This window comes from Muntiacus reevesi, chromosome 2 (genome assembly GCF_963930625.1).
Source record: "Muntiacus reevesi chromosome 2, mMunRee1.1, whole genome shotgun sequence".
Taxonomy (NCBI): Eukaryota; Metazoa; Chordata; class Mammalia; order Artiodactyla; family Cervidae; genus Muntiacus; species Muntiacus reevesi.
In genome coordinates this window covers 247,535,305-247,658,816 of record NC_089250.1, presented here as the reverse complement: position 1 = coordinate 247,658,816, position 123,512 = coordinate 247,535,305, and the positions used below count along the sequence as shown (strand labels likewise).

The 123,512-nt window shown below is 48.7% G+C and overlaps 7 protein-coding genes, 1 long non-coding RNA gene and 1 pseudogene across 29 annotated transcripts; 3 read left to right on the top strand and 6 right to left on the bottom strand.

Moving 5' to 3' along the window:
- Positions 1-2,268: 2,268 nt before the first annotated feature.
- Positions 2,269-4,040, bottom strand: C2H16orf86 (chromosome 2 C16orf86 homolog). Its single transcript, XM_065920530.1, has 4 exons — positions 3,813-4,040; positions 3,378-3,607; positions 2,791-3,038; positions 2,269-2,686 (listed from the first exon to the last, which is right to left on the bottom strand). The coding sequence occupies exons 1-4, from the start codon at positions 3,915-3,917 to the stop codon at positions 2,277-2,279; spliced, it is 993 nt and encodes a 330-aa protein (XP_065776602.1). The 5' UTR covers positions 3,918-4,040; the 3' UTR covers positions 2,269-2,276.
- Positions 4,041-4,132: 92 nt separating this feature from the next.
- Positions 4,133-7,624, top strand: ENKD1 (enkurin domain containing 1). The gene is made up of 8 exons (XM_065920531.1): positions 4,133-4,240; positions 4,422-4,521; positions 4,607-4,807; positions 5,348-5,520; positions 6,539-6,664; positions 6,757-6,920; positions 7,021-7,157; positions 7,249-7,624. The coding sequence occupies exons 2-8, from the start codon at positions 4,437-4,439 to the stop codon at positions 7,407-7,409; spliced, it is 1,047 nt and encodes a 348-aa protein (XP_065776603.1). The 5' UTR covers positions 4,133-4,240; positions 4,422-4,436; the 3' UTR covers positions 7,410-7,624.
- Positions 7,625-7,826: 202 nt separating this feature from the next.
- On the bottom strand, positions 7,827-9,712 carry PARD6A (par-6 family cell polarity regulator alpha). 2 transcript variants are annotated; one of them, XM_065925569.1, is made up of 3 exons: positions 9,522-9,712; positions 8,923-9,145; positions 7,827-8,684 (listed from the first exon to the last, which is right to left on the bottom strand). In XM_065925569.1, exons 1-3 carry the CDS (start codon positions 9,582-9,584, stop codon positions 7,936-7,938), a joined length of 1,035 nt encoding a protein of 344 aa, XP_065781641.1. In that variant the 5' UTR covers positions 9,585-9,712; the 3' UTR covers positions 7,827-7,935. The 2 variants fall into 2 exon arrangements, with proteins under 2 accessions (XP_065781641.1, XP_065781642.1); XM_065925570.1 differs by having other exon boundaries at positions 7,827-8,681.
- Positions 9,713-9,816: 104 nt separating this feature from the next.
- Positions 9,817-16,723, top strand: ACD (ACD shelterin complex subunit and telomerase recruitment factor). Of its 5 annotated transcripts, none has more exons than XM_065925564.1 (12): positions 9,822-10,444; positions 10,544-10,680; positions 10,846-10,939; positions 11,026-11,102; positions 14,386-14,430; positions 14,542-14,576; positions 14,684-14,835; positions 14,915-15,011; positions 15,092-15,178; positions 15,345-15,694; positions 15,808-15,917; positions 16,005-16,721. In XM_065925564.1, the coding sequence occupies exons 1-12, from the start codon at positions 10,346-10,348 to the stop codon at positions 16,081-16,083; spliced, it is 1,362 nt and encodes a 453-aa protein (XP_065781636.1). In that variant the 5' UTR covers positions 9,822-10,345; the 3' UTR covers positions 16,084-16,721. The 5 variants fall into 5 exon arrangements, with proteins under 5 accessions (XP_065781638.1, XP_065781636.1, XP_065781637.1 ...); XM_065925565.1 differs by having other exon boundaries at positions 9,827-10,444; positions 15,826-15,917; positions 16,005-16,232; XM_065925567.1 differs by having other exon boundaries at positions 10,290-10,444; positions 10,544-10,655; positions 16,005-16,723.
- Positions 16,190-28,434, bottom strand: CARMIL2 (capping protein regulator and myosin 1 linker 2). Of its 4 annotated transcripts, XM_065925562.1 has the most exons (39): positions 28,181-28,434; positions 27,824-27,918; positions 27,676-27,726; positions 27,372-27,434; positions 27,147-27,271; positions 26,924-27,015; positions 26,655-26,725; positions 26,464-26,537; positions 26,243-26,318; positions 26,067-26,155; positions 25,850-25,944; positions 25,683-25,769; positions 25,481-25,593; positions 25,270-25,347; positions 25,065-25,141; positions 24,873-24,977; positions 24,631-24,700; positions 24,416-24,497; positions 24,228-24,324; positions 24,090-24,147; positions 23,813-23,985; positions 23,472-23,634; positions 23,293-23,394; positions 21,989-22,117; positions 21,793-21,906; positions 21,451-21,611; positions 21,283-21,370; positions 20,893-21,042; positions 20,731-20,797; positions 20,022-20,251; positions 19,040-19,140; positions 18,596-18,956; positions 18,387-18,509; positions 17,498-17,534; positions 17,272-17,343; positions 16,953-17,174; positions 16,726-16,806; positions 16,387-16,464; positions 16,190-16,300 (listed from the first exon to the last, which is right to left on the bottom strand). In XM_065925562.1, exons 1-39 carry the CDS (start codon positions 28,218-28,220, stop codon positions 16,200-16,202), a joined length of 4,191 nt encoding a protein of 1,396 aa, XP_065781634.1. In that variant the 5' UTR covers positions 28,221-28,434; the 3' UTR covers positions 16,190-16,199. The 4 variants fall into 4 exon arrangements, with proteins under 4 accessions (XP_065781634.1, XP_065781631.1, XP_065781635.1 ...); XM_065925559.1 differs by having other exon boundaries at positions 26,464-26,725; XM_065925563.1 differs by lacking the exon at positions 16,726-16,806.
- A 7,104-nt stretch (positions 28,435-35,538) lies between these two features.
- On the bottom strand, positions 35,539-78,910 carry CTCF (CCCTC-binding factor). Of its 8 annotated transcripts, none has more exons than XM_065925552.1 (14): positions 78,722-78,908; positions 74,735-74,851; positions 73,358-73,470; positions 71,741-71,801; positions 52,445-53,234; positions 51,929-52,099; positions 49,085-49,218; positions 47,033-47,153; positions 46,317-46,466; positions 43,015-43,175; positions 42,279-42,461; positions 41,603-41,738; positions 38,324-38,485; positions 35,539-37,033 (listed from the first exon to the last, which is right to left on the bottom strand). In XM_065925552.1, the coding sequence occupies exons 5-14, from the start codon at positions 53,223-53,225 to the stop codon at positions 36,849-36,851; spliced, it is 2,184 nt and encodes a 727-aa protein (XP_065781624.1). In that variant the 5' UTR covers positions 53,226-53,234; positions 71,741-71,801; positions 73,358-73,470; positions 74,735-74,851; positions 78,722-78,908; the 3' UTR covers positions 35,539-36,848. The 8 variants fall into 8 exon arrangements, with proteins under 8 accessions (XP_065781624.1, XP_065781629.1, XP_065781625.1 ...); XM_065925557.1 differs by lacking the exon at positions 78,722-78,908 and adding an exon at positions 77,831-78,371; XM_065925553.1 differs by lacking the exon at positions 71,741-71,801.
- On the top strand, positions 78,081-88,482 carry LOC136161076 (uncharacterized). 3 transcript variants are annotated; one of them, XR_010661684.1, is made up of 4 exons: positions 78,081-78,180; positions 80,049-80,338; positions 82,457-82,577; positions 83,731-88,482. It is a non-coding gene; the product is annotated as an uncharacterized lncRNA (long non-coding RNA). The 3 variants fall into 3 exon arrangements; XR_010661683.1 differs by lacking the exon at positions 78,081-78,180 and having other exon boundaries at positions 79,134-80,338; positions 83,731-84,146; positions 84,298-88,482; XR_010661682.1 differs by lacking the exon at positions 78,081-78,180 and having other exon boundaries at positions 79,134-80,338.
- Positions 88,483-88,669: 187 nt separating this feature from the next.
- Positions 88,670-116,873, bottom strand: RIPOR1 (RHO family interacting cell polarization regulator 1). Of its 5 annotated transcripts, none has more exons than XM_065925549.1 (23): positions 116,674-116,873; positions 100,420-100,546; positions 100,154-100,306; positions 99,909-99,987; positions 99,155-99,178; positions 99,010-99,063; positions 98,703-98,855; positions 98,521-98,584; positions 98,384-98,427; positions 98,180-98,305; positions 97,634-97,782; positions 97,431-97,560; positions 95,622-97,355; positions 95,416-95,537; positions 94,425-94,557; positions 94,027-94,162; positions 93,741-93,902; positions 93,329-93,484; positions 92,967-93,163; positions 92,796-92,879; positions 92,596-92,686; positions 91,827-92,454; positions 88,670-89,885 (listed from the first exon to the last, which is right to left on the bottom strand). In XM_065925549.1, the coding sequence occupies exons 2-22, from the start codon at positions 100,521-100,523 to the stop codon at positions 92,357-92,359; spliced, it is 3,993 nt and encodes a 1,330-aa protein (XP_065781621.1). In that variant the 5' UTR covers positions 100,524-100,546; positions 116,674-116,873; the 3' UTR covers positions 88,670-89,885; positions 91,827-92,356. The 5 variants fall into 5 exon arrangements, with proteins under 5 accessions (XP_065781621.1, XP_065781620.1, XP_065781622.1 ...); XM_065925548.1 differs by lacking the exon at positions 116,674-116,873 and adding an exon at positions 108,233-108,358; XM_065925550.1 differs by lacking the exon at positions 116,674-116,873 and adding an exon at positions 101,354-101,481 and having other exon boundaries at positions 92,529-92,686.
- On the bottom strand, positions 111,622-112,350 carry LOC136159182 (transmembrane protein 225B-like; annotated as a pseudogene).
- Positions 116,874-123,512: the final 6,639 nt, after the last annotated feature.

The following is a 123,512-nucleotide window of genomic DNA, read 5'->3' as shown; positions in this document are numbered from 1 at the left end:
CAGAAAGAGAAAGGCTCAGAGAGGGCGCTCCCTCTTTCTCCTGCCCTTAGAGGAGTCACCGGGCCTGTTTTCCCATATTGTCCTGGTTTTAGACCTTGTGAGATAAAATAACAGTTACTAGTGTTGGGGTGTACTTACTGTGTGCTGGGCCACCGGGAGAGACACTTCACATGTATTATTTCATTTAATATCCAAACCACTCAACGAGATACTACTATTAATATTCCCATTATCCAGAGCAGAGAGGGACAGAGGTACATGAACTGGTCAGGGTGCTCTGACTACAGAGCCTGACTCTGAAGTACTGCTTCCTCTGTGGGTCCTCAGACTCTAGTGCCAGGCACTGTCCCTCCCTGCTTGGGACCCAATCCAGGTTACCACCTCTCTACAACAGGAATCTCAGCCTGGCCTGAACTAGGACTGTAGAGAGAACCCCACCAGGCAGGATGCTGGGAGAAGTGAAGGAGAAGCTGCCCCCTTCCTCCCAGCTCAGCTCCAGGTCATCCTCTGTGTTAATAGGATGTTGAGATTCCCCCTCTAAGTTTGAGAATTGACCAAGAAAGCACATTCATCCATTGCATCTGACTGACATGCCCTTATTAAGAAAGGGCCAAGCTATTAACCCACAGTGGCACTTAAGTTTTATAGGACTCTGCAGCAAAACCTCTTCTTTACAGAGGATTGTTCCAAGAAGTCCTGGTGCAGACTGAACATGGGTTAGGGCAGAGTTACTTTTATGAGGTCCCAGTTCCTCTGTTGTTACTCCCCAGAGCCTGGGTCCATGGCCATCCCTCAGACAACTCTACCATCATGTATCTCTTGGCTTGGTCCCGAGGAGGAGATGTACCTTGAAGTGGCCTAGACGCCTGTGGCCAAGGAAGCCAGCAGGGTTCTGGTTCCCAGAGGTGATGGGAGTCCCCAACTGGTTCCAGACTTGTCCTACAGCTCCCCCTCCTGGAGGAGGCTAGCATCACTTACTAGGATATACTACTCAGAATGTTCCCCAGAGTCAAAGTAGTTTTTACGAGTCAGTGAAAATGCAGCTCAGTGAAAGTTACAGCAAGAAGAAGAGAACTTCCAGAATACCTCTTGCTTGTTTTCCAACCACCAACCAAATCAAGGACTCACATTCACACAGACAGCGGCAACAGTCTCCTCACCTCTCTATCCCTAGGCTTTCCCTTCCTTATTTTGCCCTTCATGCTGCTGCCCAGGCAACCTCTCCAGAATAGCAGCCCAGGATCCCTTGTTGACTACATCCCACCTTATCCCTCCCAGACTCACCCAGCCTGGTCTGATGGCCATGCATCGGCTTCAGCGAACTCTCCTCCAGGGGGCTGTCTTCCATACTAGTGAGGCTTCTTCCCAGCAAGCCTTCTTCCTGGAAGGCCACCCCGCCCTCTCCTTCAGGAGTCTGGTGGAGAGCTGCCTCTTCACTCCTCCAGGCAAAGTGGCAGTCACCCCACCACCTGTGGCCGGTTCCCTGGGAGACAGGGAGCAAGGCCAGGCCACGCGCCCGCTTCCTATGACCTGACAGCCCTTTTCCTTTCTCTTCCCCAGGCTCTTCCTTACCACCCTTCTTCATCCCAGGTGTTACCTTGTCTGACCTTCAGGTTCATCTGAGGAAACTTTTTAAATGCTCAGACTAGGCCCACCCTTACAGATTCTGATTCAGTTAGGTTTGGGGTGCTGTGCTGTGCTTAGTTGCTCAGTTGGGTCCAACTCCGCAACCCCATGGACTGCAGCCCGCCAGGCTGGGGTTCTCCAGGCAAGAATACTGGAATGGGTTGCCATGCCATCCTCCAGGGATCAAACCCAGGTCTCCTGTATTACAGGCAGATTCTTTACCAATTGAACCACCAGGGAAACCCAAGAATACTGGAGTGGATAGCCTATCCCTTCGCCAGGGGATCTTCCTGACCCAGGGATTGAACCGGGGTCTCCTGCATTGCGGGCAGATTCTTTACCAACTGAGCCACTAGAGAAGTCTAGGTCTGAGGTAGTGCCCAGGAATCTATACTTTTGCAAATTCCCAGGCGATCCAGTGACTGCACTGGGGAACCCTCCACCCTTCTTCCCAGCCACTCCCTCTTCAGGCGTCTTATTTGGGGAATCACAGTCTAAGAAAAGGAAAAACGTTTATTTTTAGCAAACCTGGGATCCCAAGGAGGGGCAGGGGCTGAGTTCCCTCTTCCACCTGAGGGCCTTAGGCCTTAGACTGCTGCTCTGGCTCAGGCTTGGGAGGGAGGGGAGTCACGGGGTGGGGGTCAGGACAGTCACTTGTACTGAGGAGAGAGTGGGGGGACAAGCGGGGCATTGCAGACACTTAGCATTTTGTTGATGTCCACCTGGGTTGACTTGTCCATCTCAGCCTTGAGGCGACTGCTGACCCCCAAGCTGGGCAGATCCCCAGGCTCCTCACTGGCTTCCTCCCCCAGGGGAACCAGAGTGTGGGTGGGGGGCACATACATACTGGGGCAGGGCAGAGTGAGGTCAGAGCCCAGTTCACCTGCCACTGGCAGCAAAGCCTGCAGTTGTTCCACACCTGCCTCCTCGGGGACCACGGTCAGCTCCGACTCAGGCTCCACCTCAGCCTCAGTCTCCCTGTCCCCCTCCCCTGCCTGGTTCAGCTCAGGGTTGCAATAGTTGATGTACTGGTACAGGGGCCGCAGGCGCTGGGCCTTTCCTACAAGAACCCGGGGCAGGGCAGCAGCTGGAGTGCCAAGCTGGGCCATGTCAGGGGTACAGCCGACCAGGGACAAAGGGGAAGGTTCAGGAAACGCCACTCACGCTCAGGCCCCGAGGTCACTGAGGGTGCCGACACCGTGCTGGCCGCCACTGGGAGCACTGGGGTTCCCAGACTCTTGCGCTTCTTGGCTTTTTTGTGCTGTTTGGCAGATGGTGAGGGCTCACTCTGGTTATTCTCCGGCTCCTCCCTCTGCAGTGACAGCCCCTGTGGCAGCTCACTCTCCACCCTAGGATGGGCTTGGTGGCTTGGGCCTGCGAGGCTGGGGAACAAGGAGGCCTGAGGAGCCAGCCTGCAGCCTTGACTCCTGTGCCCTGTCGTAGGGAACAGTCCTGCCTGCCTACCTCCCCAGGCCCTGATCCTTGTCCTTTTCCTAGTCACTGAGGCCCTGGACTGGACAGGGACCCAGAGATCATGGGAGCTTAGTCCCCTACCAGGCCTTGAGACTTCCGCTCTGGATGTTCCCTACATCAGGGCTCTGGAGGGACAGAAGAGGTGAGGAATGATAGTGGTGGCAGGGGATAATGATGGACATTGCTGTAAGGCCCCATTTAGGAATCCAGCTGGGGTATGAGGCACCCCCACTCCACCTCCCCAGCCCCTAGCCTCTTCCCTCTGAAAGCTGCCTCACTTGACTGGCCTCCTCTTCGGACCATGACTGGGCCTCACATTGGAGGCCATAGGCCTGGGACCTCTCTCCTCCGGTGCCTCCACCTCTGGCTTGTGCCTGTCTTCCTCCAGCTTGAGTCTCTCCTCCTGGATCTTTGGCTCTGAGGCGGGTCTTATTGGACATTTATCTTCACCCTGGGTTTGGCAGGCCTCATGGGCCGGCACCAGGCACTGGTCTCCCATCACGGGACACTAGAGGTGACACACAGGTAACTGGTCACCATGGCCAGGCAAAGGATACAGGGACCAGCCATTAGACACTAAATAGGGATGGAAGGGCACCAGCCCATGCTTCTCCCAGCCTGTGGAACCTGGCCTGGCAGTTAGAGGGTAGTTGCAGTTTGGTCTATTAAAGCGCTATGGCCAAGTGTTTGAAGGTTAGACAGCCGATGGTCACCTCATAATTCTGAGCATGGCCACAAGGCACCTCTGTAAGCTGTGACTGCCCCACGGCTGTCCTTTCTTGAACCCCTGGCCACTTCTCAGCCCCTGCGGAGTCCATAGCTGCGGCGGATCAGCACCTCCTCGACGGTTGCTTGAGGGGCATCGGGGATAGAGGGCGGATCCTGAGGGGCCAGACTAGTAGACCCTGAGCGGACCCCGGAGAGGACCGGGTTGGGAAGGGCAACTAACAGTCGTTCTGCCCTCCACCCTCAGCTGGAACTACAAGCCCCAGAAGGCTTCGCGCCAGGGCCATTGGCCCCTGACCTCACGGACGGAAACCACTGTTGCCTGGCAACAGCAAACCCGTCGGGTGGCGGCAGTGGGCGGCAAAACCTCTCGGCTGAGCCCCTTGCCCGAGTGAGGAGCCAACGGTGCAGAGAGGTGGGTTGAGAGCAGAGGTGGCGAGCGCAGGCCGGGGCCGGGAGGCGGGGTGGGAGCCAGGAACGCAGGCAGGGCATGGCTGCGGTTAGGGCCCGGGCCCAGGGAGGAGGCATTGGGCTGAGAAGCGGGGTTTGGCGCCAGAGACGCGTAGCCCGGCAGTCCTCAGGTGCACCGTTTGCAGGACGACGACGGCGCTATGTGTGAGGGTCCGTCCCGCATCTCGGGGCCCATCCCCCCAGACCCTACACTCTGTCCTGACTACTACCGGAGGCCGTCTTCGGGTGAGTTGCGGGGGTGAAAGCGGCTTGGCAAGGGTCGGGCCCAGCTCCACCACTGACTCCGCACTCCGCCCGTCTGGCCTCTCAGCCCAAGGGCGCCTTGAGGGAAACGCGCCGAAGCTGGACCTGCTGACGCCGGACACGGACGCGGACCTAGACGCCACTCCTCCCCGCGGCCCCCGCATCCGTCCGGGAGGCCTAGAAATCCTGGAGCGTGGCCGTCGCGGCGTGGGTGGCGTGCTGCTGCAGCTCGGGGGTATCTCCCTGGGCCCAGGGGCCTCTCCCAAGAGTAAGTTCTGGTCAGAACGGACAGCGAGGCGGCTCTGAAGTCAAAACAGATCAAAAGACGGCTGCTTCCCCTTCCCTGCTCTGAGCTCAGGCTTTACCTCTCAGAGTGTGTGTTTCCCCAACTGTAGAAGGAGGGGGAAATGCACGACGTCTTCGCAGGAGAGTACTAAATGAGGTATACCCCGGAAAACCCTGTAGCTCAGCTTCATGGATTCATGCATCGTTCTTGTTGAGTGTCTGCTGTGCTCCGGGCCCTATAGGTGCTAGGAGAACAAGGTCGAAGAAGAGCATCATTGAATCAAGGTGGGAGACAGTAAAACAAGTGAAGAGGTGAATAGGATATGCAAGGTGATTAATAGTATACTTCGTAATCAAATATGTATAAAATCATCAGAAACACAAGATAATTATGGCGTGAGGAAGGGAACAAGTTTATGTGGTGGACTTTAGAGTATGTCAGGGAGGCAGGGTGTGGGCTTGTGTGTCCACTGGGGTAAGTTGGATTGTATGGGCTGTGTATAGGGCAACATCTTTTCTCCAGGGAAGGACCCTAAAGACCATGAGAAGGAGAACATGAGGCGGATCAGGGAGATCCAGAGGCGCTTCCGTGAGCAGGAGCACAGCCGGGAGCAGGGCCAGTCCAGGCCACTGAAGGCCCTGTGGCGCTCACCCAAGTATGACAAAGTGGAGTCGCGTGTCAAGGCTCAGCTGCAGGTACCTGCCTCAGGGAGCCCCAAGTGTTGCCCATCTTGTTGGCCAACAGGACATTAGACCTGAATTTTGAGGAGGAAGGAAAACCACAGGGGGCTGAGGTCACAGGGGACAAAGAGCTGGTTCTGCTGCAAAGTGGGGCTGGGGCCTTTCTCCAAAGTGATGATGGCTGGGCGATTCTGAGGAGCAAGTCAGAATTAGGCAAGGGGAGAATGGAGGAGAACATTGTATAGAGATGGAACCTCCTGGTTCCAGGGTCCCTGGTCCTAACACCAGGGCCTTAGGGAGTGTGGGCAGTGGGGATGCTGTGTTCAGTTCACTATGTGGGAAGAAGAACGTGAGGTTAGGCTAAGAAGTCAGCTGGGCCCACATCATAAAGGGCCACATAAATCCATTTTTTTTTTACCTTTATTTCTAAGGACAACAGGAAGGGCAGGGGTATGTATGGTGGTAAGATTCTGTCTGGGGTAGCTAGTGGTGCCACTTCTCTATCCAGGGGTCTGAGAAGGAGAAAGACAGGACTGAGAAAAAAGACAAGGTCATATGTGGGTGTGTTGAAGCTGAAGCTTTTGTGGGGCTCCCAGGGAGTGGGAATATGTCCAAGAGGCAGATGGAGAATCAGGTCTGGATCTCAGAAATTAGACCCAGGAGTTATTGAGGACAAGGCTGAGGACAGCGAGACCAGGGAAGTGACCCTGGATTTGGGGACTTGGAGACCAGCTGTTGGTGGCCTTGGTGGGGACAGAGCCGGAAAGCTTGGCTAGGAGGAAGAGAAAAAGAGAACGATGGCTGAAGCCAAGACTGAGGTAGAGGGAGGGATATTTGTTTTCTGAGAGATGTGAAAAACACACAGGTTTAAATGCTGATGTGGAGGAAGTACTTACTCAAGAGGAAGGAGGCCAGGTTCAGAGGACTGGTGATAAAGATCCCAAAAGGCAAGAGGGACAGAGGCATGGTCTTATGGCTTGAGACCCTGACCTCAGCTTGACTGACCCCTCCTCTGCTCTGCCTTGGCCTCCAGGAGCCCAGCCCTGCCTCTGGAACTGAGCCAGCCCACTTCCTGCGGGCCCATTCCCGTTGCGGCCCTGGGCTCCCACCACCCCGTGTCCCCAGTCCCCAGCTAACCTCACCAGGTCCCAATGCTAAGGTGAGAGGATATGGGGGGGCTGGGCGGTGGGGCAGGGATTCGGGGGTACCACACAGTGCTGTCTGTTCCATCATGCTGGCCATGTCCTGCAGGCCCCGGGCCTGGGTGTGGACTTCATTACCCACAATGCCCGCACTGCCAAGAGGGCCCCCCGGCGGCATTCTCGCTCGCTGCAAGTGCTGGCACAGGTGCTGGAGCAGCAACGGCAAGCCCAGGAGCACTACAATGCCACGCAGAAGGGTCATGTGCCCCATTAGTAGGTCCTACCACTCCCCCCACTACTGGGAAGGGGCACTTATGGAGGGTGGAAGCCTACATCTGCCTGGGATCATCAACCCTGGGTCTGTGCATCGCAGCTTGTTGGAGCGCAGGGACCTATGGCGGCGGGAGGCTGAGGCCCTTCAGCACAGCCAACCGGACCCAGCCATGCCTCCTGGCCACACTTGCATGCCTGAGAACCAGCGGCTGGAGACACTGAGCAGTCTGCTCCAGAGTGAGTACGCGGGCAAGGAGAGCTGGCGGGGGAACCCGCCAGGTACTGTGCACCCCTGCCCAGCACTTAACTATTCCTGGGGCCCCTGTAGGCCAGAGCCACCTGCTGCGAGAGCTGGTGCTGCTGCCTGCGGGGGCGGATTCACTGAGGGCCCAGAGCCACCGTGCTGAGCTGGACCGGAAGCTGGTGCAGGTAGAGGAGGCCATCAAGATCTTTTCCCGCCCCAAAGTCTTTGTGAAAATGGATTCCTGAGGCTTTTTATGGGGACAGTGACTAGGTCTTACTGAAGGATGCAGCATGGTTGCTAAGGGCAGGATTGGGCCCCATCATAGAGTGGAGTTTGAAGACATGAGCAGTGGAGGAGGGGCAGTGTCCCCAAAGCCCTCTTCTCAGCCGCTGGTGGCTGCAGAAGGGCCATCCCAGCCCCGTAACCCTTTATCAAAATTAAACCTTTTGTACACAGTGGGGTTTGTTTCCATAAGCATTTTTCTTACCCTAAAAATGCCAAACCTGGCATTCCTCCCTCGGCGTGACTACAGGAAGGCTTCTCTGATGCCCTTATCACACTCACTTCTGCCACATGTCCAGGGCAGAAGGCAAGATTGTGGGATCAGGAAGGAGGCTAGGACTGGGAAACAGAATGACCATAACTGCATTTGTAGAAAACCTTTAATGTTCCCCGGACTGAGAGGGCCCATGAACACGCTGAAACCTCCCACTGGGAAAGTCCTTGGAATGTCCCAGAGCCTGGAGTGGCAAGGGGCTGCATCCTTCCCTGTCAGAGGCTGAAGCCACTACCATCTCCTCGAATGCTACTCCCCCAACCAGAGCTGGCCTGCTCCCGATCATCCAGGGAGGGCAGAGAGCTGCGGGCAGCAGGAAGTAGGCGGCTCGCATGCAGGTCCCAGCACGGAGGCCCTTGAGACAGCCCATTGGAACAGGGAGGCTGGTGGTTCTCAATGACCAGATCACTGCTGTCATCGTCGCTGTCAGGCTCAGCAGGCCCAGCAGAAGGAGGCCCTGCCAGGCGCCCAGATGCCCCACGCACCACATTATTGCGCTGATTGGCTGGCTTGACAGTGACAATGAGGTTGTGGCTGTTGGCGACCATCATGTCCGTCACTTGATCCAAGGTCTTCCCGGCTACCTCAATGCCATTGACCTCGAGGATCTCATCACTGACTGCCAGCAGCCCTGTACTCTCAGCCAGGCCCCCTCGTACCAGGCGGGAGATGAAGATGCCTGGAACCCGTTCTAGGCCCTGGGGAGCTACTCGCACGCTCATGCCATCTCGGATGTAGAAACCCAGGGGGCGGTCGGAACCATGCTTATGCAGCCGCACCCGTCGGTGGGTCTCAGGCAGTAGGTCCACATCTATGACTGAAGAAACCTGGCGGAAATCTTGTGGCAGGCTGATCAGTAGCGGTGGCCGGGTGCGCAGGGGTGCCACTGGCCGAAGTAGGAGCCCTTTCTTGCGCCGTTGCAGAGAGTTGGAGGCAAAGGCCAGGCCACTGGAATCAGCTTCTGCTGCAGGAGAGGGGGGCACGGAGATCAGAAACCCTGCTCTCCCATTTGGGCCCTTTTCCATCAGGCCCAGGCCTCCTTGAGGAAGGGGGCACTGTAGCTATTTCTTGCCACTTGGAGGTCAGGCCAAGGGCAGGGACTGCAGAGGGTGAAGCCTGGATACCTTGGGCATAGACTAACCCTGGTAGACCTGCCCTGTCACCCTACCCCACAAAGGCTGCCCATCGTACCCCATCCTCACCCCGCTTCTGCACTAGCAGGCGCAGTGGTGGGGGCCCACTGCACAGGGCCCGGTGCAGGCTGTCGTCGTTGGTGAGAGGCAGTAGGTCGCCGTGAGCATCAGTATAGCCAAGCAGCACGTCCAGGCCCGGGATCTGGTGTACTGCACGCAGCAACCGAGAAAACTCCTGGAAGCCGCTCACTGAAGCGCGAGGCAGAGCAAAGCGTCGGAACTCAGCATCAAACTGGAGACGGGGTGGGAGGAGAGAAGAGGTTAGAATGGACTCCGTGCCCTTTCTCACCATAGGTCCGAAGGTGGTAGAGGTGGGAAAGACGGCTTCACAACAGCCGTGGCGTTGGCACACAGACCTCAGCTCCAGTACAAGGGACGCTGTCCAAGGTCTACTCCCCACCCTCCACGTACCCAGGCCACAGAGGGACTCCAGAGGCCGGCAGTAGAGGAAGGAGGATGGATGGGGGAAAGAAGAAAAGCCGGAAAATGGGACGGGGAGGATGGAGAAGAGGAAAAGGTGGTGGGGACGAAGGAGCCAGGAAGGGGAGAATGAGGGAATTGGAAGCTCCTAGGGCCGAGGCCGGAGCCAGGGCTGGAGGGTCCCTTACTTTGCTCTTCACCTCGACGATGCTGTCGGGACTGCGTGCCGGAGTCCTCTGTGGCCTGGCCATGGCGGGGCCGGGCGGGCCGGGGACGTTGCCCCAGACGGCCCGCCGAGGCGCAGGTGCACAGCCCCTCCAGTCGCCCGCGCCGCCCCGCCCTCCTATCCGAACCGTGACGTCAAGGGGGCAGCGACGCAGAAAGGAAAGCGGAGTCCACGTTTCCTAGGAAACGGAGATGGGGTGGAGGAGTCTTTGCGTCTTCTTACGTCATTACGCTACGGTCCGAGCGTCTCTCCGGAGTCTAGGGGAGGGGCTTGGCCAATCCGAGGGGAGAGTGAGAGAAGTTGTGTTTATTGAATACTGTGTACTTTTATTTCCACTGGCCTAACAAGACTGCGCATTTTGTAGATGAGGAAAGTGGAGTCACAACAAATACTTGCTGAACTCCTTGAGGTCACAGGCGTTGAAGTGGCTTTGAGCCACTCGCTCGGACCATGCTTGACTGCAGCCTCAGGTCCCAGAGCTCTCCCTCTCCATCGGAGCCAGTTCTTGGCCCCTTCCTGCCCAGCGCCACAGGAGACTTGAAGAACGGCCCCAAAGCCGCGCCGCTGGTTTGAGAGATGCTCGAGTAAGCGTAAACAGGACGGAATCCAATTGAACCAAGTTCCGGACCAAGACGCGTTGGTGCGCACGCGCGGGCACGCTCCTGGGCGGGGCCTCGACCGCTGGTCCCGCCCAGACGTCTGGCGTTTCCCCTCTCGCGGCGAGGCGGGGCAGCGTCGCACGGGAAAAACGCGGGCTAGAGGCTCTCTGAGGGCTACAGCGGTGGAATGGCACGTTTTGGGGGCCTGGTCCTGCGACCCTGGATTCGAGAGCTGGTCCTAGGGTCAGAGGCACTCTCAAGCCCTCGGGCGGGGCAGCTGCTCAAGGTGAGTCCCCCCTACCCCACACGCACACACCCTTCTCAGAGCCCTGAGACCTGGGCGGGGCCCCAAGGCGGTGGGTTTGACGCCGGTCGCCGCCCTCAGGTACTGCTGGAGGCCAAGGCCCAGAGCTCGTCCGGTGTCCCTGAGCCGCCCGACGCGGAGGCCGTGCTGCTTGTATCCGACGGGACCCACAGTATCCGATGTCTAGTGACGGGTGAGGCCCTGAACGCCTCAGACTGGTGAGAGAGGCTCCGCGGAGCTTGGGAACTTTGGAGTCGGGTGAGAGAACTTGAGCCTTGAGACTTGAGCCTTGAGCCTTGAGCCCTGAGTCCGAGGTGGGCGGGTCCCAGGCGGGCAGGGCTGCGTTCTGGCGAGCGCTGCAGTGAGGACTGTGCTCGCCACAGGGAGGAGAAGGAGTTTGGCTTCAGAGGGACAGAAGGCCGGATGCTGCTGCTGCGGGACTGCAAGGTCCGCGTCCAGGTCGCCGAGGGAGACACGGTGAGTGGTGAAGCTGGCTTGGGTGGATTACTGGGCCTGATTTCCTGAAAACTCCTGAGACCCGGTCCCTGAACTCACCCCTCCAGCCCGCGGAGTTCTACCTCCAGGTGGACAGCTTCGCTCTGCTGCCCACGGAACAACCCCGGGAACAGGTGACTGATTGGTAAGTGATGCCTCCACTATCCAACTGTACTCTTCACCCGGGCCGGGCTGGCGTTTCCATAGGCCTTGTGGGTTTGAGGGCTTGGGACTTTAGTAACATGAGTTCCTGTTGTTTTTGTTCAGTTGCTAAGTCGTGTCCAACTCTGTGACCCTATGGACAGCAGCATAACAGGCTCCTCTGCCCTCCACTCTCTCTCGAAGTTTGCTCAAATTCATGTTCATTGAGTTGGTTATGCCATCTAATCATCTCATGCTGTGCTACCCCCTTCTCCTGCCTTCAGTGTTACCCAGCATCAGGGTCTCTTCCAGTGAGTCAGCTCTTTGCATCAGGTGGCCTTAGTATTGGAGCTTCAGCTTCAGCAACAGTCCTTCCAATAGATCTTTAGGGTTTATTTCCCTTAGGATTGATTTGTTTGATTTCTTTGCATTCCAAGAGAGTTTTCTCCAGCACCTCAATTCCAAAGCATCAGTTCTTCAGCACTCAGCTTCTTTATGGTCCAGCTCTCATGTCCATACAAAACTACTGGAAAAACCATAGCTTTGACTATATGGACATTTGTCAGCAAGTAATGTTTTTGCTTTTTAATACACTGTTTAGATTTATCATAGCTTTCCTTCCAAGGAACAAGTGCCTTTTAATTTCATGGCTGCAGTCACTGTCTGCAGTGATTTTGGAGGCAAAGAAGATAAACACTGTCACTGCTTCCACTTTTCCCCTTCTGTTTGCCAGGAACTGATGGGACTGAATGCTAATGATCTTAGATTGTTGAATATTGAGTTTCAAGCCAGCTTTTTCACCCTCCTCTTTCACTCTCATCACGAGCTCTTTAGTTCCTCTTCACTTTCTGCAATTAGAGTGGTATCTATATATCTGAGGTTATTGATTTTTCTCCCAACAAACTTGATTCCAGCTGTGATTCACCCAGCCTGGCATTTCACATGATGTACTCTGCATATCACTTGTTGTACTCTTTTCCCAATTTCGAACCAACCAGTTGTTCATGTCCAGTTCTAACTGTTGCTTCTTGACTTATATACAGATTTCTTAGGAGATAGGTAAGGTGGTCTGGTAGTCCCATCTTTTTAAGAATTTTCCAGTTTGTTGTGATCCACACAAAGGCTTTAGCATAATCAATGAACAGAAGTACATGTTTTTCTGGAACTCTCCTGCTTTCTCCATAATCCAGTGTTGGCAATTTGATCTCCGGTTCCTCTGCCTCTTTGAAACTCAACTTGTACATCTGGAAGTTCTTGGTTTACCTACTGCTGAAGCCTAACTTGAAGGGTTTTTGAGCATTACCTTGCTAGCATGTGAAATAAGTACAATTGTCCAGTAATTTGAACATTTTTTGGCATTGTCCTTCTTTGGGGTTGAAATGAAAACTGATCTTTTCCAGTTCTATGGTCACTGCTGAGTTTTCTAAATTTGCTGACATATTGAATACAGCACTTTAACAGCATCATCATTTAGGATTTTAAATAGTTCAGCTAGAATTCATCATCTTCACTAGTTTTGTTTGTAGTAATGCTTCCTAAGGCCCACTTGACTTCACATTCCAGGATGTTCACTTCTAGATGAGTGACCACACCATCATGGTTATTGGAGAATTATGACCTTTCTTGTATAGTTTTTCTGTGTGTTCTTGGCCATCTCCTCTTAATCTCTTCTGTTTCTCTTAGGTTCTTACTGTTCTTGTCCTTTATCTTGCCCATCGTTAGATGAAATGTTTCCTTGAAATCTCCAGTTTTCTTAAAGAGACCTCTAGTCTTTCGCATTCTGTTCTTTTCCTCTGTTTCTTTGCATTGTTCACTTAAGAAGGCTTTTTTTTTTTTTTTTACCTCTCCTTGCTGTTCTCTAGAACTCTGCATTCATTTGCATATAGCTTTCCCTTTCTCTCTTGCCTTTTGCTTCTCTGCTTTCCTCAGCTATCTATAAGGCCTCCTCAGACAACCATGTTGCCTTCTTGCATTTTTTTTTCTTTGGGATAGTTTTGATCACTACCTTCTATACAATGTTACTAACCTTTGTCCATAGTTCTTCAGGCATTCTATTAAGTCTAATCCCTTGAGTTTTTACCTCTCCTGTATAAGCATAAGGGATTTGATTTAGGTCATACCTGAATGGCCTAGTGGTTTTCCCTACTTTCTTCAATTTAAGCCTGAATTTTGTAATATGGAGCTCATGAACTGAGCTACAATCGGCTCCAGGTCTTATTTTTGCTAACTGTATGGAGCTTCTCCATCTTTGGCTACAAAGAACACAATCTGATTTCAGTATTGACCATCTGGTGATGTCCATGTGTAGAGTTGTCTCTTGGGTTGTTGGAAAAGGATGTTTGCTATGTTTGCTATGTTTGTCAAGTGTGTTCTCTTGACAAAACTCTGTTAGCCTTTGCTCTGCTTCATTTTGTACCCTAAGGCCAAACTTGCCTGTTATTCTGGTTATTTCTTGGTTTCCTGCTTTTGCATTACAGTCGCCTGTGATGAAAAGGTCATCTTTTTTTAGTGTTACTTCCAGAAGGTCTTGTAGGTCTTCATAGAACCAGTCAACTTCAGCTTCTTCGGCATCAGTGACTGTGATGTTGAATGGTTTGCTTTGGAAATGAACCAAGATCATTCTGTCATTTTTGACATTGCACTCAAGTACTGCATTTCAGACTCTCTTGTTGACCATGAGGGCTACTGCATTTCTTATATGGGATTCTTGCCCACAGTAGTAGATATAATGGTCTGAATTAAATTCGCCCATTCCCATCCATTTTAGTTCACTGATTCCTACCTAAGATTTGATGTCACTCTTGCCATCTCCTACTTGGCCACATCCATTTCACCTTGATTCATGGACATAACGTTCCAGGTTCCTGTGTAGTATTCTTGACAGCTTTGGACATTACTTTCATCACCAGGTACAGCTGAACATCGTTTTCACTTTGACCCAGTCACTTTCTTCTTTTTGAAGCTTTTAGTAATTGCTTTCTGGTCTTCCCCAGTAGCATATTGGACACCTTCCAACCTTGTGGGGGAAGAGGGGCTCATCTTCCAGTGTCATGCCTTTTTGCCTTTTCATACTGTCCATGGGGTTCTCCAGGCAAGAATACTGGAGTGGGTTGCCATTTTTTTCCTCCTGTGGACCAAATTTTGTCAGAAGTCTTCACTGTGACCCGTCTGTCTTGGGTGGCCCTTCACAGCATGGCTCAGAGCTTCACAGAGTTACGCCCTTTCACCATGACCAGGCTGTGATTCATAAAGGAGAACAGTGACTGCCTACCACTCCTCTTTTCCAGCAACGAGGACCCAGATGTGCGGAAAAAGCTGTATGACTGCTTGGAGTGAGTGTGGGGTTGGCTTCTTGGGTCAGGTGTGGTTCGGTCAGGGGGTGACAGATCTGTGTAGGTAGGCTTCAGGATTGTTCCTCAGTCTTGTCCCCTCTGTTTCTCTAGGGAGCACCTTTCAGAGTCCACCTCCTCCAATGCAGGTAACTGGCAACTCCACTGCTTCCTTAGTAAGGCCTCCCCTCCTTCCTTATTAAGGCCTCCCCTCCTCCTCTGAGCTTCAGCCCATTCTCTGACCCCCTGCCCCTAGGTCTTTCACTGTCCCAGCTTCTGAATGAGGTAGAGGTGGACCAGGAGCATCAGAAGGCATTAGTGCGCCTGGCTGAGAGCTGTCTGATGCTGGCAGGTCCTGACACAGCAGCCCCCATCACCCCCTGGGCTGCCTCTCGCTGCAGAACCACGGTCAGTCTGGGGCTTCTCTTGGGAAATGTCGGCCTGAGAAGTTGGGCGAGGGTGCACACTAAACGTTCTCATCCCACAGGGAGAAGCTGTGTACACTGTCTCCAGCCTACGGCTGCACATCTCTGAGAATGACCAGCAAATCCTGAGCTCTCTGGGCCCAAGTCAGAGGGCACAGGGTAAGGAGGACTGGAGAGGTCAAGAGGGAGGTACTGCCTGCCCAGTGCCCCCAGTGCTGATAAGCCTCCCCCGCCCCCAGGCCCTGAGCGATCCCCATCACACCTGGCTCTGCAGGACCTGTCGCTGAGTCTGATCTCCTCCCCTCCTTCTTCACCCAGTTCCTCAGGTAAGGTGATGCTCAGGCCCCATGTTCTTGCTGCTGTCACCTGGACTCTGAAAGGGTACCCAGCTGGGCGGGGGTGAACACAGTCCCTGCAAGCCTCCGCTCACAGGTCCTTCAGCTGATCTGAGCTGAGGGGACTGTGCCCATGGTGAGTCCCCCTCCTCCTCAGGAACCCCTGCCTTACCCAGCCAGCTGCTGTCAAAGGAGAACAGTGCCAGCATCAGCCTTCTGCCTTCTCTGCCCTTGGCTGCTCCAGACCCAGTGCAGAAGGGCAGCTCCCAGCCCCTGTCAACCATCTGCTCAGCCCACGACTCCCTGCCCCCCGGGTCCCCACATCCCAGCCGTGTACCCAACACCCCACTCCTGAGCTGCACCCCAAGCCCGTCACACCTTGGCCATGCAAGCAGGGCCCAGAAACCTAGCCTGGAATTCAAAGAGCTTGGGTTACCCCCCAAGACCTGGCAGCATTCTCCAAGGACAAGAACCATCGAGGGAGCCTTGGAGTCCAGCTGTGTCTGGGTGAGCACAGCCCCCACAGCTGGAGGGTAGAAGGGGGTGGACCTTGGGTAGAGCTGGGCTGGGGGCTGGGGCAGCCTTGGATGAGGTTAGCAGCCTTTTTGGCCCCTTTTCAGACACCATGTCCCCTTCAGGACCCCCCAGAGAGGCATCGAGATGGCTCTGCCTTCCAGTATGAGTACAAGCCACCTTGCCCCTCTCTGTGTGCCCAGGTCCAGGCTGCCAGGTGAGTGCCTGGGGCTGCCCCTACTTGTCTTCATTACCTGTCCCTGTCCCTGTCCCCCCTGACCTCAAACCTCGGTTCTCTTCTCAGGCTTCCTCCCCAGCTCGTGGCCTGGGCCTTGCACTTTCTGATGGAGCCACAGCCGGACTCTGAACTGACCCAGGTGTGAGGGCTCGTGGGAGGATGTGTGCACAGGTCCAGGCCTGGGGGCGGATAAACAGAGCTCCACACCAGCTTCCCTCGAGTTTTTTAATAAAATAATCTCATGCGGCAGAAAGGAAGAGGTCAGGGGTTGGGGCCGCCGCCTCTTTGGTTTGTGGCTGGGGAGGGTGGGCTGGAGGGCTCTGTAGACTGGGGGGGTAGAGGCTCGGCTTCAAGGCCAGATCCTGCACAGAAAGAGAGGGAGAGAGGAAGGGTTAGGACTGAACCAAGGAGTCCTGCCGCCCTCCCAGCTGGCCCTGGCCCCCCTTACCTATGCTTGGAGATGGAGGCGCCTCAAGCTTTGGCCTGCGCTTGAGGACAGGGGAGCGCTGTAGCCTCAGGGGCCGTTCTGTGGGATACAGACAGACCTGGGGAGGGATGCTGAGGGCTGGCTGCCTGTCCTCACCGTCCCTGCTCCCAACACTTGCCTTTGGAGCCTCCGCCTTCCCCCCCCCTCCCCCTCCCGGCAGTGGTGGCTCCTAGCCTTCTGGCTCCAATTTCTCAACCCCTCAGGACACTGGTGGCCCTTCAAGGACCTGAGCCACGAAGGGAGCCCTCTCCCCCCATCTCCTTTTGTACTCCAGCCCACGGGGAGGTGTTCCCCCCTCACCAGCAGGGGCCTGGAGCTGGTCCTCATGCACAGACACTGCTCGTCGCCCTGCCAAACGGGGCTGCGGCCTCAGCCGGCCATCTGGGGGAGGCCAGGGGAGTCAGGATGTGGGCCTGACAGCCGCCCCTGCTCCAGCCCTTGCCTCCCACCTTCAGGGTCTGAGTTCCCAGAGGGGACTCCTCCAGTCCCTAGCCCAGTATTGAGTGGAAACTGGGGTATTTGCTTACCTTCGTTCCTGGAGCCTAAGCAGGGATCCTCTGGAAGGCCCAGGCTGTCTGGGGAGGGGCTGGATCTTCGGGGGCTTGGGCTGGGACATGGGGACGGGGGGCCCGGACCATCCTGTCGGCCCCAGCCACGGCTCCTGAGCTCGGCGTTCAGCTGCTGCCCCAGTGTCTTCCAGGTAGCAGACTCGGGCCCTTGGCTCCCTGACCCAGGTCTGCATGAAGGGTCTGTGGGGAGAGGCACAAGACCTGGGTCAGGCAATGGTCCAATCCCCTGCAGCTCGTCTGTCCCCACATGCTCCCCAGCACTGTGGCTCTCACTTACCAGCAGACACAGAGTGGGTGCGGGACTTGATCGAGATAGGAGGAGCCTCTGTGGAACTGTCCATAATGTCACCTGCAAAGGCAGGGTCGGGGGCTTAGGCACCAGACCTTGGTGAGGGGAAGAAAAAACATGGCTTCTACTCCTCCTCCCCCCAGGAGAGCAAATCCCTTGTGGACTGTCTCTTCCTTCCCCAAAATGTACTGTTCCAGCCCAAGGTCCCACTTACCATCCGAGCCAGCCTTCTTGATCTCTCCATCTTTGCTCTGTGGGAAACAGGGAAGTCAAGCTTAGTCCTGTCCCACCCTCATGCTAGCCTTGTTTTATTTATTTATTCTTGTTCTTGTAACTGCCACTAACAGCCACCATGGGCTGGGCAAGAACATGGCAGACCCAATCCTGGTCTTGAGCTCAGTCTGTGGTGGCGGACAGTTAACACACAGAAGTATATGCAAGTACAAACACACAAATAAAGTAACTTCTCAGTTCTGTGATTCACTTTTATAACTTAGTGTTTCTAACTTCAAGCTGAGTCTCACTTCATAAGTGTTTTTTAATTTTCCTGCAAACTTATAGGGACAGTCCATAGGGTGGTGATTCTTGCTAGGAACTGTGGTCAGAGGGTGGCATTAGCAGGGTTCATGGAAGAGTCAAGGAAGGCCCAAAGGGAAACAGATGGAGGAAGAGGGAGGGACCTTGTATAACCCTTGGATGGTGGTGAGAGGCTGGAAGTGGGGGAGAGAGGAGTTCCAGACAGAGGAGCCTGTGTGAAGGTCCTGAGATGCAACAGGGCTTGAGAGCATTGAGATGAAGGCAGTGACCAGGGCTGAGGCCCTCTTGGGCCCTGAGGCAGGATTAGGAGTCAAGTTCCCTAGAGGATTTGCTGTTTCAAATGAAGATGACTTTGAAGTCAGATTTCTGTTAGATCTGCAGAGAATGGGACTGTCCCCACTGCAAGGAGTAGATAGTGGTGGCCTGGGTCAGAACGGAAACCAAGAGGGAAGAGGGTGAATCTGACAGACCTGTCTGTCAGGAGTCTCCTGGTCACATAAATCACCCATATAAAGTCAGCCACGTGTCACCTGCCTCATTGCCCATGGCATCCCTTCCCAACTCACTTGCTTCCTCTTGCCTTCGGCACTCCCACTGCCTCTGCTCACACCGATCCTCTGCAGCATCACTTGTACTCGCTGCTCAAAGGATGGGGCTAGCTCTGTGTCTCCCCGCTCCAGGGGCCGCCGCTGGGGACAGAGACACCCAACTGGTGACAGAGCCCGCTGCCCCCACCGTTCCAGGCGAGCCCTCGCTCATGGTCACCAGGCCTCACCTTGTCGGGCCTGGCACCCACTGTCTCCTCCTCCTCAGCAGGGAGCAGTATCAGGGAGTAGGCCTTGCTTTCACGGGTGTATCGAGGGCGACTCCTGCGGGTTGGGTCTGGGCTGCCGGTGCCCCCCTCAGCCCCAGCAGGCTCCTCACCACGGCCAGGACGGGCTGGTGGCCGAAGCAAGTCCCCGAGTGTGGTTTTTCGAGAGCGGGGAGCTGCTCCAGGGCTGGTCTCAAGATCAGGTCGTGACCCACGTGTTGAACGAGGCTTCTTGAAGGCAAAGAGTGTGCCCAGCTTCTTGCGAAGTGTACGGGGGACAGGGGTGGTACCCCCCTCGGCTGCCGGGTCCTCCTCAGGGGCCCAGCTGTGGGAACAGCCAGCAGTGAGTGGGAAGGCCCATGGAGCAGCCCACCCTCTCCCCCACCCTTGCAAATGCCCCTTACTCACAGGCGATCCTGGTGGATCAGCCTTTTGGAGAAGAATTCCTCCACACCCTCATCCACGCGGGCACTGAGCCCATTCCCTTCCTGCGGCAGGGCTGGGGGCACCTGAGGGACACCACAGGGTTAAGGGTGAGGGCTGAGTTCAATCGTGACTTCTCCCCACCTTCCTTGTCCCGCGGCAGGCTCTGGGCAACTCCAGGACCTGGGAGCTGCAGTGACCCTTTGGAGCTGCTGTGACCCTTTAGAGCTGCTGATATGAGCTCCCCCACTGTCCAGCGGCTGGGCAGAGATGCTGGTTTCACGTACCCCCCTCACCTGTACTTGGCCCTGGATGTACACAGCTCACACCCATTCTCGTCCCATTGAGTATCCTAAACACCCCAAACCACCTGGTCACCAGCAGACTAGAACCCAGGTGTCCCCTGGGTCGCACGTTCCCACTTGCCACCCTCTCCGCTCCAAACAGTCCCTGCAGTACCCTCCACCCCCACCCCACTCGGCCTGCTGCCGGCTCAGCGGCGCCTGCTGCTGCGTCAGACCCTCTGGGGGGCCTCAAGCCGGCTCCTCCCCACCTCCGGCCCTGTGCCCACGGCCCGCGCCAGTACCCAGCCCACACATACACCCGCGCTGGACGTGCGGTAGACGCAGGACTGTCCCCACGGGAGGTGGGGGGCAGCATCTTTCAGTAACCCTGGGGGAGGGAGGGTAAGACAGACGCCCCCTCTCACACATCTACCCGTGCAGCGGCCAAGCCGACGCAGAGTCCTATCCCAGGCGCTCCCCCCAACGAAATCCACACACTCGTGACCCCGCACGGGCATGGCCTGAGGTAGGGGGTGGCCAGAAAGCCGCCAGAACTCTGCCGCGTGACCAGGTGGTCTTGGGCCCCCATCACCCACCTCCCTGCCCGCCATCACCCGTAAGAGCGAACGGGCTGCTTGAGACCCCGAATTCCACGAGCTCTGGAGTGGGGGGAGGGCGCTCACCTGGGGGCCCCCCGGCGGCGGGCGATGGTGGTGCTGGCGCCGCGGCCGTGGTCGGGTCCGGGTCGGATGGCGCAGGGGTTGCCCGGAGGGTGGCAGGTCCATGCGAGGCAACGGGCCGGCCGGGGGCCCAGGGGCGGCGGGGCTCGGCGAGCCACGAGCGGATGGCCCCGCCTGCGGCTCTGCATCTTCCCCCGGAGCCGCCAGCTCGGGCTCCGGCTCCTCAGCAGCACCTGAGGGGAGCGCACCAGAAGAGCACCGAGCGCCAAGCCCGGGGAGGTGGCGGCGGCGGCAGCGGCGGCGCTAGGGTGGCGGGGGACCCGCCCAGGGCGTGGGGAGGGGCTGGGCTACGCCGCCCGCCCCCCTGCCCGCCCCTCCCCCGCCGCCGCTGTCCGTGGTGCTGAGCGCGGCCCCGAGCGGCGCGCGGCCCCGCGACGCCGCCAGGCATGCGCATCCCGCAGGTTGGGAAGGGAGGGGGCGGTGGAATACGGAAGGAGTCGAAAGAAGGCTGTGTCCTGGCCCTGGTCTTCTCAGGTCCCACCCTGTGCTAATTGACCCCAACTTTATAGTTGTACGGGGGTCTTGGCCTGGCCCACTCAAGGGTCAAGGAGTTCCCAGGGCAGAGATGAATATATTGTGTACAGGTGGCCAGGTCTATCTAATGGAACTTTAGTCCAACCTGAGCAATTCTTCCCCTGGGGCCCTGACTTACTGTGAGTGGAGGAGTCCACGTGAAGACAGTGGAGGGATTCAGGCCATTTCTGGGGAGAACTTTCATCCTGGTGAGGAGGGCGCAAACTCAGCCTGGGGTCCATACCCCAGAACAAGATGGGAAGATCTAAGGTTCTAGGCCCAGAGTTCTGGGACCACCTACCTTCTGCTCCTCTTCATCTTCCTTTTCTTTCTCCTCAGGAAAGAAAAGACCTTCCAATTCCCCAGGCCCAAGGGGGCTGGACTCATCTCCATCTAGTGCCGGTATGACAGGGGGCATTGCCTCTGTTGCCTGTTGAGCCAGACTCTCCACCTGTAATACCAGGCACCCCAAAGATGGGGAGGCAGGGTCTCAGCCAAGGTCCTATCAGTGCTAAGAGAACCCCGAAATATTGGGCTACATGACCCCAGGAGACATTACAGAACCTCTGCAAGGCAGTGGCCGTGAGTCTGTGTAAGCACATAATCCCTGCTCAAGACATTACAGAAACCCTGCAAGGCAGTGATCAGGTGTGTGTGTCTGTGTGTGTATAAGCCCACAGTTCCTGCTCACCAGCCGATCCCGGGCTGCACTCAGACCTGCCACAGCCTGAGCCACAATGCTCTCTGCCAAGGTCCCTGTGACTGACAGGCGCATGTCCCTGATGGCAACAGAGGACAGGGGTTAGTGTGCTGTCTTTATCCAGTCTAGCCCAGTCCTGCCCAGCCCAATCCAGCCTACCTGAGCCGAGTGAAGGCATCTTGCAGCAGGTGCTCTGGGAGCAGCTCTGGGAGACCTCTTGAGCCCCCGAGGACCCCCTCTAGCTGCTCCCTCCACCTGGGACCCTGCAATGTCTGTGGACAGAGGCTCCTTGTTGTGTCCAGTGTGGCCTGAGTGAAGTCCTAATAGAAGGTCAGAGCACAGTGAGCGTGTGGCCGGGGCCCAGCCTCACTGGCTTGGGGCTCCAAACCCCAAAGAACACTGGGGGTCACCACAGACTCGGGATACCACAGTCACACCTCTGGATGGGGGTCAAGGCTGCATATAGGGAGGGGGGCAGCTGGGGCCAGGGCACTATCTCACCTGAATGTCCCGGCGGCACACCTCTCCCACCTGTCCCAGCAGGCCTTCCAGCTTCTGCCGCAGCTGCCACTGGTGGCTTGGGGAACTCCCAGCCTCATAGAGAATGGGGAGAATCTGGAGGCCAAGGAAGAAAAGGAGTTGCAAGTGGACCCCTAACTAAGAGGGAGGCATCCTCATAGGGGGAGGGAGTGCTCACGCTGAGAGAGAAGTTGGCGTTTTGGATGGCATCCTCAGCCTGGTGCACAGCGGCTTCACCCTGGGGTCCAGCCCCACAGCCCAGCAGCTCCACGTGCTCCTGCACCGACTGACACAGTTCGTTCACTTCCTGGAGGTTAAGAGGGCTCAGCTGCAGCCTGGTCCCCTCCCTGTCCCCAAATCCTGACTGCCCCCTTCCCAAGGTCTCCGCAGGGTGGGTGAGGTCCTGAAGCTGACACCATCAGGACAGCCACTTGGGAACCTTATCTGTTCAAGAAGGGAGAGCAGTGTCTCCTTTGATTCATTGCAGGGACTTTATATATACTTCCTAAATGTCCAGAATAGGAAGGAAAAGAGTGGTTAGTCATGTCAGTGTTTTAGAAGCTCAATCTGTTCATTATCGACCTAGAGGACAGATTGAGGGATGGAGAGAAATGCGAGTGAGGAGCTGTGGAAGAGAGACAAGGGGGAAGCAAAGGATAGTTGGGTGGGAGTAAGGAGTGGTATGTTTGAGAATGGGTCAAGATGCGGAACCAAGGAGGTCTGTGGGGGCTGCAATGTGGCCAAGAAAGACCTGGATTGAAGCTCTGTCCACAGCACTTGGTGCGTGTGGGCACCAGTGAGGCTGGGCTCCAGGGTAGAAGCGTTTTTGTGGGAAATGACGAGATCACTTGTGGAATGTGAAGCTCTGAGGTTGTCAAGATGCCTTGGCTCTGGAGCTTGGGAGAGAAGTGGGATTTGGGAACAGGTGTATGGGGAACATCTCACCAAGCAAAGAAGTGGAGGGAGATGAAGCCAGAAAAAGGGTCATTGGGTTGGGCAACAACAGAGAGGGAAGGCCCTGTGAATGGGAATTCACAGGTGGGGTTATAGTTGGGGATGGGGAGGACTGATTGAGGATTTAAAATACCTCCTGTCTTTAACTAGGGAGGCTATTTAAATGATTTAAGGGAATTTCCTGTGGTCCAGTGGTTAAGACTCCATGCTTTCACTGCAGGGGCCTGCGTTCATTCCTTAGTTGGAGAAATAATATCTTGCAAATCAGCTGTGTGCAGTAGCCTCCCCACACCCAGCTTTTTTTAAATTAAAAAAAAAAATGCTTTCAAAAGGCAGCTAGTAGTGTTATCTGAGGGAGCTATTTCAAGAGCTATCAGCTCCACTGCAGATCAAGGAGAAGGACTTGTCTGGGACAGCAGGATTCATGCATGCTGGCTGCCCTCAGACTCATGGGGTCTCTCAGTGGCCACCACCCTCCCCACTCCCTACAGTCTGTTGGTGCTCAAGGCTGAGTGGGGGAACTCTGACCTGCTCGGAGGGATCTGACCCCAGACCCAGGGGCTTTGGGCGGGAGGCGTCGTCGGTAGAGGTGTGGTCTGTGCGATTGTTCCTCAAGAGACAGGCTTGGATCTGGGCACGAGAGAGACTGAGAAATTGTAGGGCAGGACCAAGGCACAGAGCCAGGCAGGGAGAGAGGGAAGCCCCACCTGATGCACGGCTCGTGCTGTCAGTTCAGGACGGCTGCGTTGAGCCTGGGCCACATCGTTCAGAGGCAGAGGCATGGCCTTCAGGCTGCGGTTCTGTTCCAGGGCCTGTGCCACGTCCAGCAGGCCCAGAGCAGTTGTGTGGTTTCGGTCCCAGACCACAGACCTGGGTCAGGCTGGGCTTTAGTCGGGGGTGAAGCCCTGCAAGGCCCTCCCAACCCCACTTGGCCTTTGCATTAGCACCCCTGAGCTCCACCTGCTCTGCTTCATTCAGCCCTACCCCAGCGAGGCCCTCCATACACGCCCTCTTCCCGCGTTGGTCCCACCCCTGTGACCCCGCCCACCGGAGCCTCGTGTTGACCCGAAGCGCCTTGGCCAGCATCTTGGCACCCGTATCCCCCATGGCGTTGCCGCTGATATCCAGGGCTGTCAGGTTAGGATTGGTGCCCAGGGCCCGGAGCAGGACGCCGGCGCCCAGCTTCAGCCGTGACTCAGCCACGGACAGAGACTGCAGGGGCTGGGGTTAAGAGAAAGCCATTTGCAGTTGGAGTCAGGGGCCAGCAAGGAGGACGGGTCTAAGGGTCCATTGCCTGAGGATCCCACGTGGTCCCGTGAACTCACACAGTCGTCATCCTGCATGAGCTGAACAATCCGGTGCAGGACGTCGTCCAGGGTCTCCCTGTGGGCGGGGCAGCAGTTGGCAGAAGACCCGGGTGGTGGGGTGCAGTTGGGAGGCTCAGGAGGGGGATGCGGGCTCACTTGCACCGGACGTTGAAGTTCCTTCCAAGCGCCACGTGTCGCAGGGACCGACTCCTCCCGATGGCCAGCAACAGAGTCACCATGTCTGAGCCAAAGCCTGGGGGGTGGCTCAGGTCACACACAAGGCGAAGCTGCGGGGGGTGGGAATTTGGTGGGTGGTGGGAGGATGGGTTTCTGGGCGGCCTCACCATTATCTGCCAGATCCAGGGAGCTCACTGCACCAGCATCACACACCAAGTCTTGTATCACCTGAGCACCCGCCGAGCGCAGCTGAAGGTGGGAAGTGGAGCGTGCTCAGGCCAACAGGCCACAGGTGGGGAGATCAGGAGCCCAACGGCCCAGCGCTCCCGCCTCGCAGCCCAAGCCCCAAGGGCAAGTCCCACCGCTCGGGCGGGCTGCTCACCTCACACGCACTGAGGTCCAGGTGTAGGTCATTCAGGTGTGTGTTGAGCGCCAGGCCTTCCAGAAGCGCCCTGGGAGAGGGTGTCACAGAGGGTAGCGGAAGCTGGGAGAAGGGTCCCCAGAGCAGAGCGCAAACATCAAGAAGGAAGGATGCCCGGGAGGTCAAGGGTGCGATTAGACCGGAGTGAGGTGGCGAGGCGAAGCCTGGGTGTTGGCCGACAGGCGAGGGCATGGGACACTGACCTGAGTGCATCGGGTGGCAGTTTGCAGCCCGCCAGGCCCAGGTACCGAAGCGTCCCGGTGCGGCTGAGGAAGAGTTGCAGGGAATCGGGCGCAGCCCGGGACTTCCTGGGGTGGGGAGTGGGCGGAGTGGGCGTCCTGGCGCAGGGAGGCGGGGCCCGGAAGAGTCCCGCCCCTCCCGCCCCGCCCCCTTACGTGCGGGAGAAGACGTTCCTCGAGGCGTCGAGGTGCGCCAGGCTGGAGCAGCCGCCGCGGGACAGCGCCCCGAAGAGCTGCGAGAGGAGGATGTGGGCTACACCGGCCGGAGGACTGAGCGCCCCCCACTTCAGTAGCCCCTTGGGCCACAGGCCCGCCCAGCCCTACAGATCAGCCCCTCCCCCCCCACTGACCACCCCCTCACAGTATCCAGGGCGGTGTCGGTGCCTGCGACATTCAGGAACGTCAGAACGTTAGGACGGCTCAGGAAACTATAGAGGCCCTGGAGGGAGGATGGAGATGGGAAGGAGTCAAGGATCACTCCACCAAGAGCTTCCCGACACCTCACTGCCTGCGGCGACACCTCACTGCCTGCAGCGGCATCCCCAGTCACCTCCCTAAAGACAGTCACTCACCCCATGGTCCTCCGAAGACCCTAGTGCCCCGGGGTTCCCGGAAAGGTCCAAGTGGATCAGGGCAGAGTCAAAGGCTGAATTGGAAGCCAGTGCCCGGCCTAGAGCCCTCATTCCTGGTGATGGAGGAGAGGGGCGGGGGCTCACCATCAGGAGACCCCACCTCCCAGCTCCACCACCCCACACCATCCTCAGGCCTGCCTACCTCGTGGCGTCAACCCAGTCTGTGCTAGGCTGAGTCTCCTCAGGGCTCCAGGATGCTTCTCTAGGTGTCTGCTAAGGGCAGCCACACCTGCGGGATGAGGGTAGTAGCCGTGCGGGTCTCACCACCTCCAACACCAGCCCCCAGGGCTTCCCCAGGCTCAGGTGTACCTCGGTCATCCAGCAGGTTCCCAGCCAGGCTGAGCTCCCGCAGTCCCGAGCTGCTATGTCCCGCCAGTGCCTGGGCCAGTCGCCGGACAAAGTCTCTGGGAACCAGACCACACCCTAGGTGTGAAGCTTTGAGCCTGGATTCCCCGCTCCTCCCCAGGTCACTAGTCTCTCCAACCCAAACCCCCAGATTCCCCTCCCCAAGCCCTGTCCCCCCTACCCCCTCAGGCCACAGGTCTCCAGCACCAGCTCCTCCAGGTGGGATGACTGATTCATCATGTGCAGAATCTGTTCTGAGACCTCAAGGCTCTGAGAACCAGAGTGGGGGGAGAGAACTCAGCGGGCTGCCCACTGGCCCCCCAACCCCCCCTCCCCGCCCTCCTCTATGCTTCTCACCAGCTTCATGTCCACGCAGGAGAGGCACCGGAACCAGAGGTTGTAGGACAGGGCAGCCACACTCAAGGCCAAGTCCCTGAGTGGAAGAAGGGGCAGGAGCAGAGCTCAGGATCCCCCAGCCAGATCCTAGGTCCAGTAACCCTTCTCTCCATGGAGAAGCTAAGGCCAGGAATGTGGCTCATGCAGTCTTCCTCTCCTCACAGCCCCGGTGGCACACTCACCGACTTCCCAGATGGCTGAAGTCTCCTAGGCTGAAATGGCGGCAGCCCTGACGATGGTAGATGGTGTCCACATCCTGGGTGGGAAGAAAGTACCTCCAACTTGCTTGGGACCACAAGAGGTAGTGGGGACTTCTCAAAGCACCAGGGGAATTGGATGTCTCCAGAGCCCCCAGAGAGGGCCCTACTCTCACCCACTGAATCTCCTCTCGGAAAGGGAAGCCATTGTAGTCACACAGGGCCTCGTATGTCTCCGAGAAGCCCCCTGGGTTGGTGCCAAGGGTGTGATGGGGCAGGAATTGGGGCAAGAGAGAGACAAAAGGTCAGAGATGGAGAATGATCAGCCCCAGGCTGGGTAGTGGCTGAGTGGCTCTGTTCAGTTTGTTGAGCCCTTCACATACAGGGGTCATGCAGGAGGGGGGGTCAGCTGGAAGCCCTGCGTGGCCCCCACCTTGGCCCTTACCACAGGGGCTGCTGGGTGAGGTGGCTTCTGAGGAGCTGCTTTTCTCCAGCCGAGCCAGCATGGAGGGGGGTGTGGGCCTCCGGAAGAGTTTCCTGAGGAGGGGGATGAAGGAGAAGGGGGCAAGGAACTTCTAGGCCCTGGGAGTGAGGCCCCCCACAGCGACATCCAGGGCACCCCTCGCTGCCCCCCTTCCCTGCCAGCCCTGTCAGCTGCTGGGCCTCACCCAAGGGTTGAGCGAGGGAAGACCTTCCTGATGGCAGCAGCGATGTGCTGGGCCAGCTGTTCCAGGGCAGCCACACCAGTAAACTCCAGGACCAGTTCAGGCAGGGACTCCAGCTCAAAGGTGACCTGGGGGTGGGGGTGGGGTGAGGGATGGGCTCCTTGTGGGGGCTGGGGAATGGAGGACAAGACCAGACTGCAGGCCCCGGTGGGGTACTAGGGGTCTCACCTGAGGGGGTGTCTCCTGCAGCACCATGGCCTGGACCTCCAGGTAGCTGAATGTGCAGTCCACCTATGGAGGGCCAGGGTGAGCTCCGACCAAAGCGCAAGCCCCACCCTGTTGGGAGCCCAGTTCTTTGTGCAGCCTGGATCTCAGAGCCAGACCTGCCTAGACTCCAGTCCTGCCTGATGACGGCAGCCCAGTGCTACTGGAAGGGCGGAGTCCACAAGGACAGGATGGACGCGCAGAAGCAACCCTCCTCAGGAAAGCTGCTGGAGGGCAAGGGGGTGGCGGCCGGGCCGCTGGGACTCACCCTCAGAGGGAGGCAGGTGTGGAGCAGGTAGGCTCTCCATCGGAGCAGCGCCTGAGGGGAGAGAGTGTCTCACACCTTGGGCAGGGCAAGAGGCTCCTTCTGCGTGGGCCCCAGTGACCCTCCCAGGCAGGCTCTGCCCCAGCCATACCAGGACATGACCTTGCTCAGCACCCTCCCGCTCTGGCAGCCAGGTTTTCAGCAGCAGTTCTGCCTCCTTGGGCCACAGGAACTTGGTGATCTCGCCTGTGGAAGGGTAGCCTGCTGGGAGACGGGTCCTGCCATGGAGGTCAATTCGTGCCCACGGTCTGTGGTCTGTACGGGGCTAGGGGGCCTGGGCTCATTTACGGGGCCAGCGAGGAAGGAGTGGAGTGGATCTGGGCCGCCAAGCCCTCCTGAGGACCAGACGGAACCGCTTGCCGGGTGCCCTGGGACTCTGGGTGGGCCACTGGTTCCGGGGCCGCTCGGCTTCCTCCCAGCCACGTAGGAGAGAAGGAGCAGCGCTTACCTCGCAGCTCGCAGGATATGCCGTCTGGGGTCTGGGCCATGCGGCCGGCCCGGCGGCCGGAGCTGGCCCAAGGAACTCAGACGAGAAACGGTAGCGGCGGCGGGCGAGCACAGGAAGCCTGGGGGCCCGGCCGCATAGCAGCCACCTGCTCCTCCTGCAGCGGAAGGTACGCACCGCTTCCTGCCGGGCCGCCCCCGGCCCGGCTCCTCCCCGCCCGGCCTTCGCAGGCCGGGAGATGCCGGGCGGGTACGAAGGACGTGGGCAGATGCCAGCTGCCCGCCCGCGCCGTCGCTACTCTGTAAAGGTAGATCTGAGGAGGGAAGGGAGAGGTGTGCCCGGGAGGGTCTCGCACGTCGCGTGCCTCTTTCAGTTCCTAGACCCCTACTTCCACCCTGCTACAGTCCCTTCTGCGAGCACCAGGGGGCGCTGCCCGCTCGGGGAATCTGCGGCCCGCCTCGGCCCGTCCCCTCCACAGCCCAGCGAGGGAGGTGGACCGCTGACAGGATACATAGGGCGTCTGGGCGTCTGTTCAGAAAGGACCATCGGACTCCTCCTAACCTTGAGGACCCTATCTGTTGCTCCTAATCTGGAGTCCCTCACCACGTCGGAGAGACACGAACTGTTGAAAGGGTGGGGAAAACACCAGATGGGCCCAGATGCCCATCACTGTGGCAGAGGTCCTTTGCTTTCATCAGGTTCAAGGTGGGTTGGGGCCAGAAGGTGCCACTGCAGGGAGGAGTGGAGTGACTCATGAGCAAAGGCGATGGATGTGGGGGTCCTCCCAAGTCTGCCTTCTCCCTGAGCTGGAGAGAGCTTGGGGAGGGGGAACCACAAGCAGAGAGGAAAGCTACTGTCTGCAGGACTAGGTGGCCCTCAGGTCATGGGATGCATGATGCCCTATAGACGACTAAGGACCTAGATTCTGGAGAGTTCACAGGAGGGGATTTAACCTTTTTCTTCCATTACAATCTAATTAAACTCTATCAGAAGAGAAACAACCCTCTGCCTTGCCCATTGCGGTGAAATAACCTGAGAGGTGAGAGACACTGCGCAGGCCCTTGGTTTCTTCCCACCTCCTGCTACCCCTCCTCACCTTGAGGCCTGGAGACAGTGAAAGCATTTTTCAGTCATCTGACCATCAGCAGCATCTCCCCCAGCCCAAATCTCATCTCCCTTTGCTGAGGACCACCAACGACTAGGACAAAGTGGAAAGTAGAGATTGAATCGTAAAAAACTTTGCAGGAAGCCACCTCCCTTAAAGCAACAGGCTCAGGTGTGGCAGCCCAGGGGCCACAGGGATGGACTCAGTTGGACAGGGAGCTAAGTTCCTGCCAACAGAGGCAAGAGGAAGTCCTGCTCTGCTGCCTCCCAATCTGAGCGGAGAGAGTTCAAGTTAAGACTCTTGGAAGACCACAGAACCCATCAACTGCTTCTAGGGCCTGAGCTCACACACAGTATGGCCAATTGGTCAGGAATGAAAGTTCTGAAGGTACGCTGCCTGAATTCAAGTCCTGACTCCACTTAACAGCTGTTTGACACTGAGTAAATCACGTCATCTTTCTGTTTAGGGCTTCCAGTTCTTGTTTTCTAAGCTGGAACTTACCTTGGAGTGTAAAGATTAATTATTAAGAGAAGTGCTCACGATGTATCTGGAACTCAGTAAACACTCACAGTTGCCAAGTCTTACTGTCACAAACCTAAGACTCCAGAAGGACAGAAAACCTCCCTCCCTGGGATTTTTCTGTCCAGAATGATTCGAATGAGAAATACAAGAGGGAATAAATGCCAAAGGCTTCGAGCTGCTCCCAGGTGGTGGGATTCTCAAGACCAACAGCCACACTGCTAGCATCAGCCCTTGTCTAGTGGGTGCTATGGGAACAAGCAGAGGGCTGTGGAGGAGGAAACCAGGATCAGCCTGGAGATTAGGACAGGAGTGTTAGGCTAGCCACACATCTCCATAACTGCTTGCTGTCAAGGTGGCAGTGATGAACAAACAGAACTGCTATCAGAGGCCTAGTGAACACATGGGACTCAGCTTCCACAAGTGAGTGACTCAAGAGGGCGAGAAGCCTTCAATTTGTTAAGACCGTCTGTGTGTTCTAGACAGCATGACACCCTGTAGGCGATCAAGAAATGCTAAAAGCTCATAATGAGGAATAAGCCCCGCCTGTTCCAGTAGTACAGGATAAGAGGCCAGGCTGCAGCTCCCAGAAGTGCCACAAGGTTCCTATCAAAAGTTCTCTGGTGTGGAGTACTGGGAGAAGGTTTTACATTCAATGGAGTCACACAGGATTGGGGATATGCCAATGGTGAGGAGGGGTAGGGGGGTAGGGAGGGAATCCCCTTTCAGCCTTATCTGCATTAGAATGTCATTTTTCTTGCCCCCTCCCCAAGCAAAACCAATCTGCTTGTAAACAATTTGAATGTATACAATAATAGAAAAGCTATGTTAAAAATACAGATACATTGTTTGCTGTTCTATTAAGAAATTTTCTATTATATTAAAAAAAATTTATTGGGGGGGGCATACCACATGGCTTGCAATATCTTAGTATTCTGACCAGGAATCGAACTTGGGCTCCTTGTAGTGGAAACATGGGAGTCCCAACTACTGGACCACCAGGGAATTCTCTATAATTAAAAAAATTTAATAAAAATAGCTAGCTAGTGGGAAGCTGCTATAAAACACAAGAAGCTCAGCTCGGTGCTCTGTGATGACCTAGGTGGGTGGGATGGAGGTGAGGTGGGAAGGAGGTCCAAGAGGGAGGGCATATATATATACATATAGCTGATTCACTTCATTGTATAGCAGAAACTAACACAACACTCTAAACCAATTATACTCCAATTAAAAATTCTCTAAAACGCGGCCTGCCCGCTGAAATAACTCTGGTAGCAGGCACTCTGCTCCCTGGTGGCAGCAGGGGTTAGCCCATGCATGGGACAGAGGCCAAATGCCCTGACAGCCTCAGGCCACTAACACTCAATCCAAGTTGCTGACTGCCTGGTTCATAGTGCCGGATGATACCAATTTTTCTGGGAGCTCCAACTGCATGAACACTATCAACCAGCCAAAGACTTCACACATCTAGTCTTCTGTTACTTACTTTTCACTGAAAACTGGTAAGTTCAAATTCTGGTTAAAACCCCCTGGACTTCCTTAGTGGTCCTGTGGTTAAGACTCCACGCTTCCCATGCAGGGACATAATGGCTCCGATCCCTGGTCAGGGAAGTGCCTCATGCCATGGGGTGCGGCCAAAAAAAGAAAAGCTCCCTATAATTACCTTGAGATAATAAAAGCTATTTATGACAAACCCACAGCCAATATAATACTCAATGGTGAAAAGCTGAAAGCCTTCCCATGAAAACCTGGAATAAGACAACAATGCCCACTTTCGCCTCTTCTATTCAACACAGCATTAGAATTGCCAGCCATGGTAACCAGACAAGAAAAATAAAAGGCATCCAAATCGGAAGGAAGAGGTAAAATTATCATTATATGCAGATGAAATAATACTATATATAGAAAACCTTAAAGACTCCACACAAAAGCTACTAGAACTGATAAATGAATTCAGCAAGGTAGCAGGATACAAGATTACATAGGGAAATTGGCTGCATTTCTTTACACCAACAATGAAACATCAGAAAGGGTATGTACAAAAATCAATACCTCTTAAAGTCAAGGCTGTATATTGTCACCCTACTTATTTAACTTATATGCAGAGTACATCATGAGAAACGCTAAGCTGGAGGAAGCACAAGTTGGAATCAAGATTGCTGGGAGAAATATCAATAACCTCAGATATGCAGATGACACCACCCTTATGGCAGAAAGTGAAGAACTAAAGAGCCTCTTGATGAAAGTGAAAGGAGAGTAACAAAGTTGGCTTAAAGCTCAACATTCAGAAAACTAAGATCATGGCATCCGGTCTCATCACTTCATGGCAAATAGACGGGGAACAGTGGACACAGTGGCTATTTTTCTGGGCTCCAAAATCACTGCAGATGGTGATTGCAGTGAAATTAAAAGACGCTTACTCCTTGGAAGGAAAGTTATGACCAACCTAGACAGCATATTAAAAAGCAGAGACATTACTTTGCCAACAAAGGTCCGTTTAGTCAAGGCTGTGGTTTTTCCAGTGGTCATGTATGGATGTGAGAGTTGGACTATAAAGAAAGCTGAGAGTAGAATTGATGCTTTTGAACTGTGGTGTTGGAGAAGACTCTTTGAGAGTCCCTTAGACTGCAAGGAGATTCAACCAGTCCATCCTAAGGGTGATCAGTCCTGGGTGTTCATTGGAAGGAGTGACGTTGAATCTGAAACTCCAATACTTTGGCCACCTGATGGGAAGAGCTGACTCACTGGAAAAGACCCTGATACTGGGAAACATTGAAGGCAGGAGAAGGGGAAAACAGAGGATGAGATGGTTGGATGGCATTACTGACTCAGTGGACATGGGTTTGGGTGGACTCCGAGAGTTGGTGATGGACAGGGAGGTCTGGCATGCTGTAGTTCATGGGGTTGCAAAGAGCTGGACACTGTTGAGCGACTGAACTGAACTGAAAAACAACACACTTAGGAATAAACTTCACCAAGGAAGTGAAAGACTTAAATATGATGAGAACTATAAAACATTAATAAATAAAACTGAAGATAATTCAAAGAAATAGGAAGATATCCCCTGCTCTTGGATTGGAAAAATTAATGGTATGAGAATGTCCATACCACCCAAAGCAATCTACAGTTTTAATGCAACCCCTATCAAATTACCCATGACATTTTTCATAGAACTAGGACACAGATTCCTAAAATTCATATGGAACCGTAAAAGACCCAGAATTGCCAAAGCAGTCCTAAAGAAAAACAAAGCAGGAGGCATAACCCTCCTAGACTTCAGACAGTACTATAAGCTACAGTAATCAAGCCTGGCACGAAAACAGACATGGATCAATGAAACAGAGCAGACAGCCCAGAAATAAACCCACACCTACAATTAATTTTTGACAAAGGAGGCAAGAATATGCAATGAGAAAAAGTCTCTACAGCAAGTGGTGCTGGGAAGTTGGACAGCTGCATGTAAATCAATGAAGTCAGAACACACCTTCTCACCATACGCAAAAATAAACTCAAACGGCTTAAAGACTTCAACAGAACAAGACACCATAAAACTCTTAGAAAACACAGACAAAACATTCTCTGTCATAAATTGTACCAATGTTTTAAGTCAGTCTCCCAAAGCAACAGAAATAAAAACAAAACTAAACAAATGTGACCTTATCAAACTCATGAGCTTTTGCGTAGGAAAGAAAACCATAAAAAATCTAAGAGACAATGTATAGAATGGAGAAACTATTTGCAAATGATGCAACCCACAAGGGCTTAGTCTCTAAAATACATGAAGAGCTCATGCAACAATGAAATATGAAACAACCCAGTCCAAAATGGGCAGAAGACTTAAACAGGCATTTCTCCAAAGAAACACAGACGGCCAATATGCACATGATGAGATAGTCAACGTCACTATTAAAGAAATGCAAACCAAAACTACAGTGAGGCACCACTTCTTAACAGTCAGAATGGCCATCATAAAAAAAAAAACATACGAACAATAAATGCTAGAGAGGTGTGGAGAAAAGGGAACCCTCCTACACTGTTGGTGGGGGATGTAAGTTGGTACAGCTACTGTGGAAAACAGTGTGGAGATTCCTCAGAAAACAAAATCACCAAATGATCCCGCAATCCCACTCCTGTGCACATATCTGGGCAAAACTGTAATTCAAACACATACATACACCCTATGTTCATACCTGCACTATTCACAATAGCCAAGACATGGAAACACCCTAAATGTCCATCAACAGATAAAGAAGATGTGGTATATACACACAATGGAGTACTACTCAACCATAAAAATGAATGAAAAATAATACTTGCAGCAACAGGGATGCAACTAGAGATTATTATGTTAAATGAAGTAAATCAGAAAAACACAAATAACATGATATCACTTATATGTGGAACCTAAAATATGACACAAATGAACTTATCTATGAAACAGAATCACAGACATGGGGAACAGACTGGTGGTTGCCAAGAGGGAAGGACAGAGACAGAGGTTGAAACTAGCAGATGTTAAGCTTTTATATATAGAATGGATTAAAAAAAAAGTTCTACTGTATGGCACAGAGAACTATATTCAATAGTCTATGATAAACCAAAATGGAAGGGAGTATTTAAAAAAAAAAAGAATGTATATATAACTGAATCACACTGCTAGACAGCAGTAACACAACATTATAAATCAACTCTACTTCAGTAACCAAAAAACCCTGTAATTTGTGGCCAAAGTTTTCACCTAAAATGGGTCTGCCAGAGCAATCCGTCCAGAAATGGCCAACAGCAAGATGGTAATTCACCAATACAGAAACTCCCTAACACGTTCCCTTCCCATCCTGCTTCCCAGGTGCTACCAGGGAGCTATGCTCTCTAGGTCTCTCTCCCGACAGGTGCTAACAGGGAGCTAGCTCTCAGGGATTTAGGTCTCTCTCTCTCTCCCCACCTCTCCAGGTCTCTCTCCCCAGTCTGGTAGTGGCACATCGGTCTCCCCTTCCAAGTGAACTTTTCTAGGGCAGACTAGAGAAGAACTTCTTTAGGGTCCAGTTTCTGTTCCCCTGCATTTAGCAAAGCTTGATGCATTGATCCCAGTCCTCCGTGAGCCAATTTAAAAAAAATTAATTATTAATCTTTTCACATTTGGGTTCTGCTGGGTCTTTGTTGCTGCATGAGTGCATTCTCTAGTTGTGGTGAGTGGGGACTACTCTCCGTTGAGGTTCACAGGCTTCTCACTGCAATGGCTTCTTTTGTTATGAAGCATAGGTTCTAGGTGCAAGGGCTTTAGCAGCTGTGGTGCTGGGCATAGTTGCCATGCGGCATGTGGAATCTTCCTGGACCAGGGATGGAAACCATATCCCCTGAATTGGCAGGCAGATTCTTATCCACTGTACTACCAGGGAAATCTTGAGCTGAGATCTTGAGGCCAGAGCTTCCCATTGGCCCCTTTTCCTTTAAGCTCTGTGGTCCACCTGCTCTACCACAGGGAATCCACCCTTTATGTGGATCATGGGGGCTGGCAGCTGTGTAGACTCACATCTCTACTTGTACACTTTTGGGGCAACAAAACTCGTAGCAGGATGCCCTCAATATTCCATCACTTGCCAAGATCATCGCCCATCTGCTAGACAGAACTGGTCATCCGGGAAGCAGAGCTTGCTTCTGAAAGAGGCCTGCGCTGCCTGAAGTCATGCACACAGACCCCTCTGGGCCCCTGGTTAGGCAGGAATCACACAAGTGGGGGTGTTCGGAGCACTTGTTAATCCGTTATGATTTATTAGCTGTACAGCAGTAGATCCTCCTCCCCAGCTTTCAACCCCATTACATATTTTATTACAGGTCTCATGTTGGCGTCCTAAAATAATGAAAAATATCACACAGTACAGCTAAGTACAAAATGCATCAACCTAGAGTCTGATAGCTAACTGATGGCTCTCTTAAAAGCAATACACAGAAGAAAAAAGTGTTTGAAATCAGCAAGACTGAGGCTCTCTAAAAAACACATTTTAAACATGTGACAGTTCATGTGCAAGAAATCACTTTGAGTTGGTTTTGCTTCACATTATTATTTTTTTGAAGATCCGAAGTTTAAATTACTGACCTAGTGAAATTTCCTGGCCCAGCTTTTAAGAGCTGCTGTGACCCACTCATAATCACCCTTCTGCTTCAACAGAGGATTTATAAAACATGAAACTCAGCTACAAACAAAGCAAAGAAAATGTAGATGGGAAATCATAACTGAAAGTTAATTGTACAAGGTTCAAATGCTGGCTCCATGGGTTGGAAATCATGATGTTCCATGTGGGTGTCCGTCACTAGCGGGCAGCAGTCTCGGTGCTGTTCTGCGACATGATTGTGATCCAATTCCTCGTCAACGTTTACAAACTACCGTCTGTAGTAACTTAATTTGCAAGTAATTAAAATGCTGGGTTTTCTTACACTGCACTTCTTTCCAACCTTGTAATTAATGGAAAAGATTAAAATGTAAAAAAAGTTATTTACAAGCTTGACCATACCAGAAACTTTGCCAAGAAAGAGGCAAAATCTTCAGGACAGAAACCAATCGTAGCATGCCATACTACTGGTGTGCAGCTGACTCCAAGCAAAGGGAGTCAGGGAAAAGCAAAAGCAAAAACCAGTTTAAAAGTCTAAGTCCTTCCCAAGTCTGCATTTACAATTAAAAACTCTCCTGGGAAGAAGACCGTAAGAACTCTGGGAAACCGGGTGGTGGTTTCTGGAGTGGTTTACCATTGCAAGAGAGAGGGTTCAATGTCTCTGTTTCCATCTAAGAAAACCAGGGCGGCGTGAACACTGTCCTCAGCACTTCACAGTAAACCCTCAGGGACTCAGAACATTCCATGATTTGCTAACATCAAACAGCAAGTTCTAGTTAAATCACATTTTCTAACATCATCCTTGAAGTTTTAGTTCTCAGTATGTTTGGTAAAATGATGCTTTTCCCAAAGCCAAAAGAAGAAAGAAGGGAGAAAAAGTAAGATGCAGGCCGTTTAAACACAGCCCAGAGCAGTTCTGGCAAGGAGTGAGGCCCCGCCATCACCGGTCCATCATGCTGAGGATCATCTCAGGCGTGAGGTCTCCGTTGGGGGCATCTGTGGCAGCTGGCTGGGTCTCCTCTTCCTCCCCCTCCGCAGGCTCTGCGTCTGGCTCTTTTTTGACTTCAACTATAATGTTCTCAATTGCACCTGTATTCTGGTCTTCGACCTGAATGATGGCTGTTGCTGGCAAAGAAGAGCATGAAGAAAACAAATGCTCCATTAAAGCCCCCAAGAATTGCAAGGGTCTTTTCAGACGACACTAAATGAAAAGTCAGCAACACCGGAAAGCCTCAGTTTCGATACAGAGAGCGTCAATAAAAAAGACTTAATAACCTATAATGTGGCCATACACAAAGCCCAAATACTCTAGATAGTACCAAAAGACAAAACACTGACATTCCTCTTCATATGCCTCCCAAATCATGTATTAAAAATCTTAAGTTTTCCTTTATCTCATAAATTAGGGCTTCACAATAGTCAGTGTGACACAGGCAAAAAATGCAGATGGTACGAGACAAGGAATACTTCAGAGTATAGGATGTAGGCAGGTCTGTTTCAGAGATGACCCAGCTACAGTAAAAGAACCTGACTTTTTTAACAAATTTATCTGTGCCAGGTCTTAGTTGTGGCACACAAGCTTAGTCGTGGCATGCAGGATCTAGTTCCCTGGATCAGGGATCGAACCCAGGGCCCCCTGCATTGGGAGTGCAGTCTTAGTCACTGAACCTCCAGAGAAGTTCCAGAACCTGACATTTTTGCGCCCGAAATTGTCCAACACCGAGGACCCTACCACCAGTTTGTTCACTCAAACCTCTGTAGGTCAAATAGTTCCCCAACCACCCCTCTGTAATAAGACATTTAGACATGGGGCTCAAGGAGCATATTAAAAAAACAGATGAAACGCTGCATTTGTTGAAGGAAGAAAAAGAATTGCCAGCTTTTAGGAGATTCATGAATAGAACAAAGACCTGAGACTCCCTAGAGCCTGCAATTACAAGAGCCATGTGCAGTACAGGACTGCTGCTCAATGTCCTCTCATAAATCAGGAAGCCAGCAACAGAATCCATGGACTTGGGTTTCTTAGGAGGGACACTGTCATCATGGAAATCCCTTTATTCCTCCATCCTTTAAAATTTGGCTCTTATACATTACATTCATTACCATGTCAATTTCGCCAGCTGACTAATACTAATTGTTTTGTAAAACCCTCCCACACTGACAGTACCCATCTCATAGTAAGTACCCTTCAACTCTGTGGACTTTATCTTGCTGAAACTTAACAGGCCTCTAGAGACTTTCTCAGATATTCCCCAATAAAAAACTAAAAAATCGCTTCCTGAGAATTTGTTCCCAGTGTGACCTTATCTTGTTCTCATGGCTCGGTTCCCATCTACCCAAAGAACAAGGACCCGTCTGGCTTCCCCACATGTTAAGAGAGGACGCCAGCCTACTGAGCTGAGACAAGCAACTTACGCTGGGTCTGTTTGGGCTGGTTGGTTCTGCCAGGGGGGCGTCCTCTCCGTTTCTTGGCAGGTGGTGGGGCTGGGGTCACTGGCTGGGGCTCTGGCTCGGGTTCAATCTCCACGGCAGGCTCCTCCTCCTCCTCATTGTCATCCAAGTCTGGCTCAGCATTTTCTTCTCATGAAATCAGGAAGAAGAGGTGGTGGGGCAAGGAGACAAGTGGTGGAAGGAAAAGCAACACACAAATAATCACATATTCTGTGAAGTCTACCTAAATATTTATTTTCAACGTTAATAGCCCATTTAAAAATTCCATTTCACTGGAATTTTTGTTTTCAGCACTAAAGAAAGTAAATTGGTATTAATGCTAAATTAATAAGCAAATCAACTTAAATACCATTATTCATATTTATGTGGACTGGATATTCTTTCAGCTTTAGATATCAGAATATTGAGTTTCAAATTCTTAAAGGCAACTCCAACTTACACCAGTTATATTAAATACCCCTGTCAAGTGGTGTTTTAAGCTGAAAATGAACAAATGTTCCCTCTACCTACTATACACGGATAAAACAGGACACTAAGCCTGAGATAGACCCCTGAAGAGTGGTGGAAGATATGTGTGTGTTTGTGTGTATAAAGTTCTTGAAGCACCGTGAGGTTCTATTTACTAGGAAAAGTGTTAAGGTCAAACTTTGGGATTTAATTCCCAGCTGTCCCAAACCCAGTGGGTCCTCCTAACTCCCTTACCTTCTCCCTAAAGCAATTACCACGTAGAAAGAGAGGGAACTATTGTAAAAAGAACACTGATGAAGAGCCTGATAATATAGTTTTGAGTCTCAGATCTCCTAGTGTGTGACCTGGGATGATAACCACACGGAACCTCAGTTTCCTTGTGTAATCTCTAAAGAACTCTCAAGGATCACAAAGAGATAATGCCTGTAACTGTGCTCTGCAACTTACATTCTACCACATCATCACAGATGCTTTTTACACTACACATCAGAGTTTATAAAAATTCTCCATTATTCCATATAGGCTTCATTAAATAAGAGGTATTACCCTCATTTTATAGAAACAGAGAGAAACTAAAGTGATTTATAAGGCACAAATAACCAGTTTGGGGGTGTTCTGCTGCCCACACCTGTAGGCAACTGAAGAGCTCTTGCTACTCCTCCCCCATTGCTATGGCACAAAAGATATCCTGCCTGCCTTCCTCCAAGAAGCACAGGTTACAAGCATACTCTCTTTCACTCACAACAAATGTTTAAATTTAGAAATCTGTGGGTAAATGCCTGATCATCAGGACAAAATGCCTTGTCAAGTGACTGAAATCCTAAGTGAAAATGTGGGGAACGTACTGGTACGTGGCAGCGTGTCAAGAACGACATGCTTCCCTACTGAACTTATTCAAGCCCCCTATTGCCTAAGTTGGCCCAACGCCTAGAAAGCTAAACAAATTCAGTCAGAACTGAGGTGGCAGGGGGACAGAGGGAGAAGCACACAAAGAAAGTTAATAGGGTCAAAAGCTTACTGGATTGGAGAGATTTTGGTTAGAAGCCTTGAAAATAGCATTAGACTCTGGTGGTCAATTTCTGTCCATGACCAACAGGCAGAACTTCTGGGAGGGAACAAATATGATTCTGGCCTTCACCAGTTCAAACATTCTGGGATAAAGAGACAATAGGCCCCAAACAAAGCTCTGCAACTCCTCCTCCTGTCTTCTCCAGTACAGAAGACAAAAGGAGGAACCATAGAAACCTATTAGGAACTGTCATTAAACTCTGCAGCTGAAAGATGTTGCTGGTAAAAGTACAATTAGAGAGTGGAGCTGGTCTTGTTGGGAGATGAACCACAGAAGTGAACACAGCAGTACCGTGAGAAAAAAGTTATGTCTGTGGCAGTAGAAGGCTCTGCAACCAAGAGCTACTACAGGTATCCCGAAGCTCAAGTTTATCTGGGCATCTCTGCTGGTTCTTGACGCCCACTGACATTCCTTGGCACCTCCCAATAGTCCACTCAATTTCTTTGCCAAACAAACAAACGGATTCCACAATGATTCAGTGTGATGTGCTTTTATAAAAATTAAACAAAGTGAAAAAAGAAAATTGAGCAAAGTGACATTTTAAAGGAGGCATTCACTTAAAACCCAGTGACTGAAGATACCGCTTAAAATAGATTTTCCACTTAAGAAGGCAGCAAAAAATAAATTACTCTTATGCTTAGACGAATATTCCCCCTAAAAAAGTTATGAATAGAAAACTGAGGCCTTATTAAGATAAAAAACCAAAAGGGACTTTCTTATATATTTAAATATAAAAGACCTAGTACTTTCATGAACAAATTTTATAATAAAACCAATAAAGTGACAGATATATTCAGTTTTCAGAAATTTCATTTCGTTTCCCACTATTTCTGACAAGCAACGCAGAAGACAAAATGAGAACTTCTTAGAAATACATTAGGCATCATCTGTAAGTACATTCCCCAAAACAAAACTCCTCTACATCCCTTTCCACAAGTCTTAAATATTGAAGCCACCGATGTGCCTTCTCAACTGGGTGCCAGTAGCCCAAGTATTCACATTATAAAATCTAACACTTTGGAATGAGTTTGTATCGTCAAATTTGACTCCTACATGACCAACGCTCTTGGTCTCCACCCCCCTTCATGAGTCTAGCACCTCAACACATATATACCTTCTGCCTGGATTTCATGATTAACACCCCAAAGAACATCAATGGTAGAAAAATAGGCAAAGTTTTAAATTATAAATGGGGAGATTAAGGTAGGAAGAGAAAGGCTGACCTTCACGGATTTGATCAACACATCTCAAGGCTAGGCTGACACAGGCAGTCAAACCAGAAGTTGGTCAGGATGCTTAAGCAACCTTCTTCATGTCCATTAGATTCACTGCTCAAATCTAGACCAGCTTCCTAAACGTAAAAGCTATGAACATAGAAAAGAAACTCTGCTGGCCTTAGAATATCACTAATCTGAGTAAAGTGAGTATAAAGATATTAATTTTGCTTCAGCTTTAACTGAACATTACGTATCTTATCAAGCAATGGAACACCATAAGAAAAAAAAAAAGAAAAAAGAAAAATTTGCTCTGGGAATAAGCTAACTACTGTTGTAAATATATACACACATCAGGAAGATTAGAGGTTTAAAGGAAGCATGAGAGAATGGCCAATCTCTGTATTCCAGCACGTCCTTACGAAAATACACTGTAATCTCTGCACCAAAACCTGCCACATTTAACTAACTCAAGAAACAAAAGTCACTTACCACTGTCAGAGGAGTCTTCCTTTTTAGAACGCATCTTTCTCTTTCTTCCACGTTTACTCTTCTTCGTTTCTCCTCCATTTTCCCCTTCTACACCATCTGGACCAGCACAATTATCCGCATGTCTTGCCATAGTATTCTAACAAAAGGAACAAAATCCTTGTTCACATTACTAAAAAAGGTAAGATTAAAATTGGAAGTTCTCTTTTAGTTTAATAAAAAAAACAACAACTGGGGGGTGGTTATCCATATTAAGTCTCAATGTTCTAGTATCTGCTAAGTGTGTCCTGAACATACACTTCCCATTCAGGGAAACTGGTCTCCATTTGGAGTGGGAAGAGAGAGAGAAAAGGGTGGGTGGGAGAGGAGAACTGCTCAGAAGATGAGGTTAGGTCCTCTGAGTAGGGGAGAATCAGACCAAGCTCCCTGTCCTGTGCAGACCTGACTAACATGACCCTGAGTGAAGACAGACCTGTTAAAAAATACTGAGCTCCCCATCAGTGGAAGAGTTCACACATGGACAGGTGTGATGTGGTGGGGTGGGGATGACTGACCCTTTCCAAATGATAGTTTATTTCTATAATCTCAGTGGAGAAAACTGCCCTGCTTTGCAACAGAAGATCAAGAACATGGATGGTATCAAGAACTATAAGGGAGGAAGTCAAGTTCTGACTCTTACCCGGCGTGTAAATGTTTTCCCACACTTAGAACAGACAAAGGCCGCAGGGACAAAGTTCGGGTCATGATAGCGTTTGAAGTGCATGTCGAGGAGCTGTTTCTGGCGGAAGGTCTTGTCGCAATGGCTGCAGGCATAAGGCTTCTCCCCAGTGTGGGTGCGCTTGTGCATGATCATGTGCCTCTCCTGAAAGAGAACGGTGTGAAGGAAGGTCTCAGAGCCTGTTGTAGGGCTGCTATCCCGCACCACCTGCATGCGTAGCTCTAAAAACCTTTCTCTTCCAAGGGTCCAGGCCCAGAACTGCTTACTGAGAGGATGATGTAAACCTTACTGGGGTACAAAACTGCTTCCCCAAATCCTACCAGATACACTCACTTCTGCTGGGCTGCTTCGGTAGATCACTCCCAGGCATCAGGCCCCAGTACCAAATTCATCCCTTCTCTCAAGTCCTGGACTTACTTTCATATAGTGAAAGTGAAGTCGCTCAGTCGTGTCCAACTGTTTGCGACCCCGTGGACTGTAGCCTACCAGGATCCTCTGTCCATGGGATTCTCCAGGCAAGAATACTGGAGTGGGTTGCCATTTCCTTCTCCGGGGGATCTTCCCAACCCAGGGATCGAACCCAGATCTCCCACACTGCAGGCAGACGCTTTACCCTCTGAGCCACCAGGTAAAATCCCTCTGATAAAACCCAATACTGATGAGACATCAACCGTTTTCTAACTATAAAGGTTCCTACCTGTCTACAAGCGTAATCACACTGATCACACTTAAAGCGCTTCTCGTTCTTGTGTGACTTCTGGTGCTGGATGAGGGCATAGCGCTCATGAAACACAGCATCGCAGTATCGGCATTTTTTGCCCTGCTCAATGTAGGAATGCTGCTTTCGCAAGTGGACACCTGAAAGCAAAACACAAAGCCCAGTCCAACTTGTGAAAACACAAACATCTCAGAGTTAAGAACACATTTCTTTCTGCTTCTGAATATAATTACTCTGACTGCTATACAGAAAATGGGGGGAAAAAAAAGGAGTAAAAACAGACATGGAGAGATTAGGTGAGATGTTAAAACTGGACAGGTGAGGGAAGGTGGTGGTTTGGAGATGGCAGTGGGTATGGAGGGAAGGGGACCTGACAAGAGACCCAAGAAGCTGAATCAACAGGACTCAGTGACTGACCAGAGTGAGGAAGAGAAAGGTGGGTATCAGGAATGACCTTCAGGTTTCTGGCTTGGAAAACTGAGCAGATGGTGGAGCCACTTACTGACACAAGGAGTAAGTGGAACAGGGCTGAAGCCTGAGCTGTGTGTCTGTCTTTGGGACAAGGGGACAAAGCGGATTTAGACCCCAGTTTTGGACATGTTGAATTTGAAATGCCAGATGGGAAGGAAGCTGAGGGAGAGAGGACTGTGAGTGATATAACTCTTCATGAGGACTGGCTGAGAAGGAAATAAAGAGCTAAAAACCTAGAAACAGAAGACAAAAAACAAAAAAAAGGGAGAGAAGTAAGGACATTTAGAGTTGAGGGGAAAGATTAAGGAGTGAGAACATGAAAGTGAAGGTAAAGAAGCAATACTTGACCACATAAAGGTTGCTAGGAACACAGGAGAATGGGATCAGGGCAAAGGGACAGGCCACAGACACGAACAGTGACAGTCTCTAGAAGCTGATGGGGCAAGAGGATGAATGTAGGTAAGTTACACATGTGCAAAGAGGAAATTTGAAGTTTCAACCTGCTGCATTTCCTGTGTGTGTAAAGTAAGAAAAGAGGTTATATACTGAGACCAAGGAGGCAAAGAGAAAAGGGAAGGAAGATTAGAGGTTTAAACGAAGTTAATGATTTACCCTACTGTCACAGTACTTCCCACATAGCAGGTGATCAAACATCTGTGGAATGAATTAATGGGACACACTCACTGAGGAGAACAACTGATGAGGGACACAACTGATGAGGACAAACAGCTGGAATACTGAGGAGCCCAGCTGCGTTTAGGATCAAGAATTTATGCTGCTAACCATCTGCTCAATCAAGGTGCTATCACTTCCAACTTTTGTTGTTTAGTTGCTAAATAGTGTGACTTTTTTTGCGACCCCATGGACTACAGCCACCAGGCACTTCTGTCCGTGGGATTTCCCAGGCAAGAATACTGAAGTGGGTTGCCATTTCCTCCTCCAGGCATTGGCAGGTGGATTCTTTACCACTGAGCCACCAGGGAAGCCTCACATCAAACTTAAAGAAGGCTAATTCTAGGGAATGGAAATAAGTAAGAGAAAGGGATGGCTCACTTTTTTACTCTCTACACATGTTCACTATATGAAGACTTTTTATACATACATATATCATTTCAAATAATTCTTAGACTCAACTTCTGCTCCTCAGATAGAGACCTAACAGTTAATGTAAAAGACTTTCATATGTTTTTATTAAATATTTACAATAATAATTCTGTAAGGTTGGAATTATTCCTACATATCAGTTAAAAAAAAAACAACTTATTAGAACAGTAAGTATTTGGAAGTGAATCTTGACTCTGGTAGGTATGCCTCCAAAGCCCATGCTTTCCTGTGTCCCAAGGTGATGAATCTTAATTATTGTATATTAATGTGAAATCAGACCTGCTTTAAAGAGGGAACACAAACTTGTTTGGGAATGGTTTGGGGAGATAACTATTATTTGACAGCTCCTTAACTACCTCATAAACAGCTCATTAGGTAGGGTCTAAGAGATTATCATGCAAGTATAAAACACTCAAGGTATTCATTTGCATCAGGATAGTGAATAACTTAAAAAAAAAATCAAATAATCCAAACAGTGGCCTAACAGTTCACACAGTGCTATGAGATATTACTGGTTTAGGTTTTAGTTTCTATACATTAAGAACAGTAAAACTCTTTCATTTATCTGAGGACAGTACTTCTTAAATTTTTCTGAAATCCTTTCTACACTAGAGTAGAATGAACACATGACCCACTGGATCTTACGTGGAATCCTATATGTCCTCTACTTCAAGCTCACAGTTTCATCTTAAAAATGTTTTATGTCAGTCTCCAGTTTGTTCAATATAGTCATATTATTGGAAAAATGTTTTAAGATACTAGTTCAATTGTATAACTTTACTCAAAACCTTTTGAGTAAAATCAATGCTGCAGAAAGATAGGCCATGTTTATGATATGGTATGGTATGCTCCTGATATGACCTGGGTACTTATACATGCCCCACTGTGAGAAACAGCTTGAGAGGGTTCCAGAATACTCAAGTCCAGCTTTGCCACTCATAAGCTGTGTTGTATCACTTTGGTCAAAACACCTGGTTATCACCTACAAAGCTCAAATAAATATGCCTTGATGACTTCATATGATTGCTGTGAAGATCAAATAAGTAAAAAAGTAAAATCAAAGTATAAAGACAACCTGCAAGGTACAATTTATCTAAATACATTATTATTTTGCAGGGAGTGATGCATTTTGAACAGAGAACAAACTGGGGCACTATTTTTAACTATTTTAAATAAGAAACACAAAGGGATATTCAGGTGACCTTATCTTTAAGTATATGAGTTATACTAAAATTTCTACCACTAAACTCTGCCTTTACATTAACTCTAGCTTAATTATGTACAGAATTATAGCTATCACCAAATCAATACAACAGTCTAATTACCTAAAGAAGGTACAAATATTCTGGAAAAACAACAACAAAAAACTGAAATGGACTGACCTTAGTTCGAACCATACTGTTACTTCCATATTTGGGGACTTTTAACATTACCAATGAAGGATACTGATTAAAAATACACTTTTCTCTCATTATAGCTGCCATTTATTTATAGATAAGCTATAGTCAGGAAAAAATTTTGTTGTGTAGCTTCAGTAAGAGAAAGAAGAGACAGAAGAAAATAGCATAAGCAATGACTTTTATTAAATAGCAGGCCATTCACAACAAACAAAACGTACGAAGTCAGAAAAGGCAGTAACCTGTGATCATTATCATCATAGATTTGTCAAAATTTATTTTTCATTTGCCACTAGCTAACTGACTTACCCAGATCACTTTTTCGGGCTATGACAGTGTCACAGTGGGGACAGTGAAATTTGGCCACATTTTCTGTGTGCTTCTGTAAAATGTGCATCTTCATGGTACCACTTTGGGTAAACCGTGCATGACAAATATAACATTCATAAGGTTTTTCCCCTTCAAAGAAAAAACACAGAATGAATAAATTAGATGAAATGACTAAGTAACTACCATTTAATTGGAGGGTTACCAGGTGGCAGATATGCCAAGCCACAGAGGATCTACAGTTCTTAACTCAGGAAGGATGAGGCTCAGGCCCACTGCCTGGCTCAGGCCTATCGTCAGAGATGAATAAGAAGTCCCAAACTGTGGCCACCACCTCTGCTCTGCCCAGTTCTGCCACAGAGTCCTTCATGTTAATAAGAGTAGTTTCTACTGCTATAGACGGGATGATGGCAAGAGGACCTGCAAGTTTTTCTTTTTAGAAAAAGACTGTACTTTGGAAAACTGACAAGTTGGGTTAGGTAATCTACCCAGGCTTCACACAGTAAAAAATTTCCATTCTCCAGTGTATATTCAGAGCAATGAACTCTGAAGGTATGCCAGAGAACATTTGTCATTTACATACTATTCTCATGCCCACTTCCATTTGGGTAACTAATAGGGGTATGTGGTGGTTCACATGGTGCCAATGGGATCCACCAGATAGTGGTTCATTAATACAAGGAACGGAGAAGTCCTACCTGAATGGGTTCGCATGTGCCTTTTCAGCTTGTATGTGTCCCTGCTGGCATAACTGCACAAGCTGCACTGGAAAGGACGCTCCCCAGTGTGAGAGCGAATGTGACGCTTTAATTTGCTGACCTGAAATACAAAAGCCAACAAAACCTCTTAAACCTGTATTAACATAGGTTGTGACATGAATGCCGTGGGTCAAGCACAAAAGCTTTGGTTTTGGAAACTGAAGTTCGTAACAGAAAAAGTCTAAAGGACAGTATTTCCTCCTCTTTAACTGTTGCCTCTAAAATCCCTGTCATAATCTGAGGGAAGAGGGCAAAACGGATAGGGCATGAGTCAAGATGAGTTACTATTAACAGTTTAGGCCAGGTGATAAGGTCCATGGGGGGTGTATATACTATTCTATCTACTTCTTTATATGTCTGAAGTTCTCCAGAATAGTTTTTAAATAATTCATGCTTATTTATGGATCAAGTTTCTAACAAACTTGAATCCAAATTTAGAAGTGCATTTTAATTTCCCTCAGTCTCTCTTTCTTTCAACAGCACTTCCCAGACAGGCCAGGCACCAGCGGCCTCTCACCTTCCTCCCTTTGGACTTATGCTTTTCATCTTCAATTGGTACCTTTCCAACAAAAGAGTGACTCTAAGGAGGGCTTCAAATACTCACTAACATGTGACTTGAAAATTCTAAATAGTGTTCCAGTTTTATAATAAATTCCCCTGTATTTTACACAGTAAAAATTTCACACACTGTAAGGCTAAAGAACGATTCCAACAGTAATACTGAATAGTTGTCTTTCTAGGACTTATCACATATTAAATTCCTGTATACTGCAGGATCTATTCTTTTTCAGCCAACTCTTTTTTCTTGCTCCAATATCACACTGTCTTCATTTATCATATAGTTTTACCAGAGTCAATAGCAAAAGCCCTTCATTCCTTTTTCAAAAATTTTTTAGTCATTCATATATACACTTCCAGTTGAAATTCAGAACCAACTTGAAATGTATTTTTATTGTATTTATTAATGTCCTTCCGAAAATTCTGAGACATTTTCTTCTTACAGGTATTAAGTGCTTTTTTGCTGTTCAGTTTACCCCCCGGCCATTTTTATTGCTGTAAGAATTTGAACCTGTTTTCTAGTATTGGTATTGTATAAAATAAGTCACTGATTCCTGTGTATTTATACCTTGGATCTGACCACTCGACTGAACTCAAATGTTCTAGGTTTTTCAGCCAATACTCTTGGATTTTCTATGTAAGAAAATATGTCTGTAGAAATGACAGTTTTGTCTTTCCATTTATAATTCATTACTTACTTTATGCTATTATCTAGGATTTCCAGTACAATGTTGAAATTCTAACTGTGAGAATGGGTATCTTGTTCCAAAGTTACTTAGGCTGGGTTTACTATAGGCTTCCAATAGATACTCCTCATAATAAAGACATTTTCTTCTACACTTGACTTGCTAGAACTTTAAATAGTATTAAGTATCAAATTTTATAGTTTTTCAATTACAGAAATGATTATGTGGTTTTTCTTTAATCTCTCAATGTAGTACACATCAATAATTTCCTAATGTTGAATTACTCTTGCATTTTAGATACACTCTATTTAATAATCACATTTTAGTAATAATCTAGTACTATATCTGGTCTGTTAATTTATTTAAAATTTTGGCTTTTCTGTGAGAAAAAGATACAGTTTTCTTTTTACAAGTATCCTAATCCAATTTGGGTAACAAGGTAACCTCAAATAATTATGGTGATGAAATCTTCCATTTTTAAAATGCGCTTGGTATAGTGACTTATTTCTTTGAAGTCTGGTAGAATTTTCTTGTAACATTAATAACAGATGGATTAGTACTCTTTTTTTAATGGGTAAACCTTTCACACTCATTACAGAATTTTTTTTCTAGTGGTGGGGAGGAGGAGTGGTAGTAATCTAGTAAGATATTCTATCTTATATTATGAGGATACAAACTATCCTCACACAGGAATCATTGTCTTCTTAAGACAAGGAACCAACAAGGAGCTGATCTACACTGAACTTACTTCTACACTGGCGTAATCGCACATGGAACACTTAAATGGCTTCTCATGGGTGTGTTTATAACGACGATGCCGCACCAATTCTCCACTAGTCACAAAGGCCATATCACAGTCTGGGCACTTGTGAGGACGAGTACCTAGAGACAGGAGGACATAAGAGAAAGTCAAGGACATGGTTAATTACAGAGTTCAATGTGTGGCACAACTGCAGCATGAGGCTGGACCCTGGTTATCTCACCAACCATGCCTGAGAGTAGCTCCAAAAGTTACGGGTGAGAGCCCAGCTGACTTTACACCACCAATCTCAAAGTATTAAAAATACATGCCAAACTAAAGTTTAGTTTCTCTTAATTACCATTTTGAGTCTGCTGTCTTTGAATACAAAATCTTTTTTATCCCTATTTTATGAATATTCTGATCACTATGGATTAAAGGTTAATAGAAGTATCTGTTTCAATCCATCTAAAAAAATACAGAACACATCTTTTAAACCTCAGTGTCTATCAAGTAGAGGTTACAGAATTAATAGTTATTTTGATTCAAGATCCTTATACACATCAAAAATTACTGTATTGAAATTATATATACAGAACCAGTGGGCTGTCCATATGGACCAACTTTTTCTTTTTAAAAAAACATAGAAATATAATAACATGTTTTCTATTTTAATTTGGTTTCATGAGGTATTCTAGAGATTTACCAAAGGCTTTAAAAGTAGTATTGCCTTTTATGTTATGTGATTTAAACAGACTGTTTTCAAATATCCAAATCTAATATTCTGTGATCTGAATGTTAAATCAAGGAATATTTAAATATTTTTTGAACTAATACTATATCTTCTATATTTCTTGTTTTTTTTCTTGTTTTATTTTTCCTTTCACTGAGATAATCTTATTGTTTTTAATATGTCTTCCCATAGTAGCCCCATAATGTACCATTACTTTAGTAGATCTTCTCTAGGCACTTTATATTCTGAACACTGCACTGGAAATATTATGACCAAGTAATATTCACAACAAAGAGATAAAGCTGACGCAGAACACAGTACTGTTTTCATAGGTTGTTATTATTACCATCTGTAATTGTGAGTAAGAAGTGAACAGCAAGGTAATCTCAAACACCAAAATCAAAGGCAGGCTACCTTTGAGAATGGAATTAGGAAGACTCACGATGTTATGAATGGGAAAATCATTTGCAGAAATGATTTTCCCAGAGATTGAGAATACTGGAGAGGGCAATGTGTTTGGATATGATAGTAATTACTAGAAAATTCCAAAGAATGTTCATTTATTCAGTTTGCTTCTTTAGTACCACTAAAGATTAAGAGTGAAGGATAAGAGTTCTTATGTATGAAAAATGTACACTCTGGTGGTACAGATAGGTAAGTAAAACAACAACTAACAAGAGAAGGAAAGCAACATCAATTCCTATTAGGACACGGTAAGCTGAAAATAAAGAATTTCCAATGTTCACTTAGCATTACCGAAGGGGGAAAAAGAGGCCTGCCTCCAACAGACCTAAGCATGGCAATTAGGAAACAAGCAGACACTGCCGTGGGACATGAATTTTCATCAGGTTGTACCACATGACCGACTATGTCCCTCTGCTCAAGATCCATGCTCACCAGGCCACCGTTCAATTGCTACAGCATCTGGACATAGGCCCCCCTTGGATGCAATACTATTGTATCTACAAAATAAAAAGGTGCATTCTTCACCATAAACTGATGTTCTGTTATGCTCCTGACTCTTGAGGATTTGGTTAGTATGAATTAGTCCTGCCAAATCACTCCTAAATAGCCAAATTTCTTATTATCAAAGCTGAGGACTTGACCATGACACAGTGCCCACATCAAGGTACTCCCATTTTGGCAGTCCTATAATGCATTCAGCTGCTTTTATGCAGTCTTCTGCCTTTTCCCTAGGATTTTCAAACTACCAAATAAAACATACTATCATTGTCAAATCTGGGTAGAAACTAGGGAGTTGGTGAGAAGTGACTAAGTCACATTAACAAATACACTATGGCACAGCATACTGCTTATAAGCCAACCCCTACGTGATCATGTTCATCAGACAACCAACACATCAAAGAGAAAACAAGAATCATCATATAAAATGAGGTGGAGAATCTGGATAGAAGAAAGCTATTCTGCATGAAGAATCAGGTGAGAGAAGTTTCTCTTGGCCCTTGGAGCCAAATATCAACACCGTAAGTGTATAAGAGCCCAGAAGAGAGTCTCAGGAGAGCTTCAGCTGAGTCTCTCCAATTTAGTGACCCCAGAACCTGACCACAGTCTACATGAAGCTAATATTAGAATATTAAGTATGTGTGGACCATGAATGAACAAATGTTTGAAATGCTGGAACGGTGTCTTAAATTTTTCATTCTGGGTTTATGAACTATAGCTTATTCTTTGAGGTAAAACAACCAGAAACTATGGTTTTTACAGAGGAGGACCACATTTCTATTTTTAATGTTCTTCCTCATAGTGCCTGGCAATTGTTGCCTGGGATTTTGGGGGGTTAGTTTTTGTCATTGTTGTTAAAACTTTAGCAACACAATGGTGGTGTCCTCAGGAAATATTATAGGTTGGTTAACTACCACAGAAAATCTTTATCTGAATCACCATCCTTATACAATTTGGATTATTTCCCATAAATTCTTTATATTTGCCCATAAGTCCACTTGCTTACAATAAATCAAGATTACAAAAAGGGTAACATAAGAAAGAACAAAGAAGTCTTATCACTTTTACTCCCACTGGAATCAGCTTAGAAGATATTTAAAACTCAAGTTTAAGCCTTTGCTAAGCTGTAGTCCCCAACATGTTTATCCAGCACCCACCTGTGTGTGTATTAAGGTGATTCCTCAGAAGGGTGACTGTTCTGAATGCCCTGCCACAGAGATGGCACTTATGTGGTCTCTCATCAGTGTGACTTTTCATATGCCGATCCAAATTTGAACGCCGTGGACATGTGTAACTGCAAAGCTCACACTGGAATGTCTTCTTTACACCTATATGGAAAATAAAACACTTACTTGTTGCAGGGTTTCAAAATTTTTAAGATTAATCCTAAGCTTAAACTGCTACAGATGTATTTTGTTAGCTTTTTATAACTAAACCAAATTAAGTCATATTTAGTCATAATTATCTCATGCTACCAATAGATTTCTTACTTTTTTTTTCAGGACTTAAAAAAGGACTCAATCTGAAAAAACTTCTTTTAGACTGGCTAAAAAAATTGATACCCACATCACAATCTTTAAAAAATAAATCCATTTAATATAATCTGCATTATGTACTGTTATGTGCTTTATCCCAAAATGGTTTTGAGAATATAATGGATAAACTTATTTTACCTTTCTTTTTAATTTTTGTTGGCTTTGGAGGCTTCATGTTACCAACCACTTTCTCTGCATTAACCTCTGACAGCAGACCCTCCTGCTGCTCTTCCTCAAAATCATACACAGACACATCCACATCTTTGCCCTCCTCTGTGTAACGCAGTTTGCTCTTTTTGGTTTTCTTTGTTTTTTTGGCTGGTGGCTGATAGTCTGGGTCTTTTTGCCAACTAGGATCTTCCTGAGGCGGAAGTTCCCCTTGCTCTAGGGTCTCCACCTCTCCATTGGCCCCCACTTTTACCACTTGAAACCCTTCAGGCAAAGGTAAGGTGTGACATATCACGGGTTCACTTTCTGCAAGGCCCTCTTTAGACACTTCATTCTCATAAGCCCCCTGAAGTTCTTCTACTGAAGTGGTAGCAACAGGTACAGTCACAGGAACAGGTACTTGCACAAGTTGAAGCTCTCCTATGTTTATAGGCTGTTCCTCCATATTTACAACTTGCAAGGTTATAATCTGGGTATCGTCCACAGCAGCCTCTGCTTCTGGAGCGACTGCACCCTCCATGACTTCAGTCTTCATCTGAAGAAGGGTAGGATCCAGCTGTTCCATCATCACCATCTGTACACTGTTATTGACATCCTGGACCACCTCACCACCATCAGTCTGGTTCTGGGGAAGGTGGCAAGAGTCCTCTTCCTGGCCCCCTTCCCGGCGTCTCTGGTAAGTCTTTCTCTCCTTTCCTTTAATGAAAGTTTCAGACTCTTCCACAATGGCTTCAACCGCCTCACCTTCCATTTCCCCTTCCTTTATTAAGGGAGAACACAGATTGTTATTTAAAATAAAATTTATCTAAACAAAAATATATACATTTTAAAACAAAAAAAGACCACCAATGTTTGTTAAAATTACAAAAAAAAACAACAGATATTATGCCCCTCCTGGTGGAAGAAGGGAATACCATCTATGAAGTAGTCTTTTAAGACAAAACAAAAAAATCCTGAACAAATCAAGCCTCTAGATCCAACTACCAATTAATAGGAAAACTGGTTAACAGAGCACATTAATTTACACTACAGGGATGAAATTGATGAAACCCAGACTGAAGGAAACTGCAGGAATAACTACTTATTGTTTTCTGTAAAGAAATCACCAGGAAGAAAAAAAAATGTCAAGGGTACAGGGAGAACCTACAGATCAGTGATTCTTATGCCAGGAGACATTTGGCAAGGCCTGGACATAGTTCTGACTATGTGGATCACAACAAACTGTGGAAAATTCTTAAAGAGATGGGAGACCAGACCACCTGACCTGCCTCCTGAGAAATCTGTATGCAGGTCAAGAAGCAACAGTTAGAGCTGGACATGGAACAACGGACTGGTTCCAAATTGGGAAAGGAGTACGTCAAGGCTGTATCCTGAAGAGCCTCTTGATGAAAGTCAAAGAGGAGAGTGAAAAGGGTGGCTTAAAACTCAACCTTCAATAAACAAAGATCATGCCATCTGGTCCCATCACTTCATGGCAAATAGATGGGGAAACAGTGACAGATTTTCTTTTCTTGGGCTCCAAAATTACTGCAGATGGTAACTGCAGTCATGAAATTAAGACACTTGCTCCTTGGAAGGAAAGTTATGACCAACCTAGACAGCATGTTAAAAAGCAGAGACATTACTTTGCCAACAAAGGTCCATCTAGTCAAGGCTATGGTTTTTCCAGTAGTCATGTATGGATCCGAGAGTTGGGACTATAAAGAAAGCTGAGTGCTGAAGAATTGATGCTTTTGAACTGTGGTGTTGGAGAAGACTCTTGAGAGTCCCGTGGTCTGCAAAGAGATTCAACCAGTCCATCCTAAAGGGAAATCAGTCCTGAATATTCACTGGAAGGACTGATGCTGAAGCTCCAATACTTTGGCCACCTGATGTGAAAAACTGGCTCATTAGAAAAGACCTTGATGCTGGGCAAGATTGAAGGCAAGAGGAGAAGGGGATGAAAGAGGATGAGATGGTTGGATGGTATCACCAACTCGATGGTCGATGGACTTGAGTTTGAGCAAGCTCCGGGAGTTGGTGATGGGCAGGGAAGCCTGGCATCCTGCAGCCCATGGGTTTGCAAAGAGTCAGACATGACTGAGCGACCCAACGACTTGGACATGTTTCTGGTTGTCACTACCTGTGCAGGTAAGCTACCAGTATCTAGTGCTATCTCGTGGGTAGAGGCCAGAGACATTACTAAGCATTCTGCTCTGCACAGGTGAGTCTTTCACAACAAAGAATTATTGGTCCCCAAATGTCAGTAAGTGCAGAGGTTGAGAAACCCTGATATAGACAAAAGAAGCTTAAGAGATACAGCAAACACAATCTATGGATCTTGTTTGTATTGAGTCAAACCAACAAATGCTTTTTAAAAATGCCATGAGACAATGAGATTTAACTCTGACTGGATATTTGATATTAAAGTTATTAACAAAACTGGTTTAAATCTTACACATTTTTTACATCTGGCGGGGCACCTGTTTTTAGCTAAATTCTCCCTTAGACAACAAGTCATCAGAATGCCTTTTCGTCGTGCTTTTCTTTGAGCCAGAATCAGAACTTGAATCCAGAGTCCAGCAGCCCTGCTTGTAGCTACCACACACCTCCACCTACCGTCTCATACCATCATCTCATACCTGAAATATATTCATGTATTTCTCTTCTCTATAAGACCATAAGTTTGTTGAGGACAGAAACCATTTAAATAACAAGTAGTTTTTACCCTTTAGCACTGTGCCCAGGTTAGTAAGAACACAATAAATACTAACTGAATGCATATAAGAAAGTAGAAAAATTAGCTTCTTTTTGATTTATAGTTTCTGGCTCTTACATCTTGTGAGTGCTGAGAATACCCAGGTATCTAAGAGTAAAATGAGTCTGAGCAATGTCCAATTCCTATCAAAAAACTGACTTAACAAAACTGACAAGTATACATAAGGTTAACTCAAAATTAAAATTTAAAGGGTTTTGTATTCTTGCTCTCATCTCAAACAAAGGTTCTGCCACATCTATCAGAGACCAGTTTCTTCAATTCAGGTACCTTAACACTATCCGTATTAGCAGTCAGAGAAGGCTCCTTAAGTCAGGACCACCTGCAAGGTAGTACAAAGACTAAGATTATGCAAACCTGATCCTGCATTTTAAGAATTATTGTCTAACAAAAGACAGAATAGGTACAATGGCTCAAGGTAAAAGAAACTAGGTTTGGCCAGTGTGAGATCAAGATGGGCAGGACTTTTAAAGGCAACACGGTGCGTGCGTGCATGTCTGCATGCACATACTTAAAAAGCATACAAATAGAGGAAAGAACAGAAAGAGGAGAAAGATGTGCTGGTTGTGGCCACAGATTGGGTGGTCTTGAATGACACAATATTAAAACTACACTCATTTGGCGGTCAATGAAAATCACGTATGCTTTCTAAGCACTGAAAATTGAGACTTACTTGATTCATAAAAAACAGTGCTTGATTTCTTCAACAAAGTGTATCTGTATATTTGCAAAGAGAAGAGATGTACTGACCCCAGATAATCTATTCATATTCATGACTGGTTGGTCTTTAAGCCATTATTTTTCCTTGAATGTATCTGCTGATAAAACAACCGCACTATTATGCACTTAAATTTTTCTCAAAATAATCTGTTTCCCCAGTGGGCTTGTTAAAACTCTTTGAGGGAAAAAGCCAGGGTTGAAACAACCCTACATATTTGGACTGATTCAACAAACCTCACTATCTGCACAGAACAAAGTCAAGCCTAATGGAAAACCTTGTGGGTTACTAGGTTTCCCTGATTTGTTCTACCATCACCTACTTTCCTTAGCCCCTTGTACTCAACAACCAAGAGTATACTACAAGGCTCGATGCAAAGACCTCTTACTATCTGTTCCATTAACAGGACAAACATAACAAAATGCTACCACAGAACATGAGGGTCAAAGGGACATTTGTGAAGTGCTTTATAATCTGCCTACAAATGAAAAATGTTTGAGCATCAATGTGCTAACGTTTTCATAAGATCTTATTTATATTTCTGATAGTGAAAGACTACTTTAGGCATGATCCCAGCTATAACTTCTTTTATATAACCACTACTGTTCAGACATACCATTCTTGGGATAAGGATGTTCTATACTAGAGTCATCCAACAGAAATGTGAGCTACATACATATAATTCAAATTTTTCCAGTAGCCATATTTAAAAGTAAAAAGAAAAAAAGTCAATTTTAGTAATCTAACCCAATATATTCAAAATACTATCATTTCAAGATGAAATCAATAAAAAAAGTTGAGATACTGTACCTTCTTTTTTAATAATAAGCCTTTGAAATCTGGTATAAATTTTATAGTACATCTCAATTTGAACCAGTCACATGGTAAATTCTCAACAGCCACATGTGGGTAGGTGTTCCTGAGGACCAGGAACACTGGTTTAACCTCAGAACTTCTAAAAACAGAATTTCAGGTTCTACCCTTGACCCACAGAATTACAACTTGCAATTTAACAGATCGTCGAATGGTGTCATATATTAAAGTTTTAGACGCACTACTTTATACTATTACTTGCCTCATTTTTTAAAAAATAAAAAAAAAACCACCAACCGCAAAAACTTCCCAGGCCATGACGGCCTGAAATCAATACCCCAACAGATGATGATAACTTCAATACTGGAGTTAGGAACAGAGAAAAGAAAGTCACACCCACGATGGAAACATTCTTGGAAAAGTATCAAAAAACAAAAATTTTACATGCTGTAAATGCTACGGCCACAGATTCACTACATTCACTACCTAATCCCAGGTTATTCAGATATCCTCAATAATAAAACTGGTGGAGGAAAAGTATTTAATCTCTGAGTTCGGTGAGATTTTGTAGCACACAACAATCTGAATAACACTGAAAAATCCACCTTGTCTCCGCCATGAATTTGAGAACTTAAAATACTAGAAATCTCTTGTAAATAACCAAATCCAACCCAAAAGAGGCTGTGGAATTATAAACCAGGTAGAAAAAGAATTGGTGCAAAGGAATCAAACTGAAACCTAAAATTATGGCTGCCTGGGATTGACCTGACAAGAGTATCCTCTCACCATGAAAAAACACATTGCATAAGGTCCAAGAACATCACCATCTTTTCAGGGTCTTATAGCAGTAGGTTCTATTTTTACAGAGAAAAATCAGACACAAAGTAGCAAGCCACCAGCCTCTCCCATTCAGGCTTGGAAGTCTCAGGGCATGCCTTCCAGGAGTGGATTGCTCTACTTCCTTTGAGGGGGTGGAGGGGAAGGGAAGGAGTCTACCAGTTACTAACTAACCTAATAGGCTGGTGGTGGTGGGGGGGTGTCTCTCTCCCCACTCCCTGGAGACTGTGCTATCCTACATGTTTCACCCCATTGGTGGTTTGGATCCATCCTTTCCCTCCTTCCACGGGCTCGGCGGTGTCTCCCCCTTTCCACTCAGTTTCTCTTGAGTCTGTCATATTCTTGGCCTCTCTGCTTACTTGAGTCAGGTGTGCTTTCTAGGTGCTGTCAAATCTTTTAGTGGACCAATGTCATTAAGAACAGGTTTACATTAACCTCTGGACAAAACTTTTGCAGATTATCAATGTATATTGGCTTATTTATAGAAGTCTGAAAAATGAAGGACAAATAGGACTTTAAAAAAATTGTTCACAATTTCTACACCTAATTACCTAGTACTTTGATGCTATTTTCTCATTTTTTCCCCCTCTCTTGGAGATGTATTTTTAAATATAGATGAGGCTATATACATAAAATTTACATACACTTGTATATGGCTTTGTGGTATTTTAAATACCTTACTAAACACCTTACTAAACAGGACTCCACTCCCCACTCAGCCCTCTCCGGTCCCTCTGCTTGGTACACAAGCACCATTCACCAGGAACCACACTAGCCAACCGGAAGGCCTTCCCCTCATCCTCAAACTCAATTTTTCTTTGGCATCTAATAGTACGAAAGTCATTCCTACTTCATCAGCCTCTCTTCTCTCTTGGCTCCTGCTGCCCTAGGTCTCTCCCTTGTTTCTGAGAGCTCTTCCCCCAGCCGCTCTGAGCAACATCAACTCTGTTGCTCTCTCTGTAGTCATTCAGTTCATGAACTTTTTACTTCAGCTGTCTCAACCCAGAGGTCTTCTAAATCCACATGTGCAACCTAAAGGATCTCTTTCTTCTGTGGGTGTCTGGCTATCACCTTCAACTCAGTGGCACTGGATAAGGAATAAAGAAACATAGGGGAATTCCCTGGCGGTCCAGGGGTTAGCACTCAGTGCTCTCACTGCTATGGCCCAGGTTCAATCCCTGGTTGGGGAACTAGGATCCTGCAAGCCGTACAGCACAGCTAAATAAAAGAAAGAAACCCAGACTCTAAATCCTCATCATCCCTAACCAACCAAATGAGCTTGGCAAAATGGGTTAGTCCTCTGGGTTGCAGTAGTACACAAGAAATGGAACTCTGAAGAACAGATCCTTCCCTGTATCCTCTACAATCTTTGGGAAAAACTGAAGCTTGGGAGTTTTTTTTTTAAAATCATTCGATCACATCAACTTATGGGTAGAAGATGAGGCAAGAGGGGGTTCCCTTAGACTGAGGCAGGGTGAAACTGGCATATGAGGATGAGGAACCTGGAAGAAAGGAAAATTGGTATCTGAGTACCTCTTGCTCACCACTATTCTCTCACTGTGAAAAAAAACACACGCTTCCACTCTGGTTGAGTGGAAGGGTACACAGGCCCAGACTCTCCACAAAGGATCCAGAAGTCTGCCTATGCTCCTATACCACCAGCCTGACCTGCATCCTAAGGGAACCTGCTGGATCAGCTCCTCCCCTCTTGCTTGTCAGCGCTGTATCAGCTCTCTATTGCTCAAATCTTTTTCTCTTAAAATTCCCCTTAACCACACTTGACAATTTAGCATCTGCTGTCTCTCTATTCCCCCTTGATCAACCTCACAGTAGCTGTCTTATTCCTTTACATCTCTTCCACGCCTCAGTTCACCAGTTTGGTTTCTGTTCCCCAATACTCAATTGAACTGCTCTGAAGCCAGTAATGGCTCTTAACTGGTAAATCCAAAGGAGACTTTTCTGTCCTTATCTGACTTGACCCTTTGTGGAATTCAGCATTCTATTCTAGGCTTTAACCCAAATTATGCCAGACCACCAGAAAACTGGGTATACTTGGGTCACTTGGTCTTATTCCTTACAGAACTGTACTTACCAAGTTTTATTTTGACATTATGCCCTTATGCCCTTTACTTACACTAAAGTATACATGGAAGAAATTTCATTTGGAGTTATGTGCTTGGGAAAGCTTTGCTTCAACTAAGGAATTTTTTTTTTTCATAGAAACTCCCTTTATTAAATGTCTGGTGATTTGTACCATCCAGAAAATACAATCTTAACAATTATCTGTGGAAAATTCACCTGTTTATTTTTTTTTAATTTTTAAAATTTTTTATTTTTAATTGCAGAAGATTTATAGTATTATACTAGTTTCAGGTGTACAGCACAGTGATTCAGTATTTTACAGATTATACTCCACCAAATGTTATCATACAATAATGGCTATAATTCTTTATCTGATACAATATAAACTTGCTGCTGTTTTATAAATAGGAGTTTTTAATCTCTTAATCCCACACACATAATTTGTCCCATCATACTTCTGTCTCTCCTTTGATAACCATTAGTTTGTTTTCTCTATCTGTGTAGTTGCTAAGTCATGTCCAACTCTTTGAGACCCCATGGACTGTAGCCTGCTAGGCTCCCCTGTGCACGGGATTCTCCAGGCAAGAATACTGGAGTGGGTTGCCATTTCCTCCTCCACAACTAAGGAATTTTTTCTTTCATTCTGAGACCTATGTAACAGGATCATGTTACCATTATTTTAGCTGGCCACGCCTTTATGAATCTTTTCCCTCTCAAACTATGTAATAAGTTTTTATTCTAATTTGTATTTTCTGGGGTTTTGAATTTGTATCATTGACTATTTATATTTTCTATACATTTCTTCAACTTCTTTGTGGAACAAGATGAGCTATAAATAAACTTACAATTATAGATACCTATTAAATAATAAATAGGAAATTCAGAAAAACATATAGAACTATAAACTTACAACATTCTTAACACAACCTCAATTCAAAATTTGCAGACCTTTTTGAAGATCACAAAACCCTTCTAGGAGGCATAAAAGACCTCACTCAATAGGCACACTGCTATCCTATATCCATGATCAGAAAGGCCAAACATCATAAAGATTTTATTTATTTCTAGCTCATATAATTTTCAAAATATGGCTGAAAAATAAATAAGATATTGAGGATAGTGATAGAATTTTTGAAAAATGAAGGCCATCCTTTATTTCCAAGTATTAACAGAGTATAAAGCCACAATAAGTAATATAGTGTAGTACTGTCACTATCACAGTCAGCCAATATAAATAGAATAGAGAATTCAGAAACAACTTGTAGCATATATAAAGTTGTCATTTTAAAAATTACTTGGGGAGGACTTCCCTGGTGGTCCAGTGGCTAAGAATCAGAACTGCCAAGGCCGGGGCCCAGGTTCCATCCCCGGTCAGGAAACTAGATCCCATGTGCCACACTGAGAGTTTGCATGCCACAACAAAGATCCTGAGTACCACAACCAGGGTCTAGCAGAGCCAAATAAATATTTAAAAAATTAAATCAGGAAGGAAAAGAGAATTATTTTGATAAAAGGTGCCAGAAAAACTACAAATGAGTGCAGTATTTAAGCTATAGTAAGCTATACCTTTGATCCATCTGGAATATATTCTGCTGTAAGAGGTAAGGAGCCATTAACAAAAACAAAAAAGAAATGGGAATTCCCGGGTGGCCCAGTGGTTAGGACTCCATGCTCTCACTGACAAGGGCTCAGGTTTGATCCCTGGTTGGGGATCTGGGATCCCACAAGCCAAATCTGAAAACCAAACTTGAAAAAGATATAGGTAAATGGCCTCAGAATGAGGAAGGCTTTACGTTTAAGATTCCTAAATGATAGGAGAGCATAGAGGAAAATGTTGAAATTTTGACCACCTTGAAGCTTAAAAAAAAAAACCCAAAAATTGTAAAAACAAAAACATGTTGAATGGACAAAAAGAACATATCTGCAGTATATATGACAAAAGATTAATAATAATATCCTTATTACATTAGTAGTTATAAATTTTATAAGAGAAAGACAAATACCAAAAAAGGCTGGGAAAAGGACACAGGTAGATCACTCAAAGAAATACAAATGGTAGATGAATTAAAAAAACAAAAACACAACTAAGTCTAAAATTAACAAGAATACAAATTAAAACAATGTGACAGCACTGTACCTCTATTAAACTTTAAGACTATTTTAAAGGATAACTCTCAATGCAGTGAAATCAGCAAGGTAACTCACAGATAAAGAGAACATCTAGTGGCTGCCAGAGAGGAGGTGAGCTGGGAGTGGGTGACATAGGTGAATAAGACTAAGAGGTACAAACTATCAGTTATAAAATAAAAGTTACAAAGAATAAAAAATATTAACTTTGTATGGTGTGCAATCTAAAAAAATATCGAATCACTATGTTGCACACCTGAAACTAATATTCTAAATAAACTACAGAAAAAAAAAAATCAGCAAGGTAACCGGTGATATGAGTCAAGAATTTTTAATATTCAAATTGTGATCCAATAATTTAGCTTCAGATTTTATGCTCAGAAATAATCAGAGATTATAAGGACATTATTAATCAGAGTAAATAATTATAAACAAGTTAAAATTACAACCATAGGGGAAAGTTTAATTTAGTAAATGATGATACATCCATAAAACAATATCACACAGATATTAAAAATCATGTTTTAATATAATCCTGAGGAAAATGCTTGTTCCATACTAAAAAAGGGGGGGCGGGGAGAGAAATAGAACAGAATAGTCATTAAGAGCTAGGCTTTCCTGCCTGAGACCTGAATCCCATTTCTGGTTCTTCCACCTACTAGGAGTGTGACCTGGAGTGAAACATGCTACCCTTCTGGGCCTTAATTTCCTTCCTACAAAACAAAGATAATAATGGTATCCACTTCACTGGCTGTTGTAAAGATTAAATAAAACAACGTGGGCAAAACCTGGTTACTGTGCTCTTTTGTATCTTTATAGGTCACCCCAGAAGGCAAAGGAACACATGTTAGCTGAATACATGACCTTTCAGTTTTCTTAGAATTCTAATCACAAACCTTAGATAAATTTTCCTCACAAAAATTACTTCTCTGATAAACTATCAATTACCTTTAGAATCAAGGTAGTTGACAGAAATCTGGTGATGGATCAAATCCAGCAATGAAAGAGAAAAAGAGTCAAAGGAACAGAACAGCCTCTCAGGCTGGTCTCTTACTAGTCTGTCTAGCATATTGCTGCCAGACTAAATCTTCCTGAAATGAGGCACAAAAACTCATGAGGACTGAGGGTTACTGAATCAACTCCAATCTCTTTGGCTTTGCTCCCAGAGTTCTGTATGATTTGTTACCATCCTTTCAAACCATCTAACCTCACCTTTGGTGCATCTTCCATACAAGTGCCTACTGTCCTGTCTCTTCCAGGTCTAGTCATCCCCTATTCAAAGATTTCTCAACCTTGATTAGTGCAGACTGACTCTAATTTGTTTTTGTTATTTTGTTCATTTATTTGAATATACTGTTCTGTGTACCTGTCTTTCCCCTAATAGATTATTAGCTTGTCAAGGGCAGGAACTATGCCTTTCACTTCTGAATATTCTACAGCAATGAACACAAAACAGTGTTAGGTAAGCAGCAGACATTCAGTACTAGTGTCACTGTCATATGAAACATGTGTAAATGGTTCCTGCACACGACAAAAGCAGGAAGAGAACATAAAAAACAAAACATTGTTTGTATGCTAAGTGGAAGCTTAACTATATGAATTTATATCCTTCATTGCTATGTTTATATCATTTCTCAGAAAGAAAAAAGTAAGCCCTGACAATACAAGTATAGGTTTAGGTTTTAAAAATACTGCCCCCCAAATAAAAGCTAATTGTGAATACACTAATTTTTGAAGATGTTAAGGCTTAGTAGTTTATCACCTGATAATGTGACTTTATAGCAAATGTGTCAGGTTATTTCTCAAAGGGAAACTACCAAAATAACCTTTAATACTCACCACTGCATAGTCATTTGGGGAGACTGGTTATTATAAAATATACATGTACCAAGAATAAGATGTGCACTGAGAATAAGACAGTAAAGGATAATTTCGAGAAGTCCACTTTACAAATAAAATCACCAAAACTTTTGTTTAATACACTACTGTTTTCTACAAGGGACAACTGACTGCTAAAAACCCCAATTTATTTCTTGGAGCAGATCAGAAGACCCTCTACACTCTTGGTAGGAAACAGCAGCCCCAACTCCCCACTGAGCTTCCACAAGCCACAGCAATTTTGAAACAATCTAACAGGGGGGTCACCTAACAACTTGCCTTCAGACTGCTCAATACAAAACATCAGACATCATTAGAACACAGAGAAGAAAGGAGACACTTTGTAGCTTTCTCTTTTTGAGATCTCCCCAAATCACAAGAATGAGAGACTGAAAAACCTAGCCCAGTATCCCCACTGTGGGGTGGGTGTGCCTGCTCAGTCAAGTCTGACTCTCTGCAACCCCTTGGACTGTAGCCATTCTGACTGCAGAGGATACTAAGTGCCATTATGACAAGGGGAAAAAACCAATTACAAATAAGTAACCAGTGTCTCCTGAGAGTGAAAGGAAAAACTGACTTTACTGGATGCAGAACACCAGCCAAAAATAATTTACCCCTTTGGAACAAAAGATAAGGTTTAAAAAATTAAAATAGGACAGTAAAATAGTCATTTTAAAATAGAATAAAAATAACTATTTTACTCTCCTGTTCCTGGAAATATATCCATCATCATTTTATTTGACAGCTGAAGATAAAGTGAAGAATCATGCCCATAAACACTGAGTGCCAGGAAAGCTGCAGACTACAGAAAAGAATGGGAAGGAGCTGGGTGGAAAGGATGACTCAGTCTGAGAAGCAGAAAAATACCAGCGACCATTTATTTCAGGATAATCAGAAGCAGCCTTTATCTGAAGTAGCACTCACCTACTCAGTCACATATACACTTTTCTCTTCCCTGTTATGTGCTGTCAACTTTAAAAAGAACAGCTGGGGCATTTAGGGGAGGAGAGAGGAAGTTAAAAGGGAAACAAAATTGTATCTCTTAAGTAAAAAAGGTTAAGAGCACCCCAGTTTTTAACAATCCTTCTCCTCATTTGTTAATATTAAAAGAAACAGTCAAAACAATTATTCTAATAGCTACTTGAAAAACAAAATCTAAGGAGAGCTTCAAATGTAGGAAATACATACATAATAAAATATTTTTAATGTCAACAGTGAAACAACTATAGGAGGTGAGTCCTTTTGCTACAAAGAATAAGTGCTAAACCAATAATAATTCTTTTATCAAAAGGCACTGATGCCAGGTACACAGAAATGAACTTCCCTTTTAATTATTTAATAAAAAAAAAAAAGTCCTAACTGCATAGCTTTCTTCTCAGAGAGCTCCTCATCTGACAGGGAGACAAAGAGAACAAACAGCAGCTATATACAGTGTGTGCTGTAACAGGTTAACACATGCTTTCCACCACGTAGCAAAAAGGATGGCTTAAGCTGGTGAAGGTGGGCTTTAAGGAGAAATTGCTAAAGCTAGATCTTAAAGGATGAGATAGACCTTGCCAGACAAACCATAGTAGAGAGGAACTTTCTAGCAAAGGAAAATAGTAAATGGAGAAAATTTAAGACCTTCATTAAGAGTAGTCTGTTTATTTCACTCATTGGACATTTTATACACGAAACAGAAGACAAAGCTTTTCTGGCTGTCAGCATCCTAGTGCCACAGTATGGATTGGAGGTAGCCTCCCAAACATGAGCTATCCCTCTCTGCCTTCTATAGCCTGAATGATACTTCTGCTGGCATAGAGCAACCTAATGCCTCATTTCTCTTTGTTCTCTCATTTCCCTTGTCTCCCAAGGGTGACTATGTCAGGGGCCACAAAGTCTCTCCTTGCCCTGCTCCAGGCCGATATTCCTAAAAGTAGCTCAGAATTAAGACTGTTTACAGTGGTCCTACAGTGTTTCATCACTGAAAATATAGAAAGGCTAGGGATGTACAGCAAGTCTATCACTTTGAACAAATAATTGCGTTATAAAAAGAAATAAATTACACACACAGTATAAAATATACAAAACATCTAATAAGTACACCTATGGATTTGGGGGCCATTCTACCTGAGCAGTGGTTCCCAAAAACCTGGTTGGCTTAAATCACCTGATGTGATTTAAAATGCACAGATCCCAGAGACTTTCAGTAGGTGTGGAGAGAGAGAGACCTTATTTCAAAAGGCCCCCAGGTGATTCTGACAGCATTTGCTTTCACTTTAAAGTGACTGACCTATTAATACAATCGTTATTCACCCTAAATGCAGGTTGACATAAATCAAAACTATTCAAATACCCATAGTTTTCTACTATTAGAATTTCTGGTTCATTCTTTAAAATAATTTCATTTGTTGCATGACTTGAGAAGAAAGTTCTAAAATTTCACCTCTATCGTGGGTAGCAATAATATAAAACAATCACCCTAGATGGTATGGACAAACTCAACATACGCTAAAAGGGAAAAAAAGGGGAGGGGAAGGAGAGAAATAGACACACATAGCAGAGTGAATTCATGGTTTTGTAGGGTGTCTCAGTGATCATACGGCCACTGCTCTAGGATCTCTATAACCTAGAACTCACTCATGAAGGGTACTCAGTAGAAATTAAGACCATTTTTATCTGGTAAATGGTATCTCCTATAAGGTTAAGATTAAATAAGTCAACAGCTTAAATTCAGTCATGTCTGTACCAAAGGTATAGTAATAGTAGTATTAATAAATGGCAATATGCCATCTTTGAACAAAGATCAAGAAATAGTCACATGAAAAAATAAGATATCCTTGGTACTAAACAGTATAACACAAAATATGAATAATAAAGTGCTATTCAACAGAATAAAAGAAATCTAAAAAACAGAAAGAGGATATATACATATATACCTATAGGAACAGAGACAGAGAAGTTTAAACAATAAAGGAAGCAAAATGCTACTTTGAACTACTATTAGATTATAAAAAGAAGTAATCTGCTAACTTGGTTACTCCTGAGAAATACGGAAACAAACAGAGGAAGAAAAGAATAGGAGAAGGATCAAAGGCCTTGTCTACCAAGGAGCCAGAAAGAAAAAAAAGTACTAAAAGATAAAATTTACTTGCAACAGAAAACAAAGTCGCTATTACTTTATAGTTTCAACATATACCTATAACAACAACAAATTTAAACAAGTAGAAAGCTGTAAGATACAAATAAAACAGAAATACTAAAAACAATTAGTGTGTCCTCTACTACTACAGCTCTGTATCATAATCTGTGAATGTATATATTATCTTGCATACTTTACAATATGTGACACAGTTTTGTTATACTAGAGTTTATCTAAAAAGCAGTGGGCTGAAATAATTCCGAACTTTTCGTGGTCCAACTGAGCTATACTAAAATAGAGATGCTGAACATCCCTGGTGATCCAGGGGTTGGGACTCCAAGCTCCACTATAGGAGGTGCAGGTTTGATTCCTGGTCAGGGAACTAAGTGGGGGCTTCCCTGGTGGCTCAGATGGTAAAGAATCTGCCTGCAATGTGGGAGGCCCAGGTTTGATACCTGGATCGGGATGATCCCCTGGAAAAGGGCATGGCAACCCACTCCAGTATTCTTGCCTGGAGAATCCCACGGACAGAGGAGCCTGGTGGGCTATACAGTCCATGGGGTCCCAAAGAGTCTGACACGACTGAACCACTAATGCGTTCACTTTCAGGGATCGAGGATCCTGCATGCTGCACGGTGCAGCCAAAAAGAAAAACAGACAAACAAACAAAAGTCTGTCTCCAAGGACGGTCTGTTCTTATCACAGAGAAATAAACTGGAGGATTCTGAAAATGTCCTGGATTATAAAGAAAGAGATGAATGAGCTCAAAATCCTAACACTCCTGGTATTAGATAGCAAACTTTAATATTAGCAACACCAGAGCCTAGTGATACACTGTGCACATGAACAAACTTTAAGGTGTGGGGCAATATTTTTAAAAATTCTGACAAATATACACTGAAAACTTAAGGTATGCCAGTGCACAGGTGTATGACACTAGAGAGCAGTAAGGTATAGTAGTCTCTTAAAATTTATTTTTCTAAATAAATAAATAAAATTTATTTTTCTACTGACATACACTAATGTGTTTCTCTGTTAAAAGAGATCTAAAAAACCAAATGTACATTAAGTACATTAGTTAGAGAACCAAATGCAGCAGGATATTCCATGAAACCCAGAGACTATTCAGAGCCAGTCTGAAGAATAAAAAAAAGGCAGATGTACTTGTCCTACATTCATGACCCTGGGTAAACCACTTTCCCTCTTGGGGTTGTTATCTGTATTATGAGCAAACTGTATGAAAGTGAAAGTCCTCCACAGCCATACCACCCTGAACGCGCCGATCTCGTCTGATCTAGAAAGTGAAAGCCACTCAGTCGTGTCCAGCTCTTTGCAACCCCATGGACTATACAGTCCATGGACTTCTCCTGGCCAGAATACCGGAGTGGGTAGCCTTTCCCTTCTCTAGGGGATCTTTCCAACCCAGGGATTGAACCCAGGTCTCCCATATTGCAGGTGGATTCTTTACCAGCTGAGCCACAAGGGAAGCCCAAGAATACTGGAGTGGGCAGCCTATCCTTTCTCCAGTGAATCTTTCTGACCCAGGAATCTTACCAGGTTGCAGGAGGATTCTTTACCAACTGAGCTATCAGGGAAGCCCTGAGGACTGTATGGTGACTTAAAATTTCACCTGGCCTTAAATGCTAGACTTCTAGGTTATCAATTAGATTCATTCTCAAAACTAAGAAGGGAACAAACATCACCATGTCTCAGCTTAAAAAAAAAAAGAAAAAAAAGAAAAAAAATTAGAAAATTTTAACAACTACATATAGTGAAGCTGTACAATAGTCGGTTCTCTAGCTTTGCAGTCCCCTTTTCTATAACCGAGAAATCAGGCAGAAGTCTCTGAAACCTACTGAGATAGAAATGGCTAATAATACTAAATGTACACCATTCTGAGTGGCTTTACAGTTGAAGTCCAAGAAATTTAAAAAGGAATCCCTGTATCAGGCAAAAAAGTGATACATAAGATTCAGTCTACTAGACTGGCCCTTCCTTCACCTCCATTGGGGTATGTTTTATTTATTTATTTTTTTAGGGTCTGTTTTAAACTAGAAAGGCTGCTCTAAGTCAGGGAATAATCCCCCTTCTCCCTCCCCACTGCACACAAAGCATCAAGATACCTATCTGCTCTTTTCTTCAAAGGCCCTCACTAATCTAGGACATTTCAGGACTCTATCTCCTTCCTTGTTGGGAAAGCTGGTATATCATTATTACGCTATCAAAGAATGAAACTAAACATTATGCGAATGATACAAAAAAAATTTACGATCCAATTTGAGAGGAAAATTTTAAGAACTGCCACTGCAACCTCAATTCACTCTAAAACTTGGGCACATACATGGCTGGTGGTGCCCCACTACTTTTTTTTTTTTTTTGGATAATAGACATTTTTACTGTGGTTTGCATGTTTGTAACCTACACTGATAGGGACAGAGTAGGATAGTTACTTTGGTAGTTGTAGAAGTCCCAGGATGGGATTACAGATAGAGAGGAAAACCAAGGGGACTCTGGGAGATCACTGCAGGTTAACGATTGCTTAAGAAACCTATCAGAATGTTGCATATGAAGCAGGCTTGCTTAACTATAAAACCATAAATAAAAGCACAAGATATGCCCCAGGTCATTAAGTGAAACAAAAAAAGAGGCCTGCATTCTGCTGGTTGAGTTCAGCAAGATAAAGATACTTAGGACCAAAGTGAAAGTGAAGTCGCTCAGTCGTGTCTGACTGACTCTTGTGACCCCACGGACTGTAGCCTACCAGGTTCCTCTGTCCATGGGATTTTCCAGGCAAGAATAATGGAGTGGGTTGCCATTTTCTTCTCCATGGTGCCCCACTCCTGCAACCGTTACAGCAAGGCTCTGGAGCCTACTTTTACTAGGAGAAAACTACTTTTTATTACTTCATTATATTTATCAGAAAGCTTCAGTACTATGTCCTATTCCTTTTTCCCTTTAAAAATTGAAATACAAAAATAAAAAATAAAAATTATGAAATACAGATAAAAGAAAATTCTGATAAGTAAGAACATATAAACTTCTACGTTTTACATAAACATGCTGGTTTATATCCATAGTCTCCTCCCCATTTATACACATATTTACTCTTATACGAGATCATACTGTGCATTTTTGTTGCACTGTGCACACTATTTGATAACTTGCTTTATGTAGTGTGTCTCAAATTCCTCTCCATTTCAATATACTTCTATACATAATAAAACAGTTGCATGACATTCTATTACAGTTGTCCCTGGGTATCCACAGGGGATTTGTTCCAGCACACCACCCCCACCCCAGTCCCTGGCCAGATACCCAGGTCTGTGGATGCTCAAGTCCCTTATATAAAATGGCACAGGATAGTGGTCAGGCTTTATTGCAGCTAGTTGAATCTGCAGATACAGAGGAGGTGTATTATAATTTAATTAACTTCCCTATTATTGAATGTTGCCACTCCCAAATTTTGATTAATTCTGAGGGGAAAAAAAAACCTTTTTTGCATTATAAAATAACTATGTGATAAAACTACAGAAAACCAAACCTAACCACCCTCACACTACCAGTTTATTTTGCAGTTTGTTTTGACCAGTGTTTTGATGCCTATCAATTTAGTCTTTTACCCTGGGCATTCATTCATCCAAACAATTATTTATTGAGCTCTTGCTATGTACCAGGTTATATTATATACACATATATGTATGTATATATACATATACATACATATATATGTATATATGTATGTATATGTGTGTATACATACGTATGTATAATATAACCTATATTCTACAGGTTATTACTGTCTGGGTTTTTCTTTACTATTCCTCCGTAACAATTTATTTTTTGTACCATAATTTTTTTCTCCCAGTTTTATTTAGACATAATTGTTGTATCTGTCGTTTATTGTTGTTTAGTTGCTAAATCGTGTCCGACTCTTTCGCAACCCCATGGACTGTAGCCCACCAGGATCCTCTGTCCATGGGACTTCCCAGGCAAGAATACTGGAGTGGGTTGCCACTTCCTTCTTGTATAGCACTGTGTAAGTTTAAGGTATAAAGCGTAAGATTTGACTTACATACATTTCATGATATATATATTTCCCAGAGAAAGTTTAGAAAACATTCAAACTCTTTAATTTTCATATGTAACATACAGCAGTGTTAACTATACTTATCACATTACATTACATCCCTGCCTACTCTTCCCCTCACCATGTACCATATTAAGACAAACAAAACAAAACTCAAAAAACCCTCAAACTTCTCATAAGCACTTGGCTAGTTAATAGTCTTTCCAATCAGTTTTCAGTGGTTGTCAGACATTACTCCCAACATGGAATTTGATCCTGTTTATCCATTTGTCTACTTCTCTATTTATTTTCTGATTAATTTTTTGATAAGTCCCACTTAAGTGGTTCAGTTCAGTTCAGTCGCTCAGTCGTGTCCAACCCTTTGCGACCCCATGAACCATAGCATGCCAGGTCTCCCTGTCCATCACCAACTCCCAGAGTTTATCCAAACTCATGTCCATTGAGTCGGTGATGCCATCCAACCATCTCATCCTCTGTTGTCCCCTTCTCCTCCCAGCATCAGAGTCTTTTCAAATGAGTCAGCTCTTCGCATCAGGTGGCCAAAGTATTGGGAGTTTCAGCTTCAGCATCAGTCCTTCCAATGAACACCCAGGACTGATATCCTTTAGGATGGACTGGTTTGATATCCTCCTAGTCCAAGGGACTCTCAAGAGTCTTCTCTTGTCTGGTAGTCATCAGTAATCAATTTAATGTAAAATATATACAATGACCAACTACTGCTGAAGTCTAAAGATCCCTGCTTTACCTCTATGTAGCACATTACAGTTAGTTACAAACATATAGCTGAATGGGGGTTTCAGCATGCTGACCCTCCACATAGTTTAAAATTCAATATAATTTATAGTTACCCCTTCATATACACCGTTCCCTCATCAGTGGATTCAGCCAACTGTGGGTTGTAGTTATTTACTATGGGAAAAAAAATACACATATAAGTGGACCCAGCAGTTCAAGCCCACATTGTCCAAGGGTCAACTGTATATATTTCCCCCTTCATTTAACTGTCGGAAGCCTCCAATAAAGCAGATATGTATTTTACAAATACAGAAAGGAAGGGACAAAGAATTCACCCTTAATGAACTTGCCCAAGGCCATACAGCTATTAAGCTGCATGCTGGTTAAGCCTTGGTGCCCTAATAAGATTAAAATCTAATTTTATGCTTCTTTTGTATTTCCTGATACACTTAGACCAAGGTCTCTCCTGCAGAAAGCCTATCCTAACATCTTTCACTAACTTCTATAACTGACCATCCCTCCCCGCACGCTGAACACAGTTTTATCACAGCACCAACAACACATTTATAGATCTCTTGTCCCATATTCTACTTAAGCCCCTCAGGAAAAGGATCTTTTTCTTACTCTTCTTGAAATCCCCAGTACTCAATTCATGCCTGGCACAAAGTAGAAAGGTATGTGTTCAAAGGATGGAATAAGCACATTACAAGTGTTCAATAAATAAATACTACAGATATTTAGAACACATCTAAATATTTGGGCTGATCCAATTTATATCACTGCAGAGATAGTCACACTTCAGTATACCTAAAACCATTAAAGTTCAAATATAAAATCTAATCATTTGATTCTGGTTCTGCTGCTTTTTTTTCCCCCCTCAAAGGAACTGAGAAATTAAGAGAAGGGGGAGAATAAGAAAGACAGAGTAGGAGTGATGAGACTTCAGCCCTTAAAGGAAGAAAAATCCCTTTTCACTCGACAAGAGGGGACTGCATCACTTATCAAAGGACAGACAGACAAATAAAAAAATAAAAAAAATCTATATTCAAAGAGCAGGCATCATCAATAGAGAAAATGTAATTCTTAAGTGCCATTTACATTAAGAACAATATTCTAGTAACAATACTTAGAAACTGTAAAACACACAAGACAGTTAAGAATAGATGCTTTTGAATAATTAGGAGTCATATTATGTCCATAGCTTAGAATTTAGCCATTTTTATTATGACTCTAAGTAACCTGAATGGGGAAGGGCTAAAAATCTGTAAAAATGACTATCTTGGAGGTAATATATTTTCAAAATTGTTGTATAGAATTTATAGTTTCAGACCTCATTTTGCTCATTGCTGCTTTCTTTTAAATTGTAATTCTTACACCAGAATGGTCTTGATGACTTGTTCCAGCCATCTAGAATTGTTGACCAATATGCACAGAACTCTTGGGCATGCTGGGCACATACAGGAATGTGCATGCAAGTAAACAAGCTCCATTTAATACAGTTTAACTTCTATATTCTACAGTAGATGCTACAGGGGACAAAGTAAGGAACTGGATGGTAAAGCTCTTACACAGCTCAAAAGTACTGCTTCTCAAATGTTTTCACTATAAACAGGGTTTCCCACTCCAGGCACTCATGCCCCATGATCTATTTATCTTAGATAGTCATAGAGTTCACAGTCTTCTCTTAAAATATATATTTGTTTAATGTAAAAGTATTTATAATTACTTACCAGTTAAATTACTTAACTCACCGCCCCCTCAGTGAGCACAACTGAAGCTCCAAGAAGATGAGTCATGTTTATCTTGTGGCTTCAAGTACCCCGGAATCATACCACTTTGTACCCTACGGGTATTCATATCCCAGTTTGAGAACCAGGGATCTAAATAATTAAACTAGCCATAATACTTAAAAGTGATCAAAATGTTCTTATAATCCCATTCCCCAAACTCTTAAGGCTAGTTTTCTCAACAGCTTTTCAAATCAGTATTCTCTTTTCAAGCAGCTCATTAGTATGCACTACCTTGTCAACACTAGAGAACCCACAGGGCGTAGGTTACTTCTGGAGCAAGAGAACACCAGCACACAGAGCCTGTCCTTCCCATCTACAGGCACCACACCGCCCAGACGGAAAACGGTGGTTGGAAGAAGAGCTTTCATTCCTGTTCCCTTCCTCCCTCTATTTGCTCCAGGCGTAACTTGTAAGAAAAATCTTAGCAGTCACTTAGATGATTCATTCATATAAGCTTATCTAATCTCCGCATTTGTAATTCTCACCTCTACACTCTTTTTCACCATTACACAAGTGCAATTAAACTATTTTCACATTTTCTAGGGATAAGAAAGATCTTCTTCCCAGTAGCCTGAGAAGAGATATTTTTCACACCCAGGACCCTTCTTTATTGTTAATGAGATCCCAAATCTAGTAGACACTGACATTTATGAGAGGCCTGTTTCAAGTATCCTGTACTGTTCATTATATTTCATAGCAGAAATAGTAGACTAAAGTAAATTTTAAGGGACCCTTGCAAATGTTTCCCCAAAAAAATTATTTACAAGAACTGTAACAGTATGATATAAACATGGGTCGTTAGCTAGGTTAACGCAAATTTAGGGAGACAATTTTTACCTAGGACATCAGCTTCTCCAAGCACAGGATTCCATCTGTTCCTTATCAAAATTACAAACTGCCACAAGCCATGGACTTTTGAGGTCATTTGCCAAGAGTCAAAATCTACAGTTCAAGAATTTCTACAGAATAGCAGCCACCATATCCTGGGGTCTTTTGATGTAGATACTCAGAATGGTACTTAATGCTTTATACACATTTGCATCAACTCTGATAATAACCTCATTAACTGGTATTATTCTCACAACTAAGAACTGTAGGAGTAGAAAGGTTAAGTAATCTACCCAGTGTCAGCCAGCTAGTGTATGGCAGTGCAAAGAGAGTTTCAAATGGAGTATTCCTTGAATATAAAGCTTATATGCTCTCAGTTATCCACTGTCCTATATCTCCTATACTCAAGAATAATCCAGCAAATCCTCCAACCCCAGGAAGGTTTTATTACTCCTATTTTTAAGTCCAAGAAATGGAAATAGCATTTACCTCTCCGTGGCTGCAAAGTCAGTTTGAGCAGGGAAGACAGAACTCAGCTCTCAAGCCTCTGGTCTGCAATCTGTCCACTACTGCATCTTGTTCTTTGGATCCAGGTCTGTAATCATTCTGAAACAGAAGCACAAATCATTTTATGGACACCAAATACACACAAATGCAGACATAGTATGAAAAGCAAAATGAAAGCAAGGGGAAAACAGATAAAATTGGGGAAAAAAACAGTATACTTGCTAAAATGTCACATTACTATTACTATTTAAGTAGTGGTTTTACTGATTAAATTAGTTTAAACCTCAAAACTATTTTTCAGTGTAATAAGATAACTATGGAGGGAGTTTTCACAGACCTTTGAAAGTCCTAAAAACACAGCAATGAAATACCTTTTCTTAGACAAGTAACAAAACACTTTTTAAAAGTCAAATTGCTACTTAAGAATTCTGTCCCTAAAATAAAAATAAATGGACTGTCAAGCTTCAGGCAATGGTAGAGTGGTACTTAACTCCATGGCAGGGGCAGGGCGGGACACTACTCTTAAAGAGCTAAATGTAACCATTTCCAAAGAATCTGGTATATGAGGTACAATTAAGAGGAATTCATCTCATAAAACTAATATGATACTTTATCGGATGAAGCTAAAGAAAAGTCTTCTCTGCTGAAAAGGCAATTTATAACTACATAAGTAGATAATTAGTGTATTTAGTCCAAGAAACACTTTTATATTGGATTCATATACTGTCACTAAGGTGCCTCAAAAGGAATGAAATTTTATGCCCCTAAAAATTGGAAGGGTAACTAAAAATAAGATCAACTGAGAAAATAAACCATTATTCTTGGGGTACAAATTAGCAGTCTATATTCAATAGCCACATCTTTGCATTCAAATACTAAACACTGAGAAAATGCAAAGGTACAGTCAGGGAAGAGCTGAACACAGCAACTAGACAAAGTTTGGGGACGTTTAAAAAAATAAATACGGTGGGCCAAATTCACACGTGTGAACCACGTACCTCAAAGTTATGTATTGTTATTACTATTCTTTCTAAACCTGTATGTTCTTTCTATATGCATTAAATCATGATATATCTTACTTGTTTGAAGGGGGACCTACATTTTTTGCAAAAACGTTTCTAGTCATCTGAAACCAAGATAGATAAATGTTAGACAATGGTCAACTAGGTATGTGGTTTTAAAAAATGACATAGAACCTATAAAGTAGATAATGTGGAGTGGATTTGATGCCAGTAGCATCCCTGAAGCAAAAAATCAGTTTCCCAAGGTACATTCTGCCAGCAGGCACCACTCCACAAAGTCTACCACAGGACTCGTCAGAACCCTAGTCAGCCACAGGTGGCTTCTGTCACTCGTAAGGAACTCCCCAAGCCACTCAGAGAAGTCCTTGGTGGGTGCCCTCATTTTTGTATATTCTTTAAAGCAAAATCCTAAAGCTCTTAGGATTTTAACGCACATTAAGGATAACTTTTACAACTACTCTTAAATAAGCAGTATTTTCCTATACAGGTAAACATTCCTGTTATCTTTCTCATCTAGTGATACCTTTCTTTGGGTAATCTTAGGTCCTCAATTTATTCTCTCTGTAGACTTCGTTTTCCAATAAAAACAAAGGAGACTTCCAGCAGTCCAATAGTTAAGGCGCCTCACTCCCCTTGCAGGGGACACGGGTTAAAAGACACAATGTAAGGTCCTTGCATGCCTCATGGCATGGGGGAAGAAAAAACACCCCACTTAACCAACAACATAAAACCAACCAAATAAACAAAGTATGAATCCTGGCATACAGGAAATCTCAAAGGACAGCAACCCCGTGGACAAGAACTATACCTTTAGAACAAAATAAATGATGTGTAAAACCAAGAAGCTGGTGACTCTATATAGCACAACTGAAATCAAGAAGCAAAACATGGTCTGTGGAGCACAATGCTAACCTGGGAAAACAAGCTTCCCTCCTGACTCAACCACAGACCTGCTGGATTTAACACGTGTGGAGCTTATTTTAAGTAAAACATGCCACCTGCCATCCACAGTTTCAAAAGGAAAGCAAAAACGAAAATTACAATGCCAAAAATTATACAAATGGACTAATGTAATAGGCAATTAAGTGTGGTTCTATTCTCAAGACTGACCCTCCATCAACACTACTGCATATAGTTACTTAGTGCAATCTTATTTTGGAGAGGAAGAAGGAACATTTTATAGGGTTCAAAGAAGTAATGTTGAAAAGATTTCCCTATGGAGGCAGTTGCCACAAAATTCTAGAGATCACACACAGCAGATCGGTCAGTTTTGCTTAGCACCAGGCTGTTTTAATTTTCTTATAAATTTAACATAGCCTCCCTGCTCTCCTTCCCCACTCCCTGCCCCGTCAGTTAATCAAGACTTTCTTTCCTCTCTCCAAAGCAACTGCTGCATGATATTACATTAAGGTACTAGCTAGCATATTGGGGGAGGGGGGAAACCTGGCAACTCAACGGGAAGCTTTTTAATGATGCAAGAGGACTTAAGGACAGAGTGATTTTAACATACATGCTCTGTTTAACTTTTTTTACTGCCTAAAGGGAACCTGGAATTTTAACTTTTCTAGTTGATCTAAACTCAAAGCAGGAAGACGCTCCACACGCGAATGTTTACTTACTGCTGAACTCAGGGCTACAGGAAGTCAGCTACTAAAGAGTAGTTACATTAGGCGTAGATATTTATAAACCAACTGCAACTAGTGACCCAGGATTCAATTACAACACCAACCCTCATATTTCAGCATATGGGCAAATTACCAGTGGAGTCAAGAACAAATTCATTCTGCCCTACTGGCGCTTTAGCTCGGGTTGCACAATCCCGCGACAGAACTGCCTTCGCCTAACCCTGAAGCATCAGGTACTAAGTACAGTAGTAAATCATCATCAGGAAGTTTCAAAGCGAGACAGAAACTGCCTCAATCAACTTAGCCAACCCATAATCCCAAATTCAGGAATTTGTCACGTCACTTGAGATCAGAATGAAATTAAGTCTTGAACCCTTTGCGATCTCTTAGCGCAAGAAGTCAGGCTGCTATCAATGCAACGAGAATCCTACCCTAGCTCGAGAAAAAAACTACTTGTTGGGGAACTTGTGTCCTTTTCGCCCGCCGTGGGGGACCGCACCGGTCGGATCGCGCGAGGAGCCCGGCGCTAGTTTGGGGGCGCAGTGGGGCCCGGCGGGGGCGGCGAGCGCGCGTCCCCCCGCCCGCTCAGGCGGCGTCGAGGCGCGAGCAGCTCAGCCAGCCTTGCAGAGGGAGCTCTCGGCAGCTCTGGGGTCCCTCTACTCGCAGCCGCAGCAGCGCCGCCTGCGCCACTCGGTGGAGACGGAGACCAGCGGCGGCGACGCGCGGACTGGGAGCGACCGCGGAGCAGCCGGGCGGCGGGGGACGCTCGCCAGGCCGCCGGGTAGGTTCCGGGGACCGGGCAGGCTGGAGGATGGGCAGCCGGAGAGGCGTCTGCAAGGATCTGACACCCATACCGCACGGAAACTCGGCTGCGCGCGCGGTGGCTGTGTCTGGACCCTTGAGCGAGGGGGTCGCGGAAAACCGGGCACAGAGATCGCCTCTCGGCTGAGGCCACCCGCCGCGAGAGGGGTGGAGGGCAGAGGGCGGGCCGCGGCCGGGCCAAGAGCCGGCCTCGAGGGCAGAGACAAAGGAAGGAAAATGGAGTCGCCAGCGCGCGGGCCTCTGTCGCTGCCACCGCCGGAGGCCTAGCGCGCCGTAGGAGGGAGGCCTAGCGGGCGGGTCGGGGGGGGGAGGGGGGCCCGGCCCGGCCGCGGCGGAGACGGGCAATGGCGGCGGCCGCGCCGCAGCAGGGACGGTAGAGGGAGACAAACACCCCCCGGCGGCGGCGCTGGCGCCGGGCTGCAGCCAGCGCCGACCGGAGCGGCCCCATCGTGACACCTAGAGGCGGCCCGCGAAACCTCCTCCACCCGGGGCCCCCTTACCTCCGCGCCACACCCCCCGCAGCGCTCGCTCCGCCGCCGCTCCACCGCTCCGGCCACCCGGCGTCCCCAGCCAGCTCCGCGCACCCGCACCGGCTTCCGCCGCCGCCGCTGCCGCCAAAGAAGCAGCTCCGCGCACGGTTTAATCGCTCCACAGGCTCGGACACAAAATGGCGGCGGCGCGGTGCAGTGCGCCTGCGTCGGCGCTGCCGGGGCCGCGGGTGCTGATAAGGGAAGGGACGGGTGGGGGGGCCGGCCGGGCGACGAGTGAAGGGCGGGGGAGGAAAGGTGAGGGGAGGGGTTGGCGCAGGGCAGCATGGGAGGCGGCCCCGGGCGCCAACTTTCAAAAGCGGGCGCGATGGCGTCACGGGACGCGCTGCGGGTCGCGTCACGCCGCACGCGCCCTCGACTGGTCGCGCGTGGACTCTTAGGGAGCCCGACGTCCGGGCTCCAGCTGGGTGGGGCTTCCTGGGCGGAGGCAGTCCCTTCTGGGAGGCCAAGGATTCCGGCCCAGTTGACCTGCTTAGCTGCAGTCTCCCGCCCTGAATCCGAAAGGGCAGACGTGGGGCGGGGGGAGGGTGTTTGGAGGAAGCGCGCGCGGGACTAGGCCGTGGGGCCGAGGCGGTTCTTGGGCGGAGCCCCGCCCTAGTCTCCGCCCTAGCCGGGCCGGGCCCGCCCTCCGAGCGCCGCACGGCAGCCCGCCACGGCTAAGGCCGGGCGGGTCCCCTCTCACTCCGAAGTCCTCAGAAACAATCCTTCGCCCGCGAGCCAAGACGAGCAGGGCTGTCCTGGGGATCTCTCTGCCCTACAAGAGGGCTTCCTAATACTGGGCGTGAGAGAAGAGGGCTAGGGCCTTCTCCTAGTGTGCCCAGGCCACTTCAGCCGGGAGAGGCCAGTGGAAGGCCAGACTTGATGCTTTTACACGAACGATCGTACCAGTCTTTTGCCAAAAGGGTGCTATTTGGCGCAGTGTAATTGTGTTTTTGAAAATGTACGTTTCTTGTTTTTGCCTAAGAACTGTTAAGCTCTCTGTAGGCGGAGTCCTTAAGCCCCTCAATGTGCGGTCGCCCCTCCCCCTCCCGAGGATGCACCTGCAGGCTCTACCCAACCAGCAATAAAATTCCCTGAAGACTGACTGGAAGATGTTCTGGTGACTCAGGAGGAGAACCGAATCTGGCTCAGGACTGTATCTTTAATTCCCTTACCTTGAATGAAGGGGGAACAAACGGACCCAGCGTCAAGGGAACAGCTGCTGCTCAATTGAGCTGACTGTTCCATTATGAAAATATTAGCCCAATACTGACGCCTATTTTGTTTTTTCTTTTTAAAGGAAATCTGGATTTTATTTATTTTTTTTTTTTAGTGTAAAATCTCCAGGTGTGGGCAACTGTATCAGATGTTTTAAAACTCCATAAGCTGATTAAGCCACCCACAAGTGCTGTCAGTTTTTATGACCCCTGACTTGAAGGAAAGTGAAGAGAAGTTCCACGGCCAAATCCTAGGCACCCCAGCATTTAAGATAACGTAATGGAGAAAGAGACTTGAGAAGGAACCGCCAGGAAGACAGAAGGAAATCCACTGAGTGTTAAATTTGGAATCCAAGGGCAGAGAAGTACTCAGGTAGGAGAGGAATGGTTAACTGCGTTTAGTGCTGCTGAGAGGTCATCTTGGGCTACCTTGGGTGCTCGCTTCGGCAGCACATATACTAAAATTGGAATGAGTCGGCTACCTTGGAAGTCACTGGTGATTATCACTGGTGAGTTTGGCTTGATTTATGTTAGTTAATCAGAAATGTGGACCTGACTAGAATGGGTTGACCTGAGAAGGAAATGGCAACCCACTCCAGTATTCTTGCCTGGAGAATCCCATGGACAGGGGAGCATGACCGGCTACAGGCCACAGGGTCGCAAAGAATCCTACACAACTGAAGCGAATGAGCAGGCAGTGGAATGGGTTAAAGCATGATCAGGAAAGTAAGGAAATAGAGACAGCACACATAGAAACATGAAAGAAGTTTAGCTACAAAAGGAGCAAAGAAATTCAGGGATAAATGTGGAAGGATACGATGTCAAGGGAGGATGACAAGATGAAAGGATTATAGCATGTTTATTTGTCATTGGGAGTGATACAGGAGAGCAAATTCTTGCTTTTTTTTTTTTTTTTTTCTTCTGGCCACACTGCAGGGGTTGCAGGATCTTACAGGGTTGAACCCAGACCCACAGGAGTGAAACCACTGGACCGCCAGGAAATTCCCTTGTTTGACTTAAATCAGGGTAAAATTCATGAAAGAATATAAGGAAACTGGGAGGTTTGACCCTGAATAGGAACAGGATGCTTCCACTGTGGAAATTAGAGTAACAAGGGTGAAGATGGATGCAAATGCAGGGGAGAGGTAAAACAAGCTTGCAGTTTTCCTAGTGGGACTGCCTTGGTGGTATTGGTACCCATTTGAAGTTTGTAACCACAGAGTTCATTATTATTGTTTTGGTCACATAGCATTCAGGATCTCAGTTCTCTAAGAGGAATCAAACCCACACCCCCTGCAGTGGAAGTAGGGACTCTGAACCACTGGACTTGCCAGGGAAGTCCTGACTATGAGTTTAAAGTTAAACCAGTTGGCCCAGTGTGTGGTTTTCCTCCATCAACGTTTAACTGATTGGGTATGGACGTGAAGAAAAGGGATAATTTGATTTCTCAGAATCAGGACCCAAGTTTTCTGACACCTAGTCTTAGGTACTTGCCTTATGTGATTAACTATTCTAGAAATGTGTGAAATATTTGGAAAATTTACATGTGACCCCTTTTTCTAGAAACCAAATTATTTCAGTTATCTCATGTACACTTGAGGACTCAGGCATAAAGAAAAGGCAAACTTTTTTTGAGAAAAATTACCAGACATCTCTGGCATATTTGCATTTTGTATTTTTTTCAGCCTGCCACTCCAAAAAGCTCCTGGTATACTTAGGAACTGTGTACTGGAAACAAAGCTGATTTACACTTCAATTCTTAGCTTCTTTTTTTCTAGTACTTGTAATAATATAATTCATTTTCTCTAAGACCTTGCCTCATACCATCTTATCTTTAAGCTTCAAGAATATCATCTAAAGCTTTAATGTAGGTAAATATAAAGCAATATATTTAGATGACAAAAGAACCTCAGCTGTACTTACAGTTATCTTTACAGCTGCTATGGTCTAAATCTTTGTGTCCTCTCCAAAACTCATATGTGGAAATCCTAATGTTAGATATGACAGTATTAGTAAGTGGGACCTTTGGGAGGTGCTTACGTCCCTCAGAAATGGGACTAGTACCTTATAAAAGGCTTCATAGAGATCCTAGCCTCTGCCACCACATGAGGACACAGCCAGAAGCCACCAGCTGTGAACCAGGAAAAGGGTCTTCACCAGAATGTGACCATGTTGGTGCTTTGACCTCAGATTTTCCAGCCGTCAGAACTGTGAACAGTAAACATCTGCTGTTTATAAGCACCCAGTTGGTGGTATTTTGTTATAGCACCCTGAACAGACTAAGACAACTACTAATATTTACACTGTATCAACTATCATTACAACTATAGGACCTCTGAGGCATCAATTAGAAACCAGAATGAGGTCCAAGTGGCCTTGGAGCCTGCTCTCTGCTCTCTGAAGATGAAGATCCCATGTGCTGGTCTAACATGGCTGAGAAAATGCTGAGAATCACTAGGAAAGAACAAAAGGAAATGTTTTCTTCTTGCAGGAAATGGTGATGTGTCCTACTTTGTGCATGAAGTTGGCCGTAAAGATCAAGGGACGGAAAGCCAGTCCAAAAGGATAGTCTGTTTCAGGCAGGACAGAAACAGGCTGAGAAGAGTAATATGGTGAGAGCCTGGGGAACGGTTGGGATGATAAAAATAAGGACAAGTTTGTTGCCTGTAGTACTATCCCAGATTTCGTCACCCAGAGAGAACTGTGGTGATTTAAAACTGCCCAGTGATTTAAGAAAGTGTTCTTCCCATGGACTATGTCAGGTTTGTAGTCCACAGGAGTTCAGGGCATAATCAGCAGAAGGCTGTCAGCTTACCTCGTGGCAGTAGTGAAGTCACCAGGTTCTAAGACCTGGCCCTCAGCCTCCAGAGTGGATTCCTTTCTTAGAGACTCATCAGGTTCACAGGAGCTTGATGGATAAGCCAAGTGACATTTACTAACTGAGAAGTGGACTGGTGCTCACATGCTGGCAAAAGGTATGTTCTCTCCCTGTAGGAGAGCCTCCTGGGAAGCCATATTACCAGAAATCTTCAGTAAGCAGTTAATTAGGTTGAGATGTAATTTATATAATGTAAATGTTTAATATCATCCCCTCCAGATGCTGGAGTCATACTGTCCGGCATTTGAATCTTGTCTTGGTTTCTTATTAGCTGTGTGATCTTAAGTGAATTAGTAACAACTCAACTGCAGGTTTCTTCTCTATAACACTTCTTCACAAAGTGGTAAGAATTGAATGAGACAATCCAAGTAAAACTTTAGGCATAGTTCAAGGCACTGATAATCATACAATAAATGTAAACTGTAATTTTTTTGGTATGCTCTTGTTAACCTACCCTCACTCCCAAATTTGCCTTCTGATGGCCATGGTCTTTAATTAATTAATAGGATTAATTAATTGAATTACTTACTGACTACGCTTTTCTTGGCCTGGAAGCCATTCTTTCTGAGGAAAGTGTATTTTCTGCAATTATTCTCAGAAGAACATTTCTATTTCCAAATCTTCCTTAGCTCCCACTGTTGCCCCCAGGTAAAGCTTGCAATAATTGTGGTCATTTATATATTTTGGGGAACTCATTAAGCAAGAGACTCAATGAATTGAGGAGAGATGTGTTGATTTTCTGAGTAACAATGGGCAAGACTCTTCCTGCCCACTTTGCGGGATAAGACCTAAAGCTACACCTGAGCAGTCCCATTGCCCTGTGTCTACTGAGGACACGTGTGAGGTATAATCCAGTTCAGCAAAGATTTACTGAATACTGTCTTCAGCTCCCTTTCTAGGCACAAGGAATACAAAGATGAACCAAGATGTGTTTCCCGCTCTTAAAATTTAGAAAACAAAACCAAAACACATTAATGCATAACTGTGATAATGGGAAGAAATGGACTCATAAAGGAGCAAATCATTTCCCAGGAGCATCTTGTTTCAGCTTGGTGTTAATAGAATCAGAAGGACTTCCCCAGTGGCTCAGTGGTAAAGAACCTGCCTTTCCAATGCAGAAGATGTGGGTTCGATCCCTGGGTTGGGAAGATCCCCTGGAGGAGGAAATGATAACCTACTTCAGTATTCTTGCCTGGAGAATCCCATGGACAGAGGAGTCTGGCAGGCTACAGTTCATGGGGTTGCAGAGAGTCAGACATGACTGAGCACACAGGCACGCAAAAGCTCAGAAGGCATTAACAAGGTAAGGCATGTAAGGTGAAGAGCCATAATCAAGGGCATAAGAGGGAACAAGAGTTTTGGGGGGACAGTAAGTCATCCCATTCTTTCGGATAAGGGTATAGTGATACTAAACCTTGAAAGATAATTTGGATTTTTTGATTCAATCAAAATAGGCCAAAGATCTAAACAGACATTTCTCCAAAGAAGGCATACAGATGGCTAACAAACACATGAAAAGATGCTCAACATCACTCATTATCAGAGAAATGCAAATCAAAACCAGAATGAGGTACTATTATACGCCAGTCAGAATGGCTGCTATCCAAGAGTCTACAAGCAATAAATGCTGGAGAGGGTGTGGAGAAAAGGGAATCCTCTTACACTGTTGGTGGGAATGCAAACTAGTACAGCCACTATGGAGAACAGCGTGGAGATTCCTTAAAAAACTGGAAATAGAACTGCCACATGACCCAGCAATCCCACTCTTGGGCATACACACCGAGGAAACCAGATCTGAAAGAGACACGTGTACCCCAGTGTTCATCGTAGCACGGTTTATAATAGCCAGGACATGGAAGCAACCTAGATGCCCATCAACAGACGAACGGTTAAGGAAGCTGTGGTAAATATACACCATGGAATGTTACTCAGCCATTAAGAAGAATTCATTTGAATTAGTTCTAATTCAGATGAAACTGGAGCCCATTATACAGAGTGAAGTAAGCCAGAAAGATAAAGACCAATACAGTATACTAACGCATATATATGGAATTTAAACAGATGGTAACGATAACCCTATATGCAAAACAGAAAAAGAGACACAGATGTACAGAACAGACTTTTAGACTCTGTGGGTGAAGGCGAGGGTGGGATGTTCTGAGAGAATAGCATTGAAACAAGTATACTATCAAGGGTGAAACAGATCGCCAGCCCAGCTTGGATGCATGAGACAAGTGCTCAGGGCTGGTGCACTGGGAAGACCCAGAGGGATGGGATGGAGAGGGAGGCGGCGGGAGGGGGGGATCGGGATGGGGAACACATGTAAATCCATGGCTGATTCATGTCAATGTATGGCAAAAACCACTACAATATTGTAATTAGCCTCCAACTAATGAAAAAAAAAAAAAGATATTTGGAAAGTTTTCAATCTGAACTGCCAAGGCCAACCACTTTCTCCTAAATTTTAAAGACCTGCCCTTCTATATCATCTCCTATCTAGACCACAGGAATTTGTTTCCTTATTGATATCTGCTTTCTTCAGAACCCTATGAAAATTCTATTTTACCTCCCAGCTCAAACTATTGCTCTCTACAGTCTAAAGGATTTTGCTTGGGCCTACATCTCACATTTGAGCAGTAGGTTACTTTTGTTCTCTGTGCTCTTACCTGCATTTTTGAGATGTGCATTGATCACCCTTAAATAATCCACCTAATCTGTTCACTTTAAAAAAAAAATCTGTTCACTTTTCATTTTACAAAACACCTTCATGCCTGCCCTGTTAATTGATGTTCAGAGTTCTTTTTGAAGAGCCAGCCACAGTTTTGTCCCTTAACTCTGGAAGTGAAGTGACTTGCTCAGAGTTGTCCAGTAACTTATTGACAAAACCAGAATGAGTACTCAGATCTTCCAGCCCCACCCTCTCTCTTCCTGCTCTTTCACTGGCCACTCTGAGCTCCTCATTCTGTTAGGTAATATTTCCATTTTTATAGGGATCCTCTGTACTTGATGCTTTAGCTCAGGGAGTGCTTGGGAGGGGGAAAAGGAAGGGAGGTCTATCAGGTGAGCTCTGGACCTCTCTGCTCCCTCATTTTCTCCCCCTCCAAATTTTCTGTGATTTGTTTAGAGGTAAAAAGGTTTCTTCCCCTCCACACAAGTTGGACAGTGCCTTAACCCAAAGGGAGGGCTTTAATGGTGGAAATTTCAGGCTCTTAGTAAATAGAAGAGGTATTTGGAATCACGACTTACTAATCTGTAAGTAAACCTTGAATAGGGCTTCCCAGGTGGCTCAGGAGCCCTATTAATTAATTAAAGACCATGGCCATCAGCTCAGGAGCCTGGCAGTCCATGGGGTCACAAAGAGTCAGAAACGATGAAGCAACTGAGCATGCACACACGCACGCAAGTCCTGAATCAACTGCTCTATGCCCAGGTCTATGCTCAAGGTTAGGGTGCTACTGGAGAGAGAGGATGCCCCTGGCCCTCAAGTGCCTCATGTTTTGTCTTGTATTAATCTGGAGACACTAAACCCTCATGAGTATTAATAGGTAAAAGTCAAGGATGGAGAAGCAAGTAAAAGGAGGGTATGGGTAGCAGGTGTGGGAGGAACAGATTAGTCACTAGATATCACTGTGGTCATATGAGACTTCACAGTGAAGCAAGGATGACTCTCAAACTTCTCCCTCTAGCCTACATGTTTCTCTTCTTGCCCAGATCTACATGTCTAGCTTCTTTCTGGACACTTCCTCCTGTATGGCTCCCAGGCTACCCTTAGGAGCCTTGTCACTCTCCTCCTCATTTGCTTCGCTAGGGCTCCCCCTTTACAGTGAAAGATACCCCCATCCATCCACCACACTGGCCAGAAACCTCAGCTTCATTCTCTCCTCTCCCACATCCCATCAGTCTCCAAATCCCATCCAGTCTACCTTCTGAACATTTCACTCTAACCTCCTCTCTATCCCTGCCTAGCTTAGCATCAGGCTCCTCACTGCTCCCTGCCGCCTCCCTCAACACAAAGCAACATTTCCAAACCACAGATGGGATCACAAAATTCCCCCACTTCAAGCCCATGCATGAGTCCCCAGTGTCCTAGGAGTAAATCCCAACTCCTCAGCCACTCCACAAGCCCCTTTCTAACTGCCCCCTCTGGTCCCTGGGGTTTCAACTTGTCTCCTCCACTCGTCTGACCTCAGTTCTCTCTCCCTGTATTGTCCCCTGCTCAGGCTTCCATTCCATTCCTTATTTGAGAACCCAGTGGTGAAAGTGCATTCTAAGGAGCTACATTTCATAGGGGACTCTGAGGGGTGTTTTTTTCCAGACTTTTTCTGCACTAAACATATACTGTTCTTTCATAGTCACAATGTTTTCAGATTGTGTTAAGTTTTAGAGATGTGCATCAAAAGCTATTTCTTGACCACTTACTATGTATTTGGCCTTAGTTGCTGGGAGCAGTAAAGGCAGATGCAGCCTGATTAAACAGAGAATTGCCTGGAGCACGTGTTTAAAATAAAGATTCCTTGGTCTCTGAATTTGAATCTCCTGGGAAGTTCGCAGGTGAATTTTAGAACTGAGTAAGTTGGAAAGACCTAACCTGATTTCATTTATAAGAAATATTCAGGGACCTCCCAGTGGCTAAAATTCCCACCTCCACTGCTGGGGACATGGGTTCAATCCCTAATTAGGGAACTAAGATCCCACATGCCAGGTGATACAGCCAAAAAAAGAAGAAGAAAAAAATATCCAGAACAGGCAAATCTATAGAATCTATGTAGATTAGTGGTTGCCTTGGGGGCTGGGGAGCAGGAAAGGAAAGGGGATGCAGAGATCCTGGGGATGATACTTAAGGAGTGCTGAGTTTCTTTTGAGGTTGATGAAATCTCTAAAATTGATTTGGTGATGATTGCACAACCCTAAATACACTAAAAGCTGCTACTGAATTGTACATTTTAAATGGATGAATTGTATGGTATGCGGACTAAATCTCAATAAAGCTGTTTAAAAACAAAACAAAAAACTTGGACCGAGCTCTACAAGGAAGGCAGCAATCATCTGTCCCAGACTTGGGTGGTGTGCGTTACCTAGCTGACTAGTCAGCAAATACTTACAGATGTATATATTGGAGGTGTAAATGAGTGATTGCAATGGGGTGTGATTCCCCTAAAACTGTACTAGGGGAAACGCATGCTCCTATGACAGGAGCACAGTGGAAAGGAAGCTTCCTGAGGAAATTTGTGATGTTCAGCTTGAAGCCTATCAGGTAACCAGGCATTAGCAAGGCAAGATGAGGAGTGTACCACAGAGGGGCAAGCAAGCCCAAAGGATGGTTCAGTGAGGTCCAGTGCAGACAGAAGTTACGTGGCAGAAGTGGGGCTGGAGAGAGGAACCCACTTAAAAGCCTTTGTGAGCCAGGTTGAGGGGGCTGGAATTTTCCCTAAGAGAAACAGACTATAGTGATGGGTCTGTTTTTAGAAATCACTTTGCATCTTGGAGACTGGATGGAAGAAGGGCAAGACCAGAGGCAGGGAGCCTGTGAGGGGGCAGTTTTAGTGTTTAGGAGAGAGGTCAACGTGTCTGGAAACTGAGTGGTGCCAATGGGGATGAAGAGAAACAGACAGAACTTAGCAATATTTAGGGCATTTAATTGCAAGGATTCTGATGGTTGGGATGAGGGCATAGGGGCAAGAATCAAGGGTGAGGCCCAGTTGTGTGGCTTGAGTGTCTGGGTAGTTGGTAACCCCAAGAATCCGGGAGGAGAAGCAGATTTTGAGATGTTTGATTTTGAGCATGCTCTTCAAAAGATGTCCAGTCAGCAGTTGGATATGAGGGTCGGGAGATGAGGAGAGAGCCATGTGAATCACAGCCATGAGGCATACAGTCTCAGCATATAGATGGAAGCCAGAGAAATGGATAAGGTGGTTCAGGGAGTATGTTTCAAAAGAGAGGAGCAAGGGGCCTAGAATGGAATGTTGTGGAGTGACGTTTGTAAGAGGATGCTTGAGGAGGAAGAAGAGAAAGTTGTAGGGAGATTCAGAGCAAATAGGTAGAAACGTCAGTGTTAGCATGGCAATTCAGTTGCTTATTCAGCTTCTCCAAGTCAATACTCTTCACAGATCCAATATGCTCTGGGTGTCTTCAGAGAGAAATGAGACTTGACCCTTGATATCAAACTCAAACTGTGACCATCACCCCATTGCAGCCTTCTGAAACAAGGGGCCCCTTCCTGCAGGTCAATGACAGTCTTATTTTCCAAATGATAGATGTTTTTCCTTAGCAGTTCATACAGGTCTGGGAGTTCTTCCCAAGCTTACCCTCTATATTACGTCGGCCCAGGAGAGCCAGGTCTGGCAGTCAGGCCAAGAGCCTTCTGTCCATGGCCAAGAGATGGCCTAAATAGGGTCCTCCAGGGATGCCAGGGGTGGGGGAAGCATGTCATATGCCCAGGGTTCAGCAAATTGTGCCCACACACCAGGCAGAAGCACACAAGGAAGGCAGCCCCGCTTGTGGGCGAGACAAAGAAGCAGTTCTCTTCCCACGTGCCAACCCATCTGCCTCTTTGCCTTTACCAACATGTTTTTTCTTTCTTCCTTTTTGGTCCTCTGAAGCTTTGAATACATGAGGAAGCAGAGTAGGAGACTGCAGGAAAGGTAAGGTTGGAAGAGGGCGAAAGGAAAGGAGGTGTGGGGCGGGGGGGATCCAGTGCCCACCGACCCAATAAACTGCATCCTGGACTACCTCAGCCTGGTCCCTTTTTCTGCAGTGTGGGCTTATAAGTTTCTCCCAGGGAGAGACCCAGCAGTGGTGGCCAGGGCATTGCTGCGGCCTTGATGGACTTGATCGATGGGGCGTTTCTCAGGGTGTCACAGACCTTGGAGGCCCACCTCCTTCTGTCCCCTCACAGAGGCTGGCGCAGGCTCCACAGGACAGCTGGGCAAAGGCTTTCCCTGCTCTGGTGCATCGGACTCCTGGTGGCGTCATCAGCCTCCCGTCACCAGAGGCAGCAGGCTCAAAACTGTCCAGAGTCGCCAGAGAGAGAGCCTCTCCGAACCTGTGTGACAGCAGGGGAGGAGGTGTGCTGGGAGCAGCCTTGCCCTGTGGGGAGACCTATGGGAGCACCTGTGAGGGTTTGTGTGTGCTGAGGGAGGGCAGGGTGTGCAGAAGGGAGGACAAGGGCTTCCCCTGCCCCCCACCCCCGCCACCTCATAGACGTGGGCCTGAGCGAAGGAGGCCGTACAGCCTGACTTTAAGTAACTGATGGAGAGGGGTTAGGTGGCTGTTCTGGGGTTGATCCACTGCTCTGAACTGGGTAGGCTCGATGGGGCAAAGGCCCGAGGCTCTTTCTGTCTCGGCCTTGACAGTGCTTCCGTTGTACCTCACAGTGCCCTAATTCTAGCTCCTGCTCACCCTGACCCTCCAATCCACCCTCACCTAGAGTTGAATACGAGGCTTAGGATTCAGGGCTCTCCTTGTAGAGGACAGAGTTAGGTCCCCTATCCCTTCCCAGAATTGGAAATTAGAGATGTAGAGCCACTCGAATTTCCAGTGACCTGTTGACCCCTGGCAGGGGTGTTTTTCCATCCTTCATTTCTTGCCCAGGCCCTGTCCTCTCCTGTGGGTTGAGCCATGAGCTACTGCTGGTCCAGTCACCCTGCTGCACTTTCCCAGGACCTGCTAGGCCTATGTTCACTTCCTCTTTCCCCACCACACAGGCCATGCTTTGGATGTCAGTGTACAGTTCTGTCCTCCCAGTGGGGCTCTTGTGGGGCCTCAGGCCTGAGGGGCTCTAGGGGTCTGCAACCCTGCTTCAGGGGCCCTTGCAGCAGGCCCAGGCTGTGGCCAGCTTTGGGTGCTGTCTTGGTCTCTATCAACTGTTTGCCTTTCCCTACCACTGCAGCCAGTCATCCCCCCAAAACTGAGCTGACCATCTCTCCCGCACCGCCCCTCACAGTTACAGAGGGAACACACAGCTCGCGTGCTGAGGGCGGTCGGCCTGCCCCCACCCCCGCGCCCACCCCCACCCAACTGGAATGAGCCACCTGCATCCACACACAGGTGTTTCCTGTGCTCCTTCCTGTTACCGTTTTTTTTCTGCTCAGCTTAGCTTCCCCAGCAGGTGGTTAAAGGCCCAGCCAAACCTCTTCATACACAGCTCTAAAACACAGGGGGGCAGAGCTCTCTGGGGATCTGGGTCACCCCTGGGGGGGACTGTTGGCACCTCACTGGCTCTTCCTGAGTGCAGGCACACAGACTGTCCCTAGGGTGTCACGCTGCTGTGCTACGGGGACGCCAGAGTGGGCTCAGGGACCGGGGAAGGCCCTCCCCTGCGCTGTCGCCACTGAAAGCTCTGACGGGACAGGGGAAGGTGCAAGACCTGTTTCTCCAGCCTTGAGTGTGGGCCTCCCTCCAGTCCTCCTAAGAAGAGACCTGCCATCCTGCAGTCCCACCCTACCCTCAGGTCCCTCCCACTGAACTCATTAGCTTTCTGGGGTTAATAACTTCACGTGAGCCCTCTCCCTGGAGCAGCACGAGTCTGCCAGCTGTGGCAAGGTCACAAGGTTTAGTCAGGTTTGTTATTACAGAGGCGGTGGCTCAGGGACAGGAGGGACTTACTGTTAAAGAGAGTCACAGGGCAGCCACCCACATCACCTGCTTCCCCGGCCCCAGCTCTCCCCTCTGCAAGAACCTCCTCTCAACCCACCCAGCGCTCAAGAACCTTCTTGGGCACAGCTCCTTCTGTAGGAAGCTGCCTTTGCTGAAGTAAAGACCCAGAAGCCTGGCATTCCCTGACGGGGTTCTGCTGCCCCCTGGTGGCCAGAAGCTCCAGCCACCACCACACCTCTTCCTGCCTCCTTCCTCTTTGCCTCCCAGCCAAGCCAGCTGCTGCTGGGGAGCCATTCCCAGGACTGGCACCCTTTGGGCCTTCTCTAGGCCAGCTCCAGAGTTTAGCTCCAGTCTAGTCCCATAGCTTCCAGGCCCAAGGTACACCCACCTGCAGGCCAGGCCTCCTCAGCAACACTCCACCACCCTCTTCCTCTGCCCTCTTTTCCAAGCCCAGTTCCAGCCTCTGGGCTTCTTCCATCTGGATTTCCAGGACAAAAGCACATGGTACTGTCACGGTTGGTGTGTGGACACACTAGTGTCAGGGCCACAGCCAGAAGATGCTGGAGCAGGAGGTTAGGAGTGCACCACTCCAGGCTATGTAGGAAAGGCATTTCTGCTTTTTTTTTTAATTTTCTGTAAAACTCTGTAAATAAAATACAAAACCAAGGGCAGGGCAGAGGCAGGACGGCCAGGCCCAGGACACTGATCTATGGCAAGTGTGCTGAGCCGAGGCTGGGAGGCACTTGACTGTGGCACTGACTCCACCAACCCCAAGGACAACAGGAGAATATATTAGATTTTCATTGATAGGAATCTGTGAGGGAGGGATGTCTGGAGCCAGCCCTCATCCTCCCTGCCAGTGCCTGGTAAGCCCTGAAGGTGCGGGGAAGGGGCAGTGGGGGCCGCTGGGTGGGGAGTTTAGAATGCTGTGCTGGCCATGCTGCCGGGCCCAAAGATGCGGGGCAGGGCATCCAGTGACTCCTCCAGCCTTCGGTGGGCAGACTGTCCCTCTTCTCCTGGAATGGATAAGGATGGGGTCAACGAGTGGTCCTAGCCCCACCCTTCCCTCCCGCCCCTGACCCCATCTCACCCCTACTCCCAGCAGCCAAATGTCCTAGAACTCAACTAGACTCGTGCCTCCTGATCCCCAGCCTCACCACACTGCTGCAGGCTCTGCCGAGCTGCTTCCCTCACAGCTTCTGTGTCCGTCTGGCAGAGGTACACGAGGGGCTCAATGCCTTCTGGAGCCTACCAGGGGAGAGAGCACTGAGGTGGGCCCAGGGGAGCAGGCTCAGGGCCCAGGGCTCGGGGAGCTGGCGGGGGGGGGGAGGCGGGGGGAAAGGTCGACAGGGGTCACCTTGATGCAGCCCAAAGCCAGGCAGCCGGCCACTCTGGTCTGCACATCCTCGTCCTCCAGCTGTTCCAGGAAGCACAGCAGGGCCTGGGTAAGGGTGGGAGGGCAAACTCAGTCCGGGACTCAGGTGGGACCCCAGCCTCCACCCTCCAGGGAGGCCTGCCCAACTCTCACCCTTTCCCTGAAGGTGGGGCCCAGCGACAGGCTCCGGAGCTGAGTGCTGACAGCAGCCATGACCTTGTTGTTGCCGTGGACAAGCAGAGAGCTGAGGGCCCGGAGTCCATCCCTTTGAAGCCGCCCCTCAGGTGCCAGCCTCAGGGCCTTCAGCACAACAGCCTGGTCATCCGAGTTCAGATTCCGCACCAGTAACACTGAAAGAAGGAATTTGGGCAGTGGGGAGGGGGTGTCAGTTGGAACAAGGTGGCAGGGCAAAGAGCCTCCGGGGGTAGGGTCTTTTGTACCCTTGTGTCCTGGATCTACACCTTCAGACCCACCCACAGGGCCAGGTCACTTTGGGACCAGGGCCACTGCCTCACCCTCCTCAGCTGTCTCGGTTACATAGGCCTCCATGGAGGAGCAGTCCAAGGCTTCGATGTAACTCCAGAATTGGAAGACGGTGAGCTGCTCTCCAGGGCCTGCCTGGCTCCGGGGCAGCTTCTGGCCCAGGGCATCCTCCAGGAACTTGACGCACACTGTGGGAGGCAGGGTTGCAGGTCTCAGGGAGTGGAGGGACCTGGGTCATTAGAGGGAAGGGTGCCCCATCCCTGGTGCACGTCCAGGTAGTCCCTGTCTGATTTGGGTCCTTTTGTGCTGAGGCATGTGCCTTTGTTATTTCTTCCCAGTACTCAACTCAGCGTGTCTGTGTGGGCTGACCTGCCTTTCCCTAAGGTCCCATCACTGGGGATCTGAGAAAGGAGAGTAGAGGGGGCAGGCCGGCAGCCCACTCACCGGCCTCGGCTAAGCCTGGCTGGCGCAGGGAGAGACGGGCGCTGTACTGATTGCAGAAGGTGAGGAGCACCTGCTCCACAGGGCAGATGAAAGGGCTGAGTCCCTCTGTGCATTGGTCCCAGAAGGTCAGGAAGCCAGGCCGAGAGGCCGAGAACTGCACCACTGTGAGGAGATGCAGGAAACTGTCAGCAACAGAGCAGGCAGGTGGTGAGACAGGCGTGCAGGTGGGGCAGGGCAAGGGGGGAGCTCCAGGACACACGTGAGCCAGGGCCCACACAGCCTTTACCTTCCTGGGCAGAGGTGGCAGGCATTTCCCATTGCCTGCTGAGCTCGCATACTGCTTCAAGCACTCGGGCCTCCCGCAGTAGCCGCTCCAGGGCCCATGCCTCCTGGCAGCGCAGGGGCCCAAACGTGCCCAGTTTCTGGAGAACAGGGGTGGCCAAGTGGCTCAGACCTCAAGGTAGAGCTTAGAGAGGATAGAGGCCGGGGACTGCAAGTCCTAGCATGCATCGGGAGAGGCTTGGGGGAGCCAGAGTGTGGGAGGTGTTCCATTCAGCAAGCACCAGGCCCTGGGACATTGGGGAGTGGAACTCAGAGGAGGGGTGAAGGGCCATGAGTGAGGCGCAGGGCTCCCTGGGGGAAGCAGCTACCCGGGGAGGGTTGGGGGAACACCACTAGCCTCACCAGCAGGAGGCGGCTGCAGTGATACAGGTGCTGGACCAAGGCAGCATCCAGAGCTGGACACTCTGTGCTGAGGGGTCGGGCACTGGGCGAGTCGAGGCTGTCCTCAGCCCCAGGTGCTAGGCTGTTTGGGGGCCTGAGAGAAAGATGGGGTCAACCGCCCCAGGAGCACACATCATCATCTGGTCACCAGTGAATTTTTATTAAGCTCTCCCCATCCCAGAACAGATGACACACAAACAACAGACAATGGGCAAGTTCATGGAAGGCTTCCAGAAGGAGGAAAGGGCTGGGACTAACAGGGGGTAGCAGGGGTCTGCCCAGAGCCCATCTGCCCAGGGCCCCCTCCAGCTACGACTGCCAGGATCGCTGGGGCCAGGACGGGCGGGAGTAGGGCTGCAGGCGGGATGGCCTACACAAAGTGGACTTCGAGAGGTTGTGGCCCAAGGGGCGCGGGGCACGGGGTCGTAACCTGTGCAGCATCGGAGGGAGGAGGGGCCGCGCAAGATCTTCAACTGGGAGTTGGCAAAGGCCACTCCGGGACAGAGAGCCAAGGGGCCTGGGTCTCTGGGCAGATTGGGATCCAGACAGAGGCGGTTGATGCTGAGGGACCCAGGACGCACAGGGAGGCACAGAAAGGGCTCGTACATAGCATGGGTTCAAGGTGAGGCCAAGGAAGAGGGGAGGAGCTGGAGACTCAGGAGCTGACAGGGACCGACGGGGGAGGCAGACACTGCAGGGATGAGGAGGAAGGTGGCCAGAAGCACTGGGGATACAGATGGGGTTGAAAACATGGGCACCAAGGACGCACAAGGAGTACACCGATGGGGTGAACACAGAGGCACCCACCAGGAACCCCCCTCCTCCTGCCCACCTCTCATCTTGCTGCTCTCTATGTGGTCCACCTGGCCTCACCTCACCTGTTCCCCTTTCTCACCTTTCTCCTTCACCTGGTACCCACCTCCCCTCTTCCCCCTCACCTCGCCCTTCTCACCTGTCCCCAGGAGTGTCATTGTCTTCATCTTCATCCTCGTTGAGGAAGCTGAAGCTCTCCAGGGCGTGCTCCACAGTGATGCTGAGACTGGAGGCCCGGCTCCGAGTCAGGCCTTGTCTCTGCTGGGGTTTTGAAGGGCATCAGAGCTGCTGCCCCTGCATGGCTGCCCTCCCTGTACCACCGCAGCCCAGTCCGGCCCTCCTCACCATGAGCAGACTCTCCAGCCGGGTCACCTCCTGCTCCAGGCCCTGCAGCTCAGGAAACTGGCCACGATAGTCATCCAGGGCAGCCACCAGGGCCCCCAGAGCCTCTTCCAGCCTCCTGTCCCCAGCCCCTCCAGCTGCCCCTGGAACTATGGCCACTCCAGGGTCTGGATACTGGGGCAAGGGGGCTAGGGGTGAGGGAGGGAGACTTGGGCTCTGACAGATGGCTTCTGGGGGGTTCGGCGAAGGGCTTGTGAGGGGCTCCCAACTAGAACAAGTAGGACTTGGATGGGAAGTGCTGGGGGCTATGGGGTCAGCCTGAGTGCAAGGAGTGGAGGCTAGGTAACTACCAGACAGGGGGTCAGTGCCTAGGTGGGGAGGGTCTGTATTTGCAGAAGAGCTGGAGAGCTTGGCAAAGTCTAGAAAAGTGGAGGGGCTTACAGTTATAAGAGTGGGGCTTGTGACAGAATGGGTGGGACTTCTGGTGTTCTGAACTGGGTCCTTAGCATTGGGTGTAGTGGTGTTAGTTGACATCTTGGCTTTGGGAGTAGTGGTTGCAGTAGTATGGGTGGGGCCTGTAGTGGTATAGGTGGGGCTTGCAGTAGTGTGGGTGGGGCCTGTGGTGGTATAGGTGGGGCTTGCAGTAGTGTGGGTGGGGCCTGTGGTGGTATAGGTGGGGCTTGCAGTAGTGTGGGTGGGGCCTGTGGTGGTATGGGTGGGGCTTGCAGTAGTGTGGGTGGAGCCTGTGGTGGTGTGGGTGGGACTTGTAGTGAGATGGGTGGGGCTCGCAGTAGTGTGGGAGTGGCTTGTGGTGTGGGTGGGGCTTGGGGCGGCGTGGGTGGGGCTATTGGTAGTCTGCACTGGACCTGTGGCACTGGCTGTAGGGCCTGCTGTAATGAGAGTAGAGCCCATGGGCTTGTTGGTAGCGCTTGTGACAGTGTGTGTCAAGTTTGTGACAGTGTGGCTGAGGCTTGTGGTCTGGACTGGGTCTGTAGTACTGGGGCTAGGAGCTGCAGGAGTGAGGGTAGAAAGCACTGGTTTGTGGGTGGGACTTGTGGTCTGGACTGGCCCTGTGGTACTGGGGGTAGGACCTGTGGTAGTGAGGATAGAGACCACCATCTTGTGGGTAGAAGCTGTGGTAGAGTGAGTGAGGCTTCGAGCACTAAGGGTAGGGCTTATGGCACTAGAGGTGGAGCCTGTAGTGGTGTGGGTGGGCAGTTCAGGAGAGCTAGAATTTATGGTCTTGTTAGCCAAGCCTAGGTGAGCAGATGGGCCAGGGCCTGTTGTACTAAGAGTGGGGCTTGTGGCAGAATGGCCAGCATCCAGGGCAGGAGGGACAGGAGCAGGGTGCTCCCCATGGGTGGGATCTGGGCACGCAGGTGGGCTAAGTCCCCGGACTAGACTTTCTAGGTCTGCAGCCTCCACTGAAGCCTCAACCAGGGCGGCATCCACGCTGGCCTCACTGATGTGGCTCAGAGTCCGGCTGTAGGGGGCATGCCCATTGGCCAAGGCTGGGGCCACAGCCCCCTCCTCATTCATGGGCCCAGAAGTGGAGGTCTCAGCCCTACGGAAGGCAACTTGGATGGGCAGAGGCTCAGGCTGCTGCACCAGGGGCCTGGGGGCTGAGGAGTGGCGGGCAGTGCCTGAGAGCTGTGGGCTGGATGAGTCATCGGAAGATTCAGATGACAGGGACCATGCTGTCCCATTCTCCAGCTCCTCCTGCCGCCTCAGCATATTCTGGGAGAGAGGAAAGGACATTTCAGGACCACCTCTTTTTGGGGAAGGTGGTGCTGAGCCTGGGATGTGACTCACATAAAAGGCCTGTTCCCGAAGCGAGGGTGTGTCTGGTGGGCTCTGGCTATAGGTGGAGAAGCGCTTGGTGACTGTGGAGGCCTTGTTGACAGTAGAAGCAGCTGAGGGCTGGTCATCCTTGTCGAAGGGACTAGAAAGGAAAGAAGCTGTTAGCAGACGACACAGATCCCAGCCCTCTCTCCAAGTCCCTCAACCCCACCAACCTCCATGTCACTTCCAAGCTGAGCTTGATGGTGCCAAGATCATTAATATCCACTGCTACAACCCGGGGCAAGGCAGCGAACAGGTCCTTGGTCTCACAGGAGACGCTACCTACAACCACATGGTTGGCCAGGCCCTTCAGTTCTGTCACCTGTAGCCAAGAATGCATGGTGGGGTCATAAGGGTGTAGGGGTCATGAGATTGTGGGGGGTCAGAGGTCTGAACTTGCACAGTCTCAGAGTCATGGGGCTATCCATGCAGGCTTGAAGCATTCTGGGAGCACAGGGATCACAGAGGTCCAAATCTGTAGTCACTATGGTCATGGGGTCACAGCCTCATGGGAGTTCAGGGGTCAAATATTCACCAGGTCAGAAGATCATGGGGAAATCACAGGGTCATGAAGGTCAAGGGGTCACACATTCACAGGGCCAAGGAACCAGGTGGGGGTCACAGGGATTAAGGGTCTCAAGGTCATGAAGGTCCAAAGGGTTCATGGGTCACAGAGTCACAGGATCTTGGTATCTTATGGTCCTGGTCAGAGACGTCACCTTGATGGACAGGAATTCCGTGAGCAGAGGCAGAAAGACGGTTTCCTCGCTGTCCCACACCTGCTTTCCACTGCTCTCTATGCGGCCCCGTAGTTTCCAGCGCTGACGCCCATATTTCATGTAGATCTAGGGGAAGAGGCAGGATGAAGCAGACTTCCACATTGCGACCCTGCCATCCCAGCCCCTCCCTTCCCATCCTCCTACCTCATACTGGTCGCCAACACACAGCCTGGCAAAGCCGGCCAGCCCTGGGAGTCGGGGAGAAGGAGATGAGCTGGGTCGAGGGGTCTCAGGCACACACTTCCCTCCCCTGGCCGCCAGTCGGCCTCACTGCTCGGTACCTTTCATCCGAAGATGGAACTCGCCCAGCTGTGCTTCCAGCTCGCTCTCCAGCAGACACATGCTCTGGACGGAGAGATGGGGGGGTGGGGGCGGGGAACGACAGGAAGAAGTCAAAACCCAGTCCCCTCTCACCAACTCTACTGTACCCTGTGCCTCAGCCTCAGGGGCACACATCCCTCACCTCTGTGTACTCGCGATGCCCTCGAGTAGCCTCGGCCAGGCTGTCCCGGGCCTCGCGGCTCCCCGGGGAGCCGGTGCTGTAGGCACGGACCATGTTGTAGGCGCCGTCCCGGAGACGCCGCTGCACGCAGTATGACTCATACAGTTCATCAATCTGGGTAGAGGAGTGGGGTGGCAGAGGGGGACTGAGACTCACTGCTGGGGTTGCTCCCTCAGGGCCTCCCCCAGGGCCTGCCATCACCCGCTCTCCCTGTGACACCCGGCTCCCCACCCCAGGCTGCAAACACACACGCATGCTGCACCAGTACCTTGCTGGCATGGAACTCCAGCCGTCGCAGGAAGCGTTCAATGGACTTGACTTGCTGGGGGAAAGGTGTGTTAGAAGCCTGAGGCCCAGGGCCCTTTACCTACCTCTGAGTCAATCTCTTCCAACACCATTCTCTATACACTCACCTTGTCCAGGTCATACAGGAAGCCCTGCAAGGAGAGGTGGTGGGGGGGGGGGCACATTAGGAGGTAGGGGAAGAACTCCAGCAGGGGCACCCGCTTGGCCAGAGCATCCAGCACCTTTCCCTCCCAGGCTTCTTCCTCTCACACCACAGTCCACAGCCATTCCAGTCAAAGCAGGGACCGGCCAACCTCTCACATGGCTGGTCTCTGCAGGTGTCAGAGATCTGGTCCTCAGGACCACTCCAGCACTCTTCCCCCTGCCTCTTCTGTGAGACCCCTCCCCTGGCCCACTGCCTTTGTGACCATCCCTAGGACGAGCACTCTGTGCCTCCTCACGCTTGGTTCCCCCTGACAGGGAACTCCTGTTGATTCTCCAAGACCCAGCAGAAATGGTTCTTTCTCCGCGAAGCCCTGACCTGCTCCCTGGAAAAAACCACGGCTCTCGCTCAGGACCACCAAACCCTAATCTCAACATAATCTCCTGCTGTCCATGTCAGCAGGGTTTGACCCACCCCACTGGAAGTTCCCAGGGGGGCAGGCACTGGGTCACAGGCAGAAAGTGCACGCAGCCTGGGAAGGCGGAAGAGAGAAAGCTCCTATCAGTTTTGCCTGATACCCCTTTTCTAGTCACACCTGGACTGTGTCACCCCAGAAAACAGCCCTGATGTTAGCCAGCACTGGCCCTGCCCAGCCCCCCAACACCACAAGAGCAAAGAGCAGTAATCCAGGACATACAGGATGCCAACTCTTCACTCACCAGGCGGGAATTCCTCTTGGACTCCCTTATCTGTCCTTGGAGTTTCTCCTGCTCCTGCTGGTGCACTTCCAAATAGGCCCTGGGTAAACGGTGACCACAGAGTTCTCTTACTTCTCCAGCCTCTATCTGCCCAAGGAAGGGGCAGTGAGGAGAGGGAGTGAGGCTGGGGAAGGTTCCCATTAGCAGGAAGGGTAGAAGCCTTAGGGAGGGATCCTGGGACAAGGGGTTGGGAGGGCACTGCTTACGTCAGGCCTCGCTTGAGCGCAGTGTACACCAGGTCCAGGCGCTCAGGCTGCGGGACCTTGGGGGCCGGGTGCGCCACTGAAAACATCTTGGACACCCGGGAGAGCGCCGGGGGCTTCCGTGGGGGCCCCGGAGGACTGAAGGCCGGGAAGCTCCTGAAGAACAGACTGCACTCAGAAAGAGGCAAGAAGTCCTCCCCCACACCCTCACTGGCACACTCCAACCCGGCCAACCTCTCTGGACCCGTCAGCCCCCCTCTGCTGCCTACCTGGGCCCGCGCTCCTGGCTGCCGAGGACGCCTGCGAAGGACTGGCTCCTACTGACCCGGGCGCTGAGCAGGCGGCGCTGCGGCCGCACCGACAGGGACATCATGGAATGAGTCCGCGCGGGGCTCCCTGGGGGTGGCGAGGGCGGGTGTCCAGCGCCAGTCAGGCCCTTGAAGCCCCCTCCCTGCAGCCCAGCCTCTGTTTCTCAGTCCCTCTGGATACCACCGCTTGCCGCCGGCAGGCCAAAACGCACCGGCCTGGGCCCTAATGACAGGGCGGCCGCGGCTGACTCGGTCTCGGACTCAGCGTGGCCTCGGCTCGGCCCCCACTTCCTGCAGAGGTGCAGGCTCCGCCTGCCGCGCGGGGCAGGAAGGGGGGTCGCGCTGGGACCCTCCCCGGGCTGGGAAGGGGCAGGAAAGGGGAGGGGCACGCAAAGAATGTGCGGAAGCGTCTGTTTACCCGGGCGTGGGGCGGGCTCCCCAGCCCTGCCCCTGACCTCCTCCCCCAAGTGGGGCCAGGAGCTCCCACGCCCGCACCCCGAGAGGCCGCGGGAGGTCACGGGGCGGGGCGGGGTGCATGCTTGGAGCCCAGCGGAGCGGTCTGGCAGGCCCAGCCTGCGCAGGTTGGGCTCCCCAGACCCGCCCGCCCCGCGGAAGCTGCTCCCCTCCAGCCGCCACCCGCCCCGAGGCGCCCAGAGCCCGGGGATTCCCAGGGTGAGGGGCAGTGCCGAGAAGGGCCCCGCCCCCTCCTCTTCCCTGAGACTCGGATCGGGAAACTGAGTCACAGACAGCCGCCTTTGCCCGGACCTTGGCGGGAAGAGATCCTTGGCAAAGCCCCACACAGATCCGGCGAACCCCGCGCCCCGGGCGCCCACAACTCGGCCCGCACGCCCCTGGGACAGCCCCGGAGCCTCCGCAGCCCCAGACCGGGTCCTACCTCTCTTCTTGGCGCTCATGGTAGGTCCGGGACAGCCCCCTAACCCCCGCGCTGGCCCCCCCGAGTCCACTCCGGCCCAGGGCCCCTCGATGCTGGCCCGGCTGGACTCCGTGCTCGCTCCCAGAGACTCTGGCTCCTGGCTTCAGCTCCTCCCGGCGCCGCCCCCCGCCCAGTTCCTGCCGCCTGACTCAGCCCGCCGGGATGGGGCGGGACCGGCCGGATCAGGGGGGCACCGGGCCCGCGGCCCCCCTGGCCTCTGGGAGGGGTGACTGGGGTTCCCCTCGGGCTGGGGACTGGCGGGGATCGTCTCAGCCGGGTCTGGAGTGCGGGTAAGGGGAGTCGAGCGTGGCGGTGTATATGGAGGGATAAACAGAGTGAAGACAACAGGGTGGGGGCTGAACTGAGTGTAGTTAACACAGGGGGCTCATAGAGCGCCTGTTGGAGGGTGCTGAGAGAGGTCTGAGTACAGAGGGCTGAGAGATGGGGTTCTGAGTATATGAGGTCTTCTGAGAGAGCAGAAGTAAGGGCTGCGGGTGCTGAGTGGAGGGACTGTGCGGAAGGATGACAGAGAGGCACTGAGCATGAGGCAGCCCTGAGGCTGAGAAGGGCGGACCTGAAAGTGGGCGACAGGCTCAACCCCATATTATGTGCTGCTGCCCTCAGAAGGAAGAGAAGGAACTGGGGGCAGAGAGTCCCACAGCACCGTGCACCACCCCCATCCCTCCACCCACAGAAGTGGTGCTTAGTCTGAGGGACTCCCTCCACCCCCAGGCCATGGGGAGAGGATCAGGTCCCACTGCTGATCAGCGTCTTCTCTCCAGCAGAAATTGCCTCCTAGGAGAGAGGCCCCATCCTCTGGCTCCCAGCTTGCATGGGCTGAATCCCCTTGATGTTTGCCCTTTCTTGCTCCCAGTATCTCTCCATTGACTATCCCCATCCAACTCTTGCCTGGATAGAGGCCACCATGCCCAGGGTCCACTGGGCATCTCACCCCCTCAGAGGAGCTACGTGCTCCGCTACCCTGTAAACACTCCTGCTCCCTGATGCTCCATTCAGCCGTCCTGGGCTTACTTTCTCCCCAAAAGACTGAGGTGGGCCCACGCATCTGCATTTCCAGTCAGTCACCCCCACCCCCAGGTACAGACTCAGATGCAAGATGTCCCAGGATCTTGAGAAGTGCTATCTCCCCCTCCCTCCTTGGAGACAGTGCTGTGCCCCCCTACTCTGGCAGCTATCCATTCCTGTGGATTGCCCACCACTCTCTGCTCCCTGCAGCCACCCTCCATCGGAACACCCCAGCCTCATCACCTGGCTCTGGAGTGCCCCCCTTCCTGAATCAGAACCACACTGACCACAACTTTCAGGCTCTCTCCATCACCCCCATCTCACCTGCCTTCTACCTGAGACCTCCTGAAGCTCTCAGCTCATTTATTCAACTATTTACTAAGTAACAATCTTACTCTAGTCACTGGAGAGGCAGCTGTGATTGCACAGACATCGCCCTGCACAAAGCTCACAAGCTGCCTCTGCTTCCTTTCTCCCGGCCACCTCCCTCCCACGTTCCCAGCACAGCCTTCTCCCCAGCCTGGATCTGCGGCCACCCCTCCAGCTTGCTCGCCTGCTAATATCCCCCGCACTCTGGGCTACTCCCTTACCTGGCAGAAACCAACCCTGGGCAACCCAACCACCTGCCTTCTCTGCACCTGTACTCAGGCTAGCGGGAGCCACCAGAGGTCTTGGCACAGCAGCTGGGCTGGAAAAGAGCAAGTCTCAATCTCAGCCAGGCTCTTGTTTCCCATGTGGGAAATCCTCACGTGTGGCCCTAGCCATCCGTCTCCCTTCCCGTGGAAGATGTTTCAGTCTTTCGCCACAAACCTCAAACAAGTTCCAGTCACTCCCACATAAAAGGTGAAAACAACCCTGGAAATATTCAAATGCCCACTGGTAGATATAATAGAATGCTATACAATGAAAAGAATGAACAACAACAGAAACAAAAAAAGAATGAACAATATACAACTACATGCAACAACAGGGATGAACCCTACAGACATAAAGTTGAGTGAAAGAAGCAAGACCACAAGAGAGGATACATGTATGAGTTGATAAGACGTTCAAAAACAGTTAACCTACGGTGGCAGAAGTCAATAGGTAGTAGTGACTATTAATAGCAGTGACACTAGCCCCGGGGAGTAGTGACTGGAAGGGAGCACAAGGGGGCTGACAGGGTACTGATTATGCTCTGTTTCCTAATCTGGGTTCTATTTCCTGATCCTGGATGGGTGTGTTCCTTTGTGAAAATGTATTGTGAGCTGTCCACTCAGGGCATGTACCCTTTCTGTGTGAATATTCTATTTCAATACAAAGCTAACTTTAAATAAATCAACTATAAAAAGAAATGACCCCTCTGTGGACTCTCAGTCTCTTTCCAGCTACCCCACCCCTCACCCTATTTGGCTCTTTCAGAGCCAAGTTTCTTGAAGAGGTGTGTCCACCTCCACCTCCTCTCCCCACCCACCCACTCTTCTTCCTACCCTGTCCAGTTTCTGTACCCTGCACTCCCGACTGGTCTGGATGACACGGTTGCCAGTGACTTCCCCATTGCTGAGTTGCGTGTTCAATGTTTAGTCCTTATCCTGCTTGATCCGAGCAAAGTTTTTCACTGGGCAGTTCTCTTCCTCTTCCTCAAGCCTTTCCTTCTCTTGGATCTCAAGAGGCAACACACCCCTGGCTTTCTCTCTCTCTGGCTGCACTTCTTATTTTCCCACAGGGTATCTGTCTTTCTCCCCATCCCTGAATGATCCTCATCCTCCTACCCACTTATGGACTGGGCACCTCTCCCACAGCTCAATGCCATCTAAAGGTTCCCAGCTTCTTTCTCTTTTCCTTGCCCAAACCGTTCTTCTGAGTACCAGGCCTGTTCATCCAGCTGCCTGCCTGATGCCTCCCGGAAGCTGAGTAACAAACTGGAGTGGGTTACTAGGGATGTGCTGAATTTCAAGTCCCTGAACTAAAGTCACCACTTTCCTCCTCAAACCTGACTCTCCCTTCTCTCTCCATGACAGGCCCATCATCTATGTATCCAGTTGTTAAAGACAGAAACTAAGAATCATCCTGGATGCCTCAGTCTCTGTTATCCACCCACACATCTACTCAGTCACCCACTCCTGCCATCTCTGGCATCTGTCCCGTCACATCCACCCCCTCACCTAGAACTCAAGTTCAAGCCATCACCGGTTCTCACCTAGAATCCTACAACAGCTTCCTGATGAATTCCCTGTCTCCATGCTAACCCACAATGATCTGTTTTTTTGTTTGTTTGGTTTTTTTTTTTTTTTTTAGTTTTATTTATTTGGCTGCACTGGGTCTTAACTGCAGCACTCAGGATCTTTAGTTGCGACATGTGGGATCTTAGTTCCCTGACCAGGGATCGAACCTAGGCCCCCTGCATTGGGAGCATGGCATCTTAGCCACTGGACCACCAGGGAAGTCCCATGATCTATTCTTCATTCAATAACAGCACTACTCCTCTTGAAACGCCAGTCACCTGACAATACTAAAAACTGTCTTTTATCAAGTGCTTTCTATGCCAGGCATTGTACTTAATTAATAAACATCGTCTCATGTAATCCTGACAACAACCCTATGGGGTGAGTCCTATTAGCCCCACTTCACAGATGAGAAGCCTGAGACTAACTGGCTGTGTGACTTCAGGCAAGACATTTCCTAACCTTTCTGAGCTGCAGATATCCATCTGTTAAATGAGGATAACAACAGTAATAATAACAACTATCTCTCAGGGCTGTTGGGAGGATGAAATGAGATACTTCCTCTATTGGGAGTTTTCGGGGATGGGAGAATTGCATGTGGGGTAGGGAAGTTGGGGTGGATACAATACCTCATTGTAAGCACACAGTAAATATTAACTGCTGTTATTAACAATTATTAATCTGCCTGAGATGACCCAGCTGTTAAGTACTAGGGCCAGGACTCTATATCTTTTACATCCCTCTAGTCGAACTCTTGTGAAACATCCATGGGCATCCCCCTACCCCAAGGATAAAGTCCAGACTCTCTAACATGACCCACAAGATGTTCAGGCTCTGTTCCTCCCCTCACATACCTTCCTCCTCCCCTCACAGTCCTCTGCTCCCCCAAGGTCATTCTGTTCCAGCTACCGTGAATTCTCTCCAGGCCTATAAGCAGCAGCTCTCATTGACCCTATACCCCCTTCCCACTACTCTCAGCCTGACCAGCTCTCTCTTTTTTCTTTTACCCTACTACCTCTTCCTTCAGGAAGCCTGCCCTCAATTGGTTCCCCCTTGTAGGCGCCTCATAGCTTCCTCTCTCTGATCCCTGAGGTCACATCATTCTGTTGTCAGTTCTCCTTTAGGGTCTGTCTTTTAACCAGACTGTGAGCTCTGGGGGCTGAGGCCTGCCTGCTCTGCTCACTGCGGTGTCCTCCATGCCCTGCACCAAAGCAGTGGAGGCGGGCAGGAGCTGAGTCTGCGCTGGGGGCTGATGGAACTGGGAATGCTCTAAGCTACTTCAGGGGTACATTTCCAGTCTCTGTCCCCCCAACTCCCCTACCGCATGGTCAGTTTCCTCTTCCCTTCCTTCCTTTCTGATTGTATCAGCAAGTGGAGTTCTGCACCATCACCCGCAGCCCCAGAGGACACGGTAGGGGATCCCTGGGAGTCTGGAACTGAGTGGGTGGGGTGGACTCAGAGAAGGCTGACCTTCCCATCAATTTTCTTTCTCTGACTGGGCTTCTGCCACAGGGACCAGGACGTGTAACTGCTGGTCTAAATGACCATCAGAATATTAATCTAAGTGACAATTCCAGGGGGTGACTAGGCAGGATCTCCCCTGCTGGGGGCGGGAAGAAAAGCTGAACCCCTTGAGCTAAGAGAAAGGTCACCTCAACTGGAGGAGGGGCTGGCTGATAAGAGTCAGGGGACTCTCTAGACTCTCGCCAGCCCTTAAGTCTGTTCTGGACATGGGAAAGAACCCAGGTCTCAAGGGTGTTGGAACCTGTGGCATGGCCAGCTGGAGCAGCTAAGAAAGGAACTCTGGTCGCCTGCGTGGCCCCAGATCCCACAGCCTTCAATCCCCTCTTGAGGCCGAAACTGCTGCACTTATGTGGGGCAGGTCTTGCCACCTGTGCCGCCTAGCTCAGAGGAATGCCAGGCCAGCCGCTTTCCCGGGAGTCCCCCAGCCCGCCCCGCCCTACCGCAGGGCCGCCCAGGACAGAGGTAAACAGATGCTAAAAATAACCCGGGCCAGGGGCGGCTACGAGGAAGAATGGGGTCCCTCCAGAGCCTGCCCCTGTCTCTATGGCAACTGCCCCAAACCCGGTTGCTGACTTCATGCCGCAGCTGCGGGAGCTGGGAGGGAGAGGGGCCGTGGTGCGGCCTGGGACCCCCCACCCCGGAACCGGGCGGAGGCTGGCGGCCGGGTGGCCTCACTTCCTGCCGGCCCCCTCCCTGGTCAGCTGGTCACATTCCCCGGACGGCGGCGCACTGGAAGCCTGTGGCCTCCCCCGGGCTGGGCCTAGCAGAGGTGCTAGTCGGAGCTGCAGCCAGCGAGGGGCCCGCAGTGACTCAGCCACGTCCTCCTGGCCTGCTTTTCCACCAGGGAGGACCCAGCCCGGTGCCCTGCGTGCTCCCCTCACCCCCACCCATTTCCAGGTACCCCTCTGTAACTGCTGCCCCACAGGACCCAGGACAGGGAGGGCGGGCTGAAGTGGGAAATAAGTCTCCTGTCTCCCTGGACTATTTTGTACCTCACACCCCAGTTCTCATCTCTCCCCCAACCCCATCTCTACCCTCCATGCCAGGGAAGTGGTTAGTACAGTGGCAATAATTCAGATCTGGGTCTAATTCCCACTTCTCTCCAAACCAGCTGTGTGACCTTCAGAATATTACTTAACCTCTCTGGGCCAGTTTCTGCATCTGCCAGATTGTCTGTTAACCGTCCTCAGTAGGCTGTGCCGATAATTGGGCAATACAGGCCCAGGGCAAGCCCCATAGATGGCCCATCTTTCTTGTTATACTAGACTGCACACAGTAGGTGCTTGGCCAGCCAACCCGGACTTGTATTAGAAAGCAACCCAGAACTGGCTGAGATGGGTCAATCTCTGAGGCCAGACTCTAGTCTCCGGGAGAGGAGAATAGAGGGTGCTAAAGCCAGGCTTACCCAGACCCCTAGCCGCGGTGAGCAGCCCCTTCCCCAAACCGGTTCCGCAGGGTGCCCAGGCCTGGCTGCTTGCAGAGTCCCCACACCAGCCTTTCATTTTCAGGTACAGGGTCTGTTCCCCCACCGAGCCAGGCGATCCTCTCTAGCCTCCGCCACATTTGGGCGAAGAGTCCAGTCCAAGGCCAGATTGGCTACCTCGGGTCGGGCCCCAAAGCGGCTTAGTACAGCCAGTGGGGCCAGAGAGATTAGCTCATCTAGTAGGCGGGCCTGCGCCCCTCGGGGCCCTCTCCCCATTCCCAGTTCAGTTTCTCCCGCGGCGAGGGCAGCGGGGCTCCCGGTGAGCGTCTGTGCCAGCACCCAGGCTGGCGCCTAGGGCCCACCCTCAGGCCTGGCCCGCCTCAGAGCCCGAGGGCACGGGCCGCCTGGGCCTGGCCGTGGGAGGGGAGGCGGCAGCGCCGGGTGCGGCAGGCCCCGAGGCGGCAGCCTTTGTGGCCGAGCTCCGCGCCCGAGAGGAGGGTAGGAACGACACCGTGGGGCCTGGGTCCCGGGGATGAGGCGACACGGGACAGGGCCTTAGCGGGGGCAGCAGATCCGGGACTCCCCAGACGGGGGGAGGCACCAGAACCGCCGCGCCCGACCCCCGCCCGGGCCACGGGCCCCGGAAACGGCGGGGACACTCACATGGCTGCGCTGGCTGAGCGGACCTCGCGCTCTCCGTGCACTCGTCCCTGCCGGGTCAGGTCGCGCCGCAGCTGCCGCTGTCGCCGCCGCTGGTGCCCGCCCCTCCCTCCGCTCCGCCGCCTGCCGCCCAGACGCCCCGCTCCTCCCCTGGCCGGCTGGGCCCCACCCCCGGCGCGCCCGCGGCTCTAGCACCCCTGGAGGCGCCCGCGGCTCGCTCCGCCCTCTCCGCTAACCCGGCAGGGGGGTGGCCTGCAGCGTCCACGGGTTTGACCGGGCAGGGTGGAGACGAGAGGGATCCTGGAGGATACGCGGGCGGTGGGAGTTCTCAGCACTTGGGGTCGGGATCCACGGGAATTGGGCGGCTTTCGGAGAACCATTAGCAAAGGCAGGAAGGAGACATTCCTTCCTACACAGACCCCCGACCTAGTGCCCCGGGGAGCCTGGCTTGCCTGGTACCTCCACAGATCCCGTGGGCTCCAGAGACCTTTAAGGCCCCTCTATCTGAAACAGGTCCTGGAGCGGCCACTGCTGGGTTGGCTGGAAGAAATGATCAGGGCCAGTTTCGGGGAGGGCAACAGGAAGGCCTGAAGCCTGCTCCTCACACAGACACCTTCCGGATCTGGACACTGCCCCTCAGTCTTGCCCCTCTGCCAGCCTCAGTTTCCCTGCTCTGGGCGCAGGCTGCCCTTCCTGCCACCATCTGGCCAGTAAGTCTGAGCTCTTAGCTAGGCCACGTGCCACGTGTTCACCACTCCCTGGGCACCTGCATCAGTGGAGTCTCAGGGTCACTCTGGGAGCATGGGTGAGGATCCTGGCAAGATCTGGGTACCTGCTGGCCAAGGGGGCCAGAACCCACTCTTTTCCAATAAGGGGCTACAGTGCGGGCTCTCCTCTGGAGTGGGCTGAGGTGGAGCTCATGGCTGACCTCACACTGGACTCAAAGGGTCAGCTCCACTCCCCCACCCTTCCCCTCAGTAAAATAACACTGGTTCTCTCCAACCCTGAAAGCTCTCCCACCCGTCAGGCTTCACTCTGTAGTCCATCATCTTTAGAGGCTGCACAGTCATACGCAGAAGTGGTTTGAGGGATTTTAAGAGATTTCTAAATATCTGCCTCCCCTCCTCCTGAGGGTTGGTCTTGACTATCCAGAGGTTCAGGGTGGGGGCGGCAGGGGCCCTCAGGGACACTGACATCCTTTCCCTCACCCGCTCTTATCAGAGACACCAGTCACCCCATTCTCCCCCCTCTCCAGCTCCTCTTCTTTGCCTTCCTTTGCAGCACCCTTTTTTTCTGTATCAGTAGACCTGGGGACTGCTTCCAGAGACTGGGTCCTTCTTTCTGTTTCCCCCACCCTACAGTATCATCCAGTCACAGGACTTCATCCATCCACTGCTGAACATCCCAAGCCTTCCTCTGTGTGGAGTCCTCTCCTGTTCTGAGCCCCTGGATGTCCCACCAGATCTCATGACCTTCCCGGAGGGACTTTTCTTCCCTGATTCTCATTTCTGTGAAGCACCACTGTCCACCCAGGCTCCCACCTGAGCGAGGCTGGGGCTCTCTGGAGCTCTCAAAACTGGCACCAGTTGGTCCCTGCCCACGTGTAAAGTCATCTTCACAGCAAGGCAAACTCTGCCCGTCTTCTCTGAAGACAGCCTCTCCTTGGTACTCTCTGTCCCCATGTCCTATGGACTCATGCCTTTGTGTCACCACCAGGAAGAGTGTGTGCTCATGTGTGCTCGCTGTGAGTCTCTAAGCTCTGTAGGCGATACAGCTCTCCTCATCACCAGTGTCCCTGGCTCATGAATTCAAAACATTCCCATTGTTGAATGAGAGTGAATGAAGGAGTAAATGGATGAACCCCTGACGTCCCTCTCTCTCACCCCACCTCAATTCAGCCTCTTAGTCCTATAGATCCTACTCCCTTAACATGTTTCACATTCACTCCTTCCCTGCACCCCTCCTCCTGCTCTGTTGTTTATTAATTCACTCAACACTCACTCACTGAGGACTCAGGGCTGGGTAGCATGTTGGCCCCTGGGGCGGCAGTGGCATACAGTTGTCCTGGTGCCATTGCTTGGGGCTTCCCAGGTAGTGCTCAGTCAGTTCAGTTCAGTTGTGTTCATCTCTTTGTGACCCCATGGGCTGTAGCATGCCAGGCTGTCCATCACCAACTCCTGGAGCTTGCTCAGACTCATGTCCATCGAGTCGGTGATGCCATCCAACCATCTCATCCTCTGTCATCCCCTTCTCCTCCTGCCCTCAATCTTGCCCAGCATCAGGCTCTTTTCCAGTGAGTCCGTTCTTCACATCAGGTGACCAAAGTATTGGAGCTTCAGCTTCAGCATCTGTCCTTCCAATGAATATTCAGGACTGATTTCCTTTAGAATGGACTGGTCGGATCTCCTTGCAGTCCAAAGGACTCTCAAGAGTCTTCTCCAACATCACATTTCAAAAGCATCAACTCTTTGGCACTCAGCTTTCTTTATGGTCCAACTCTTACATCCGTACACAACTACTGGAAAAGCCATAGCTTTGATTAGACGGACCTTTGTCAGCAAAGTAATGTTTCTGCTTTTTAATATGCTGTCTAGGTTTGTCATAGCTTTTCTTCCAAGGAGCAAGCATCTTTTAATTTCATGGCTGTAGTCACCATCTGCAGTGATTTTGGAGTCCAAGAAAATAAAGTCTGTCACTGTTTCCATTGTTTCCCCATCTATTTGCCTTGAAGTAAATACATGGGACCGGATGTCATGATCTTAGTTTTTTGAATGTTGAGTTTTAAGCCTGCCAATGCAAGAGACGTAAGAGAACAGTTTGGTCCCTGGGTTGAGAAGATCCACTGGAGAAGGAAATGGCAACCCACTCCAGTATCCTTGCCTGGAGAATCCCATGGACAGAGGAGCCTGGCGGGCTACAGTCCATGGGGTCGCAAAGAGTCAGACATGACTGAAGTGACTTAGCTCGCATGCACGCACACACTGATGAGGCAGCAGTGATTGTAGGGGCTTATCAGGGCACTGTCCAAGGAAGTCTTTCTTGGTCTGGAATTCCACTTCCAGAAAATTCCCACTTTTAACATACGATGCCCTTGCTCTTCACAGTCAATCATTCTCTGTCCAGTATCTGGCCACATTTCTGCATGAGGCCTTTTCTGGCCTTCCTGCCTCCTCCTTTGTACCTAACAACTTGAGTGAATTTTTTTTTTTGGCTGTGCCGTGCTGCTTGTGGGATCTTAGTTCTCCGACCAGGGATCAAACCCAGGCCCTCTGAAGTGGGAGCATGGAGTCCTAACCACTGGACTGCCAAGGAATTTCCTCGAATGATCTTTTATTTATTTTTTTCCCCTCTTTTTATTGAAAACACTTGTCCAAAAAAATCACTCAGAAAGCTCAGGAAGAATTCAAAAAATGTTTAACAAATATCAAACACACACAGGATAGAATCACTGAGTAGGGGGAAGGGAGGGGTTGACTTGACACTCAAGAGCCTCATCAAAAACAGCAGAGACTGGTGGAGGCTGAGGAGCCACACACTGACACGTGTGCAATCGCACTGCTTGACGAAGGGCAGGGCACAGACTGGCTCTAGATAATGGTTTCTTCCTTCAGCAGCGTCTCCTTCTGTGTGGAGCTCAGTTCTCCTCCCAGACTATCCAGGTTTTCCAGGTACGAGATCTCTTGGGTGTCCTCAGTACTCTGGGAAATGGGCAACAAATGGCATCTAGGGCAGGCTATTTCTTGGATGAGGCAGATGGCACCAGCCACCATGAACAGAAGGATGCTGAAGCCCAGGATGTAGTAAGGTCACTGTATGGAGAACTGCGGGGGGGCTGGGCTTCATCCGCAGACTCTGGATCTCCAAGGCGTGCAGCAACAAGGCTAGGAAGGCACGGGCCCCTGTGAGGAAACTGATGAAGGCTGACACAAAATTGTGCTTCCGAAGGCTGACACAAAATTGTGCTTCCGGGTCCTCGGAAAGAGCTGAGATGCAAAGGACAGCATGATGAAAGTGGTGAGGAAAGACAAGACAACGGCGGACAGCAGGGAGACTCGGCCGAGGATGACGTAAATGGATAAGGGTCGGGGCTTCCAGCACTTGATATCGAATGATCTTTTAAATCATAAGTGAGGTCATGCTGGTTCCCCAACGTCCTCAAGGTAAATCCAGACTGTTGTGGGGCCTCCAAGACACAAGAGACGTGGCCTAGATGACCTAATCTCCCACCTGTCCTGCCAGCCCTTCCTGCTCTCTTTCCACCACATCAGCCTCCCTAAGGATCCCTGGACATGCTCCCTCCTCTCTGGCCTTGGCCTCCTCTCCCAGCCTGCCTTCTCCATGGATGCTCCTCTCCCTTATTCACTTGAAAAACAGCTCAAATGTCACCTCCTCCCAGAAACCTGTGTCCTCTGGCTTCCCACTCACCCCTTCTGAGGACCCATCACCACCTACTGACCTTGTCTGTGACCAGTCCTGGTTCCCCACCCTTTTCCTGCCAGGGATGGATGGATGGAGCTGCCTCCAGCAGACCGGACCACCGAGACTTCACCTGGCCCTCTCCCACTCTGTTCAGGGGTCCTGAGGGAGGGACAGTGTCTGAGAATCACGGGGTGCCAGAGGCCTCTCCCCAGTAACCAGTGAGCCAGGGGAGGAAGGACTCAGCTGAAACCCATTTCACAGAGGCCTCTTTCTGTGGTCAGAGGAAGGGGTGGAATCTGAGCTTCAGCTCAGCTCACTGAATCCTAATCTGTTCGGCTCTGAGTCCGGCTCATTCCCTGAATAGAGCTCTCCTGGCACTGGCTGGGAGCTAGGGCAGAGCCCAGAATCGTTGTCTTCATTCCTGGAGGGATGGGCTCTGCTCTGAGAAAAAAAATCCCTTTAATAGATTGCAGAGGCTGGTGAGACCCATAGTGAATCCCAGTTCCTCACATATGGCACAGCTAGTTCCACTTTTGAAAGTAATGCAGCTCAAGCCCAAAACCCAGAAAAATGGAAGCTTCCCTCCTCACCCTGCCCCACCCCCACCATGGCTGGGAGGGGACAGAATAAAAAGTCTGCCCACCAAGGTGCCTGTGGTCACACACCTCAGTACACGTTCACTCATTCATTCACCAGATACTCACTCAGGAAGCTTTCGTGGAACCCCATGTATGCTTGGCCCTGGGGGTACCAGGAGTAAGGGGACAGAGGTCAGGCCCCCCAGTCCCTGAGCTCGGGGGCTCACTGTCAATGAGGACAAATCACCCCTGAGTCTCTACACCTCTTGTCAGCAATGCGAGTGATTGTGACTGTGTCTGTGTGCACACTGGTTTGTGTGGGAGAATGTGTGTGTGCTGGTTAGGAAGGGTTTTGTAGGGACAGGGCAAGTTGGAGCCCCAAAAAGGAGCCCCTTGTTGGGGCTCCTTCAGCAGGCAGGCAATGGGCAGGTCTTCAGAGGAGCGTCTGGGGAGAGAGCACAGTAGAGTTCAAGGTGCAGTAGGGAGGAGCAGCCTCCTTTGCTGGCAGGAAGCAGAAAGTGTGGTGGGAGAATTGTGTATGTGCTGGGGATGTGGGCACCTGGTGACAGGCTTTGGGCACTAGCTAAAGAGTATGAAGGGTGATAGAGAGCCTGGGCTTTAAGCTGGGGAATTCTGTGGTCATGCCTTTGGTTTGCAAAGGTCATTCAGGCAGTGTTTAGGGGGGACAGGTAGAGGCAGCAAGGTGGCTGCTATCATTTCCCTGCTAAAGTCATGGTGGCCTGGGCCAGAATGGGGGCAGTAGAGATAGAGACATTTAAGAGAGGCTCAGGAGGTAGAATGGAGGGCTGGGGGCTGATGGGATGTGAGGTCTAGGGAGGCCAGCATTCTAGATCATGCCAGAGTTTTGGGTCTGGGTGATGGGTGGATGATGGTATTTTTCAATGATGTGGAGAGGCCTGGAGGGACAGGTTATGGGAAGGTGATATGGTCAGTTTGGGCAGGTGGCCTCTGAGGGGTCTGGGGACTAGCCATTCAGGAGGAGATAGCCAGAAGGCAGTTGGACACATGCACAGAGGAAAGAGGGATCAAGGCTAGAGACAGTTTAGAGGTGATGATGGTCAACTGGTTTACCAAGAGGTCAAATGAGAGTAGGAAAAGGACACCATGCTCTGCTAAGGCACTTCAGTGAGTGGTGGGGGCAGTTGTAGGCTTGAAAGAGGGTAAATCTTGGGCTGCAGGTATGCCTGTTCCTACCACCAACTCCATTCACCTTCAGTCCCAGCCTGGACCACCTCCAATCACAGCTACTGCCCACTGTGTGTGTCTAAGAGTTGGGCATAATAGGGAGTGAGGGTTTTGTATCTCTGAATAGGGAAAAGTGCTCAACACAGTAGTCACAGAGGGCTGGGGTAAGGCACCAGAAAAGCCAGTATGTTCTCCAGTAGTAGGAGCCTCCTTGGCTCAAACCTGCATCCACTGCCCCCAAGAGCCGTCAGGAGTTTCATCCCTGTGCCAGCAGTGGTCATCATCTCTGGGCATAATTTCACCCGGCTTTATTTTCTTCTTTGTATTTACTTATTCCAAGAATGGTTTTGCAGTAAACATGTCACCGTTTTCAAAGACACCATGGCCACTTACGCCATGCATTTAGGCATTTCCAGGCCCGCCGCTACACCAGGTGGGGGTAAGCTTCTACTCCAGGCACATTAGGTGACTTCCCTGGGTTCTCTCTCCCAGGAGGGGCCATCTCTGCCAGTGTTCCTGCTGAGTCAACTTTGGCCTCTAGGGGGACCTGTGAGCAGGGCTTTGGTGGGATGGGGTGGGGTGACTGTGTTCCTCAGGCTGGGCAAGGCGCTCTTCCTTCCTTCCTGAGACTCCCTTCTCCTAAGGGACAAGTGGGAGGGATGACCATGGCTCTCCCAGATCATGGGATGAGTTGCTCCCCTGGGACCCTTTCAGGCCAGGCCCCCTGGCAAAGGCTACAGTGTGGGGCATAGTTTACTTCTGAGTTCCTACTGCTAGAACTGTTCTGACAGAGATTTGGAGGGCGTCGAGGTGGGCAAGGTCCTAGCCACTGGGCATCCGGCAATACCCACCACACGTGGGATGACGACCTGGAGGCCAACCATCTTCATCAAACCGACCCCTACCCTGCCCTAGCCAAGCCCGAGATATATGGTGTTGGTCTTTGGCGCCACCGTGTGGGAAGTCTCCACACTGCAGTAACAAACAGGCTTCACAAAATACCACCAAACTCCAGGGGGTGCCCACTTATCCCAAGTTACATTTTTGTGGAAAGGTGTGCGCACTGGAGTGTGCAGTGCACAAGTTCTTCAGCCCTATGCAGCGGTCTTGCTCACACTCAGACCTGATTACATATCATGGTCACCGGGGAAGCCCACTACCACCATTAAACCCCCCTTCACTGCTCAAGCTTCTTTGTAAAGTTCCCTGACCTTCAGCTTCTCAGTCCTCTCTGCCTTTGACTTGATCGGTGCTGATCATGGATGACCCGCCCCGCTCTTCTGAAACTTCTCTGGCTGCTGTGACTGCTCCTCTTGGGTTTCTAGTTGCTGATCTGGCTACATCTCTTGATGCTCCACCGTGGTCTTCACAGGGTGCCAGGCCCCCTCCCCTCATCCTTGAATCTTTTCCCCAGCCCATCCTGACAAAGTCCAGGCCTTTGTTTCTGTTCCACAGTGATGCCTTGACCCTTGGCTCCCCATCTCTTGTGCTATTTCCCCACTTAAGATGACCCTTGGGCATCCCAAACTCACTGTGTAAAGTCGACCCCACCTCTCAGAACTGCTCTCCCTCCCAGGTTCTCAGGTTAGTCTGGGAGGCCTTTCCCCTGACACCTCTTCGGCCATTAGGTCTGCCCCATCCTCCCTGCCCCTTGGCCAAGGCACCACCTGCAGTCCTCCCCTTGGTTTCACCCAGCCTGGTCCATTCCCCACAGAGTCGCTGGATGGCTCCGGCCTTATCAGGCCCTGTCCCTTCTCGCTTCCCTGCTGGTCCTAACTCTCTGGCCAGTTCCTCCCTATGAGGTCCCAGCTCCACCCAGAATGAACTTCTTTGTTCTCTGAATACATCCTGCTTTCCTATGTCCCCGTGTCCTTGCACAAGCTGTTCTAGCATCTTTTTTTCTCTTTCCTTCACCTGGTGCCTCCCATCCACCCTTCAGGTCTCAGTTCAGACACTACTTCCTCTGGATCCCAGGCCAGGTCAGCAACCTCTTCTTTGCTCTCACAATGCCCTGTGCTTCTCCCGCCACAGCCCTTGTCTGCTTCCTCTCCCCAAAGGGCCACCTGCTCCTCTCCAGGTACCCGACACTAAGGCTAGTTCTAGATCGGGTCACCAGGCTCTGTGCCCAGTTCCCACACTCAGAGGCCCTAGATCTCCAAAGTCATCAAGCTGCAGAGAGCAAGGCCAGGCCTGAGGCCAGTGAATCTGTGGCCAGACTGGGATGGGAATCAAGATGCTTACCTTCCCTCCCAGGGCTGCCCTGCTCCCCAAGATGTCATTGTTGAATTGAGTCAGGATCCTGGAGGGCCCAAAGGACTCTGACCAGCAGAGAGTTGGCAAGTCTCTAGCCTGAGGGGAAGGCGGCCATCAGCCCAGGCTCTTTGGAAGCTCAGAGAGCTGGCGGAGGCTATCCCAGGAGGCAGACTGGTGTGAGGGGGACTCCAGGCCAGCACATCTGATAAAAGTGTCTAACAAGACTCCCTTCTCCCACAGAGCTGTGCAGCGGGAGTGTGGCCTGGATGTCATACAGGGAGGGCCTGAGGGCAGTGGTGGCAGCTGTGTGGGCCCCTGGGTTAATTATTAATATCCCCAGAGTCACATGGAAGAGAATGTGCTGAGGGAGGACCTCCCCCACCTGGCCTCGCTTCTTGGCCAGAATCTCTCCAGGATTCATTCGGCTCCTGATCAGGCTCAAGTCAGAAGATCAGCTCGGTCTTCCCTAAGGCCTCAGCTAGCTCATCCCACTCTGGCCCCCAAGGGACTCCCGACTCTTCCCTGAGACTTTTCTATGAGTTCCCATCTCTGGGCCTTCGCTCTTGCTGTGCCCTCTGCCTGCTCCGTGACTGGGCCCAGCTCACTTCCTCAGAGAGCTCAGTAAACACTGGGGAATTGAATTGCTCAGAAAATAAACAAAGTGTCAAATATACTGTCTGGCACTTAGGAGATATACCTCCCTAAACTGGCTAAGTAAACAAATAATGCAAAATGAGAAAAGAGAAAGGATCCATCCAGTCCTTTCTTGTGCTTCTGTTCCCCAAACTGCTCTCCATTCATTTCTTCCAAGGAGTCCTGCTCTCTCTGATCCAGGCCTCTGCCTGAAATTTAGCCTGACCTTCAATGTGTCAGAAAAGTCCTATCCTAAGTGTCAAGAAGCCTTTGAGGCTCAGCACAGTGGCTTACACCTTGAATCTTCCTCCTTGTCGCCTGGCACAAATGCGATGACTTGCTCAGTGGCTGTGAGTTCTGTTGGATTAGGACTGGCTGCGGGGCCTTGAAACACTGGGGGATTTTCTCTCTCGCTAAAGCTGCCTGGATAATTTGCCAACTTGGTTCCATCAGTCATTCTAAATTGCCCCAATGCACAGGTTCTCACTTGAGCCCTGTCTGGTCCCTTGCTATTTCTCTAGTCTTTCTGTCTCACTGTTGTTTTTCTCCAGTTTCCACAAAAGTCTTGACAGCTTCACACAGAAGCTGAAAACCTTCTCCAAGCCTCCCCCTTGCCTGTTTCCTGGAGTCTGTCTTCCATCTCTCTTGGCTTATAAAGCCAATGACTCATTTACTGAGCCAGGAGTCTCTGCAGGGCTTTCTTTCTTGTAGGAAATGTGAAAGGGAGCAGGTGACACCGTCCTTCATACCCACCCTCTCCTGGCCCTGGCTTTTAAAATCTAAACCCCCAGATATGTTGTATCATGAGTGGTGGTGGAATTTCTGGTTTTCCCCTTGACATAGGCAGCCCTCCTTAAACCAGGGCCCTTGTATCTCCAGTGCCAGATCTCCAAACTCCAAACTCCACAAGGGCACAGAATCACCTGTTTCCTTGCTAAGCTTTCACATAATCACAACCTCTGGCTTTCCCTGGAAATCTAGAAAACTATAGAAATATATCTAGTGCCCTTTCAAGATGCCAAACCTTCTCATCCTTCTTAGGCACTAGAAATTATGAAGTGAAGTGAAGTTGCTCAGTCGTGTCCAACTCTTTGCAACCCCATGGACTGTAGCCTACCAGGCTCCTCAGTCCATGGAATTTTCCAGGCAAGAATACTGGAGTGGGTTGCCGTTTCCTTCTCCAAGGGATCTTCCCGACCCAGGGATTGAACCCAGGTCTTCCGCATTGCAGGCAGATGCTTTACCATCTGAGCCACCAGGGCATGCATCATTTCTAATTTGTGATAGAAATTTTCGAATGAAAATGGTAGGGTTGCTCGTCAGCTGTCCCTGGCAGGAATTTTCAGACCGAACTGGTGGAATCGTACAGACATCTCCCACACTCACCCAGAAGACCTGGGAGTATATGGGTGCCTATCTGTGTGAATTCTGAGAGACTGTGGCAGTGGGGTTGGGGGTGGGATGGGATATTAGAGACTGTTGATGCAACTGTTTGGATGCGGGTTGAACGAAGAGTGTGCAAAAACCTTAGTGGGTGTTTGAAAGCCTAGGTATGTGTTTGTGTTAAGCTCCTGAGGGTCAAAGACACTGCTTGAATAAAAAAATGCTTTGCATTTTTTCACTGTTTTCATTTCAGTGAAGCAAAACAGAGGGATGGCTCATGGATAGTGAGTTAATCAGGCTTAAATGAAGTCTAAAGAACAATGCTGGAGGAGTCCAATAACTCTTATCATCATCATCATCATAGTCATCATCAACAGAGGGTAACAATACTCATCATTTTTGAGGACCTAACAAGTAGCATTCTGCTGTGCATACACACACACACACACACACACACACACACATCATGGCACATATAGATCAAGGCAGTCTTATCTTCTATCGGTCCTCTATTCTGCACTTGTCTTGGAACCTTTAGCCCAGGACCTGTTTTGTGAGATTCAGTGCAAAATAAAAGTGCACAGCATCTTGCTCAGAAAATTATGAATTTCAAGATGGCAACAGCAGAGCATTAAACAACTGTGGGGCCCTTTTGAGCAGGCTGTGACAAAACAGCTCTCCCGCTTTCGCCTCTGGCTACGTGTACTGCTCACAGGTCTCTCCACTGGGGAGGCCTCCTCTCACAGCTGGGGGTGTGATGGAGCAGCAGTTCATTTTCAGCGTGTCCCCTTCATACCAAGATAATGTGTCCTTGAACCAAGCTTGGGGCGTCTCCCCTGCTATTAGCCATTTTCTGGATACCCCACATAATGTATGGGTGTGAGACGATGCAAGAGGCATCAGGGCAACAGTGTTAGGCAACACTGGTGTTTGAGCCATCTGTTTATAGAGATTAGTTATACTATTTGGATCTGCCTAAGCTTGATCTGGGATATACAACATCTAAATAATGATGGACTGGATGCCTGGCCTGACCAACCTAATGATTCTGTGGGTCCGCCAGCACCCAGTTCATGACAGGCAGTTCTAGCCACATGGTCACATGACCACCCAGAGTCATGAACTCAGTCAACTCCAAGGTCAGCAATTACTCTTCTAATGTTGCTGGGGCTTGCCCAAGGCTCCCTATAGCATCTTCTTCCATGATGGAATCTACCTTATTGTTTTACATAAGTGGCAGGACTGCTCATACTGTAGCATTGGACCTGCTGCAGAGTTCGTTCCAGTTCTAAAGATCATTCAAACGGACTTCCCTGGTGGATGAGTGGCTAAGGCTCCATGCTCTCAATGCAGGGGACCCAGCTTCGATCCCAGGTCAGGGAACTGGATCCCACATGCCACAACTAAGACCTGGCATGGTCAAATAAAAAATGTTTAAAAGTAAATAAATACATAAAATTTAAAAAATATCACTCAAAATTAGCACATCACCTGATAAATGATTGGGATAGAGTGCCAAAAATGGTGTATTCTTCCTCCACAATCCAAACAGGAACAGAGGCATGAAAACAGAGGAAAACCAGAAAGCAAGTAGTAAAATCCTGGAACTAAGTCAACCATATCAATAATGTGTGTAATGATTAGATGTAAATGTACTAAAATACCAACTAAAGGGCAGAGATCCTCCAGTGAACAGAAAAGACCCAACTATTAATATATGCTGTCTATAAATATGATCACTTTAAATATAAAGACACAAATCAGGTGAAAGTAAAGAATGGATAAAGATATGCTAAGCTGGCAGTGAGCCTAGGAAAGCTGTGGTGGTGGTAATGCTATCAGACATGGTGGACTTATAAGGGGATGAGTGTTATCCAAGCTACACAGGGAACTCCCTACGGCTACAATCATAATAATCATACATGCATGTGTGTGTGTGTGCAGCAACAGAGCTTCGAAACATTTGAAGAAAAAAACTGACCCAAACAGGGGAGGACTAGGCTAATCTATAACAATCACTGAAGCTTTTTACACCCCACACCATCAGAGGACAGAATAGCTCTGGACTAAACAATAAGGAAACACACAGAAGAGCAGAACATTGTCAACCACCCTGATTGGAAGTGACATTTACAAGGATGAAACTCAACAGCTGCAGCAGTCACTTTCTTTTCCAGCAAACGTGCTACCTTCACCATGATAGACCATATGTTCACCCACCAAACGATATTCATAAAATTCAAATAATGTGCCAAGTATGTCCTCTGCCCACAGTGGAAGGAAATGAAAATAAATGACAATGAGATACATGGAAAAATCTTAAATATTTGGAAATCATACAACACACATAAAGAATCCACAGGTCAGAGACATATTAAGGGAAATTAGAAAATATTCTGAATGAAGTGATATAAAACCTAACCATATCAAAACTTGTGGGATATCCTGGGGCAGTGGTTAAGGGAAATTTATGGCTTAAAACACATTGTAAAAAAAAAGAAAACATATTGTAGAAAAAAAATATAAAGTGGGGAGATTAGTCCACCAGGGTTCTCATGGCTTCATGGTGACAATGCAGAGGAGGAGCACTGCAGGGCAAGAGACTCCTTTCTCTTGGTTTTCCTGCCTACATGCTCCCACCCCCTCACACAGTAGCCTGCAATCTCTAAAATACAAAACTACTGTGTCTCTCCCTTGCTCTAAACCCTCCCACCGCTCCCCACTGCTTCAGGGTGAAACTCAAAACGGACCTCGGCAAGGTGACCTTTTATGACTTTGCTCCTACTCACCTTTATCTCTCATGCCTCTGGGTGCTGTTTGCCTGTGTGCTACATCTGGCTTTCTGAACTGTCGCTTGAAGTCGGAAGCATTTTTTTCCTCCTCTCCTTTTCCCCTAGAACTAGGGTTGCCAGATAAAATACAGGTCTCTCAGTTAAACCTGAGTTTCAAATAAATAATGAAAAACTTTTCAGTATAAGCATGTCCCCAATATTGCATGGCGCGCACACACACATAAATATACACTAAAAAACTATTTGCTGTTTATATGAAATTCAACTTTAACTGGATGTTAAATTTTTTATTTTTTATTTGCCAAATCTGGCGACCTTGGCCAGAACAGGTACCTGGTACTCCATCTGCCCCTTCTCTGCTTCTCTGCATGGGTGACTCCTTTTCCAGAGTCAGGTCTCAGCTTAGAAATAACATACCCGCCCCCCGCCCCAGCCCCCTGAAAGACAGTTCTCCCTCCCCCTTTCTCAGGCTGAGGCTACAGTCACTTCATTTCCGTGCCTGAGCTGTGCTCACCAGGCAGGGTAGGTCCACCTCATTCACTGCTAATTCCTCACCCTGTGGCACAGTGTCCAGCACTTGGTGGCCACTCAATAGGTACTTGTTGAAGGAACAAGCACTGATTTAGGACCCAGCTGTGGGGATAGTGAGCTGGCTCCTTCCACTCCCTCCACCCCCAGTGGGGGATGCATCAGTTATCTATCACTGCAAACAAACCACTCCTGACATTAGTAACTTAAAAAATACCGCAAGCACGTAATCTGCTCACGAATCTACAAAATGAGCCGAACTCAGTGAGGACAGTTCATCTCTGCATCCTGCACCCCCTCCTCCCAACACATACATAGTTGGGGCAGGAGAATCCATGTCCAAGATAACTCACAGGGCTTTCAAGTGGGCACTCTATGCTGCTCGCCTCCACATGTGCCTCTCCATGGGGTGGCCTGGGCTTCCTTACAGCATGGCAGCTGGGTTCCAGTAGCAACATCTCAGAGGAGACAAAAAAGAGCAGATGCTAGTTTTCTAAGGCCTAGATCTGGAAACTAATACAGTGTCATTTCCACCATACTCTATCGATTAAGTAGCTGCAGAGTCCATATTCAAGGAGATGGGTCATAGACCCCCATCTCTAAATGGAACAATGCTAAAGAATTTCATGACTGTGTTTTAAAGTGACCACAGGAGAGAACACTCACTACCAAGGAACTGACAGAGCCCAGCCTCAGCACCAGGCTGAGTGTATAACGGGTCGCAGGATGCTATTCTTTCCATGGGTGAGTGTGCAGCAGACATGTCAGTATGTTCAAGGAATCTGGGAGTGAGATAGGGCAGGAAGGATGGAGGGAGGGAGCAAGGGAGTGAGAGAGATAAGGAAAGAGTCCTCCCTCGGAGGATGAAGGACATGAAGGAGCTCACCCAATGCAGGCACTCATGAGAACAGTACCTGAAAGAAGGCTGTGCAGCTGGCACCTGTCCGGGCTCCCTTGGGATGTTGTAAACAAAAAATTCCAAGTTGAATTATTTTCTTTAGGTTTTGGAAAAAAATCAGTCTATAGAAAGTTGACAGAATAGTCAAATGAACAATGCATACACCTGTCACCTAGTGTCGCCAGTGGTTAACATTTTATTGCATTTGCAATTTGAAAGTAAGTTACAGATAAGGTATTTCCCTACCCAGTCCTTTGGCCTGCATTCCCTCCCGCCCCACCCTTGCCCCCTCCAGCAGTGTACTCTCTGCACCAGTGGTTTCAGCCAGGGGTGATTCTGTCCTTCAGGGGATAGCTGACAAAGTCAAACGGAGACTTTTTTGGCTGTTGGCTGTACCACGCGGCATGTGGGATGCAGGATCTTAGTCCCCCAACCAGGGATTGAACCTGTGCCCCCTGCACTGGGAGCACAGAGTCTTAACCACTGGACCAGAGACATTTTTTAATTTACATTTTTTTTTAACTAAGAAAAAATTCACTATTTAACCATTTTAAAGTATTTCTCATGACGAGAGGCAATCTTCATTCCTGTGT

Coding starts and splice junctions, on each gene's coding strand:
- PARD6A (XM_065925569.1), bottom strand. CDS start 9,584: ATGGCCAGGCCACAGAGGACTCCGGCACGCAGTCCCGACAGCATCGTC. Junction 9,146..9,521: donor TCGTCGAGGTGAAGAGCAAA/GTAAGGGACCCT, acceptor CCCCGTCTCCAG/TTTGATGCTGAGTTCCGACG. Junction 8,685..8,922: donor CCTGCTAGTGCAGAAGCGGG/GTGAGGATGGGG, acceptor CCTCTCCTGCAG/CAGAAGCTGATTCCAGTGGC.
- C2H16orf86 (XM_065920530.1), bottom strand. CDS start 3,917: ATGGACTCCGCAGGGGCTGAGAAGTGGCCAGGGGTTCAAGAAAGGACA. Junction 3,608..3,812: donor GCCATGCTCAGAATTATGAG/GTGACCATCGGC, acceptor TGTCACCTCTAG/TGTCCCGTGATGGGAGACCA. Junction 2,687..2,790: donor AGTGACCTCGGGGCCTGAGC/GTGAGTGGCGTT, acceptor GGGTTCTTGTAG/GAAAGGCCCAGCGCCTGCGG.
- CTCF (XM_065925552.1), bottom strand. CDS start 53,225: ATGGAAGGTGAGGCGGTTGAAGCCATTGTGGAAGAGTCTGAAACTTTC. Junction 41,739..42,278: donor GGAAAACATTTACACGCCGG/GTAAGAGTCAGA, acceptor TCCTTTTGTTAG/AATACTATGGCAAGACATGC. Junction 38,486..41,602: donor GGAAGACTCCTCTGACAGTG/GTAAGTGACTTT, acceptor TTTCATGAGAAG/AAAATGCTGAGCCAGACTTG.
- ENKD1 (XM_065920531.1), top strand. CDS start 4,437: ATGTGTGAGGGTCCGTCCCGCATCTCGGGGCCCATCCCCCCAGACCCT. Junction 4,522..4,606: donor CTACCGGAGGCCGTCTTCGG/GTGAGTTGCGGG, acceptor CTGGCCTCTCAG/CCCAAGGGCGCCTTGAGGGA. Junction 4,808..5,347: donor CCCAGGGGCCTCTCCCAAGA/GTAAGTTCTGGT, acceptor TCTTTTCTCCAG/GGAAGGACCCTAAAGACCAT.
- ACD (XM_065925564.1), top strand. CDS start 10,346: ATGGCACGTTTTGGGGGCCTGGTCCTGCGACCCTGGATTCGAGAGCTG. Junction 10,681..10,845: donor GCCCTGAACGCCTCAGACTG/GTGAGAGAGGCT, acceptor TGCTCGCCACAG/GGAGGAGAAGGAGTTTGGCT. Junction 15,179..15,344: donor TTCTTCACCCAGTTCCTCAG/GTAAGGTGATGC, acceptor CCTCCTCCTCAG/GAACCCCTGCCTTACCCAGC.
- RIPOR1 (XM_065925546.1), bottom strand. Junction 98,856..99,009: donor TGGAGTTCCATGCCAGCAAG/GTACTGGTGCAG, acceptor TCCTCTACCCAG/ATTGATGAACTGTATGAGTC. Junction 97,783..98,179: donor CGGAATTCCTGTCCATCAAG/GTGACGTCTCTG, acceptor TCTTGGCTACAG/GTGACAGAACTGAAGGGCCT.
- CARMIL2 (XM_065925559.1), bottom strand. CDS start 28,220: ATGGCCCAGACCCCAGACGGCATATCCTGCGAGCTGCGAG. Junction 27,919..28,180: donor CATATCCTGCGAGCTGCGAG/GTAAGCGCTGCT, acceptor ACCCTTCCACAG/GCGAGATCACCAAGTTCCTG. Junction 22,118..23,292: donor GGTCAGATCCCTCCGAGCAG/GTCAGAGTTCCC, acceptor CTTAACCTCCAG/GAAGTGAACGAACTGTGTCA.